Raw genomic sequence first — 121896 nt, 5'->3', positions numbered from 1 at the left:
ATTGTCTGGAACCGGAGGTGCCCTATTGTAACCTGTAGCATTACTTTGAAACGCACCTAAGATTTCCCGGGGTTGGGATGATCGTAGATTTGACCGTAACAATAATATTCAGTGATTGTGTAGCTTACTGTTAAACAATTTGTAGTTCTTCATATAAGGAGGAAACTAAACCATCAAGCAATGAATTAATACTAAAGGTAAGCTATGCATGGGTGATATTAATTACACTAGTTTTCTTTGTTTATGTCTTTGGGTGAAAAGGGGAGCAAAAGGTAAAGTTAGTACTGTAGGCCGACTGTTGAACTTGAAAACATCCATTGTGATTCCCGTTCCCTTTCGTTAGGGGGCAGTGTAATTCACTTAACCTCACAGCGACTCCCTTATACAAGTACAATATAACGTATTCTAGATTTACATAGTTTTCTTTCCCCAAAAATCGTTAGCTGAAATGTGCCATTTGTACATCAGGTAATGTGGGCCTAAGTCATAAATGTTACCCCGGTGAGACAGAAAGTTTTCAGTTGCTGGTGAAAAGTTGGGGCTACTGACCAAGTTTGAGTTTTAAATGAAGTTCTTGCAAGTATTTCTATGCAATTGGCTTGATACAGTCCATTGAAAAAAAACATGTAATTGATCAAATGCTGCTTGTAAAATGTATTAATAATAATAATAATAATAATAATAATATTGTTGTTGTTGTTGTTGTTGTTACCTCTGCTGCTGCTTATATGGCCTAATATCGTTTTTTTTCTCTTGTAGTTTACATTAACTTGACTTTAAAGATTTTCGTCTCAGTTTAAACCGCTTGACTGTAGCTAGAGATGCACATCTTAAAACCTATTGTGCTTTAAGTTTGGATATTGTTTTATGATTTTTTAAATGTTTAATTTCATTTTTACATTCTGTTTTTTGCTAATACTTAGCCTACTGTTGCACCTATTTTACTGCTTTACATTTTCGATATTCTAAGTATAATTCGTCCAATGCGAAGGTTTAAATTCGCCGCTATGGTACTTAAATTAACGAAAGGCATTCTAAGATGGTAATACATTTACTTTTGAATAGGCATGTTACTTGTGAACTGGATGACCGCGCTTTGCGAGACTAATTCAACTGTCCATCCGTTTTGAATGGGCTATAAGATAACGTTTAAAGATAATATAAAAATATGGCATAAATGAGACATTTTCGAGGTTAGTTTCAGGCGCATACGAAGTCGTTACAACGGAAACCTGAATTAGGCTATGGCTTTCGAAATGACAAGGCAAAATACAGTTTTAACTTGCTGATCCTTGGAATACCCAATGGGTTTTCAGTTGAGAATGGATATGCATCCCTTTAAATATTCCCAAATTATCTATAGCCGTCCTATATAGGCTATCTAGCAAAATGCAAGTGTCCCAGTGTCTTTTGTTAAATAGGTTATACGCAAAAGGCTGTAGGCTACCATTTGTCGTGCGTATTTTGATAATGATTTAATTGATAATAAATTAGAAATGGAACAAATCCCCAAAACCGTTATCAGGACTACGGATGTTATCTCATCTTATTTAATACTGTATTTACACACCAAAGTTTAGTATTGTACTCAGTTTCATTGGCTGTAAATTTAAAAGAAAGTATGGATTTAAGGTTTTGTATTAGTTTATGTTATTTCCATAATTTAGCCTATATGTACTTTGACCGTTGTTTATGTTATCTGTATGTATATTACAGGGACATTTTAGTTCAGTTATATTTTATGTCGACGATCCATTTTTCAGAATAGTCTTATCATTGACAGAGTTAATAGCTTAAATATGCATACATATCCCAGCGATTTCCGTCGCGCTGCACTGATTGGTGCCGATTAAGGTTTTGGCCCATAATATAGATTTTGTCAGATTGACTATTTCATTTTTATGCACTACACTTCTCTTTTTTTACCATTGAGATCATATTATTGTCTAATATAGGAATATTTCGTCTCATGCATCATCGCAATTGTAGGCGACATAAGCATGCCTTAAATAGTTATGCTTACCAAGGTCGGAAAGCTGCCTTGTCACTGAATGTATCAGTTGCGCCTCGTTTAACCAAATCAATGTAGGCTATGTCCGAACTTCTTTATGTGTTAATTAAAAACGTTTCTTTTTTTTCTCAAGTGAAACGCGCATTCCAGGATAGGAGCCCTGTGCGTAGAATGACCTTCATTTGTTGTAGAAGGTTGCACGTGCTGCACACCTGCTGCTTTTATCGGGTGGAGTATTGTAGAAAGTACTGGAATCTTAAATATATATATATATATATATATATATATATATATAATATCATGTTTTATATATATATATATATATATATATATATATATATAGCCTACTTTCAGTGATTAGGCTACAAAACATGCAATCTTGTTGATCACGTTATCATTTATGACGATGGTGCTCGTTAATGAAACGGCAGCACGGGGATTATGCTAATTAAATTCTAATAGTTAGCTAATTAATATTGTCTTTGTGAAAGAATGTAGTTTTCATTTTCCATTTTGTATGTAGGTTCAGTTTGAGTTTGTTAGGAGTATTCGTGAATGGTGTATTTTTTTTATCTTCGTCTTATCACCACGTTCAGCCGAGGCTCTCATTCCTCGCTTTGGGGAACGTTTTGGCCATATTACTAACCATTAACATGTGATGCATTTAATTGTGATGCGAAGACTTTTTATGAGCATGTAACGAGCCCTATTTTATGAAACACTTCGAGAACCAATGAACATCCTAGTTTAAAATTCATATAAACGACACAGGCGTATCGGCGCCCCCTGTTTCAGAAGATCAAACCGCCTTGCTGGAATCACTTTCAGGTAAGGCTTTTAGATAATGTCCTTAGAACGACGCTAGTGTGGCATGAGTCACCCTTCCACAAAGCGTCTAGAAGTTATTGCCTCAGTCGTTTCTTCTGTTAGGCATTTTTTGTGTTTTGAAACAGAAAGTAGCCTAATGCCATGCTTATGAGAAGTAGTAGGGTTGTTACAATATTGGATCCGCTAGTTGCTCAAGGTAAATTAGGCTAGCCTGGTCGCCAGCAACATCAAAAAGATATTATCACCAATTCCTGTCCCCATATATTATTATTATTATTATTATTATTATTATTATTATTATTATTGTTGTTGTAATAGTGTAGCCTAATGTTTACATGTTGCACTTCAAATTGACCTAGGCCTATAGTTATCAAATGAGAAACATAGTTGCTTCTTTTAATTTGTACTTTTATGAAATAGGAAGCACGATCCCAACCGTCACTGACTTTAGTATGATCTGATCCCTGATTTAATATGCATTTGCCGAGAATTAAGACAGAAAACTGGCTTAACGAACGCATAATGATGTCGTTTTATTCCCACAGAACAATGATGAATGTCATTCACTCGAACTCCACCAATATAGCACACCACACACTCTCTGACGCTCTTAGTACATAATAAAATGTAATAACATTACATAACTGATTGTTGAAAAGTACGTTGCCGTCAGTAATTAAATAGGCTATATATAGTATCTGGACATTCAGTATTTTTCTGTCAGGAGGAGTCGAAATGCTAAACTTGAAGACTTGTGTCTAAAGTAAGGGATACATTGCTGCATATGGTTTAAGATGGAGAGTGATATGTTTTGCTTTACGAAAGTTTTTTTTAAAACTATCTTACTAAAAATTACAATAAACTTTTAAATCGTCTAATGGCTACGTAAACATGGGATGGGGTGGGGGCGCTGGCACGCGCCAAATAAATAATGATTTAAAACAAACGGACATACATATCTTGTTGCAGTTCCGCCTATTCACACCAGAGGGAGACATACACAAACCAAGAGAACATTTGCATGTTCGAGTCAGGAAAGTGGCGAAAGTGGTACAGTAGACTACAGCTCCGTGCACCTCCCAAATGCACTACAAAGGAAATCAAGCAAGCTTATGGATACAAGGTAATCTTAAATGTATCGCTAATGTATTTACAATTACTTTATTTTTTTATCTGTAAGCAATAATTGTATAATATGTTGTGTTTTCATTAATACATGCTTTTGTCTATTGGCTATATATTTTACCGCTGTGTAAACTGATCATGTAATTTTAAATTGTGATTTTTCGTCGTAAACTTGATGAGGTGAGAAGTATCTTTCATCATTTGCACCATATTATTTATTAGAAGTTATCGAAATTTTAAAATTGTATTTGTTTCATAGTGCTAATGTAGACTAACCTTGTAATGTAGTCGTATCTGTCGTCGCAATAATTTTAAAGGGTACGCACTTGATTGTGTGTCCTAAATATATATATATATATATATATATATATATATATAGTTTTTAAATCTTGTTTCATGTGGCAGTTATATTTGTGATAGACTGTGAGCATTCAGAAGGTGACTTAGAATAGCCTATATGAATTTGGCCGTTTGGGAGATTTCACGTGTTATTTTTCTCTTTCTTTTATATTTACAATATGCCTACTTTTATTATTTTACTAGTTATTGCGTATGCTGGTGTCGCCTTTTTAATACATGTTGACTTAATCAATAGCCAAGTTGAAGCATGTAAATACATACTAGAGTAATTAATGAGATTATTGTGTATTTCGTCATGAATCAGTACGGAGCTTGCATGAAAATTGCCAGCTGTGAAACTTAGGCCGACGACTGTGTGTATACACCCTTCATTGTGCTATATTCGCTAGTTTGCTTTGGTAGGTTATTGTCAGTCTCTTGTTTTATAGCGCATCACATCCTTTCTATTTATTGTATCATTATGATGAGAGCAAGGTTTAGGGGAATATCAATTCAGATTTTGTCTATTGTGTGTGTATGTATATATATATATATATATATGCCTGTTCACGCATGATTTGTAAATTAATTATATATTGGACAACAATATTAAATAGCCTACCATACACTATCGAATCACATCTTCTTCAAAAAAGGTGTTTTTTTCTTTTTTTTGTAAGTGGAAAATAACGTCTCGGTAACATAAAAAGCAATGAAACAGTTGCACCCTAAATACATCTGTATATAATAAATCGTTACAACTACAATTCGATGCATTTAAGCTATTCAGACGATTTATAAAATAGTTTGCTTAGGCCTCTCATTTCTTGCGTTGACAGGATGGTTTTTGTTTGATGTATTTATTTTGCTTCATGGACATTTTATCCGTTGGATTTAGACGCCGGGCGATAAATAATAGCCGATCCGAGTAATTAACTTTAGCAGCGGCCCTCTATTTCGGCCCCGAGTCCTTTCCTCGATTTTATGCCTGATCAGACTGAGATCTGAGAGACATTAGCACCAAGCGCGCGGAGCAACGGTGCCCTCATTGTTAGCGGGGCTAGGAAGGGTTTAAAATATAGGCTGTAAGCTCACTTGAACTATGAAAGATGCGACAGCGAAAAAGGAAACGTTTTACAGTTGGAAAAGGTCTAATCAACTGAAACAAGTGGAGTTATTTGCAGCAGCACGTGAAAAAATGTATTAATAAGTGAAGGATTGGACGGAGGTATAACGAATCAATAGGTGTCTCACTTGGTGACGGCTTGAAACCTCTGAAATAGCTAAGGTATAGATTCCCTGAAGGAAATCCCTTGGCGAGGCTTGCGGGAGGGGGCGTCAGTGAATAATTATTCTGCATATTATTGTGCCTTATGATTTTGAGTAAGTGGACACCAGCTAGTGCATGCATCGAATGGTGCACCAGAAACTTGAATGGTTCTTATTGGGTTTTACTCTGAGTAAACGACAGAATTCTCTCTCTCTCTCTCTCTCTCTCTCTCTCTCTCTCTCTCTCGCGCGCGCGCACATTCTCACTCTCAGATAGATAGGTAGATCGGTCGATAGATAAATAGATAGATCTTTCTTAATCTTTCGATGGACACTCGATAATTACATTTGTTCAGCTCTCGCCTGTATGAATGATATGGCCATATTTAATTGATGTTATTACTTTCTGTTGTATTATTATTATTATTATTATTATTATTATTATTATTATCATCATCATCATCATCATCATTAGTAGTCGTTTTACTAGTTGTTGATGCACTACTGTTAGTAGTAGTAGTAGTGGTTGTAGTAATAGTATTTCATTTTTGCATTCAGCGTAAGGCATTTCTGCATTCTGCGCTTTTATGTTAACTTAGGCGTGGTTTGATTATGTAATTATTTCATGTCATGAAGTGCAAGGAATTAAGTTCTTAAAGATAAGAAAAAACAGGTCTTAATTACCCCTGAAATGTGCTTGTTGTGCTTCCCATGGATTTAAAAAAATCTGACTTTGAGATCAGCGCATCTCAGCAACAACTGAGGACACGTGCGATTAATAAAGCTTGGACAGATGAAAGGGACATCAGTCGTGGCAAATTCATTATGGTACGTTGGGCTGAACCCTTGTATTCTCACGATTAATACTTAACTTTCAGCAAGGTACGTGGATACATTCTGCATCCCCATTTTCCCGTTTATAGTGTATGTTCAGAGCGTTGCATCTATGACCAATACACCTATTCGTATATAAATCCGCATTGAGTGCCCACTCAGAAATTATCAGCGAAGATAATGGAAGTTTTCTCGTGGCGTTTATTATTTCTTTTTAATTAAATAAATATGAATTAAAATAACTAGCGCGTAGTTTTTAATTCACGTTATCCTATAGCATTGGCAATTTGATTTTTGCCGTGCCCTTGGTAACCAAATGCCTGTTCAATACAATTTACCTTCAGTTTTCGTCTATGAATCCAGGACTTTTTTGCCATAGCCCTAAGTTATTTTACGTATACGTCTATAGTGTTTATTTGAACTAACCGAACTTTAAAAAATCTGTCTTAAAGGAGAGTCGAAACAACTATAATTTGATTATCACTTAAATAGACAATTATAGCTAATACGAAATGCATAGGCCTATTGTTTTTCAGACCACGTTGACGCATTTGCCTTCTTTCACTTTAATTACAATAAGAGGAAAATATAAAAGGGAAAGGCAATAAAACAGACAGAGCCATGCCTGCCACTTGATAAAAAAAGATTATAGATTTCTATCTTCGAAATGAATTTGAACGGTGTGTGTGTGTGTGTGTGTGTTGGGGTGGGGAATAGACGTTACTTATGAATTTCCAATAACTTTCTAGAAGCATAGATATAGTATCCATGCGGAGGAAAGGGGAGATGAATGATAAATAATTTAATTTCAGCTCAATACTATCTACCGTTTTATCGATGGATTTATTAGTCAAGTAGAGATAGCATTCTATATCGCCCGAGGCTGAAGCGCTGGACTGGCATCCTCTCCCGTCAGCGGCCACCGCCGAGGCCAGGCTACGCTCGTGGTTATCATCATCCATCGCCAGGTGCTATGGCGGAGGGGGTCAATAGGTCCGAGTCTTTGTAACAGACACAATGCCACAAAGCATGCAAACGTTTGCGGCGTGATGGTCCAATACCTGATTTCAAAGCCCCCTTTTTTCCAAAGAGACCAAAAGAGGATATTTTTTTAAAAACCAAGCCATTATATAGCCAACGTACTCTTATTGAATGAAAGCATTTCGTTGTATTGGAGTGTGTTGTCGCACAATATAGCCTGCACTATTTAAATCTTTAAATATCAATTTCACACATAGCCTGCACGCTAGCATATAACAAATGTTAATGTGTGTCCTTTGTATATTTGTAATCATTTTTGGTTGTCATTTCTCATTTTTGTAATTTGTAGTCATTTACAATCATTATTGTAATAATAATAATAATAATTATAATACACATTTAAATATATTGCCTAAATATTCTAACAGCAGGAAATGCGGCCTCGCAAATAAAGTACAATTGAATATAACGGTTCAGCTAAAGCAAATAAAAATGTAGTATTTTTGAAAATTTTAAGTACTCAATTTATCTTGAATAGCCTACGTAAGTAGCAGGCACTATTTGTTCTTTTCGTTTTCTACCACCTCCGTATAAGCTGCAGCATTGCTGCCAAATAAGAATTTTACATCTAATCATACATATTATAGGCTACTTGGAATTAGTCATATAATCTTCTTTTTTCTTTCTTTTGTCTTATTTTTTGGTATTGCTTTGGGGGAAAATCCCCTCAGAAATACTGCATGATCATCTATTTTCTAAATTTAAGGGTGTTTTTATTGTTTTTCTGAACTGGTATATTGTTTTTTCCTCTCCCCGTATGTACGGCATGGCACTAGTTGACGATTTTGGAGGCGGAACGCTTAGTTCCACTCCGTAGAGCGCACGAACACTGCGCACCAATAGCATCCAAATGTCAGTAAATAGTCTAAAAAAGTGACGCGGCTTGAGAAGGGGGAGGGTGTATCCTTTCGCCACAATCTCGGTTTCGGACTCTTCAAGCAGCGGGACTCTGCATGGCACATTAATTTAAGAGTTCACTTTGGAACATCTCCACTTATCTTTCCTGGATTTACTGCAGTGTCTGATCACTTTTCACCTTTTAGCACATATTCCGAGCGAGGATTCACCAGTAGTGACCCAGCGTGGCGCGACAGCTAGACCATCCGTATTCAGCGAAAGGAAACGGACGCAATCTAACCAAATTAACAGGTGACTGCGTGAGACGGTGTTTATTGAATTTATTCCTTCATTACGACCTGGTGTACCACCTCAGGGTTTGCGTTTGAAAAAAATAATAACAAGGCGCCAGTATAGACTAACACAGTGCATAGTTTGAAAGCAGTCTTCTGTAAAGAACACTTTTTATGTGTCAGTGGAGACTTTTTCACCAGGTTCTGTGTTGTGCAATAAGTGCGATTTCTGAGAGGAAGAAGTCTCTGACAAAACATTGTTATGGATATTGCAACAGGTCCAGAGTCTCTGGAAAGGTGCTTTCCCGCGAGAAATCACTCCGATTACTCTAAGATGTTGGACGGTATTAAAATAGAAGACCATCCCCTACGGTCGGGACCGGCTACATTGGGAGTTATGCTCGGTAAGTTTTCGTCACGTTAACAGAGTCTAAGTGCAACGGCCGCAGAAACACTTCTCATATTGTTGTTCGCACGATAGTATAAATAACAATTTGTTGTATCGAAAGTTGTTTCAGCACGGCAATCCAAAAATAAATAATTCAATGCGGTGCAGAAGCTATAGCCAATGTCGAGCTCACATTGCCTTGAATCCCTGGAGCAGCTTTCGAGCAGTCCTGTTGCGGGCTGCGTGGTTCATATCCCCACAATGTGGGTATAATTTCAGCAAGTAGCTGACATTAAAGTCCTGCAATGAGGCTAAGAACTGAATATTGTCTTATTTTGGGTAAATGAGTTTATGTCGGTGTGGTGTCAGTAATGCAGTTAAATTACAAAAATCAATGTAAATGTTTTCCCCAAAACACCACTCATTTCTTTAGAGTTTGTATTAGTAATAGTTGGACTATAAAATATAGACATTAGTATACAAATATTTGTGAATATGTACATGGGGCGTATGATTTTCTAAATGTTTTGGGCTTTTGAGAACGTACCTGTTTGACTTCCTGACCTGTCATTGCATTTTCGGGTCTCAGCCTATAGTTTGAATGTTTTGGTTTACTTCTGTGGTTGTTTCCATTAAATACATTTCATTATTAGGCTGCGATTAATTCAAGTCAAAGTAAGAGCTTTTCCATTTAATAAACCACAAACACTGAGTATACACTCTAGTCATGGTTTTATATTTATACTCTTCTAAGTGAATTCACTTCACGCGCCTTTATATATAATATTGGTAATCGTCCGTCCTTTGTGATTTACACGGTATATGCACCTTGTTTTCCTTCACTTTTCAAACATATTAACTCTATTTCACGCCTTTCAGGGACGGAGTGCCATCACCAGGCAGTATGCGAAGGGTGCCAGCGACCCATATCCGACCGTTTTCTGATGCGAGTTAACGAGTCTTCATGGCACGAGGAGTGTTTGCAGTGCGCTGTGTGTCAACAACCGCTCACCACCAGCTGTTACTTCCGGGAGAGGAAACTGTACTGCAAACACGACTACCAACAGTAAGGGCCACGGATACATGTTTATTATAATTTTATGTTTATTTATTTATTTTGCTCTGTTGTTATGCTGTGTGAAACCAGCTATTGTTTTTTTTTTTTTTTTTTTTTGTATTATCATAGCTTTAGTTTCGGTCCAGCAGCAAATTATGGACAGAAAATTCTGAATTGCATTTGATATATATCAAATGCAATTAACAATTATATATATATATATATATATAAATGCAGGTGGTCCATTTCGCTAATGCTTTGGGAATTGATTAGAATTTTGTGCCAAGGTGTAGTGTGACCCCAATGTTTTCAATAGGCTGTTAATATACTGATTTCGCTTCAAGATTTCGTTTGAGTGTCCAGGCCCCAAACATTTGTTTTTTGAACGGGTTTAGCTATTTTTGCTCATAATGCCGTTTTGATTGTTCATTTAGTCTAGACTGTGCCTCGATTGATTTACAAAGGGTAAAGGGTTCTACATTAATTATAGTCAGTATAGCATGCGTAAAAAGTATAATAATACAGATTTTATAGAAGCACTATCTGCGAAATGAATGATAAAATGAGCCTACTACATATTATTTACCATTTTATTTAGCCTATTTATTTATTTGTTTATTTATTTATTCATTTACTTAGTAATTAATTCCTTCATTCATACAGATATTTGTGCATCGCATTTTATTCTGTATATTCTGTATACCTGTATGCTCTCATGCCCATTAAATGATTTACATTCGGCCCCAAAATAATTGTAGCGTGGAAAGCATTCGGCCTATGTTGCTAAATATTCATATTAATTTATTTATTAGTTCGTTTGGTAGTTATCTATTCTTCTCCCTATTTAAGTACTTATTTTCCCGTATGCTTTCATGTCATATAGAAACAATTATTTCCATATTGTCGCATTCTAAATGCATGCAGTGTTCTAGTTGAAAGCGCAAATGTAGGCCTATTTTTTATTTCATGTATTATTATTATTATTATTATTATTATTATTATTATTATTATTATTATTATTGTTGTTGTTATTATTATTATTATTATTTACTTTTGTGTTTAAAAAAATAATAATTTCTATAGTTGCCGAGTGGGCTACAGGAGGCTTCTATAGACCATTAAAATAAAAAATACATGTCAGGATGTAGAATAATCATTGACAATTAAACCGCTTTAAAATTAACGTGTTATTTAGGCTATGACTTTTCATAATATTGCATATGCCTTGATGTTAGGCCTGCTATCTATGAAAGAAATGGTCGGCAACATGATGCTCCCTCTTTATCACAAGCCAAAACTGACCTCTTCGTAAATGCCTTTACATTTTTCTACTGCGGTGCTGCAAGCAATTTTCCGTCAAAATGTGTGTAGCTGGTTGCTCATTTCTCAAGCCTGTCATCAGTACCATTGCTTATAGGTGAACACGAGAGGTTATATTGACCGTTTGATCGTAATGTGGACGCACTAAAAGATTAAAGACAAGATATATAAACCTGTGGTTCAGGTACACATCCGCATGTGTGGGCGCGTTTAGATTTTGGGTATTTATACACAGGAGAAAATGCGATGTTATGAATGTAGGACGTGGTTTTAAATGCTTGCCGGAAAATATATAATAGCAATGCCTCGTTTTTTAGAGTATTTTTCCAAATGGAAAAACATTCCAACGTACCACTTCGCTATATATGGAGAAAATGCTTATTACTTTCTCCGGTTATATAGCTTACTATGCGTGTGGGTCGATATTTGCAATCGCTCGAGGAAGACGTTATGGAATGTGGATCTCACAAAATATCGTTGTCCTATAATAATCGTTAATTAAATGCAAAACATATTAAATGAAATCATTCAGAGGTTTAAAAAAAATGCTTTGTGAACATTTATACGTAGGTCTGTATTTTTTTTTTAAATTAAATTTGTCATCACCTGAGAAGGGACTTTTACAGATAAGAACAAAATGGAAAAACGAATGTTTTTGATCAATGCCATATATGTAGCCAACAAGTATTTGCTGTTCGGCAATTTAGACTTAAGCGAACTCTCCACTCTTGGATGACAGAATACTGTCTTAGAACGGAATTTTTCTTTGGTTTTCAAACAGATAGCCTAAGCAGTAGGCAAACACCAGGTCCTGGAATTATTATTATTATTATTATTATTATTATTATTATTATTATTATTATTATTTTAAATATATTCCATATATAATTTTAAATTATATTCCTTTTCACTTTACACATTTTCACATTATATTTATGCTACTATTATTATTATTATTATTATAAGACAAAATAATATTGGGAAATATTACTAGATACAAATTGTGCATCATATTTACTATTGAACAGTTGCTTTGTATTCCTGCAATTACAATGGCCTACAATAATAATAACAATAATACAATATACAATAAAAGTTAATGCATAAAGTGAAAGAAGTGCAGTCACGCTGCATTTTTTTCAGCTGTACATACAAGTTTAGTGGTGTTCATCTATCACAAAGCTGTCTAAGAAAAATGTGCATTGATTGTGTCCTCTCTGCATATATAAGTCCTGCATTGCTATCAGAGTGTCATTCAGAATTGATATACACTGTTGGTATACTGTAATTAGATCAAATACCGGTAGTAAAAGAACAAGTGAAGGAAGTGAAGAGGTAGGAAAGCCTCCTGTCCTATTGCTGTGGTGCTTGGTCAGACATGCAAAATTCGTCAGGTGTCAGGGAGGTACACCGATGCCAGTATCCATTAAAAAAGACCATGCCACATCAACTTAACCAAATGCAACCGTTATCAAGATGGGCAACATTATACCCCTCCCCCCAACCACCGCCACCACCACATTTGAATAAGCTGCGCCCAGCACATTGTACGATATGTAAAAACACTTGAGTAAGATATCAACAAGTGCTGGTAGTGGAAACTGAGCAAAGGCACTGATTGTTGTGAAATCTTTGGAAGCGAACGTGAAAAAAAAGATGATAATATTAAGAGCGATGGATCTCGGGGCCAATAATCTCCGTGCTGTCTGTGGGTTGTGTAAAGGGTGTCGTGTAAATCTCCGTGCTGGCCGTGGGTGTAGTGCATGCTGGCTGGCTGGAGCCCGCGTGTAGCCTCTCTCGGCGTGAGTGCTCTCCATGCTTGTCAGTACACTTTAAGGGCTTTTTGTGTCGGGGGTTTAAACATTGCGACTTCAATCACCGGGACATTATAACTCCCCGTGAGATGCCTGGCAACAAACAATGAGCAACATCTATTGCTTTGCATCACTTTTTTTGTCTGCTATTCAGTCGCCGTCCCTGACATGACCGTTAGCAGTTAGAGGCAACAATGTGAATTTCATAGCTACGGACCTGAATTCCATCGCCCGGGAGACGCCAGCTTACGCTGACACTGGGCAAACGGCGTTCGGGTCCACAATTTTGGAGAGATCCTTCTTTCTCTGAAAAGTCTTACTTGTCTCACCAGCTTTTTCATGTCTAGACTGTGTGTGTGTGTTTGTGTGTGTGTGGTAGTGATGCTGGTGTTAGATGTGTAGAAGACATAAGCTCACTCTGTACAGAGGTGAATCAGAGCGGACACCTGTGATTATTCTTATCATTTTAATTTAATATTTTCTTCAAAATGTTCTTACTGAAATATTTTGGAAAGCTGTAATTTAACACTTTGAGCATTGCATAGCATGGTCTTTCAATTTGTTGTGTTTGGTCACAAAATGTGTTTGCTTGCGCGTGAAAGCATATTTGTGAGGCGTGAAGACCACAGTTCTAAAGTTATTTAGATATATTTGTAGATGTGTGTGTGTCTGTCTGTCTGTGTGCTTTTCACAAATGAACAGCAGACAAAATACATCCAAATGTTTCTGTTGGCGTACAGATTTATGATTCTTTACGCTTTGAGACACTACATCAGTCATCGCTGCTTCTGACAGAGATATACATTTCTGTGAAGGTGAATGCTCGAGAGCCGTAATGGCTCCCGCGTTGCTTCCTCGCACGCTCTGTGTTTGCCTCACTCACCATGCCATGTTTCAGCCTCCCCCGCTGCCACCGCCCTGTTTGTGCGCTGGCTGCAAGTCCGTTACCAGAGAGAGCCTATCGTGTGTAATCTCGAGACAATTGTCACACTCGCAGCAAGATTACTATCAGACACACAATCACACGCATTCTCGTGCACGTTCAAATCCACCACACGCACGCAGGCGGCTACACATGCCTGCACACACCCATACACACATGCACGCAAACTAGTGTATTTAAATGAGCTCACTTTTCCTGATTTACAATAAGGTTCAGTCTCAAATGAAATGGAATGTCTGTAATTTTTTTAACATTTATTTATTTATTTTTTTTGCTCTTGTTTTTTTTTTTTCGTGAATGCATTGTTTATTTGAGCCAATGGGATACTTAGATGTGTAATTCACACCTTTTTGACTTTTATGACATTCATTTAGGACGCATTAGCCAGCCCACGAACTGCCACGGGCTCAAAGAGAGGCTCGGGGTTACGGAGGCAGCCCTGCCTAATTACATTCCGAAAGCACCCGAGACGTGCCCTGTAATTATCTGCTCGCTAAATCATCAAATCGACAAAAGCGCTCAGCCTCGCACCTTCGCCGTCGTTCACGGCGATGCCTCAAGATAGTGTGCGTTTGTATTTTCTTTATTTATTATTTGTTTTTGTTGTATTTTTTTCTTCTTTTTTTTGTTCTTCCGAGTTCTGCTCTTCATTACTTTTCTTTTCCAGCCACTCGGCTGAATAATGTTATTATAGGATTAGCTGCCGAAACATGACGTTGGGTTCAATATGTTACAAATGTCTGCGAGTCTTTCTCGTGTTAGCGGAGTAAGCCACTGGATCTAATTACTGTTGTGTAAAGGTTTTATTATTTTTGGTAGCTGTCTAAAGATATGGAGCAGACGTGATTGATTGATGAATGTCTGCGATTATGTGTGTTATATGGGTCTCATATATCATAAATATTTTTGTAAACTTCTTGTACTCTAAGGGGTAGGCAGAGCTGTGTGGGTGTGTGAGAGTGAGAGTATGTGTGAGTACGTGTGTGTGTGTTTCTGTACAGATTGTCCATCAGTGAAATTCCGCACTTCTTCACATAGGCCTATTAAAGAAGATAGCCTATAAAATGATCGTTTTAACGTTCTTGCAATTAAAATGTTTCTTTACCGAATTTTAGAATTTACAATTATTCAATGGCCAATCTTGGGCTAATCTTGGGGTGTTTGTCGATTACCATGGCAACCGAGAGACCATGTGGTAGATGTCGTGAAAATTAGAGTGGGAATGCGGGTCGGCTCCAGATGGAGATTTGGTCCGGTATCATGACCTCAGTTATGTGCAGTTTGGAAGGGAGCCTATCCTTTCAGGTGGAGTGGGAGTTATAATTTTTCGACCCCTCCTTCCCATTTCCTGTCTCACTGCATAAATGTGGGCCAGTTCAGCAGAAATTGCTCGAGACCCAGTTCTACACAATGTGAGGAATCGCAGAGGCCGTGCTAGCGGACTTGTAATCCTAAATGTACAGTGATTCCCAGCTGTGCTGATGGGAGTTTTTTTAGGACCGTTGGGGCATCCTCTCGCGGTGTGTTGTTTTTTAATTAGTCGTGCACTGGATCCCGGGTAGATTAATGCTGACAGGATTTTTTTTTTTCGTCGGCAGTGTATGTGTGAGACGCTGAAGTGAGTGTCCTCCTGAGTAGCATTCACATGCAATGCGCTGACACACACACACACACACACACACTCAAACGCTCACACACGTACGTACGCACACACACACATGCATACACACACGTGCCCACACACACACACACACTCAAACGCTCACACACGTACGTACGCACACACACACATGCATACACACACGTGCCCACACACACACACACACATCAAACGCTCACACACGTATGCACACACACATACATACACGCATGCACACACACACACATGCATGCACACACACACACACACACACACACACACACACATGCATGCATACACACGCACATGCGCACACACACGCACATACTCTCACACATTGCATGGTCTTCCCAGGCAATCAAGAGCACTTTTAACCCCTGCAATATTTGCAGAAAGAACCCCCTCCAAAACAAATAAATAAATACCATGCATATATCCCTCTATCTGCTCCCTTAATTCTAAACCTCCTAGTTGCAGGGTTCGCAGGTTTCCGTTTCAAAGGTTCAAATTTAGCCTTCACGAAGCGAATGCTAAAGCTGCCTTCTCACACAACGTCTAAAAAGCAAGAGGAGTTCAGAAAACAAAGGGGAAAAACAGAAAAGACGTGTGCGGAGCGAGCGAGTTCGAGGGCCCCGTGTAGGAAGCGGGGCTCAGCTCGAAGCTGGATAGTGTTGCTTCAGCTTGCATGGCTTCTGGCTGGACGGAGACGGCGCTGGCCGGGTCTGGCCATGTTCCTCTGTAAGGAAGTATTAGGTTTTATATCAACATCTCCAGCTCTGGCCCAGGAGCCAAATGTGATGCAGTCATCTGCCGTATCGTGACACGCATACCCTTTTTTTTCCACCTCTGTGTGTTTTTTTGGCTCTTTGAGAGATTTTTAATATTCTGTTTGCTCGGTTCGTTCGTAAGGCTTCCGGTAATTTATTTATTTTTCCTTGCCCTGGTGTAGCCAGCTTCAAAATGGCAGCCGCGCATGTTCCTTATTTGTTCGTAAATGCATTTCTCCACAGCAGTTTGTGCTTCCATTGATATGCCGCTTTTCCGCTGCATTATTGAATAATTCATGCTTTTATTAAACAGAACTTAATGTACAGGGCCCGTAAAGTTGTAAGAGTCAGCATGTGCGTACTTATATTGATAAACTTTTAGGTTACAGGCGATAATTCTTTTCGCTAAGTGCCTTTCTGGTGTGCTTAACATTTCCATAACTGCTATGAATTATGGCACCACAGTATATAGTTTTCGGTGCCTTTCAAAAATATATCTCCAGTTTCTAATTCTTTTGTCAGTTATGTGCAAAATATTTTTACTATATTTAAAAAAACATTTATTTAATTTAACCACATTCTTTTTACTGTGCGCTTACTAAGTATTACAAACCCAGGTCGGAATGTTCACAGAGATTTTACCAAAGGGGTTCTCAAGAAGGTATCTTGCCATGAATTTTTTTAAATTTGTTTTGTATTTAGCAACAAGAATGTGTGTACTTGTGTCAAGTTCCAAAGCATTTAGTCCCTGGGCCACTGTTGCAATTAATTTTAATTTTATTTGGATACACTTTTAGCACTCTCCTCTCTACACACCGCACCCCACACACACCGACCTCTTGCTAACCAGGCTAGCCTCAGCCTGGAGGAGGAATCGACAGGGGAGACGCCTGGGCTAACCAGCCCAGAAACTACCTCTTATTAGTGGACCAGGAGCACTGGGCCTCCCCCTCCCGCTCCTCACATGTCTGGGGGAGTAGATGGAGTGGTTTCTAAACTTCAGCGGAGGGGTCTGTTAAAACAGTAGGGGGCTACACCGAGTGGGCAGGCAGGTGGTCGGACCGAAAAAGGGCTCGCGAGGACCCCTGCCGCAACCGTGGGCTGCAACCTCTGCTGACCCACATACGCATATGTGTGCAGTTGTGCGCGCGTGTGCGTGAGAGAGAGTCGATGTACAAACGAGCAGTGAATACAGGCAATTTGGAAAGACGGAGGTTCGGCCGACTGAAAAACCCCTTCACCACCAACGGGGAACCTGTCGTGGGCGGGAGGCAGAGCTGGGGGGGGTGCAGAGTTGGGTTTGTGGTGCCATGTTTAACTACCGGCCCGTGAGAGAGCAACCTTCACCTGGGCCTGCGGGGAGAAACGGGCTGGGTCGCACTCTGATTACACAGAGCCGTAATGGAGGATGGTGGAGGAGGTTGATGGCTGAAGCTGTCCATCTCGTATCCAGATGGTTTCAGGGGCCGCTGGGCCCCGTCAGTCAGGAGGCACTGCTGACGGTCCGTGCGCTGAAGGAGCACCCCTGGAAACACGAACAGTGTGATTTTTATCACCAGCTCACGGTCCTCGGGGGCCAGGATTAGCACTGGACCATTACGTTCCCAAACACCGCCTGTCCCTACATCATAATGACAGCATGCAGAAAAACCACTTCTGCTTTCCTCATCATTTTCCCCTTATAGATGTGTGCTTATGGTGCGATGATGATGAGGACGAAGAGGAAGAGAAAGGCTGTTATTATTTTACATCATTATCAACGGTTACCGACAAACTATAATTAATAGTTCCATATTACCACGTGAAAAATGAATTAGTGTATTTGAATAGTATTTTAAAAGAAGACATTAGCGAAAACAAAATTACAGTTAATGAAACGGGGGAAGGGGGTGCTAATGTGGGTTATTAGTCTTTCGTATTAAGTGGGGTTATTTAACTGACCGAGAAAATGAAAAAGACAGGACCAAGTGATTGCTGTAAAAACAGAGCACTGAGAAATGGTCTAAACTAAAGTGTGGGTTCCACAGATGCGGTGATATCCTGCATGTTTCCAGTGAGCTTCTGCCCTTTCCTCAGGAATACGGAGCTTGGTCTGTGTCAGTGATGTATTTTAAATGTCCCCATCCTGACACCTGCCCCCGAAAGGAGGCGTGTGCCAAAGGTGGGGGAGGAGGGGTGCAGTGAATGTTGAGGTGAGGTGCTACTGGTGATGTGGTCTCAAGTGAGGGGGGAGGGGGGGGGGTGAGTGGTGGTGTTACTCTGCAGCCTGCAGCACTTGGTGCCCATGCTGTTCTAGTTTTTAATTATTGGATAACAGATAATGAGGTGAAAGATGTGTGTGAGTTATAAAGAGCGATACTGAACTGAGGAGAGTTTAGGCCAGTTTGCCGGCGCTGTCTCTCTGTCCTTTCTCTAGGGCACTATGGAACTCTCTGCCCTCTGTTGGTTTCTTTTTCTCTTCCACTCTTCTTCAGTTTCTCTCTCTTTTTTGAGAGGGGTGTTTATACGGTGCGTGCAGAACGGCGTGTGCCGTGGGGGTGGGGGGTTGGGGGGTGGTGGTGGGGGGGGCTTCGCGAGCGGGTCCCATCCGCCCTGGTACGGGAGCGTGTCGCTGGAATGCTTCTTCTCCAGAGCGTTGGCTTTTTCGCGGTTACCCAAGAAGAGGGTGGCACCCATGTGGCAAGTGCTGCGTCCCGGGGGGGGGCCGTGCGCCCCGGGCCCCCTCCTCGCACGGGGGTCCCACATTCCACCCCTGCTCGGGACACGCGGGCGCGGCGCTTTGTTTGTCCGCAAACAGGCCCCCTCTCAAAACTTTTCCCCTCTGAACCCCCCCATCCCGCTCCTGTCCGTTTCCCCTGCCACGTGTCCTCAGCGCGACCAGGCCGCAGAATCCCACGCGCAGCCGCGTTCATTAATTTAGCTTCGTTAATTGTGCTAAAGAAAAGCGCTCAAACAGGGCCGGACGCGTCCGACGTCCGAACCACACGTTTCAGCGGGGAGACGGAAGGTCCCGAGCCTTTCGCCCCCGAACGGCTTCAGAAGCGCCGTCCGAGAGCCTGGATGATGAACGGGCCAAATGTCATTAAATTCACTTTAGTCTCATTCTCCCTCTCTCTCTCTCTCTCTCTCTCCTCTCTCTCTCTCTCTCTCTCTCTCTCTCTCTCTCCCTCTCTCTCTCTCTCTCTCCTTCTTCATCTCATAATGAGATTAGTTCCCCAACACCAGTGTTTCCGCACTGGCTGACTGACAGAGATCCGCACTTTTATCACCGACTGTGACACTAAGCTCTCCGCTGCTTTGTGCTCACTGCTGGACTGACGGAAACCCAAACTCCTAATCCCCTTATTCGTGTCAAGCACGGAAAAAAAAGAAAGAATAGCGCCCGGATCGGATGGGGCTCCATAATGCCCCCCTCACCAAAGCCCACACCGCCCCCGAAACCCTTCGCCACAGTCAAACGAGCACATAACTTTTCTTATGAGCCCCCTCCCCTCCATTTTAATGGTCAAAACAGCCCCCGCTACATCCTTTTGTGTTTTACCTTTGTGACTCAGGGCCAGGCTTGTTGTTAGCTGCAGGCTTCGGTTGGTGAGTTCAGTTCAGCTGTCAAGTTTTTTATTTTTTTATTTTTTAAACCTCCCAATAAGGTTTTTTTTCCAGATATTCGCTGGTTTTATATTGCTTTTGAATTATGAAGTGTAATTGCTTTTTCTGCCGAATGAAGAACACGCGCCGTGAAGATTAAAGGAATTTGCTCTCTTAGCTTGAGCAATCAAATTATGCTTTATGTTTTTTTTTCCCCCCCCTTTGTTTTGTTCTCGCATATTTGTGAATATGCTGTGAAATATTAGCGGCGCGAGGCATTTCTTTCCCGCTCTTGTGCAGGCTCAGCCCTGCAGAGCGAGTCTTTAGATGATTACCTTCCTTAAGGTGGACCGGAGCCAATTTGAGGGAGTTCAGAAAAAGTGCAACTCCACCCTGTCATGGATCATTTGAGATCGGCTGAAGGGAGGAGGACGATCGAGACCACTTTAAAAAGATTATATCGATAAAATGAAACGTGTGGGGGGGGTGGGGGTGGGGGTGGGGGGGGCGGAGAGGATGAAATGGTGCCGAGCCACTGGACTGCCAGTAGTCCCGGCAACAGGGTGAGAGGAACCGCAAGGCATGACATCATTGTCATTCCCGTAAAGTTATTGGATAACTTTTTGTTGTTGCCATTTGTTTAGTTTTTTTTTTTTTTTTTTTTTTGACTTGAAATAGGCTGGAGGGCACAGGCTGGAATGAAATGAATAGAAAGCCTCTTGTGGAAACGCCAACACTCAACTCCACAAGCGCCCCATAAACCCACCTCCCACCCCCGCCTCTCCCTCAAACCCCCTCCCTTGTGTGCTCCCAGAGCCCTCTGGGGCCTGGATTCCTTTGTGCCCCCCACCCCATCCGTGGTAATCCCCCCAGGGGCATTATTTACTCCTCCGACTGTTTGGAAGTCTGTTAGACTGGAGATCAGATGCACTGAAACAAATCTTATTACTTTAACCAGCCACCGCAAATTCTTCCACCGGTCCTTTCTCTCATTAGCCCCTCCCCCTCACCCCCTCCCCCCCCACCCCCCTTCAGAACCAATGAGGCAGATGGCAGGTGGGCATGCTGGGAAGGCCCGGCTCATCCCTGCAGTGTCCCACCAGCCACCGGCTCCAGGCCCGTCTGCAGAGCACGACAGATTACCCTCTTCTCAGTGGTGATTGAAAAGCTTTACGTTTCCACTGCCATTATGTAGCCAACATTCCAGAGGTGCTGCTCGACCTTACCAGCCTTATCTGCTGGGGACTCTAGATTTAATAAGGAGGGCCGTGTAAATACAGGTCTACACATATACAGGCCTATTTAATATGTATTTACTGACACTGAAATGTAGCCTGTACTTTCCACATATATTTTATTTAAATATTAATATCAATTAATGTTAATTATATATAATATAAAATATGTAATTACATTAAAATATTTTTATCTCTGCCCTGGGCTTCATGGTCACATGCACTGATGAGGGTTTTTTAGCCGATTCGATTCTTGACTCCTGGCCGTCCTGCACTAAAGGAGGTCAGGGCACGTTTTCTCGTTCTTTTTCTTTCAGTGACCGGCGTCGTGTTTTCGTTTGCGCTCGTGAAAATGAAAGGAGGGCCTCAGATATTTTGACCCCTTTCTCGCCGAAAAAAAAAAGCCCGGGCCGCAGTTCATCAAAAACACGAGGAGCGGCGAGCGGGGCGCCACGCCGTAAAACGGAAGGGCTCCGCTTCATGAGAAACCAGGAGACGCGGCGCGCTCGCCGTCCATCAGAGGGGGACGCCTGAGCTGCGTTTCCGGGGGCAGCCCGCGGGCTCCTCTGCTGCGGGCTGCCAGGGACTCTAAACATATCTCATCCATTCGGTGGGGGGGTGGGGGGTGGGAGGGGGAGTTTGTGCGAGAAGAAGGTTTAAATAAAGTGAAAGAACAACAGCAGGAGCAGCACGGGCCCCCGAGCGCCCCTCTCTGTTTGGTTACCTCTCAGCTGATCGCCGCGCGCCGTCGCAGCGAGGGGAACGGCCCTCTGAGAGAGCTGCAGATAGGGTTTCAGCGTCTCTGAGCCTGCATGTGCTGCTCTCACAGAGACACGCACGCTGATGCACACGCACACGCATGCACACACACAACAGCACACATACACACACACACACAGCACACACACACACACACACACACACACACACACGCACACACACAGACACGCACGCTGACACAGGAGCGCACACGCATGCACACACACACAGCACACACACACACACACACACACACACACACAAACACGAGCGCACACGCATGCACACACACACACACACACAAACACGAGCGCACACGCATGCACACACACACACAAACACACACACAAACACGCACGCATACACACACACACACACAGACACACACACAAGATTGCATGCATGTACGCACACACACACACAGGCACATCACACTGATGTACTCACGCACACACACCACACACACACATACATACACACACACACACACACACACACACATCTAACTGAAATGATTTGTGTCGGAGCTCCCTCGGTCCGTGGAAGCCTGAGAAAGAAGCGGGGGGAAATATTTGTGAGATTTACGGAGGGTGGGGGGGGAGGGCGGGGGCTGGAGGGCTGATGAGCAACGCGAGAGAAAGGCACGTGTCGCCGATCCGCGGGGCCTTTCGGCGGGACAGGAAGCGAGCGCGGCGCTGGACCGCTGGACCGCGCGGCCGCCCGCCCGCTTCCCTTTGATTCGGCCGCCGAGGGCCCGCATTCCTGCAGCAGCACGCCGGGATAAAAACGCCGCTCCATCATTGGAGACCGCCGTACCCGTCGCCTGCCTCCCTCGTCTTCCCCCCCACCCCCCTCTTCCCTTCCCCCCGCCGCCCTACCGCCACCACTTCCGGATGCTTCTCAGAAAACAGCCACAGTGCATCTTCCTGGGAAATTCCAGTGCGCGCGAGGGCTGCAAATGATCTCTAAATAATAAAGTGTGACTAATAGGATGGGTGAATGGGGGGAGATTTCCGAAATTAAATTAAAAAAAAAAAAGGTTGATCCCTGACCGATTTGTAATGTTGCATTAATGAGCAGTAATGCCCCTGGGGGCAAGATCCAGGGGCAAAATGTGAAACATAACATTAAAAAAAGCAAATGAGTGCAAAATTGCCCAACTAGCCCGTTATCCAGCACGTTAGCATTGAAGAAAGCCGGAAGTCCTTCTCGAGCTAACGTGCATTTACGCTAGTTTTGTGGGCGCCTCCCTTCTTGTGGAGTTAGGTGGGCTATTAGGCCTGTGCCTGAGCGTGACGACCGTGGGAGGACCTGATCACGTGACCCGGCCTTTATTGCTGCTGTAGATCAGACCGCAGTCAGGAAGCAGAGCTTCGGCAGAGAAAGGAACGAGGGAGATTTTCGTGAACATCCGCGTAAGAGGGACCGCAGCGCGTCCAGCAAACAAACACGTCCGCGGGTGTCGTCCCAAACCCACCCGTTCCAAACCCACCCTTTGCGGCCTCAGTCTTTCCTCAGTACCCGCGTCATGTTTGGGTCCGTTTTTAATTTTATTGCTTTTTAATTATTACCGCTATTACTTCAGAGCTTCGACCGTGGCATCAAAACCTCGGCCGCGTTCTGGACACAAAATGAAAGCGTTTGAGCTGCAGTCAGGGCCGGGAGAAAGGGGTGTGAGCACGCCTGGTTTCTGCAGCTCTTATAAATAGCCACCTATTCCCGCTCTGTTAGATTTGAAGATCAAGCGTGGAAAATGTTAAGTACGTCAGAAACCGAATTAATTAAATTTCGTGTGACGGTTTCACCACCCCCACCCACCTCCCCTCTAGCCCCCCCTCCTTCCCCCAAACCCAGCCAGCCCCTGGGGTGGAGAATGCGGGAGTAGGCGGGGTCTCAGATGCACGGCCTGGCAGTCTGAGTGACAGATGCGAATGAAGCTGGAAGTAGATTCCGTGGGGTTTCTCTCTCCGCCCTACACCACAGGTGGAGAGGGAGCGCCGCGTGTTTACTTACCATTTTTACATTTATTACATTTTCTGCAGTTCCATCTTCCCCTCTCCCTTTTTTTAACACTGTGTTCTTTTCACCCTTCCTCTTGCTAGTCTTCGGGGTCATCTTTGTGCGCTGGCTCTGGCTCGTCAGCACTTTCTCTCCGAAGACTTGCTTCCTTAGCATTTCCTGAAACTAGTAAATATTAGAATTTTGCGGGCTTTTAAGTTGTGGGAATTCCAAGGATTCCGGCGTGCCAGGGTGCCGTTACTCTGTAGCCGCGGTCTGAAGCTCGTGAACCTTAAGACAAATTTGCGCCGCGCCCGCGCGGTAGCGGTACCCAGGAAACCGCGCGGCTCCTGATGCGTGTCCAGTTCAAACAGGTTTCGCAGTCGTTGCTTGTGTGTGTGTGTGTGTGTGTGTGTGTGTGTGTGCCAATGGCTTCTCTCTGCCAGGCCTGTGTGTCCAAACGCCGGCCAAACTGGGGGCCTGTAGAGCGTTTGTTTTGGAATTCGGTCGCAGGCAAAAATGCTTTCTCTAATTAGCCGTTCGTTTCACGCTCAGAGCTACGCGACCGGCAGCTTGCTCCTTCCTTTACGGGGCGTCCGTCGGCCCGCTTAACGTCACAGGAGCGCTTAGGTAATGTTGCAACAACGTTCCACGTGAGTGAGCCGTGGCATCCATTTTATTTTTTAAAACACTGGATGAATTAAAGCAAAGTAAGACAGACAGCCGCTTGTCTAAATATATTAATAAAGAGTCCTTGGCATATTTCCAGTTCTTGAGTTTAGTATTTGCATTTTTACAGCACAAAGAAAAAAAAGCTGGGGGGGGGTGTTTCCATTTTGGCCCCTTGTAGGGCATCACACAGATGCAGCATCGGACCCACAAAGCTTTCTGCGCTTAAGATTGAGCTTAAGCTTGTAAGTGTGAGCTGCACACATCAGTGACACGGGACTACAAGAGTACAAAGCGAACACTTTTTTCTCTTTAAAGGGGTGAACTTGTGGCCCGGCCGCTGGGCCAGTCAGTTTAGGCGGGGCTGTCCCCGCGCCGCCCCCTGCTGGGCGGAGGGGGGGGTTCCTGTCAGGAGTGCGCCCCCCCTCCCCCCCCCCCCTCGGGGGCAGGGGCGTCTGTCTGATGTCAGGCCCGACGGTGGGTCCCCCGCTCGCGCAGCGGGCACGCTGGAGCCGCGGGGCCGAGCGGATACGGCCGCGGTCCGGGGGCCCTGTAACTCTACCCCCGCTCTAGCGTTGTGATCCCAGCAGGAGCGGCAGCGATGGCCTGACCCGGGACGTGTTTGCAGCTTTAGGGGAGGGGGGTGGGGGTGGGGGGGGGTCATCCAGGCGCTGTTCTCTGCATGCCACCTCAGAGAGCCTGGAGAGCTCAGTCTCTTCACGTTACACGGCTAAGGACAACACAGTTTGAGAAGGTTTTTTTTTTTTTGAAAATATGATTGTCTCATTGGTTACTCAGCCTGTTTAGAAGATGAAATGCTACAAAACAAAGTAGCTCGTTTGTTTTTTTTTTTCATGAACATTTGTGAGGGAAATCTGTAAGCCTCTTTAAAAAAATCTGCGAGAGTCCTAGGAACATTTTACAGATGCATTTAGGAGGAAGGGAGTAAGAAAAAAAAACAAAAGTTTTGTGTAGTTGAACCCTAGTCCTCAGTACTGATCATTTAGTCTTTCTTTTTTCTCTCTGAGAGCCAAAGTATCACGTTTCAGCTGCGGCTCCCCAGCGCACAGTCAGTTAGCTTTTTTATGTCAGTGAACTGGAGTAATTCACAGCGTACGCTGGTACGCGCGGTTGCTGTCTGGGCCCGGTCTGCTGTTCCTGTGCCGTTGATGGGAGCGCGGCTCTGCTTGTCGGTGTCGTCTGTTGGCGCGGCCGGGCCTGGCGCGTCACGTGTGCGGCTCCCCGCGGGAGCCTCTGCACTCGCTGCCCCTGCAGCGCGTTCACCGGAGGAGAAACCGCAGCACGTATGACCGCACTGTGGGCCTGTGTGCGAGAGCCTGTGTCTGTGTGTCTGTATGACTGTGTGTCTGTCTGTGTGTATGTGTGTGTGTGTGTGTGTCTATCTATCTGACTCTGCATGTGTGTGTATATCTATCTGACTCTGTGTGTGTGCATGTGTATGTGTGTCTACAGTATCTATCTGACTGTGTGTGTGTATGTATGTGTATGTGTGTGTATGTGTGTGTGTGTGTGTGTGTGTATCTATCTGACTCTGCATGTGTGTGTGTGTGTGTGTGTCTGAGTGTGTGTGTATGTGTGTGTGTATGTGTATGCGTATGTCTGAGTGTATGTGTATGTATGCGTGTGTGTGTGCGTGTGTGTGTGTCTCTGTGTGTACGCTCGCTGGGTCTGGCGGTCCTCCAGGCGCTGGACGCGTTGTTGGCAGCGGCGCAGGCTGCGGCTTCTCGTCCCGGTCCCGCCGCGCTGGGAGGCGGGAGCTGTGCGTGCCGCCCAAACCGCCGAGGCAGGCCGGCCGTCGGGACCGGGGGGTTAGCCGGGGTCCCCTCCCCCCCCTCGCCCGCCCCGGCCCGCGCCCCTCGTCCGTCAGCTTCGGGGACGGGCGGGGAGGAAAGCGAGGCCTCTCGGACCGGGGGCATTCATCGCCCCCGCCCGTAAAAACAAGGGCCGCGCTAACGCTAAGTGAGCCGCTGTTGTCACGTCAAATGGAGCGAGAAGGCTTCGACAGCAGGTCTGCGATTTCACTCGCGGTTTGTGTGTGTGTGTGGCTGTGGGCGCAAATGTGTATGTCTATCAGACTGTGTGTATTTTTGTGTGTTTTTGTGTGGGTTTGTGTGTTTGTGTGTCCTCTCATAACATTTAAAAGTTTGTCTCTCTAACCGACTTGCAGTCATCTGGGACCCAGTATTTTCATACAGTTGCAACTTACCTAAAGTCTCTAAACACTGGCAGATATTCTTTTAAGTGACATGAATGGTGGAAGCATGGGGAGGGGATAGTACGCTCTGTGATTGGTCCACAGGAATATAGCCTACAGCACCCAAGCCCCAAGCCCTCTGCAGCTAGCTAAATGTTCTTTTTGGTGGTTTCATCAGAGGAGTGTGAGCTCAGTGGAGGAATGTGGTGTGTGGCTGTGGTGTGTGCAGTGTGGGTGTGTGGCGCGTGCTGTGCATGCGTGTGTGTGTTTGTGTATGTGTGTGTGTGCACCCTCAAAGAACCTACGCGCTGATTTTCCTGCAGTGTCAGGGAGTTTGGAGCAGCTCCTCATTGGCCACTTTCTCATCCAATCAGCAGAGCTAATATACAAGACCTGTTAGAGTCTCCAGAAATAGCCCGTCACCTGTCTATTGTGTGAGTTAAGGCAACAGGACCCACACACACTCGCATGCACACTCACATATTTACAGACACACACACAGACACACACACACGCATGCACACTCACATATTTACACACACACACACACACACACACACACACACAGAAAAAGTGAGTGAAATCATAAAGCTGCTGTGGAAGCAGGTTTACACACAGACATATGCACACCACATGCTGAAGCTCAAGATTACACACGTTATCAGATTTGAGCGCAATTAGCTGGGCCGTCTTTCCTCAGAACCGTACATCCTGGTGGACAGCATTTCTTCTGCTGCACAACCAGAAGTACTCAGATGCCAGGGTTCACAGAGGACCTGTCCTGGTCTCTATGACTATGCTGATCTGAGCCAGCAGACATTACAGCTACAGAAGAAACGGGCAAATAAGAATGAGATAAAACTGTCCTTTTTTATTCACGTCTAAGACTTTAAATAAATAACCATTCATTTATATAGAGAAAATATGTACACGTCTGAATAGGTAGGAGTATGTCTTTGTTCCTTTTGAACTCATCCAGGACGTGTCCTATAGAGAGAAATGTTCCCATTGGCCTTTATTGAAGGCATTGTGAAGCAGAGGGTGTGGCGTCTGTACTGCAGGAACGCAGCCAGGGTGAAACTCGCCATCCATCGCTAAGAGGATGTGTGCCACGGTCGGAGTGTGCTTCTAATCCTTATTAACCTTCGCCAAAGTCATGCATGAAATATAGGTTTCAAGCCACGCCATTCTGCATATGTTTTTCTTTTCCTCCCGTAGAGTTTGTCAAAAAGGGTTCTTGTACACACACACACACACACACACACACACACACACACAGGCATGCATGCACTCACACTCACACACGCACACACATAAAGGACGGATACAACCTTACTACTAATCGTTATTTTACCGTGGGTTGAAGTTCACCAGCCTTCGGACGGGAACTAATATGCAGCGAGTGAACATGAGCAAGACGACAGCGCATTTTCGCCCTCCTCCCCGCTACCGATTGCAAATTGCTGCTCGTTTTTCAAGTCCTTGTATCTTTTCTGTTTTTTTTTTTTTTTTTTTTTCCGGTTGTGTCTTCAATTAAGTAGGAATCAGGATCCCCGGTTCTGAGTTTCGTACGGTTGAAAATGCTTACTAAGGCCTCACAATTGTCAGAAAAAACTGGCTTTGGTTAAAGCGCAACTTTCCCAAAGTGACCGCAGCACGGAGTTCTCTCTCTGTTTTTTTTTCTATACCAGTCTGCTTCGCAAATGTGCAGAGAGAGAGACTTCACTCAGTATTGTAAACCGCACTCCGTTCTCCTTCAACATGCTATTGATACCACTTCAAATGAGATGTTTTAAATAGCGATTATTGTCTATTTTTTCATCTTAGGGCCATTATGAATGAAATCTAATGTGCTTTTTTGTAAAGAGCAGGTACCAAAGTAACACTGTTGCATGGGCTAATATTGTCCCATGGTAATACTGTCCTGCAGTTAAAGGGGAAGAAACCGAGAAATATATATTATTACCTTTCACGGTGATGTTGGCGACGGTATGGCGAAAACACTGATTCAGTGTAATGAAACACCGGCTATGTTTTTGTTTATCGCTCAGCGCATCTCTCTCGCAATTTAAGTAGCGAGACGGCGAAATCCTGAAGCCTTTTTCCTGGAATGCAGAAGGTGTGAAGCATCTGCCGCACTGGTCAGTTTCACAGAAGTATGTCTCTTATGCAAAGTGCCGGGTTGTAAATTTCGGTTAGTGCGTTAATTCTCTGGTGGGGGTGGGGGTGGGAGGGGGGGGGCAGCAGAAAGTGTAGCCACGCCTGATTTGTTTTCGGGAAGGAGATCCAGCAGGGGCGCAGGAGCCGTCTGCAGAGCCCTCCGCATCCATCTTGCTTGGAGCGCCGAGGTCATCAAAGTGTTGCCGCCGCCTACCGTTGGGATGCCCCGCGGATCGTAGCGTCCCCTGCCCCATACGCACACGCACACACGCACGCACACACACGCACACACACACAGCGTGCGGTCCGTGAGCGGTCTGTGGCGCCGGGGCCGAGCAAGCGAGCCCCGTCCATCATCCTACTGAGATGCAACAAAAAAACAGAGAGCAGGAGAAGACCGACCGCCTCCCTCAGCCTCAAAATCCATTCCAACCAAATGTGACCTATCAGGACCACATAGAAGGGGCTCTCCTTTGATGCCAGAGCCTCGGTTGAGGTCTCGGACACAGAATACCTTGTATTTATTGAGCTGAGGGGCCAATAGGAAAGCTCGCTTTGAGAGGGCGAAGAATGTGGTATGGAATGGGGGGGGGGGTGGGCGGTTGGGAACCTCCAAATTGAATTACTGAACATTTTTCTCTAAACTGTTTGTCTAAGGTTAGATACTTTAGCTTTCTCTCCACAAGTGTGAAGTATCCGAAGACTCATAATACATAGCTATTCCATGAAAGCAAATTCCAAGGATTAGAAATATGTTTGAAAATGAATATCTGATTTGCTTTTCATTTTAAAATGCCAATTCTTTTTTTTTTTTTATTGTGTACACACATGCAAAACAAGTGCAATGCAAAAATAGAACAGGATTACTAGGCACTGGTAATGTTCTTTTTCATTGCACAAAGTTTGATCACAAACACCTTTTTGTTCTAAATAAAGCGATTCACATGCCTCACAAAAGATGTAGGAAAATGTGATGTATGATAAGGACCAGCACTCTTATATTGCATTAATTATAAAAATGAGTGTGCTCAGATTTATGACTTTTTTTTTTTTACTCAACCTTGGATGTTGACATGCGCAATAAATAGGCAAGCTGAGGGAGAAGCAGTGAGGAGGCCTGCCGTGGCTCCTTCTCTAGATCCAGGGCCGCAGATCATTGGGAACAGCGTGGGACCCTGATGAAAGCATTCCAAGAAACGGGCCTACCACCAGAGAGCTGGCCAGTGCCTCCGCATCTCCAGGTTGGAGGTGCAGGGTGACTATTTTGCACAGGTTTTTTTTTTTTCCCAGTGTTAATTTCCAAGTTGTGAGCAATTGCAGAGTGTATGTGTGTATGTGTGTGTCAATGTGTGTGCCAGAGCAAAAAGGTGTATGTGTGTATGTGTGGTGAATGTGTTGGGAGAGAGGGAAAGAATGTGTGTGTGTGTGTGTGTGTGTGTGAGAGAGAGAGAGAGAGAGAGCTTGTGTGTGTGTGTGTGTGTGTGTGTGTGTGACAGAAAGAGAAAATGTATATGCATGTCTGGTGAATGTGTGTGTGGCAGAAAGTGTGTGTGTGCGTGTGTGTGTTTGTCTTTGGCTTGGCTCTTTAAGGCAGCTTTTGGAACCCACTACCATAAAAATAAGCACAGCAGACTCTTGGCAGACCTGAGCACTATAACTATGAAAACCGCTTATGGTTTGAAATAGTATAAGAGCTGATGTGAAAATTTTCAAGTCCTCTCGCAGACGATGCGTAATGAGTGAAGTTCAGTGGTTACTGGACTGTGCACCAACACCAAGACCAACAACGACATTAAAAAGATTTACGCTCTCTGGGTCATAAAAGAGTTTTCTTTAGCTGCTGTTTTTGTAGCAATATTCCAGGGAAATCACAATGTAACTACAAGTGTTTTCTGTCTTTGAAATGTCCCTGAAGGGCCATCTTTCATTTTTATTTGGCGTTTCAGTTTCTTGGTTTGGATTGAGTTTTCTAGTGGATGGTCACCTTTGGTCTTGGTCGGATATTTCATTGTTGTTGTTCTCGCTGCTTCTTGCGCCCGAGACAATACAACAAATGACTTCTGAAGGACCGTTCCTCATTGATCTCCAACTGTCCTCTCCTCTCGAAACTCATTCTGAATGAGCCCCTTTAAAACAAAATACAAGACACCGTCTTCTCAGGGGTTTCACCTGTCACTCTAAAAAATGTCCAAATGAAAAAATTAAATGTTACCAAAACGACACCTGCCAATTTCGTCGTGTTAGCGTCAACGTTCAAAAAACACCAAAAATAAGCTTTTCACGGGGAGCCAAATAGTTCAATAAAAGCAGTGATATCCACTTGTGTACCATAGAACTTGTGTACCACACCTTATTTGCTACTTTTGTCCATTAGCATTGCTAGGATCTGTTTGAGCGGAGGTCGGCAGTTGGATGCTGCCTGCTCATCAGCCAATCGCTGCTCCCCTCTCAGTATTACCTCACCGATGCTGGGCCATTAATGAAACTGCGAGAACCACCATTCAAGCTTCCAAACTCACAGTCCAGCCCATGTATCGTTCTACGTATCATTCTGTGTCTTTGAAATGAACGTGCGTACATTCTTTCTTTTTGCTCTTTCAACTAACAGTTTGTCATTTTCATTTTTCAGAGAACAAGATGGATAGTATGTCTTTTCTTGCTAACCGGTGTCACCTACTAGTTGTGGGCAATTCTTATGGCACACGCATACGTACCGGGGGTGAGTTGTAGAGGTGGAGGTGTACTGAGCCTGTTCGGACATTTCAAATGAGGAGAACGAGAAGGGCACATTAGGTCAAAGGCCAGTATTAGGCCAGAGAGGTATGGCTCATATCTGCTCTGCTGTATGCAGCCCCTGTGTCTCTAATTGTGCCACGGAGCGAAACGCTCTGTTCTTTAGTGGTCTGGAGGTACTGTGCGTCTGCACACTCGCTCTCATTAAAGGCCAGAGCCTCCGGCGGTGTTCTAGCCTGGAAGAGCGCTCCATCCGATCCCTCGTTTTCGGGATGCCTTTTGAAGCCGCTTGCTCCGGAGCAAGGCCCTGCGCAGTGTAAGATGTCACGTCTGGTCTCCGGCCTGCCCGCCCGCCTCTCCGCACCCTGATGCGCCCGTATAACGTTTAATGGAGCCTTGGCAAACGGCAGTGGAAACTCTTAGTTGCAGGCCCTGGAGAACATCGATCGTTTGCTTTGGTTTTGGTTTTCGCCTCTTTCGTTAGCATTTTTTTTAGTTGTTTTTTTGTTTCTAGCAGTTGCTCATTTAGGTCCCTGACATGGTTCAGGCATGAACGCAACAGCAGGGACAAAAGAAATAAACAAAGCAGAAAAACATTAGAAGAGACCGTACGAGCTTTATCTGTTAATTATTAAGGTGGCCAATGGATTAGGTAAACCGGAACAGAGGGAACATTTGTCTCGAGTAAGGCACGCTTGCACCACTTGCTGCCCCTTCGGCGTCCGTTCTTTCAGCCGCGCCACTCGCCCAAACAGGAAAACATCACAAAATGTCCTTCAAGGGCTGCGGTTACCATCGAAATGGGTGGGGTTAGGGTAGGGGGCGGAGCTTGGGTGGAAGGGCAGGTCAGGAGATGGTATTGGTCTGAATTTGGCACAGAAAAACCACACACATCACAGACAGACACGCTGTAGCCTCTCTTAACTCCTAACAGGTTCAGGAGTCGGGGCCTGCTTTCGATTAGACATTCGGATTCCCCGTGATAAACAATTCCTGCGGTATCCAGCTAGTAGCTGCTCTCTGAGAGCTGTTTGAAATCCGGAGGGATCGATGGGCTCTCTTTCTTGCTCTCAATCCATTATGTTTCTGTGTGCGTGCATGCTTGCGTGTGTGTGTGTGTGTGTGTGTGTATGTGAATGTGTGTGTGCGAGTGCACGTGTGTGTGTGAGAGAGAGAGAGTGTGTGTGTGTGTGTGTGTGTGTTGTACGCGTGTGTGCGCCATATTACGACCCTGTTGCAGAATTGAATGCTCGTGGCTCTTAGTGTTCCTCTGCCATGCATTACCACTTCTGCGTTCCCCCACAGGGAATTCTGTGTGAGATTTGTCATTTAGATTTTCTTTTTTTTCCCGCTGACAGTTTTGTAGGGAGATGTGATCTTTGGAACAGTGTTTTTGGAGGGTGTGTGTGTATGTGTGTGGAGGGAGGGTTGGTGCTGAGAGACTGAAAAGTGTTAGGTTTTAAGACCACCCTGCACACTGGATCTGGTTGGATCAAATGTGGGCAAATCAAGGCAAAAAAAATAAATTCAGCACGCGTCGATCCTTAGGCAGGAGCTATTGATTGCCACTGTACAAGAACAAGCTTTTTACAGGAAGATTTCTTTTTTTAAATCAGGAAATAATATTTTCCAGTGATTGAAGTATTTCTGTATGATCCACTAGTCAGGTGACTAATTACTGAGGTTTGATACACAGGAGTCATAGCCGTCTACTGAAGAAAAAAATGACTTTGGGAAAGTTAACCGGCGGGCTAGTTCACAACTGTGATATTCCAGCTCCAGGCTAATTTCGGGGAGGCTGACAGCTGCCAGTCAGCCTTAGCCTCTCGAGTAGCTCACGTTCACACGCTCGCACGTAGCACACGCGTGTGTGCGCTCGCACTACGGCTCCCTAACACCGTTCGCCCAGGATTAACACGCTTTTGACCTGATAATGGTCGGCTAACACCATTACTTCACCGCAGCGCCATTACTGAGTTATTTGTGAAAGCGTCTAATGCATTATTAATAAGCTTCTTCTCCCTTGTGCGCTTTCACCTCTTTAGAGACAGTCATGTGTGGTTGCGCAGATTTAGCCTCCCTATTAGTCATAATAGTAATGTAAATTCGGCCATTCCTATCCTTCCTTTAATTGGCTATTCAGGCCAGCGGATGCACGCGCCTATCGTGAGTTAAATGCAGCATCATGTGACTGGAGGTGGGCAGCTGCATGTAGTTGTGATGTCAGAAATGGGTGTTATTTGGTCACACATTCCTATAAGCAAACCGGGAAAGCTTATATTAATAAAGATAATGCGTTACGTTTATATAGCGCCTTTCATCTCCTGATCTCAGAATACTTCGCAGTGACAGGCGCCCCTCCTTTCACAAGTGAGGACAGGCTCCGTGGTATGTGGAGAAAGGGGTTGTGGGTAATTGCAACGCTTGACATTTCATAGCCCACAAATAAAGCGCCGTCCCCCGAAAATGCGTTCAGGTGGCATTTCTGGTGACGGGGGAGGCAGGGGCGCGTCCGTGGCGCAAGTGACATTTGAGAAAGACGGGAGACGCGAGTCTGTCTCCCCGTGACTGGCGTGTCTCCCGCTTTTCAGAAAGCGAGGCGCAGGGTTTCAAATAGGAAGAGGGAGAGAAACCGCGAGACCTTTCCCGAATGTCCTTTAGCCGTCCGGGGAAATGCAATAACCCCCCGCAGACAGGCCGGACGAGAGGGGCGCGGGCAGCGTTTCGTGTTCGTCTCCGTAGCTCCTGATTTTTATCTCTCATCCCCGACTTCCGCGCATATATGCTCGGGTCCGAGTCCGCGCGGCACTAAAAGTGTCCCTGGTAGGCAGGTGTTTACGAGGAAGATTCATCTGGCTCCGGAGATCAAAGCCTTGTTAAAGGGACAACGAGCCATGAGACTGGGGGGGTCGAGAAGGAGTTATTTCATCATGCGTGTTTTATCATGTGACCAGCGGATTTATGACAGATCCCCTCGGCAGGGGAGCCATGTTGCGGAAAAGCAGTTTTGTTGAATTAATTATTTTAATCTAACAAACGAAAAAGAGGGAAAATAAGAAACAGACTCTTAGCTTAGGAACAATAGCATTTGAAGAGAAGAAGAAAAAACGACGACGCTCACGCCACACACACACACTGTTTCGTTGGCTTTTGTTCTTTTTTTTTTTTATTGCGCTGCGGTGCGGTCACGGGTTGAGCTCGCCGGGAGTAAAAGTCGCATTTGACGACTTTTTAGGTTTTCGCCGTGGGTCTGTTTTTCGGGTTTGAGGACAGGGCGGGAGGCGTAGGCCTGCTCTGTGAATAAACCATTTTAACGGCGGACTGGAGGACTGGGTACCGTGCGGTTCTGCTACTCGCCCAGCTAAAGACCGTGGCCCTCCGGTTCCAGCAGGCTCCAGAACATTTTAATTGGCCTGACGTTTTCGCAACGGAGTCTGTTTGGAGACCTGCTTATTCCTTTAGCCTGATGATACTCCAGGGGTTGCACGGTACATATTTTTAGCAGTCCTGTTTTCAAAATTTTTGCAGTTGCACCAGTACGAAGACAGCAAATGCATATCTCCACATGATTTAATATGATAAATATGAAAAATATAATAAATTGAGGTATAAAAAAATGCACCAACACGCACATGTATTTTCATTCATTTCATTCAAGTCATTTATCCCCCATTTTGCAGGTGGTACTTGTAATATGTTCTTCTTTCACCGTGTCCATTAGATGTCTGTCTTGTTTATTAAAACGTACACTGTTATCTCGTGAAGGCTTGCCGCGCATTTCCGTGTCCTGTCAGACGGCTTTTAATCGCGCTTTTCTGGGCAGCGTTGGGAGCGCGCGTTGGCATCAGCGCTGGCCACTGTTTGGACCGCTTGGACCGCGGCCTCCGGGTTGGGGTTGTGTGCCGGGTTCCCACACATTCAGGGTGCCCGTGAAAGCGGGGATCGGGCACGGCGATCTGTGCCAGTCCCCGGACCTGCGCGCGCTGGTCCTCCATCAGGGGCCTACGGGGGGATCACTGCCTGGGAGATCAGAGCAGTGATAACCGCTACAGTGATGACTTCACCCCTGTGCAAGTATGAGCTGTCCGCTCACTCAGGGAGGTGCACCTGATTCAGGGGGGTGTCATGTCGGGCTCACCAAATCTTTGTTTATAACATACAACAAGCACGGTAATATTTTGCTACTGGACTACATTTGCTTTTTCAGTATGGTGTCACTATTTAATTTCAGGATCAGAACTGACTCCTAGCCAGAGGTCCAACACATTAACATTTCTTACACTGTGTTATACTATGTGATAATTATAAACTTGTATTTTTTAGATTATGGATACAATATAAAGGCGATGCTGCAATGCTACTTTGAATTGTTAATAAGAAGGCATTGATAGATGACTTGACTAGCAGAAATCCGATGGTGTGTAGTACAGGGAGTGGTTTCCATGGGATTTCCACAACCCTGAGAATAGGGAATTTCGGGGGAGGCATGCCTGGTTTGGTGGTATGTTAATTCACTGCTTGAGGGCCCGTTGCAGAATGCCTGTGTCTTTTGATGTAGCTCTATGTTGTCTCCCTCTTTCTGTTCTCCACTCTGTCTCTCTTCCTCGTTCTGTTCCTCTCTCTCTTACCTTCTCTCTCACCTCTCCCCTCTCCGTATTTCCATCCCTCTTGCCCTCCCTCTCTTCTTCCTTCCTCTTCTCTCTCCCTCTCTCCATTATCTCCCTATACCTCTTTCTTCCCTCCTCTCTCGCCCTCCCTCTTCCCCTCAATCTCTGAGTCCCCCTTTCTCTCTCTCTCTTTCCCCCTCTGTCTCCCCCCTCACCTCTATCCCCTCCTTCCTTTTTCTTCCTTTCCTTTACCCGCTCTCTTGCTCTCGGCCTCTCTCCCTCTCTGCTCTCTCTCCCCCTCTCTGCCCTCTCTCTCTCTCTCTGCCCTCTCTCTCTCTCTCTCTCTCTCTCTGTCACCTCACTTCTTTTTATTTATTGCTCGGCCCATCCCTCACCTGTAAAAAGATCAGGAGGATGACATACGAGGCCTGTCCAAGCACGGCTTGCCATTGTTGTACATGGATTAATGGCAGGCAGGGATGGTAGCAGTCCTCCTTTAAGCGCAGGCAATTATGAAAGGAAAACTCCGGGACTCTTAAATGCTTTTTTGATTTTGCGTATTGGCATGGCTGACAGCCTGTCATTCAGGTTGTAATTTATGCACGTGCAAAAAAAAGGACACAGTTCCGCACTACTATAAATACTTTCCCCTGTGTAAAAAGGGTAAATAAGGAAATGCATGCCAAGCCCGCGTGCCTAATTTCTCTCTTCCTTATTGGGGTTGTTGGAGATGCGTGACACTCAACAGGAAGTATCCCCTGGCACTATCATTTCCTTGGTGCAACCTGCAGTTATTTCAGATCCAAGCCTGAATCCAGATTATGAAGGAGGAATTTTTTTGGATTTTAACAAAGGTGTAAAATAAAATGCCCATTTGTCATGTGACCTCGGGTGGGAGTTTTTAGTGGTGCGACTATGTGCATGAGTGCTATTCCTCAAAATGGCATCCAATCTGACAGGCTAGTCTATTAGGCAGTCAGGCCAGTTTTTCTTTGGACTCGATGTTGCATGGCCCACTAGCGCTTTTTTGGACTGAAATTGTTGTCGATTTTTTCCTCCCCCAGTACCTCAGCTACAAGTAATTAGTTATTTTGAAAAAGACAGTGCGGGGAACTCAAACTATATTTTTATATGTATTTTTAAAAACAATATTATGGAAAGTGTGGACATTTACAAAAAAATCTCATTTGCTGTGTCAGTTTTGATATCCGGAGGTGAGGTAATATCAGCGCGTGAGACCTGCTGGTGATGGGTAGTTTTTGGGGGGGGGGGGGCAGAAGGGGGGTGACGGACGGACTGCTGTCTGCATTTGATTTGCAGGGGAGTTTTCGACCAGGCACTGTAATATTATTTCAGCGTGAGAGCCAAGGCTTTGAACCTGCACAAAATCACTTAGGTGGGGGCTGCCTGCTCTGACAGGCAGGGGGTCTTGGTGTTGGGGGGTTGGGGGTTGGGGGTTGGGGGGGTGCTATGATTGCCAGTCCGGTCTGCCAGTTTTTTAATCATTTTATCTGTGCTGCGGGCCTCTCCGGGGACCCAGCCAGCGTTTAGCAGTCTGCAGTCAGGACCCGGGGGCTCGTCCAAGCCGTGCCTGCTTGGAGCTGCCATTATTAGCTCTGCTCACAGGAGCGTGCGCCTCATCTCCCCCCCGGGACCGGCGGCTGAAAAATGAAGAGAGGCAGTTCGCCATGTTACAGTAATTACTCCATTGATATTCCTCGCACAATAACGCTGTCATCGCTCATTTGCATAACCCCGCTCTTTCTGGGGCCTGCAAGTGGGGTGGGGGGGGGGGTGCTGGTGGGCTGGCGGGTGTTTGGGAGGGGGTGGTGGGGGTGGTGGGGGTGGGGGGGGTGCGCGTTTGGGGGAGGACAGATAAATGTGTGCGATCTTGTCGGGTGCTTCCACAGCATGCATTATTTATGGGCATATATCTTTTCTCTGGATTTCTTGTGTGTTTGCAGTTTATTTTGAACACAATGTGGGATGCGTCAGAGCAGATGATTGATGTTGGACAGGACTAATTGGGAGGGGGGTGGTGAACCCAGAACTCTGGATTTGCCTCAGTGACATCAGCGACCCATACAGTACTTATGGGCACTTGAAAATTGTCCTTTGGTTTTTTCTGCGTTGAGATTTTGGGAGTTGGCAACAGGAGGGATGTTCCCCTCAGTTACTCTCTCTTGCATACCTGTGTGCTTTTGTGTTTTGTCTGACTAATGCTTTCACAATGAGGACTCATGCAATAAGATACTCCTTCTCAAGGTCTTGAACATTTTAAACTATTCATGTTTGACATAGCATGTTAAGTGACACATTAACCTTCATATAAGTGCAATGCAACTGGCATATAAGTAACTTTGGCAACGCATTTTCACTTCAGCTAAATGTTTCCTAAATGTTAAGCTAAATTAATTTCATTCAGTATTACTTGGTATGCTATCAGTAATCCATATGTGATATTTTTTTAAGAAGCACCTGAAATATTTAAAATCTCTTTTCCCTCTAATGTTTTGCATTGTTTGACATTGCAGGCCTTGAACTCTGTTAATGTTATCTGCTCTGGTATTGTTTTCGCGACTTTAGGTAACAGGTGGACTGTGCTTACTGTAGTGTGCATTCTTAGCTTCATCTTTACTTTATTTCAGCACTCAGGAGGGGTAAGCCCTGAAAGACAGGGATATGGATGTGTGCGAGTGTGTGCGTGCGTGTGTGTGTAAATATCTATGTGCAGTTTGTGTGTGTCTGTGTGAGTAGCTATGTGTGTGGTATGTCTTGTTTTTACATGTATATATGTGTATGTGCATGTATAGGAGTACCTGTGTGTTTGTGTGTGTGTGTGTGTGTGTGTGTGTGTATTTGTGTGTGTGTGTGTGTGTGTGTGTGTGTGTGTGTGTGTGTGTATTTGCGTGTGCGTGTGTGTGTGTGCATGCACACACCTGTCACTCATCTCTGGGGGTGGGGGCCCAGTGCATCTGCAGTGTCCACAGCTGATGATCATTGGTCATTGGCTCCCTGCTGGTGGCTCTGTCTCCCTCAGGCCCCTCCCTGCCACCATCCCCCCCCCACCCCCATCGCCCCCATCTGAGCTCTGGCCCTCAGGGCAGAGTATCACTTATTGCTGTCAGGAGCCTCAGAGAGAGGAGACAGGAAAGGACCCGACGTGCTGAGGGGGCGTGGGGGTGGGGGGGCGGTGGGGGTTGGGTGAGAGGGGGGTGCGTCCGATGGGACGGGGGACGCAGGCGTGTTAGTCAAATTTCAGCTGTTGAATATTTAATGAAGCCCGCAGTGTTTATTTAGTTAGCCTGTCGATTTTTAGCGTTCTGTCAATAGCCTCTCCTGTGCGGCGCGCTCGCGATCTTTAGTGGCGCGCCTCCCCAGAGCCCAGCCACTAAACCCAATTACGCCCTTTTCCTCCGCAGCGTGTTTGATATTTTTACTGATCTAATTTGCAATCTGGTAGTTTATTGTTTGGCATTTTAGTGCTGCTCAAGTGGCGAGGAAAATTAGATTTTCCCTCATAATTCTTTATAATGTCATTAATGCTGTTAGCACATTGGCACAGTTTTTACATAAACGGGGAGCATCTTTCCATGAATGCTTTTTTTTGCCATTTCCTCTGCCCCCCCCCCCTTTATTTGCTTGATTCTGTATCTAATTAAGCATCTTCTCCATGATTACTTTCCAATGTGAAGCGTTGATTTTTATTTAATGTGATCTGCGGTTCGATGAAACGCATTGATAGAGACACAGAGGATCACCCAGAGAATACATTAGCTCGGAAAGGAATTTTTTTTTTTTTTTTTTTAAAGCCGTGCATTGCAGTCAGATTCAAAACCTTTCTTGTTGTTAGATTGGGGGGCTTTGGAGAATTCCTGTTGTTTTCATCGTGTGTTTATTATACGTCACTTTTCGTGCGTGTCTGGTGCTGCGCGCTGAGCGTACCTGTGGAGTTTTGAAGATCTCGGCACTGGAGATATGAGTCAATGCCGCTGTAACGGTGTCTGTGTGCTGCAATGTTTATGGTGTCATTGTGCAGCGGTGTAAATGGCACTAGTGCTCAGGAGTGTTAATGTTCTCAGCGTGCGGCTGTAGTAATGGTGTTGGCGCCGGGCTTGTAGCCGCGTTAACAGTGTTAGCGCCGGGCCCTGTAGTAGCATTAGCAGTATTAGCGCAGGGCCTGCAGCGGTATCAATGCTATCACCCTGTAACAGTGTTAATGCCATTAGCACCGGGCTTTGTAGCTGTGTTTTATATGTTATCGGTATGTAGCGGTGCGTAGCAGTGTTAGCGCTGTTAGCGCAGGGCCCCCGTAGCAGTGTTAATGCTATCAGCGCGCTAATGGCGTTAGCGCCGGGCCTGCAGAAGTGATCCATTAGCCGATGATAGATGAGCGCCTCGCCGCGCAGACCCGCTCCCTCACTCAAGGATCTGTCAGGTGCTTAAGTGGACGAGCACAATTAGCCAGCGCTGAAATCAGAGCCCGGCTCCTGCGGCGGCCCGTCAGAAGGGCGAAGGAGAGGGAAGGAGCGAGGCCTTCTGTTTACACATCGACAGGGCAGGGGAGGCTCTCTAAGATAGAGCGGGGACGATAGCGATCTCCGGGCCTCATTACCGACGCCGCGTACGGCTACGGAAGCGACCCCGCCTCGCGCTGTCAGTCTCCCCCCCGAGAGGGCGGAGCCGGGAAAGCGAAGCGGATCGCTACATTCCGGCAACAGCGAAACAATCGAGCCTGTCGGCGATTAGCCGTGAATGCTGTCACCTCGAGCGTGAGGCGCGATATTGAGGGACTCGTGTGTGTGTGTGTGTGGTGTGTGTGTGTGTGTGGCCCTTTCCGGAAGAAACCGCCCACACATGAAAGCGGGCGTGCCCGCGGCCTATCGCCCCTTCGCTCACATTAGTGGCACTTAACCTGAACACCCCCCCCCCGCCCCCCCAACACGGTCCTCTCCGCATACCTGTCTGGCCAGATTAGCTGGCTGAAACTGAACACTCCTCTTGGCCTTTTTTTTTTTTTTTTAACTTAGGGCTCGAGGAAAGAGTCGAGTTCCGGACTCATTAAAGTCACGACACAAGCATTTTAATGTGGCCTGACGTGGGTCAAGTGCCCACGGGTCAATGGGACCATCTCTGACCACCACCTCCGTGCTGGAGAGCCCCGCCCAGCGCCACCAACCACGTCCTTCCCCCCAAGACAAAAAAATCTCCCGCTCATCTTTTGAGCAAAATAAAAAATGGACCCGTTTACAGGGGCTCGGCCTAAAACTGGTTCTTTTCTCCCTCCCTCCCGCTCCCCCCCCCCCCAAAACATCTTTGCTACTTCAGAGCCATCCCTCCCCCCCCCCTCTTTTTTTTAAAGCATTTGAAAATAATTCTGGAGATTATCTGATTAGAGTGTCAGAGGTTTATTTGGTTTACCGACTGGCAGGCTTGACCAACTGTGAAATTTGAAAATGATAGCCCAGAGGGTTTATGGACGGGGCCCGGAAAGGAAAATAAATAAATAAATGAATAAACACCCACGAGCCCCCAGAATTCTGCAGATCTGAGGGATCATTATTCACACACATTCTGTTCTTTTTCACGATCTGTTTCACTGAAAGTATATACTGTACAGTGTTTACAGAGAGAGAGAGAGAGAGAGAGAGAGATGTATTTTATATATAGGTATGGTTGTATATGCATGCAAAAATATATGCAGAGCGAAAGAGAGATGTATTTATATGAACCGTAGGTGTAGTTGTTATATGCATGCATATATATGCATGCTTAATCCTTTACTTTCACACACACGTTGTTGTAAAATTTAAAGCCGCATATTACACAATACAATGTGCTTGTAATAAATGAAGCCATGCGACTGAAAGATGTTTATTAGTAGACACTGCACAAAAGAAAATGCGAGCGGCGAAACATGTTGCATTCATTTAGCAGTAATGCCAGCGATTGCTACTGGTTAAGACGAGCGCAACGGCGGTGCTTACTGCTATAAGCACGTTTAGACTTTTCTGACGATGAATAAAGCCCCCCCTCAATTAAGCACTCGCATCAAATCGCCCTCAACGTCCACTCTTCCGTTAATAGCGGTTTTAGCAGGCGGCTGCAAGAGTTCTCGCATCACCCCCCTGTCTGCCGGACCGTAGCCGTCTGCAATGAGGGCAGTCTTCTCTCGCTGGGTCCAGGAGGGGAACGAATAGAGAGAACCGGGGTTTGTCCCTCCCTGTTATTTCCAGAGAGATTGGCATGATGGGTACCGGAGTCGAGCGAGGATTTTACCCGAGGGGGAGGGGGGTGGGGGGGGGGGTGTCATTCACGCGTAATCTTTTTATGATTCACCTTTGACTAAATAACGAGGGATGACAATTGGAGCAAGCTTTCGGGAGCAGGAATCAAAGGGCCGAGGTTCCCCTTGGGGAGGGCCAGGCCCCGTCGGGGAGCGCCGGGCGCGCGGCGGCGGCGGCGGCAAAGTGGAACCAGATGTCGGGGGGGGCCCGCCGCTGCGCCGCCGCCGGGCCGCTGCCAGAACCTCACAGCGGGGTCGCGCCGCCTCTCTCTCTCTCTCTCTCGGATCGTCCGCGCCGTGCTCACGACGCGAAACCCGCCCCCCCCAGCCCCCCCGCCCCCCCGCCCCCCCCGCCCTGGAGAGACGGGCGCGGGCAGACGGGGGCCCTCTCCAAATGAAAGAATTCTAACGCCCTGCGGAGACCCTCCGGCTGCCGAGCGCGATCTCTGCCCACGCTGTGATTTATCTAACCCTTCGCGTGCGTGCGACGGGGGGGGGGGGACGGGGGGGGACGGGTGTGTTTTCGTGTGAGCTCGCTCGCGTTTCTGCGCGCGTGTATGAAAACACACAGCACACACACACACACACACACACACACACACACGTTCGCGGGCCGTTCGGTCTCCGTAGCGAAACACAGGCCAGACAGAAATGAGAAATGTAATAAAGCGGGGGATCGTTTTTATTAAAGCGGGCCGGCGTAAAGACTGCACATGGAAATACGGCGGGGTTTATGAATACTGACGTAGAGGAGCGGCGCTGTACACGGAGAAATGACGCGTGGAGGAGGAAGGTGCGTGTTGGGATCAGTGCCGTAATCTCCTCTGCCTTCTCTCCTGCTCCTCCTCATATCTGTGACAACTGGGCAAATTGACACTGAAGGCAATTATTATTAATGTTGCGGGGGTTTTATTTGATGAAATGGTTGAATGTAGCTGATTTTCCTAAGGTGTTGTTTCGTGTGTGTGTGTATGTGTGTATGTGTGTGGGTGTGTGTGTGTAGCATAATGATATTAATATTGGTTGAGTGTTGTGCTGTTGTACCGAATCAATACAAATCGAATCACCGCATGAAAGATTGACTCCCATCAATAAAAAAGAAAAAAGGAAAATCGTCCCCGCGAACGGCGCCGTGGCGCAATGATTATTTTATGAACAATATGTGCGCCGCGCGCTCGCTTATTGGATAAGTGCGCCGCCAGTCATCAGCTGCTAATTTCGCGGAGGGGAGCGCGCGGCGGGAACGCCGGGGGAGGCTAAGCTAAGCGTCGATACCCTTCTGGTGCGAGCGGAGAGGGTAGGGGTGGGGCGCGGGGCCCGGGGCTCTCTTGACGCAAACTGGATTGAATGCGTCGATGGGCTCCACGAACCCGCGGAAAAGGCCAGGGGAGCGCTATTGATTTGTTTAACAAATTAGCCATGATGAAGCCAGGTGGGATTTTTATTTATTTATTTATTTATTTATTTTCTTCCTGTCGCCGTGGCACCCGGGGTCAGCCCGTCGTATGGCCGCTAACAGACAAGATATTGCTTGACGTCTTGATCTCTTCATTCCCGCACAATGGCATCGGGGGCCCCCCTTGGGAAATAAAGGGACCCCCCCCACACACACACACACACACCCCCCAATTTCCAGCGTACTTCAAATTAACTCCCCCAGAAGGTTAAGCTCCCTGATTCATAATTATTCAGGCTGCCCCCCCCCTCCCCACCAGTCTTCTCTCTCTAGAGTGTAGCTTGCTTGCCTTTGCCAGGGTAGTGGGAATTAAATTAGCTAAGCCTGACCTGTGAAGGCCCAGCCAGCTGAAGGGAGAGGGATTGCCTGTGATCTCTGCCTGTCTAACTGTCTCTCTATCTAATCTAGCTGTCTGTCTGTTACACGTCGCATATTATTGCTTGTAAACCTCTCTCTGCGGACAGTGGATCTTGCGCCTTATCTATTGTGTGGCTGAAATGACTGGCAACCAGAAAGGAGGGGGTGAGGGGGGGAGGGGTGGTGGTTATAGATACATTTCCCATGTATGAATATTTTTAATGAACCAAAGTACCGAGGCCTCTGCACACGCTCAGTTCAGTGGGCGAGGAGAGGTTCGACGGCCCAGGTGTGCGTACAGGTGAGCGCCGCCGCCTGCCGCGCAGGTGCGTCCGTTTGAAGGTAATGCCGGAGCCCCAGCTGAAAACTCAGAAAGCTCCTCCCCTTTCTCCGGCGCTCTGTAAATCTCGCTCCGAGATCGGTCCAGACGCAACGGACTGAAGCCAGTTGCCAGTTTTACCAGTGAAGGAGATACAGAGGTTCATGTCGCCCCTTAGATTTAAAAAAAAAAATGATAATAATAATTTTGGCAAAGCCCTCGCAGATCACTCCCGTAAACGCAGTAATTTATCGAAAGCCAGCCGCTGGATAACCGCCCCGGTCGCTACCCGAAAAAGGCCTCAGAAAATGAGTCCCATTCAGAGACTCCGTTTTCCAAACCCGAAGCGGGGTGGTTTTACATTTATGACAAACACGGGGAGGAAAAAAAATGGAAGATTTTTATCTTCGTCTGTCTACAGTGCGCCTTTGCTGACCTGTCTGACGACTGCGAGCCGGCCAGTTTTTTTTTTTCCCCTCGTTTCCTTGCGCTTATAAAAACCTGCCAAAGTTAAATGTTTTCTGCCATTATATTCTTAAATATCATCCTTGCGGTGGTCAGAAAGTGCTGTACGGTAGTTTGAAGCTTCTGCGTTTTGAAAAGAACGATTGAGAGAAAGATTATCTGTGGTTTAATGGTTTTCTAATGGCCCCTCTGTTTTATTCAAAATGACTGTAATTATAGAGCTAATTTTGAATTGCAGTTTTATTTGCTAAGAAAGCATCAGATTAATCTGAAATGTCTTCTTTCAGTGAATATTAGATTGCAAAAATATTTGAACTGATTTTTTTTTAAATTAAGTAAGTGTGGGGGGGGGGGACCCTTTAGTAGTACTCCTTGGCAGCATTTATATGATACCTGATGGTGCCATTTTACAAAACTGCTGTACCATGGTAGAAATGGTAGAAAATATGGACCATGAAATTTGATGATTTAAGAAAGCATTTCATGAAGAGTGATTGATTATTTTGTTGATTTCAGCTTTATGTTGTGCATATACTAGATAGAAATTATGATACTTGTTTATGAAATTGCCCTTGAATATTATTGGCAAAATGCATTGCGGTTAGGTTTAATGGCAACTTAACTTGCACTGGGATCAACAGGGGCTTCAGCTAAAAGCAATTTGGCCTATATTTGCGAACTGAAAGCTTCCATTTTTTTTTCCATTATTGTTGTTTCTTCTGGCAAAGTTGATTTAATCTGATGCCTTGAAAGCTAATGCTAGTCCTCAGACTACTCTTTTAATAAGTCCAGCGAGAACATCAAGGCACCGCAGAGCTGGACGATATTCTGCATTCTTGTCAGACAGCGAAAAAAGACAAAGAAAAGGTCAAGTCTGCAGAAAGCGGAAATGACATTTAGCGTCAGAGAGGGGGAGTGATTGACAACATTAATTAAACTGGGAAAGACGTTTTCATCGAGTCTTCCTGGCTCATTGTATTAAGGGGGTCTCGAGGTGTCCCTCCTCAGCCTTTTCACGTTCTCTGGTAATCAGGGGTTAATCCTGAATCGTAAACTGCCCTGGATTAGAAAATCATACTGGATGAGATTTTCTTATAACGTGGAAGTCCTCTCACAGCCGTCTGGATGGACTACCTTTTGCGACATTTTTCTCGGTCCTTCACCCCGAAATTTCTCATTCAAATTCGTGAGATATCTCTTTCCCTCAAAAGAAAAAAAGCGCGAGCGTGACGTCCGTTGAAAACACCATCCTGAACCAGCCCGCCTCCACCGGGTCTGTGTCATTTGGCAGAAACGGGGAACCGTTCCGTAGGTTCTCACTGCGCAGGCACGGGCTTCCAACGCGGGCAACTGCACCAGAGGACTTAATTCAAAATGAACCTGTAAAAAGAGATCGCACAGATCAATCTATCCGAGCCCATAATGGGTACTTCTTCCCTGGTCCTCTAAAGCGCTGTAGCCTTGCACTTTTGAAGTCAATTGTGAGTCTCGGGAGGCCTCTATAATGTAATGAGGGAGCGTGCCGACAGAAGCTCTGCTGTGTTTTTTTTTCCGTATTCTTTTTTCAGCAGTCAGGTAATGAATCTCCCACTTCTAAAATCTGGGGATTTGCTCTCGACGTCTGAGGACAGATACGTTCGCGTTTGGTGTGTAACAGTCAAGTGTGTCCTGGCATCGCAGTGCGTGTGTGTGTGTGTGTGTGTTTTTTTTTTAAAACAGTTGTAAACACACTCGTTTATAGCCTACAGAGGGTTAATTACCAAACAGCTCAGTCCCTCTGGGCCCTATTAGGAAACTGAGAGAGAGAGAGAGGAAAAAATATCACAACACAACCAGGTACACTAATGATATGTCTGCAATTTAGGTAAGGATTGTGAGGGAGATAAACAGAAGTGTGTATTGTAGGTAATTGGATCTGCAGTGCGCTCCAAAGCGTTTGGAGGCCAGGCGAGAGTCTCTCTCTCTCTCTGTTTCTACCTCTCTGTGTGTGTGTGTCTCTCTATCTCTATCTCTCTCTCTCTTTCCCTCCCATCTCTCGCTCTTACTCTCAGTCTCTACCTCTCTCTCTGTGTATGTCTCTCTCTCTGTTTCTACCTCTCTGTGTATATCTCTCTCTCTATCTCTTTCTCCCCCCCACCTCTCGCTCTTACTCTCTGTCTCTGCCTCTCTCTGTGTATATGTCTCTCTCTCTCTCTCTCCCTGTTTCTCTCTCTCTTTCTCCCTCTTTATCTCTTTCTCCCCCCCATCTCTTGCTCTTACTCTCTGTCTCTACCTCTCTCTGTGTGTCTGTCTGTCTCTCTCTCTCTCTCTGAAGGAGGAATGTGTGTTGGAAATGGGTGCGTGACAGTCGGCAGGTCCCTTGCCCCACCGTGGGTGGAGGTGGCCCCACCCGGCCTTCAAACCCGTCTCCCGCCGCGGGCTCCGCACATCAACGCGCACGCCGCCGCGGCCCAGAGCGGGTCAAGCCCGGCCCGGGGCGAATATCTGAGCGGAGAAATAATCCTCGCGAGAAAGAGCTCGACGTCCCAGTTTTTTCGCGGTTTCGTTTCGCTTTAATCTTTCGCCGGGGCGGGTATCTCTAGCCGTCAAACCCGTTGTGCGTTTTCCAGTGCGTTTCTCTTGCGCCGCGCACTTCTGCTTTTTTTGCGTTTTATTTTTTTTTCGTTTGGTTCTCCCTCTCCGGTCTCGTGCGCTCGGTCAATTAGCGAGCGTCTGACGCGTAGCCGGGGCTGTCAGGTTGACGGACTTGAGAGGGCCCTCACCGTGGCAGACTCATAAGTGCGGATCAGCGGTGGAGGAGATCAGCGGTTGGAGGAGAGCGCCGCCGGTGCATGGGCCCTACGCCCCGGGGCCCCCGCTCTCTGTGCCCTGTAAAGAGATTACCTCTGTGGAGAGCCGTCCCCCCCCTACCCCCCCCGCTCCCCACACCTCTACCCCAGAGCAGCGAGCAGCTTGCGAAGCCGATTAGTGCCGTGCGAAGGGCCTCTTCAGCTTCATCAATCACCCAATGAGCCACGGCCTTGATTAGCCTTTAATTGCTGCTTCCATTGGCTGACTTGAGCAACAACCCCCCCCCCCCCCCACGTCCGTCACCAGCATTCACTCAGTGCTCAGTATAGACTTCAGTGTTTTATCACCCCCCCCCGTCCCCCCCCCGTCCCTATCAAACATGCCTGTGTATTTGAGGTGTGAGAGGAGATAGAAAAAAAGATTACCACTACAGGTTTGATTGACATGTGCAAGTCTGTATGACACTGGGTGGGCGGCTCTGGATGGGCTGTCCAGACAGGCAGTAACCAAAGAACCAATTTCGACTGAAGACCTGTCTCACACGACAGAAAAGCCCCAGAGTGAGCACAGTGTAGTACACAGCCCCATGAGGAGTTCAGAAGTTGGTTTTGTAGTGGTCACATAGACTTTATTTGCATACATTTCCTTCTTCCTGTTAGCATGATGAAAAGCTAATGTTCTGATGCTCGATGGGTTCAGGCTGCTGTGTGTATATGGCAACATGTGCCTCAAATGGAGAAGCCGTTGTATTTGTTTTGCACTTGGTAAACTTGTGCAAAAAGTGTACAATGATCGACCACTGTAAGGATGTCAATCATAAATGACAAACATCTGCTGTATTATAAATTGAAGTATTTTACGTGAAATAACCTTTCGCATCGCTTTTTTCAAGACGAACCTTCAAAAAAAGAAAGAAAATAAAAACACACAATCTATATATCGTTTTTAAATGCGGCTGCACCCGAGGTCAAATTTCTTAAGCTCTTAATTAGATGAGCGCCCGGCTAATTAAATCAAATTCATTATCGCCGGCTACAGAAATCAAGAGGCACTTTTGGAAACGAGGTTAGGCCGGGCCTCATCCATCATTCCCTAACTAACCAATTTACGGGGCCGGAGTTTGCATGCTCCGTTATTACCTTGTCATAACCGGTTACCCTTGCGATCCCGAGTCGGGCTCCGATAGCGCGGCTCTTATCGCATTAGTTAGCTCCGCCGTGTCAGCCTCTTTCTGCCCGAGATGAAGCACGCTCGGAGTAATCACGTTACCGACGCCGGGCGCAGACAGACCCAGCCGACGAGGGCCCCAGTTAAATCGGCCTGATAATTCCCCGTAATTAAGACATACTGTAGTGGCCTTTCCGCAAATAAAGGCCGCGGCGCGGGTGGGGGTTGGGGGGTGGGGGGTGGGGGAGATGTCGACGCTCGGCGGCCGAGTCGCGGACCCCGGCGCGCTCGCCCGGCCGGGACTACTTTCAGCGCCTTTTCAGGAAAAAAAAAGCTTAAAATGGAGCGCGAACGAATAGGTTAATGAGAAGGCGGTTTCCGTTTATTTTTGAAGCTGCTTCAAGGCGAACGTAAAAGGCGGGAAGCCGTCTGGGGGGTCAGGCCTGGGGTATGCCCCCCCCCCCCGCGCTGCTAAAGCGCCAAGGTGGCGTCTCCCAGCGCCGCGAGGACGGCGGCCTGAGAACCCGACGCGCGTTCGTCACCTCCCTGGCCCGCCAGCCGAGAGTCAACATGGCAGCGGGAGCGGCCATTGTCCCAGACACACAAAAGGCTGGCAGAGCTCCTTCCCTCCTGGGCACGGGGAGCGGCGTTTTCAGCCCTCCGCACCTCCACGCTTCCCTTTCACCGCCCCCATTGTCACCATTATCGCTCATTTATTTATTTTTCTTTCAGCTTCCAGGCTTTCTAGCTACGCGCTAGGCGCTAGCAAGATGAGCCGCACTCGCGGTCTTATTTCAGCGCGCCGAACGCGGGGTGACATACCCCCCCAGCCGAAGCTGCCTCTTATAGCATCGTTAGCAGTTAATTAAGCACGGCGTCGTCGGCGAAGCCGAACCGCTAGCGCTCAAGCTCCATTGAGCGGCGATGGCGGCGGCGGACGGAGGTTTTTTGTTTATTTTATTTACGGCGCGGGGCCATAAGGCGAGCAGGCCCGCGCGATGGGCCCCGGCCCTTCAGCGCATTGCAGCTGTCCCGCGCTTTGTGCCTAACGGTGACATAGTGGCGCTCCGATCGGGGGGACGGCCGCCGAAAGGCCAGGGAGAGAGAGAGAGAGAAAGGAGCGATTTGTCAAGGCCGTGTATATATCACCCCCGCCGTGGGGCGGTGAGAGAGGACATCAGAGAAAGGGAAGCGCGTGCGACGGGTGGGGGGGTGGTGGGGGGGGCGTTTACTCACAGTAAATTGAGTTGAAATAATGGCCCCCTTTTTCCTCGGCCGCGGAGACAATGGGGTGGACGGCGGGCCCCGGGCGTTCGCGGGGCAGGGGGGAACGCCGCAGCCGCCTGCGGCGGTGAGGGGAATTGGGAGGGGGTCCATTATGCGCCGAGCGCCCCCCCCCCTGCTGACGGGCACCTGTGAGCGGGGAGGGGCGTCCCGCCTCGGGGCCCTGTCATTAGGAGGTGGTGGGGGGGTTGAGGGGGGATGCTTGCCTCGGGCCCCGGTGACAGCCACGCACCCCAGGGACGAGACCTGGCTGGTGGGACGTGCTGGTGTGTGTGAGCCCTCAGCGCCCATCCTTAGCCCCGCGGCTACGGGAGCGCCGTCAGGTCCCAGCCTGCTCCTGTCACTGCGTGTGTGTGTGTGTGTGTGTGTGTGTGTGTGTCTGTGTGGGGTTTGTGTATGTCTTTGTGTGTGTGTGTGTGTGTGAGGTGTGTGTGTGTGGGGTTTGTGTATGTCTCTGTGTGTGTGATGGGTGTGTGTGTGTGTGTGGGTGGGTGTGTGTGTGTGTCTGTGTGAGGTGTGTGTGTCTGTGTGGGGTTTGTGTATGTCTTTGTGTGTGTGTGTGTGTGTGTGTGTGTGTGAGGTGTTTTTTTTTGGGGGGGTGGTGTGTGTGTCTGTGTTTGTGTGGGGTGTGTGTATGTGAGGTGTGTGTGTGGGGGGAGGTGTGTGAGTGTGTGTGTCTGTGGGGTGTGTGTATGTCTCTGTGTGTGGGTGTGTGTGTGTGTGCGCCTGCGTGCACGAATGTCTATGCATTAATACTTGCATATATGTTTCTCTGTATGGTTGTGCTTAATGGCAGGTGTGTTTGTATGTGGATGCTCATGTGTTTGTGTGTGCTGTCTTAAGTTTTGAGTGTGTGTGCCTTTTTTTGGTGTGTGTGTGTGTGCGCGCGTGTGTTTGTGTCGCGGGGGTGTGTGCATGTGTGTGTGTGTCGGGGGGGGGTGTGGGGTGTCTTGAGTGCGTGTGCCTTTTTTTGGGGTGTGTGTGTGCATGTTTGTCCGTTTGTGTGTCTGTTCTGTTGTGTGTGTTTCCATCACTGACTGACAGTTCTTCCTCTACCTTCATTTGTCATCCTGCAGTATAAAGCAGTGCCCTGCATTATATAAACAGCTGCTTTTCACATGCAGGGGGAACGGGCAGAGCAAGGACAGACAATGGTGAAGGGGGGGGGGGGGAGGGTACTCTTTTGGGGGAGGCGGGGGCACGCTTTGAGGGAGTGTAAAATTGCTGATGAATACGGCCTCTCTCTCCTGCTGGTGAAAGAGCTGAGGGAGGCTCTCTCTGTGGCGGGAGTTCGGCTGAGCTTGTTAAACAAGAGCGAGCGATGAAGATGAATACGCGCTCGCCCACGCGTGCAGCCGCCGCCCGCGTGCGGGAGACCCTAACCCGCTCCCCGCGCGTGCAAAAAACACGCCAGCGCGCCGCTCCGCCGGCCGGTGTCGCGTCAGCACATTCAGGAGCAAGGCCCCCGCCGCCGCTGTCTGCAGGTGTCAGTCTGCGCACGCTGCCGCTAAGCTGCTAGCGGCAGGTGTGGCCGCCGCGTCCGTAGCTTTAGAACGCGCGGCGGCTCGACACCAACGGTCTCTCCGAAGCGGGGAATCCTCTCTCCGCTCTCCCGCACCTCACCACACGCATTTTACCCTCGCTCTTCTTCCTGGTTTTTTTTTTTTAGTTTCCCCATTTAAGAATTTGCTTCAGCCACAGGCCGCTGGGACAGTATAGACCCAATTACAATTCATTTGCAGTCCCCTGTACTCATGTGTACGAAATACGGTTTAATCGCTTAAGTAGTACGTTTTTGTCTCTTTTTCAGTGAGCTGCAATGACATGTATGCAGTTCACTTCAATTTGTATCTGTTGCTCCCAATGCTAGTAACCCAGTAACAGTAACTTCTCAGTTGCTGTTTAAATGCAAAAATTACTTATTTATGTATATTTATTTATTTTCCATTTCAAAATTAATATGGGAAATTATAGTTGAAGTGACTGTTCTGGGATGAGGGCAGATGGGCACTGTGGTGTTGGGGAGACGGTAGGCCGGTGATGGGGGAGAGACGGGTGAGGTTGCCGACACCACCGCACGCTTTGAAGGGAAATCTCCCCACAGCGAGGAATTCTGTGGAACCTGTTCTACCCCACCTGGTGTGACTTGCACCTTTTCACCCGACTCGGTGAAAGAGAATGTGTGTCTGCGTGCGTGTGTGTGTCTGCGTGTGTTTGAGACGCAGAGCGAGAAAGAGGGCATCAGACAGCTTCACTGCCAGATTTCTTGGGGGCAAAACACATACTTTGAAAACTTGGAAGACACCAACAGAATAACCCCACGGTAACTTAAGATGGGAAGGAATACAACCGAAAAAATCCCCGTCACAGTGAAACAGATAAAAAGTATCTGCATCTCGGCCTCAAAACGCATGTTTCCACACGCGAGGAAAAGAAGAAAAAAAAAATGAGACAGTTGGTTTATTGTTTGGTTGTTTCTGTTGTTTGTCTCCTGTGCTCTCTGACTTTATGGCGCAGCGTCTAGACGCTGCATTGTGCGCGTTTCGTCAGCCTACCTCCGAGACACTGAGAAACATATTTCTGCCCCTGGGTCTTCTGTGCATTGCGGCGAACGCATTTTATTTCCTTTAAGCTGTTGTTATGGAAACCACATGCGGCGTTCCCGGCTGTGGGAATGCGCACGCGGCGAATGCGGCCTGGCCGCGCGCGCGGGGGGGCGGGCGGCTCCGGTCAGGTGCTCCTCTGCACCGCGGTCCGAGCCTGCGCCCCGTGTCTCAAACGCATCGTTAATTGGGATCGCTAAAAGGCCACGTGTTTGATAGCGCTGTGCCGTGTAATCTCAGTCATGAAGAAGGGAAGAATTTTGGTCGTTGCTCCTGTTAGAATGCGCGGTGTCCTTAAACGTCGTACTTTGCGTCGTCTCTAAATGCACGATTGTAGACCCTTAAATATATCTAGGAGGTGGTGCCGTTAGTCCTACGCGGGAGTCTTAGGTGGTCTGTGACAGTTATATTGCGAGGTCACATGCCCATGGAAAAAAATGCAAATTAGGGAAACACTGTTTTCAATAAATGATTCAAACGCAAGTAAATAATCTAAACAGATTGTGTAGTTAACATTTAAAACAGAGTATTCCTATGCTGTCAAGCCTCTTTAGCACTAAGCCTTTTCTTTTTAGTTTAAAATTTTTATTTTTACTATTTTTAAGACTGATGATGTTTTCTTTTTTTTTACTTATTTTAAGTCATATTTAGAGCATAGCATATGCATTCATGTATTCTCCTGATATCGAAACCTTTATACACCATGAACATGTTACAGGGTTGCATTTTAAATAAGCTGACGGTAGTTATTAAATTATTTGGTTTAAACGGTATTTTTATGATTTGCACTTTAATCTGCACCTGGGTCTACTTATAATCTGAACATTACTTCTGTGAATTTATTCTTCTGCATGCAGTTGTTTTTCAGATTGTTATTATTAGTATTAATATTGTTATGGTTGTATGAACCATATGCTATGTGATGAAATGGCGAGGCGATGTAAGTCGATACTGTAAGCAAAGTTGAAGCTTTAGCTGTCCCAGCTGGTTAGTTCTGTAGCATATAGCCACTCTGCAGTAGCATGGGGTAGGTTTTAGGACACCAGGGGGTCAGGGGAGTGGTTCCTGGGTTGGCAGCAGCTTGATGCCACTTTGCCGAAACCCCAGGGCGGGGCGGAATGGGGGCACAGCTCTGGGTGCGGGCGGTGCCAGCTGCACCCCACTTCACCCCCGTCAGACGGGTTCTTCCTTTGTCTCTCCTCCGGGGGATTTTTCCGGCCCCTGTGGTTATGAGCGTCTTCATAAAGACCGTTAAGGATGTCCATTGACCTGTCCGTGACCTGACATAACAGTGTCCTCCATTGGGTTACAGCCTGGTGATAAGCGCATTCTGGGAAGGCCTACCAGTGAGCGTTGTGGAGCGGAGAAAATGTAGGTGTACAGGGCATTCCTGGCTGGACCATATTGGCCAGGGCCTTTCACCTACATTGCAGTACAGGCATTTGGCAGACGCTATTATCCAGAGCGACGTACAACAAAGTGTATAACCATAACCGGGAACAAGTGTGTTGAAAACCCTAGAGGGAAGTACAGTTCCAAGTGCAGGGAGCGACCGCATAGTTTAACTTGGAACCAGTAGGTTAATCTGGTCAACACAAACAAAAGCAGCAACAAAGCAGTCTATGTAAATAATACAAGCAATAATTAAGTAGACCTAACTTTGACATTCCTGGAAAACAGTAGACCGTTAGGTCTTAGACTGTGCCAGCTCCCTGTCAGGTGTAATTTAAAAGCCATGATCAGCCAGGACTTTAATCAGCTCAGTTCAGTTATGAATAATAATGATAAGAACAACAACAATAATCATTTTTTCCCTTTTTCTTAATAGAACCATTAATACTTAATACTTTTTGTAGAACTATTTCTACACCTAGTCTAATGTGTCTTCTTCATCATGTCTGTTATGTGTTTCTTTAGAGTGCCATGTGTGCACGCGTGTGCAGGTGTGTGTGTGTGCATGTGCATGAGTGTATGTCTGTGTCTGCGCGAGCACATGTGCATGCTTTGCACGTCTTAGATGATAGACGGTTCTCAGTAGGAGAAGTTTGTCAAAGACTGTGAGATAAGCAGGCGCTATAAAGCTTCCTTATCACATGGCCAACGTTTTTATTAGCCTCAACCCGAGGTGCCCTTCTTTTACTTGGTGGTCTGTGAGCGAGCGAGCGAGGGAGGGAGACAGAGAGAGAGAGAGAGAGCCAGAGTGGGGGAGAGAGAAAGAGTGGGAGAGCAGTAGGCACTGTTTTTGTTCTGTGAAACAGCAGGTTTTGGGTTTACTCTAGGATGTGTGCGCGCCCCTCTGTCTGTCCCGTGCATTCCAGCGCTGCCCCTCTCTCCCGGGCCCTGCACTCCCGCGCCGTCTCCACGGTGACGCCCGCTATTCAGTGCCAGCTCTCCACGCTGAAGGACATATTTGTTTGGCTAGTGTAGCTATGTCGCGCACACAAAAAAAAGGCTTTTTTGCATGACACCTGCTAATCTGGGATTGGCTTCTTTTGAAGACGCCTGCTGGTCAGAAATTCAAATATCGTTTCTGCATACTAATCTCAGCGGTAATCCTTGGCCTCTGGGTCTGAAAACATCCTGTCAACAAAAAGCTTTTTTTCTTTTTCTTTTTCTTTTCTTTTTTTTCTTTCTTTTTCTCCCTATCCCTCTGTGGCGTTATCTTGGCAGCCTCCAAGCGCATCAGTGATAGCTGGTACCAGGAATGCAACGGTCTGGTCTAATCGTAACGTCTTAATATTTCTAAAATCCCATTTATATTACCCTCAGCTTTTTTCAGGGTTTTATATCGAACGCTTTCAGTGTTCATAGACATTTTTTGCATTGTTTAGCACTTAGTGTGAAACTCCCGAGAGGAGATTTTATAACTAAATCTCACGTCTGTCAATTTAAAGATCAGCTGTCTCAATGCAGCCCTGCCATGGCCCCATGCAGACATGTGTATTTTTTTTCGCCCGTTAAAAACTGATTTAGAGTGAAGGGTAATATGTGCTCGTGCTCACACAACTGTGATCCTTTCCCAGAGAGAACAATAATGTTTCTTTTGCCCGCGTTTACCAATGCGCTGCCCAAACAGCCACCTCTGCCCGGTGAACCTCCATGACCTTTAACCCCGGAGGCTGTAGCAGCTGGTCACAGCGCGTACCGCTGCCAGTGGACCCACACACACTGCCCTCTCCCTCAACCCCTCACACACACACACACCCTCCTACCCTGGGTTAATATGTGCCTCCTACACTTAACACATCCTTAACCAGGAATGTCTGTACACTCTGGGGTAGGCTCCTCACACTGGGTCTCTCCAGGCTATTCGTCACAGCCAGCTTTAATATTATAGAAGCCGCCAAAGCTGCCATGGCAACGAGCTTTTCCACAAAACAATCTTTAACCAGATTTTTTTTTTAAGGGGCATTACGGATGTTAAGTTGTCTGCGCTCTGGGAAAATCCTGTTTAAGAAAGGTCTTCTGTAATGGGTGTCCATCAGCTCTTTGTGTGTGAGCTGCTTGTCCTCCAAACCTCCGAACTGAGTAGTTTTTTCTTCGGAAAAAGGTTTAATATTTGGGAAAACAGTGTTAAAAAAAAACTTCCAGCCATCCGCCTTCTGTGCTGTAATTCCTGCAGTTTGGAGGGAACAAGCGCTTTTGTGATCCTCAACCTTCGGAGTCAGGAAAATGAGCAGGAGCTGAGGACGACAGCTTTGTTTTCAGGTCCTGCAAATCTTTTATTAGTAATGACGACAGTGAACAGCGGGTGCATTTCATTACTGTAGACCCCCTTGAGGAGAGAATTGTGTGTTTTACGTACAGTAGGCAATGGTGCTCCTGCACGTACTCTTAACTGTTACGTTCTGCTGCTCAGTTGTGATTTATGGTGATATTTTTACATCATTTTACATCAGTGAAAAGATGCCCGCATGCAAATGCAGATCTTACAATATTTTGCGAAACGTGTATTGTCCGTTTATATGGCTGGATGATACGTTGGGTTGTATGTGCTCTGCCTGTCTAGTGTCCCACCCGGAATGAGTTACAAACCTAGCTGCTTAACCAGTATGCTTTGCTCTCCTGCACCATTACAGCCTCAGTTAGACCGTGTGACGCTCTCAGGCTGCCGGGCCCTTGGTCCGGGGCCCCCGTCGCGGACTGCCCTGAGAGGGGAGTGCCCTCTCCCAGGGCCTCGCTGTTGACTTTAACTCCCCGAACGGCCCGGCCCTGTGCTTGCCTTGCAGTTCGCGGCCAGATACCAACTCCAAGCCGGTCCATTAAATGTTCATTTGCCTTCGCTTAGCCAGACTGTGACGGGGCAGACGAAGGGGGGGGGGGGGGGGTGTTTGCGAGTGCTCTTGCTGGTGGGGGTAGCGGAGGGAGTTGGGAGAGTGGAGTGGAGTGGAGATTTTGAAGTCATACGCAAGGCTGCGGCCAATCCAAATTCACCCCCAGCACCTCGGCCATGGTGTGCCTTGCATGCACGCATACTTTTTCCACTGTTTGCAGGACACTGGTTATAGTACCTGCATGACTTTTTTTTAATGATTTATAAAACCGTCTCAGAGGAAATGTCAGGCATAAAGTGGTTGGCATCAGCATGGCGTGGGCTGCCGTTGTGCCAAGACACATCTTCGCGTGCGGCCCGTTTGTGAGCTGCGCTCTCACCCACGTGACCGTTTTTTAACCTTTTTTTTTTTTTAGGCTACGCGCCGCTTATTCCAGTGCGCATAATCGATTCGGTCGGTTTAGCGCGCGCTACCAGAAAACCGAAAGGGAAAAAAAAAAAAGAGCAACGAGCCTGGAGCCGCGGTCTTCGTCAGCGATAATTTTTAATGAAGATGATGCGCGGGGATTAGCGACGCTAATCTCGGGCCTCGGATCGAGGGCAACGCCAGGAATAAATATCAAAATAAAGGGGGAGCCCGGTCGGAGGTAAGAGGGTTATGTTGTCGAAAAAAAGAAAGGAGAGCGGAGAGGGAAAAAAAGGGCGAGGGGTGGGGGGGTGGGGGGGGAACGTAAACAGACGTGTCGGACCCTCTCGGACAATGGCTAAGCCACAGTCGTTTCACATTCTCTCCCTCAGACCCACTTTAATTTCGAGCTTAGGCCAAATCTTTGTTGAACAAACAGGACCCCCACCCACCCGGCAACCTTCACAATAATCTGAGGATCAATCCCACTAATTAAAACTTGGACAAACACTTCCCTTCCCATCAATATCCTAAAGACGAGAGGGACAGGGCGATGGGGGGGGTGGGGGGTGGCGCAGACGGGGTACGGGGGAGAGAAACGTACAGGCTTTTTTCCAGATTTTCCCCTCTACGCTCTCATCCCGTTAATCCACTGTCTTTTCAGCGCTGGTAAACTCCTCAAGATGGACGGGGTTTGAGTTTTGGGGGTGTGCGGGGGTGGGGGTGGGGGCGGAGGGGGCGCAGACGGGTCCTCTTAGCCTCTACGCGGAGCGCTGGAATTTTTCATTAGCCAACAGCTGGGTCACAAGTGCCTCTCCAGCGGTCTTAATATTGTGTGGGCCGGCAGATTACAGGCAGGCTGAAAGGCACCCGATGCGTGATGCTCTCCGCCAGATCCCGTCTTTGCATATTTGCAGATCTGCTTCGGGACACCTCATATTACTGTTTGTTTTATTTCTTAGCGCCTGACCCTCCGGGGTCAACGGTAATTATAAAACTGTACATTCCAGATCTCCTTCCTCCTTAACCCCTTCTGCCCCTGTTTTCTTTCTCCTTCACTCTCTTTTATTTCCCTTTTCCTCTCAGCGACGGTCTGGAAAAGAGTCAAAGCCGTCTGCCGTTTAACATAACATTCGAATAATCTTGCTTTATCGCTTAATTTCTTGAAATTAGCCGAAAGTGGTGTTCTTATCCAGGATCTTTTACGCACCCTGATTGGTTGTCCCCGTCTCAGATGGAGGGCTGACGCGGTCGCGGTCGAGTGTGATGAAATAAGTGCGGTCGGCATAATTCAGGTCATCTCAGGAGCTACGAATATCTGATAAGTGGCAGGTATGTCAGCCAGCAGAGCGCTGGAGATGGACAGATGAATTTTTGTGCTGCTAGCACGATGCCAGCTAGCGGCAGCCCCTCCGCTCGGCTAATTCGGAGCAGATGACGTTTCTTTTCCGTTCGCCCTCTTCGTACGCTTCCAGGTTTCAGCTAAACGAACAGAAACGGGAGGTTTCGCTGTTTCCCGCGGGTCCAGCGCCGAAACCGCTTCCGCGCGGACCTGCGCAGGCCTCAGTCGCCGCGTAGTTCCGCTCGTTTCCATGATCTGACCGTGCGCCCTCGGGAGCCCCTCGGCTGGCGGCGACCTCGCGCGCGGAGACGCTAACCGTCGCCCGCCCCCTTCACCCCGGCCCTGGATGCGCTGGGCCCAGGCTCCGCCGCGTTCGAGCCTGAACTCTGCGTCTCTGCGGAGCTGCGGCCTGTGTGGGGAGGACTCCAACATCTGAGACTGATTACCCGCGCTTCAGCCTCCCCTTCCTCGCGAGGGAACAATGGCACAGGATCCCTGGGTCCGACGCTGGCGGAGGCTTTGACGCGGGACGCCTGCTACGCTTCACGCAGATTGGTTTGGAAGGAGCAGACAGAGAGAGTGCCCCTCCCACCCCGCCGCAGAGCTATTAAAAATATAAAATCCGGTACGGAGAAATCTACGTTAGCCTAAATGAGGACGGTCCCTTCCTCCCACCCCACCGCTCTGCGCAGGGCTGTCCTCTTTTGGTTCGCGGGGCACGTGCTGTAAAGATGTCACTCCTCCCTGGGGAGGGCAGGTGATCAGCCGTATGCACAGCTTGAGTTACACTGGGGATGGGGGGGGGGGGGGCAAGGGTAGGGGATAAGAAACAGAGCTCTTTTTATAAGGTGCATTTAATTCACAACCCCCCCCCCCTCTCCCACCACCACCTAATTTACCGAGGAATAAATTCAGGTACATTAAAATTAAGCGGTTTTGGGCTAGGAGCGGGGCAGGGTCCACAAAAGTTACAGTGCACACAATGGCAGCCTGTAATGAATAGGAATTTACTTTTTTATTTAATTTTTTTATCTATTTTTTTACAAAAAGGAGTTTAGATGTTTCCATTAAACCTCTCCCCAAGGCCTGCTCTGTATACTTTAGATCCTGCTAATGCTCAGACTCAAAGGCTTCTTTATTTTTTATTTCTTTATGTTTAACAGCGAAGCTGCATAGTCTAAAAGGAGGGTCTTAAGTTAATCTAGACACGAGGTCTCGATGGTCATCGATGCGCTGTGTTAAAAAAGGTCATGCACAGTAAAATGTTCAGTGTTAAATCAACCCTTATTCTGAATGAAGTGTGGACATTTTACTGCGTAGAACAGAAGAATATGAGAACGTCTGAATAAAAGAATAGTCCATTCAGCCCTAGGGCTTGTCACTCTGTCCTGCTTTCTACACAGCATCTTACGACTTAGTTGTGTTAACATCGAGTCTGCGCTGCAGAGGTTATCGTGTGAAGTTAATAATTTCCATTCCTAATGACACGCAGGAGAAGTGCACAGTAGCGGCCGAGCCGTCTGCCGTTTGGACGCTTTTCAAGAGCTGGCTCGTCAGACAGAGGAAAGAGGCTCTTGGAAAGCCCTCTCCCCTCTGATTGGCCGCTGCCGTCGCATGTGTCTGAAGAGCCGTCGCGGTGTGAGCGGGGTATGAATGCGCGGCTCAGGAAGTACAGCTGTCCAAACACAGCACTTGTGTACCTGGCTGCCTGATCCCCCGCCCGGCTGTGTACTCAACCTAGCCCGCCGGTCGACCGGCTTTTCTCTCGCATTTCAACGCCGGCCTTTGTGTGTGTGTGTGTGTGTGTGTGCGTGTGTGTGTGTGTGTGTGTGTGTGTTTCTGGGGGGTCAACCCACTAGGAAGTGAAGAAGTTCTCTCTCCCTACATCTTTCTCGCTGCCCTTTCTCTTCATATTATTCCTCTGCCTGTCATATTCGGGCTGTTGGAGCTGTGGAGACCTGCTACAGCGGAATTAAACACAGCTCTTAGCTTTGTGGAGCAGACAGTGGGTGCGTTTACATGCTCACTAATACTCCCATCTTACCACAATTATGGCAGTACTTTATTTATTGAAATGGTCATGTAAATACCTAATTATGATTATCAGTGTCATAATAGCCATGCTCAAAACCCAGTTAAGACACCTGGAAGCCTATGTGTGCCTCGTTTGCTCTCTCTGTGTCCATTCGGGCTCAAGCTACCGGAATCTGGTGCAGGAACGAAGATGGGTGGGATCTAAACAGTCCATTATCAACATCACGTCGTTTTTCGGCTCATGACAGCGTTCATGGCTCTGTGAGAGTCACTGGGAACGGCAGAGCATCTCAGTTAAAAGAAAATGGAGTCTTTCCCACCCCTGCGTTTTGCTTGACGTTCTTTCTTCATCTCTGCCGTGATGAAGAGTCGCGCCCGCGACCCCCCGTCCGCGTTCATGTTCCACGCGGGCCTCGGGTTGGGGGAACGCCGCGGGGGCCAAGCGCCCGCACAGATGTGGATTTCGGGAAGGCGCTTCGGCGAGCAGAAGGCATGTTTTATGGCTCTGCCTGAGAGGTTGGAAGACAGTTTGATTAGTGCTAATTTAGCTCATGAGTGTTGCTCTTGGCTCCCACTACAATCGCGCGGCACTCCAAAAAGCTTTCCACGAATCTGCAGGAACAGGGAGGGGAGGTGTTGATTTATTGTATCGGCTCTGTGGCACCCAATGCTCGGGGGGTTCGGCCTGCTTTGCCGCGACGTCCCGGCACCCAACCGCACCGTCCGCCGACCGGCCCGAAACCCCCCGGCCTGGCTACAATGACGACACGCGCGTCATCTGAAAAACAGTAGCGTTTTTCGGTCACGTGACCGACGGGGGCGAGGAGAGCCCATCCCTGCCGCGAGGCCCCGCCACACGCAGGTGTTCGCTTCGCCCCAGAGCTACGCATTTGTGTCAGCGCGAACGTTTTGTACCGTTCAGTCGGGTTCGCGTCATGTCAGTGTCTGGGAGTGAATCATTAGCCCGGCGCACAGCTGAGAGCTGACTGGCTGTTTGCCACCGTCGGGCGCGTCGACGCTCCCCTTTCTGCCCCGCCCCCCCCCCCGTCGCTGAAAACTACCGCATCTGCCAATCGCACACTTTTCCTGCTGTAATCTGAACCTCCCTCATTGGCTTTCAGAGTCCTGTGACAATCTGGTTCAGGCTTTCGCTGCCTTTCCTTCACACAATAGGACAGGAGAGAAAGCTGAAGGTTTGATGTCAGCCCGGGTGGCGGACGTCGTTGCCGGATTTCGCAAGACAAATAAGCGAGTTTGTCATCGGAAACATGCCCAAAAGAACCGGAAGGGCAACTGAGAACCGGAGGCGGGGAGGTAGAGATGGCAAACTGGGTGCGGGGGGTGGGGGGGGGGATGGTGAGTGAGAGAGCGATTGCAAACCGAGGGGAATAACTGATTGGTACATTGTCAAGTTAGCTTGTGCCATTAAGCCCTGGTAACCATGCATGAAAAAATGGGTCGCTTTTTACACTAAATGTTCAGATTTTTAAAAATAAGCCCAAAGCTCGTGATTTTCTGAAGCACAAGGCCAAAGTCGCGCTTCATAAGCGGACTGACTTGGCAACACTGGCGGTGGATGAAGAAATGCAGTGTTTACACCCTGTTATAGCAGCGATAAAATAGTTTTATTTTTACTCCAGTATCTGGCTGCCCTGAGGGGACTTCACCTTGTTCTTTGGGGCGGGGTGGTGGTTGCTAGGCAGGATGGTGCCCAGTGGCACTCATGCATGGCCTCCTTATTGCTGAAATCCACTTTAAAGCCAGTCCCTCCCCCCACCCCCAAACAACCCCAACCCCCACCCTGCTTTCCCCTTTTCCTTATGCGTGTATGTGTGTGCGAGAGTGTGGGTGTGAGTGAGTGAGTGTGTGTAAGTTTGTGGATGAGTCAGAGTGCGTGTGTGTGTGTGTGTGTGCGTGTGTGTGTGAGTGAGTCAGTGTATGTTCTTTAAGTAAACAGATCTCTACACCGCTGCCTCGGTAACTTCCAGAAACTTAATTTTAAAGGAAAAGAGACACTAGGATGGAAGCTTGTTTTCCTAACTGCCGTTGTGATGTGGGACTTAAACCCAGCAGAATCTGCTTGCTGGCAGTTCTATACCACTGAGCAAGCGCTCGATGGTTGAGGCTGCTGAACTCCTGCTGTGGAACGCTCTGTCTGCCCCCTCCCACCCAGCCCCAAAAACTATGAGTCATTAAATGTGACCTGAGTTTTGAGAGGCAAGAGCCTTGGCTTTGATCCCTTCTCATGTCGTTCCCTCACCTGAGAGAGAGGAATAAAGAACGGGCTCAGCCCAGACAGTGAATCACTCAGAGAACCATGTAAAGGGATGAGATCAGGATTGCTGCTGTCCTCATCAAACCGCGGCCGCTGTGAAGAAACCTCCACTCTCGACCTCCGCTGCTGTTTGGCTACCCGTCTTCTGGCGAGTTCTTCAGCGACACGTGACCCCGGGGTTCCTTGCGAGGGAGGGAGGGATGAGAGACGAGGGTCGGGCAACGGGGTAACGGCTTTCCGGCTTACGGCTTTTCCGTAAAAGGAGAGGGGGTGGATGATGGGGGGGGGGGGCGGAGGTTGGCGCGGTGGCTCGCAAGACCGCGACACGGCCGGAAACGCCCGGAAGATTGCTTTTGATTGAAACTGCTCCTGCGGGTCGCGGGTGGGTGCGCGTGCTCTCCGGTAATGTGTTTTACTTTTACCTGCTGGGAGCTTAATTAAAAAACAAAGAGCCTCAATTTAAAGGCCATTACTATGCTAATTTGGGATGAACAGGGCGGTGATTAAGCAGTATTTGGAGACGACTGGGGCCTCGCTCGGGGACTGTAAGCAAGGCACTTTTTATTTGCCTTCATTACTTTCCACAATTATCTACACACCAAAGAGAAACGCTGATACCAAGCAGTAATAAAACGATTTCTCCTCATGCATTATTAAAGGTGTTATTAATATATTATCATTTCTGTAATGAAAGCGCGGCCTCTTTGTGAAAGTCAGGCGGATCTTAGGAACCGCGCTTCCGCCATCTCCGCCGTCGAAGCGTTCATCGGAAAGTGAACATGGGTGTGAACATAGGAGCGATAATCCGAGGCAGCGTTTAGGTCCGGCAACAATAATACTGTCTCCATTTTAGTCATGTTTCTCAAAGGATTCTTGTATTGGGAGTCCATTAAAACATAGTTACCTGCGTAAGGAGGGTCCTTTTGATTTGTGTTGCCCTTATAAAAGGTGGGATTTTTGTGAATAAACGGGTCAGGACTGTTGACTGTGTCCATGGAGGACAGTGCGGTTCTCCTGTAATTAATGGAGGCACTGATCCTCTTTATTAGCTGACACTGTTTGTCCTTTCGCTTATCCAGCAGGGAGCAGGCTGTTTGTGGTCCTTCAGAGCAGCGTTTGTGGGTAATATCCTCGCTGAAGTCTCCTTCCTGTGGGACAGATTTCAGCAGGATGTTGCTTAGAAATAACTTACCAGGGAGTTTTTTTTTTTGGGAGGAGGAGGAGGAAACATCTTTTCCTAAAGGGGGCTCATGGCTCAAGTTTAGCTGGGTGCCTTAAGCATGTTTACATTCAAACTCATCAGCATTCATTTCTAATCCAGATGAGATCTATAATTAGAAATTAGTGTCTGTTTTGCATGGTGTGTGTATTGCAGAAGCCATAGTCATGGCTCACAGAGGCTTTCAGTGGAAACATGGCTCCCAGTAATTTCATACCCTAGGCGTTATCTGGGGCGGTAGTTATAATGATGCATTCTGCGTCCGCGCCCCACATGGACGCAAAGAGGTGTGTACCAGTGTGGAGTTAATGGCTGGTGAAAATGTCCCTCTCCTGTGCTTTATTTCAACAAATGCCATCATGGGAGTCCATAATAAAGTAGCTTCACAAGAAAAATAAAAGAGAAAGTTGAGAGGTTTCAGAATATCAAGAAATTGCCTTTTCTCTCTTGGTTTCTCTCTCTCTCTCTCTTCCCCCCTTCCTCCATCCCTCCCTCTGTACATTAGTCTGTAAGACACAGGCAGGACTGGTCTCCTGGTTGGCTGTGGAGGAGACAGTAAGCCAGCAGGAAAGGTCAGGGCGGAGATGTTGTCTGTGAAACCGTTGAGTCACCAGAGCCCTTTCCCTCCAAAACTACAAGATCCCCAGAACCAGCATTCTCCCCCACACTCCTTCTGACCCTTGCCTTCATGACTGGCATGGGAAGCTCAGGCCTGCAGGCTACACATGTTCCGGGGCCACGTCCTCCAAAGCAGTTCTCTACAGCTGTTCTCTCCTCCCTGGCCCTTTGCACTTTCTCAAGGAGCAATGAGAGAAGGCTCTTTTCTGTCCCTAAATGAAAACACCACGCTTCCTGTATCTGTTTTGTAAACTTGAGGATGGACGTGTCTTCCGTTTGGGGCTTAAACCCAACCCCCCATCTTCCTCACTCCCTCTCGCGGTCTTGTTCCCGGTCCAGCGCTGAGGCGGTGAGAGGGACGTCTGTGACGGGAGATCATCGGCAACATGTGGCGAAGGCTTAAGAAGTTGTCACACTTTAAGTTGGTGGTAATCTGTTCAAAGGGAGAGTGCATACTTGTGTATGGGGCCTTATCAGGGAGGAAAAAAGCTAAACTTTTTTTTTGGGGGGGGGGGTGGTACTCCCCAAACAGGCCGCATGATGCTCACCCTTTCACTCGACCGCCCCCATCCAGAAATATCTTCATCCCATAAAACGCATCACAGCCCACCACCAGAGAGAGAGGTTGTCGCTAATGGGTCAGCAATATGTACTTATTGTATGTCACAGCTCACCAAATGAAATATAATTCAGTTGACAGATAGAGTGACTTAGTGTTTTAGTGTATCCTCACCATGGCAGATAGAGTCTGCTCACTAGTCCTCATTTTACACATTTTCAGGTTTAAGCTCGTAATGTAATTTTTTTCCTTTTCTGCGCCTTCAGAAATGGCCCCCTTCACCCACCTCAAGCGCTCAATAATTCATGCAGTTTCCCATAATTCCTTGCATGTTCAGCAGTGGAACAGTCGCCCTTAAATTTCTCCAGAGGTCCATAAGCATTAGAGAAAGTGAGCAAATAAACACAGGAAGAAGAAAGAATGTCTGAGTGAATGATTGAGAGAAAGTGATGAAGTGACTGGAAGCGCTTTCTCTCTCTTTCTCTCTCTCCCCACCACCTCTCCCTCCCTCTCTGTATCTCTCACCTACTCTCTCTCTTTCCCTCTCTCTCTCTCCCCTCCCTCCCTCCCTCTCCACCCCTCTTTCTCTGTTATCTGCTGGGATTAACTACCCACTCGTGCTGGTACAGGGTTCGTTGTGGTGAAGCCATGAATCAACACTGCTGTTGCTGTTGCACCCCCAGCATGACCTACTGGGTCTGACCTGGGGGGTCTTATCAGCAAATCCGTATGTACAGGTGTGAAGAGGAAAACGACGTATATCCTAAGTGCAAACAAACACACGCACATGCGCGCACACACACACACACACACACAATCAGAGTCTTTCTGTACCAGTGGCAGTCACAGGTCTCCTATGCGCCTTCACTCCAAGAATTTGTGGCTGAGGGGCCTCATATGCAGCAAACTGGCAGCAAGAGGCAGCCTTTGCGCTGCCAAAATGGCCTCTTCTAAAGGTTTCAACATCACAGCACTAAGCTCCATTGTCTGTACTCTCACTGTTCAAGCTATTTATCCATTTTGGCAGATGCTCCTTTCCAGTGGCTTACAAGACTAATATAGCTAGAAGATGCTAGCATCATACTTACAGGAATTATACTGAATAGATATTGGGGTGGAAGAAATGAGTGTCAAAATAAAAGCATAACAATAACAATATAGTGCTGTGGAGTAGCATAATTATATTGTGCTAGAATGAATGTAGAGCCTGAAAATGGTACTAAAAAAGTGACATAACTTCCTTCCAACTGTTTTTTTTATGTGAATCCCGTGTTTTGTCATGTGTTGCCTCATAAAGCAACAATTTAAATCCCATTCTGAAAGAAATTTATGCAAATTGCTGTCTAATTCATCCATAAAGAAGAGCAAATATTGTCATATGCAGACTTCCATTTGGCTCTTGTATGACCGGATTTCCCAGACCTGTTGAAAAATCATACTATCCCATCATGGAAACAGAGCTGGGAAGATAGCAGACAGAGTTTTTTTTATATAATGTTTTGGTTTATGAACCATTCAGTGCAAATCTGAGTCTCTAATAGTGAAAGCTGATAGATTCTTTATGTGAAATAGTTGTGGGAGAGCAGCGGGGTTTGGCTTGCCTAACTGAGGTTTGAGGGGAAGTGGATGAACAGGGTGGCTCTCTGAATACTGTGCATTCCACTTCTGAGACACGGTTCTTCAGAAACAGTAAGATCAAGCAGTGTGAGCTATGCACTGCTTGGGAGCCTGTTCCACTGGCCATCAGATCCTGTTCCACTGGCCATCCGTGGCCCATTGCTCTATCCTGGGAGCCTGTTCCACTGGCCATCACACAGACTCTGTGGCCCATTGCTCCATCCTGGGAGCCTGTTCCACTGGCCATCACACAGACTCTGTGGCCCATTGCTCCATCCTGGGAGCCTGTTCCACTGGCCATCACACAGACTCTGTGGCCCATTGCTCTATCCTGGGAGCCTGTTCCACTGGCCATCACACAGACTCTGTGGCCCATTGTTCCATTCTAAGATCCTGTTCCACTGGCCATCACACAGACTCTGTGGCCCATTGCTCCATCCTGGGAGCCTGTTCCACTGGCCATCACACAGACTCTGTGGCCCATTGCTCCATCCTGGGAGCCTGTTCCACTGGCCATCACACAGACTCTGCGGCACATTGTTCCACAACGTGCTTCTACATTTATCCCATTTGCAGGGCGAAAAAAGCAACACTTAAATAAAAGTTAAGAATTGGCAAATGGGCGCCGTCCACTCTGATGTGCTGTCAGTCAGACTTACCCCTTCCCCACTGCCAGCTCTCCCCATTTATTTCCCTTCGTCGTGGGCGTCGGACCACAGCTCGCACCGCGCGGTACCCTCTCTTCCGCCGCGCTCCGTGCTACGCTCCCTGCTTATGGCTGTCGTCGATTCGGTTTTGCCTCCCGCCCTTGTTATGATCATTGTTTTTAAATGAGAGGCGATCATCGTTAGTGGATCTGCCTCCGGTCGGGGGCGCGGGCGAGGTCTATCGGGCGTCGGGGGCCCGGCCCCACTAATCAGGTAATGCGAGGGAGACGGAGCGGCGGGGCTCTGCCGCTCGGCGAGCCCTCACTGCTCACACCGCGGCCTTGTCTTAAAAGGGCATTCTTTCACAGCCGAACTTGGAAAGGTATTAAAGTGGGATTAGGTTCCTCCACAATCCAGCGCTTGTGTCATTCAGGGGGCCGTCGCCACCCACCCCCCCCCCCCCCTCCCCGCGCCCCCTCCTCGCCGCGGCCCCCCGCCCCCCTCTCTCCCTCCCTCCCTCCCTCCCTCCGCCTCACCGTTTGATTGTGGCTACCAGCGGGAGTTTGAGTGACTGCGCCTTTCAAAAGAGAAGGGGTAGGGTTAAATCCCTCCCGGCCCAGAGCCTCCCGCTAATTCCCCTTGTTCCTCTGAGAAGGATTTTCTTGCGCTGCCAGGGCGTGAAAGGCTTTCTCTGGCCCGCCCGAAGGCCGGCCGCCGCTTTCCTGGGGAGGCCCGGTTGCTATAGCAGGGGCGTCACGCATGGATATTCCATCTGAGCCCCGCCGGGAGCGCGGGGCAGGGGGCCGACCACGAGTAAAAAGTCCGGATTAGACCCCGGGACAAAAGCCGGACAGGAAGATTCCAGAAGGAACAAATAGGAATTACAGCACCAAAAATAATGCAAGGTGACAGAGAAGGGAAACAGAAAAATAATGGCTTACAAGATTAGCATCGGGCAGGAAAAAGAAGAAAGAAAAGAGAATTTGGGGGAAAAACCGGGGGTGGAGGATGGAAGAGGAGAGAGAGTAGGGGGCGGAAAAAAAAAGGAAGAATGTTTTCATCAGGATGAGAAGGTTTAAGTTAGCGGACTTATATAGGTGAATGAAGAAGCTGAGGGAAAAGCTCAACGCTGGACTAAAGAGCCATTTCCTCTTCCTTTCTGCTCCATTATCCCCGGCTTTTCAGGCCGGCGTGGCCGTCATTAAATAAACATTTGATTTGGACTCGCGAGGCCGGCGCTGACAGATTTATCACCGCGCTGTCCTCCGGGCCCATTATTCCCAGCATGCCCCGGTCTAATCCCGCGCACACGTGTGACGAATACCCCGGCGGTAATCGGAAGAGGCGGTAACCGTTTGGGTTCTGGTTCGGCACACTGGGGTGACCGGCGCATTTTAAGCGACCGGTGAGACTTCAAATCCAGTGTTTAGATTCGGGCCAGAGACTCTGAACAACCTTTTTGAGTCTTTGGTATTCCCGTGTGTGTGTGCGTGTGTGTGTGTAAGTGTGTTGTTACATGAGTTACTTTTCACTTGCCTTTGTGGACAGACTGTCTGTTAAACAGTCTGTCCACAAAGTCTACTATGATAAACTGGTTGTTCCTGTAAATGTATGGGCTAGCTTTGCCAATAAGAGTAAATAACCCCTCAAAGTATCACAGAGTGAAATCAGACAGCCACACTGTGCCCACTCCCTCTTCTCTCTCTCTTTCGCTCTCTCCTCTTCCTGTTCTCAGTGCACCCTGGGTAGCTGAAAAGCACCTTGGAGGTACGGAGCTGAGGAATTGGCTGACAGTGATATTGCGGATGCCTGGAGGCCATAAAAAATAAATATATAAATAAATGAAATTCAAAGAGCCATTATCAGGAAAAGGAGCTGTGGCGCTGTGTTCTGAGGGACCCATTGACTGCATCCCGAACGCGCGCCCCGATGGGCTTCCGGGCCACTGAGGTGTCCCACACTCTTCATCTCGCGTTATTGTCTGTAATTTGTGAATTATGAAAACATCATAAACTACCCCCCGTCGGCGTATCCGTTCCCAGGCCATAAACGTTCGCGGCGTAAATGGCCTAAAAGGCCTCAGCTGTTAAAATTAGCGCATTACGGAGCCCGTTAGCGCGCGCCGTTTCCCTCGTTTATCACCGATGATGTAACGCCCCAGTCATCATCGGGGGTATTGCGGGTTTTGATGCGGTGCGGCGTTCGAAAGACCGGATCCGTGGTTCCAAGGGCTGGTTCTCGGGCTGCCGTAGACGTTGGCGGGAGAGGAGGAGGGGGAGGGGGAGGGAGAGGGAGGGAGGGAGGGGGGAGGAACGCGCGTGAGCGGCGGCTTAATTGATAGGTGTTTTCAGGAGCCTCTTTCCAGGGAGTCAGGCTTGTTTGCAAAACATGCCATGGGCTCTTAAGGATTATCCCTTAGGTGTTTCCATAGTAAAATAATAATCTCCTTACACTATTATAATAAATCAAAAGATTATGGGCTCTCATAAAGCCTGACTTAGACAAAAATGTGCGCCCCCTTTGTTATTCCCTCTGCTTAATTGTGCAAAATGTGAGATTTTAAAAGTTGGGGACATTTCTCTCTCTCGCCCATTCTCCCCCCCTCCCTTTCTCTCTCTGTTTCTCTTTCTCCCGCTCTCTCTCTCTCCCTCCCTCCAAAAAATTTAGGTTGTTGTATAGTCACCCAGAACAATTTTTGGATTGGGATGTAGAAGTAGGTTTTCCCCTAAATTGCATGGTGCTGCAGTATTGGTTGCATGGTGAAACCTGAAACCCTTTAGGCCTTCACCAACCTATCATTTTTCTGTCATCCTGTGAAGACGAACAGGTAAAGAACAATAAATTATAGAGCCGGAACCCATCATGTCAATCTTTACCTCAATTATGAAGGTAAAATTAGAGTTTATAATCTATAATTACTGCTCATACTCATCCTGATCTACAGATCAAGGAAGACAGTAGAGACAGTGAGAGTGAAGATAGGTGACTTCTTCTTAAATTTTCAATGTTTTATTTTTATCATTGATTCTAGTCCCCGTTGGCATTTGTTGAACTGCAGCTGAGGAGAAGGTCATTTTCAGCAGGCAATACACAGGACTTTTTGCCTCCTAAAGGGCTACAAAGCTTGTAGGCTCATTGTTCGGTCACCCTTGGAGAAAAGAGAAAGGAGGCAGAGTCCACTCCCAAGAGCTCATTAACCCTTTAAGGTGTAGGATCACAAATATGTGATTAGAATGCTCTTAACTGAACCTTTGAATGCTGATGTAACGATCACTACTGGTAACTGAAAGCAGTGGAGTTCTAGAACACTGATTTAGAATTTGGAAACAGAATTCCATAAAAACCTACTCTTCAAAGGGTTAATCCAGGTAAAACCTGGAACTCTCTCCTCCTCCATGAGCATGTGCCTTCAGCCCTGAGAGACCCTCATTGGTGAAGATAACCATAAGCGGTCAAATGCTGGTGACCGCTGCAATCCTCAATAACTTAAACAGCGAAAACCGTTACCAGAAACAAGCGGTCTTGTCGCAGAAACAAGGTTTTTTTTTCTTCTTTTTAAAGGCAATGAAAATATTTGGTAAAGCGACCTTAATTTGAATAGGAGCCTGTCAGCGCACGGCAGTCGTGTTGAAACAAATGATAGATCTGATTTCTCACATGGTCGCTCGTATGAAAGCGACCGAGAGAGAAAAAAAAAAAGAACGCATGAGAAAGGGCTGGCTATCCAGTTTCATCTATGAATGCGGCCGTTGTGCGGGTACAGAATTGCGCCCGCCGCTTTGCCTTATCGGTTCTGCCGATCGGCGGCCGCAATAATATTACCATGACAAAACTGTCCTTCCCCTCCTCCCCGGCCCGCGCTCGTGCCATTCATCACTGTCGGCCCGTCTCCGCCCAGACGCTCGCGGACCGCCGCCGATCGCTGATCTGCGCTCGCCGCTCCTACAATGAAATAGATGCTCGCCTCAGATAGACGGGCAGCTGCTCGCGCGCACGGGCGGGTCTAATAAACCCGGGCGTGTGCCCGGCCCGGATCGCCGTCGCTTCCTGTCAACGGCGCAGCGGACGGCGCCTTTCCCAGAAACCTCCTCGCCAATAAAACGATCAGTGTGTTCGGCGACCCGCCGCTGATGGACGCGAGGAAAGACGAGCTGTCGCCCGTGCGCTTATAGCAAAGTCTGCGCTGTTATGCACATGTCCGTTTGAGAGCGGTGGGCGAGGGGGTCTTGGCTGGGTCAAAGCAAGCTCGTCCAGATGCTAACCTGACAAAATCAGAGACCTGTGTTGAGGACAGGGTAGATTCATGAGGACAGGAAGACTCCAACAGTAACTGCTTGCGCCTTGAGCAGTGAGTAAATATTGGCCACTGTGGGATGTCTCGCAGATTTAAAATGATCAAGTCTTCTTTCTAGGACCAGAAAGAGATCCCAGCCAGTTCCAAAATTTCAGGGGAGCGGTCAGAAACCTGCGTCCTGTCTAGCAGTTCCACACTCGGGAAAAAAAGGCAATGCCAAACTTACCGGCTGCAGATGCAGGCGGAACTGCTGTTTCTCTTCTGGTGGCTTGCTTCAGAATGAAATGAGTGGGTCTGCACTGATTTAGCAACTGCTGCTTTTCTCTGTACACGTGACATAAGACATAAAAATCTGCATTGTTTTGTCACATTTTTCCCCGGGTCTATATCATCTTTTTTGGGAAACAACATTTTGCTTTAACCCCGCATTAGCGAGGCGTTCGTGCATTAGCAAAGCAACTGGGCTTGTAACCGGGAGGTCTTGGGGTCCGTTCCTGGAGTTATTTGCAAGTATCTTTTTTTCTCCCTGTGCGAGTACTTGTCCTTATTTTCCTCAGTAAAATAGGCAGCAGTAAGAGAAGATAACTTGTCCAAATAAGAGATGTATCCATTGCCCTGCATGGGTAAGGGTGCATGTTCAGGAAAAAAAATTGCATTGCCATTAAAAGATGAATAATCCTTGCAAGGGTCAGTGCACATGGTGTTACTGTTGTGTAATTTGCAAGGGGAAACTGTTCAGTAAAATGGCAGATTTATGTTTTCTTTACTATGACTGATTTGTCCTTGATGTGGTTCATTTTTTCTTCATCGCCAACACAGGAATGTATACCCACCTCCAGGAGTCCCCCCCCCCCTTTCAAAAAAAGAAAACTGTAACAAAGTAACTTAGAAAATGAGCAAGCAAACCTTTAACAATCGAAAAGAGATTTTAAAAAAGAAAACTGGGAGACTGGGTGCTTCAGGGTGTTTTTGTTTTTCTTTTATTGCAATGCAAATTGACCATCTCAGATCACTTAACACCATCTTAAAAAGCTGTTTGGGGCTAAAAGGCTCATGTCTTCCCAACCACTGGGTGCCCGCAATTGAGCTTTACTGGAGCGTTGCTGGGTTATCCCGGGCACTTTTACAGATGAGCTGCTGTCAAAGGGAGAGGCTCAGTGGCTACCCACAGGATCAGCCCTCCAGCCCTCTCTCTCCAAACACACTTTGATGGACAGGTCTGATGGGTTGGGCCCAAACGCCCCACAGCCCAGGGCCTCCCTAACGTTCAGACCTACAAAGCTTTACCGAGACACTGCCGACCTAAGCGTCCTGTCATTTTGGTTTGAAGGTTGCGTTGCGGTCCCGGTTTGGGGTTGAGCCAATCCAGCTTGGCCTGGAACGCACAAGGGCAAGGGAAGCATTCTTACAATGGAGCACCATCAAAGTGCTTTATGTGTCTGGTAGCTTGTTTAAGTCAACAAATTATCTTGAAAGTGAATTTGAGTCAACAGAGCGTTTGTGGCCCCGTTTCACCCTTCCCTCCTCGCTCTCTCTCCCGTCTCCGCCAGGCTCTTCGCCACCAAGTGCAGCGGCTGCATGGAGAAGATAGCGCCCACGGAGTTCGTGATGCGCGCGCTGGAGTGCGTGTACCACCTCAACTGCTTCTGCTGCTGCGTGTGCGACCGGCAGCTGAGGAAGGGCGACGAGTTCGTGCTCAAGGAGGGCCAGCTGCTCTGCAAGAGCGACTACGAGAAGGAGAAGGACCTGCTCAGCTCCGTCAGCCCCGACGACTCCGAATCGGGTGAGTCCACAACCTCCAGCTACGTCTGCCGCTCCTGCCCCCGCCAGGACACCCAGTGCTGCTCCTATGGAGGTCTGGAAGAATCTGTTGCATACAAAAGACTAAAGTTGCTAGTAGAAATGGTGGTACCGGTATATTATTTGATGATGATGTTAATTACATAGTGAACTACAAATAATCAGCACTAAATTCCAAGTGCTGTAAGCCCCATTAGTGTTATATTACTGCTAGTAACTGCACTTATTCTTTACCACTGAAGATTAGCCACCCATGGCCACTTTCAGTAATGAAAACTGGGCATCCCTGAATCAGGCCAGAATGGTCCTCAAAAACAGAGGGTTTCATACACCAGGGGTTCTCATCCCTGGACCTGGAGGGCCACAAGGTCTGCTGGGGTTCATTTACACCTTAAAATCAGCCGCCAGTTCCATCACAATAAACCAGGTGTGATAAGTTAACTGTATAATCAACTGCTTTTAGTGATCAGTTGCACCATGTTGCAATGAAAACCAACAGAACCTGCAGTCTTTCAAGGCTGGGATTAGAACCCTTGCCATACGCAACATTTGGAGTTCCAAGATCGAAAGTGTAACTTCGGTTACATATTATGTGTTTCTCAGATAATTGTCACCAAACAGTCATTAAGCAAACAGATTAGCAAACCATTTATTTGGAATACAGTGCAGAGATTTTATGTCTCGTCACATTTTTTGATTTGCGTGAACCTTTCGGGATGTAAAATGTTACTCGAAGACACAAGGGAAAAAGTGGACTGGTGGTAATCCACTGGAAGAGGGAGAGCAGAGCTGTGAGGCACAGGAAGTGGGGAACCGGCGCGGGGCCGCCAAGCCGCGTCAGCCGCGAGGTCGGGAGTGGGCGGATTCCTGCGCTGGAACAGATTAAAGGGGGGCGGTTTGGAGGACGAGCGAAGGGAAGGGAGCTGGGCCCGACGCACACGCAGCGCGAGCGAGAGGCAGCGCTCTCTTATCTCTCTCCCTCCCCGCTCCTCGCTCCTTCGTAACGAGGCATCTCGCCAGGCCTTCATGTATGACGCCATCTGGTTTCCATTTAAACCAAAGACAAATGTCAGGAAATTTGTCAAACGCATCTGTATGCGCCTGTGTCAAGTTGAACATTTGTTATACTTCTGCGTTCACTCTGTCTTGGTGGAATAGAGGGATTTTTCTTTTTCACTTTTCCAAAATGTAAAAAAAAAGGAGTTGCGTTTTATGCGGAGAGAGAGAGAATCCTAACCCTGGCACCGTGACAGTCGAGCGGCCCTCTTGTGTGTCGGAGCAACCGGAACCCGCCCCGCTGTCTCTCGAAGTGTCGAAGAACGGATGAAGAGTCCTCAAAAAAAAACGTTGTCAAAAAAAAACATACCGGTCCAGTCATTTGCGCCTCTCCAAACGTTCATCGAAGCCCCAAACAATTTGTAGATCTAATTGATAAAGGAGCTCTCTGATGGCTGCCGGAGAGCTTCTCGCTCCTGACGACCTTCCGATCCGCCTGTAATTATCGCCCCGGGGACGAATTACTCGGCCCGCGCTTTTGTCGTCGAACTCCGCCGAAGTCGCAGGAGTTTGTTTTTTTTTTGTTATTTTTTTTGCGCGCGCGCGTTTGTGTTCTTTTTTCTTTTTTAATTACGATGATTATTTCATTACGCCGGAGCGTTATCATTTCTTAGCAGATTAAATTTCTGTCCGCCGGACAATAAACGCCGTACCCCACAGGGTCGTAATAATTACGGGAGCTGCAAGCTGTTTAGTTGAAGTGGCGCATTAGGAGGGCCAGCGGAGGGAAATTAGCGGCGGCGGAAGAAGCGTTTGAGCGGCCCGCGGTTCCGCGGGAGCCGCTGGCGCGTCGCGCAGTCGGCCCCCGTAAAGATAACGGTCACTGATCGTTTAGAAAACAGAAATAAAGAATATAGTATCTTGTTACCCTTTAAAAGGTTCTAAACGCTGTTTAGCTAGCTGTGGTCGCGGCTGACGAATAGTCCGTTTCTCTGGACTCGCTGCATTACCCTACATTCCTTTAGCCGGCTGAGTTCTCTGTTGTCTCCGTGTCTCTTTGTGTTCCTACTCGGATGTCCTGTGTACATTTCCCATATGCAGCCTTCCTGCCTTTTCAAGAATTTATACATCACGGTGGATCCGTGACGTGTGCGATTCTTATCAAAGATTTATCGAGTGCAAAGCGGTTTGCAATAAATTATTAATGACTTGATGTCCAGACCGATGACAAATGTACATATTTTGTCATCTCTTGCAAGTAAGAACTATGGTCCTCTAATTGTGCTAGTGTCCTATTCTTTTTAGCAATAAATTGATAACAAAGTATTAAAACCACATGCTTTGACCACTTACATAATGAATGTGCTGGTATGTTGCCTGTATCCCAAGAACTTGAAAAGAACAAAAACAGAAATTTATCATTTGACCGGCAGAATGCAGTTGTGATTTCAAAAACATGTCAATTCTCGCATGAAAGAAATTCGGATAATGCGATATTTTAAAAAACATCTGTTTCCGCAGAGAAGAGCGACGATGAAGATTTGGACATCAAGCCGGAGAAGGGGTCGGGGGGTCAGGGGAAAGGCGAGGACGGGAAGGACCCGCGGAGGCCGAAGAGGCCGCGCACCATCCTCACCACCCAGCAGAGGAGGGCCTTCAAGGCCTCCTTCGAGGTGTCCTCCAAGCCCTGCCGAAAGGTGAGAACAGAGACCGCTAATCCGCTAAATGCGCTCTCACCCCGCCTGGTTCCTCTGAGGAGCTCTGGCTGCTGGCGAAGTTGCTAAGAAGATCTCTTAAAATGGCTGGGACAGGTTTTTTTCAAAGAGAGGGATGACTACAGGGACAACTGTGACAATACGTGACTACTTCAGACAAGGAGGCAGACCTCATAAGAAAATAAGAGGCACGCTACCCAACCATTTTGCTCCTGATTGTATCTGATACACTGCGAACTGAGTGTACCTGTTTTTATGTTCTGTAACATTAACTTTTCTGACCTGGGTTGCTATGAAGCGTAGAACATATTGTCCTCTGACTGTAGATAGCTAATCTACATCTCATTGGCCAGCATGTTTGGCTGTCTCCATTAGCCGTTACAGGTGTAAATTTAGTCTCTTCCCCCACAGTCTCTTTCTGGGCAAGCTCAATCCATCGCAGGCTGCCAGATCAAGAATTCTTATACCAGAAGGGACTGAACACAGGCCTTATTTTTAGACTCCATCCAAAACACATGGGCTTTTGAATGAAAAGAAAATTAGGGACGGTGGGAAGCGGGGGAGGGCTAGAGTAACAGGGAGACATCAATCCAAAAGGCTATAGAAGTAATGTCTAATGGCTTGCATGTGGAGAATGACAGGATGAAATTCTTACAGCAAGAAGGGGCGATTGTACATAGAGCTAAATGCTAATTATGTACTCAGGCAGTAGCTTTAACATTTTCTCAGTAGAATTTTTCGTTCCCAAGAATTTCTGTTGTGAAATAAATATTCTGACTACGTGGCACTGAAAAACAGGGGACCGTATCGCAGGTCCTGTCTTGCTTCCTTGTAAAACCCCTCCCGTTTAAAAAAAAAAAAAAGTCCCCATCACGTCAAAGCGGCGCGTTGAAGCTGCTGGCATGACATCGGTCGGCGTTAGCCGCGGTGGCGGACGGTCCCTCCCGTTCAAAAACGCAGTGGAGGACAGGGCAGGCAGTCTCCCCACGTTCAACCCCCCTGCACCCCCCCAACACCCCCCCCAGCACTGAGACGGAGGTCCGAGTCACGGCGAGGGCCAGGCAGATTTAGGGTTTACCGAAGACCGGAATAAAGAGGGGAGTCCGCGCTCTTGAAGGCGGTCCAAATAGAAAGGCTGTGAGTAATCCGATCTGGAGCGATATATCCGCCCCCGTGGGGGCGCGGCTGAAAGGCTTTCTGGGTCGTCTCCTTCGCAGGTGAGAGAAACCCTGGCAGCCGAGACGGGCCTGAGCGTCCGCGTGGTCCAGGTGTGGTTCCAGAACCAGAGAGCCAAGGTAAGAGGGCAGCGGGGCTCCCGTCCAAACCCGCCGGACCACGTTCGGTGATCTGCGCGGTTCTGCGGTAAAAAGGGCAATGGGGGATTAATGCGCTGGGCCAAATGCAGTGCAGTACATCATTTTCTTTTTGCTTAAAAGGAGAGGCAGACAGAGTTGAAAAGTGTTGGCAAATCTAAGCAGTTGTCTCTCTTTCAACTTAACCTCTCACTGCAGTCCCCAGGACTCCCTTTTAAAAGTTAAAGTTCACCGCATACATATCCATGTCAGACTTAAGTTAATATCTGCCCTACCTCCTGTATCCGATTGTATCTTCAAAAGGGTTCGAATAATGAATTGCAGTCAGATATCTGTGTGGGTCTAGTTCACTGGGAGGTGAGAATTAAGGAGAAGCTTGTTCTTTTTTTTTTTTTTTTCATCAGAGTATTTGTAAAAAAAAAAAAAAAAAAGAGAGAAATCCAATATTTTTTTTTTTCCCAGATGAAGAAGTTGGCACGTAGACAACAGCAGCAACAGGAGCAGCAGAACTCCCAAAGGCTTGGGCAAGGTGAGCATAAACCTCAAAGACAGGCAGGGACAGGTGGGCTGGTGTGACTGCTTCGATCACGGTCGCCGCCCAGACAGCGCTTGTCTGCGCATTTGCTGCTTGACTGATGTATGCCGCACCAGTGAATTTCTGGTTTTGGGATCTAGCCTTGGTGGCTTCTTTACAAACATTCATACGGTACTGAATGCATCGTACTATAGCACGGCATGGTGCCATTGTGCTGTCACAATACTTCTTGTCATCGTGACATCATAGCAGGGAATGTCATTATTTCATTTTTGAAGTGTCATAAGAAATCGCATACATTGGGGTCTTCTGTTTCAATAGCACATATGGTTTACTCATATGGTTTGCTGGAGAGACACTATGAAGACCTCTTCACACTGAGTTTATAGAGTTAAATTGCTCACTCCTCTACTGTTGACTGTGACTTTGTGGGACTCTTCAAAAACACGGGTGACAGTGGCCTCCCTTCTTGTGTGACCTCCCTGGCGTCCTCCAGTTTCCTCTCCTCTTCGAGAGGCGAGGAGCTGGTGAGCACGGCCCCAGTCAGGCGTGGCGCAACGTCGGAAAAACCGTGGGCGAATTTACGATGCGGACGAGCTGGAAGTCCAGGGCGCCCCTCCCCTTCGCCCACCACATCCCTGCCAGACCGGCTTTGCCCTTTAAGGGCGGCACTGCATTTCACGCTGCCAGCCACCCAGCTGGACCATCAAACTCTAACTCCACCCTTCTAGCCACGCGTTCCCAAAAACCAGATGCTGCCCTCGACACTCTCAGAACACAGTGTCGGGGGGGGCGGGGGTTTGCTTGTCCTAGATAATGCCGCACACTGTCTTTCTGTGCTGGTCATTCTGCAAACCGTAACGGTTTGACCTCACCCGCCACGTCCGGAGGGAGTGGGAGCAGAAAGGCGTGGCTTATTATATTAATATGGAAAATTAGTATGCCCCCCTTCTGTAAAAAGCTTTTGGTATTACCTCCATGTTGCTGGGTAACATCAGGAGAACTTCAGGCTTTTAAAACTTGAACACTTTTTCACTTTTTCTAAAACCACTATAATTCACTCATTAATAGCATGGGGTAATCATGCTAATTATGGCTCCATTCGTGCACATTTTTATTTTACTCTCAGAATGCTATAGTAATCCAGTTGCAGTGTGTCTTGCTCACCTCCAGTTGACGCACAATACCGTGCCATTGGGACTGATAATGACCTCACATTCGGAGGGACTGCGCCTCTGTCCTTCTGTCAAGGAAGCAAAAAACGGCTCTTAGCATGCGAGCTCTAGCTGTCCCTTCTCTGTGAAACGGGAACCCCTTTTGGGGTTTCGGGGGAGAGAATGTCGTGCCGGGAGACAGACTTACGTAATAAAAAAGGAACATGGCCCAGATGAGCCACCGTCCTGGGCCGCTGGGGCAGGAACAGCACGTTATGTTTTTCTAATTTGTTTTTAATTTCGCGACGCAGATGTTTATTTTATGGACCCGCGTCGCCGGTTTGTTTGACGGCGGACGTGTTCCGCCGGGGTCGTTGAGCCGCGGTTTGCCCGGCGGCCTGCCGTTTCGCGGCACCGCCTCTCGTTGCGTGTCTGGCTATCGGCCTGGAACGGGACGATTACAGGAAATGAGGTAAAGTTTAGATAAGCCTGCGTCGTGATTGCAAGAGAGGACCTGCTGTTCCTGTTCCGTTCATTAGAGGAGTCAGGCGTGATGTGCCTTTAGCTGAAGCCTCTCGATCTTAAGATGTTTCAGTAGAATTTTATAAAGGAAAAGAGTTACTGCAGTGTTAGCGTGCACTGCAGTACAGTATAATGTACAAAAAACTGGGATGTCTGCTGTTAACATTCAGTGCAACACAGCGTAAGAAATTTGCTGATGTCAGCATGACTTAAATACAGGAACATTCTTTCATTTGAACATGATTCCTATAAGGAATATATATTATGAAATGGGATGTAGAAGTTGCCATGTTTATTTTGCCACCCTCTTTACCAGTGTGGGCGAACTCTGAGCACGTAAAGCCCTCCATCATGATCCAGGCAGATGTAATGGAAACTTCACCAGAAGCTGTTTGAAATTAATTGCAGCTATATCTTTCCAAAGGTGGGCGGTACTCTAAAGAAAATCACAGCACTGTGGCCCGCAGCCTCAAACCCACAGAGCCTCTCTTTCCTGAGCCGCTCACCCGATTGGCCAAGCACCAAGGATTACTGTGACATCATCCCATCCCTCTGCGATGTCACTCACAATGCGCTGTCTTTCCAGAGGTGATGTCCAATCGGATGGAGGGGATGATGAACTCTTACACGCCGCTGGCCCCGCCTCAGCAGCAGCTGGTCGCCATGGACCAGAACGGCTACAGCACGGACCCCTTCCAGCAGGGCCTCACCCCCCCACAGATGCCCGGGGACCACATGAATCCATATGGTGAGCATTCACCCCCCCGTCCCCCCACCCACAATTCAATGTGGGACATGTGTTTGGGCTGCATCCCCCCCAGCAAAGATGTGCCTCCTCAGAGCCCCACCCCTTCCCACCGCATACGCTGACTCAAACACACTTGTGGAACCGCTGGTTTATTTTGAAGTTTGCTTCTAAATCAGTCCAGTATGTTCTGCGTGTCTTCCCCCCGTGCCTTGCTCTTGACTCGCTCCATGGTTTCCGCCTGCGTTGGGGAGTTTGTTGGCATACGCCGTTATACTTTGTGACAGTTATGTTCCTCCGTGAGGCGAGCTGGGATGCTTCTGAGGGGTTGTGGCCGGGCTTAATAAACAATGGTAAACCATGGAAAGTGAAATAAAACTCCATGGGAAAAATGCGCAAATGCATCTTCATTCAAGGTCTGAGACATGAATCCAATTAGAAAGCTAATTCAGCTACCTCAGCATAACAATCAATATTAGACAATGCAATTCATATATTTTGTATACTGAGTGTAAGCAAAAAAGCATTTGTACTTGGGAAAATAAATCTATCTCTCTCGGCCTGTCTATGCCTTTTTCCATATATACAGAGCTACACATACATACTGCATACATGCATGCAAGTGTGCGTACAGACTGTGCCTTGCTCCTTTGCTTTACATAACATCTATATTTAAAGTGCAGATTAAATTTATTTAAATGTACCAAATCAAAATCTGAAGCAAAATCTGTCTGCATGTTGCAAGACTCCGTGTCTACAAAGTTATGAGGACAACCGTCTGACCTGCCGTTTTGAGACAGAGTAACAATCAAACATTCACTCCTCCTTCTGAAACACATCGCATACTGTCACTTTGAAATGAAAATGTGTAATAATGAAACTGGTACGGGCTCTCTCTCTGTGTGTTGGGTATGTTTTGGAAATTACGTCTGTTCAGATGTTTGGTGCTGAAGTACTGTCTTTTTATTGTTTGGTTATGTCCATGTGTTTCTTTCTGGCAATGGCACTCATATTGTCCTGCATTTACACATTCTTTTTGATGGGCAGGCTTGATTTCTTTTGAGATGTAAATCTTGAAGCTGCCATCTTGAATACGCACTTTGCTGCCGATCCTAGACGCGGTGTCATTTAGCAGCATCTTTATTCCACAGCCTTTAATGTTCGTTATTTTACACTCATCCCCCTAAATGACTGTAATTTGCATTGTGTGAAATAATAGAGATTGAAAAGATGGCTCACAAAAAAATAGGGTAGCAAGGATCGTGGAGGTAAGCACTGGCTTATTTAAGAAACCTCCATAATTAGTTTTTCTACCTCACCCTTCATTTCGAGATCAAGCGTTTTCAAAGCAGACGTATAAAGAACAAACATACGTATATATCCCGGTTATTTAGCTGTCGTCCCTGAGCGGTGAATAATTTAGCAGCACAGGTCTTCTCGTTTGTGCCCAGACAGGCAATTTGTGAGTGTAATCCCGATATAAATGCTTTGCCCAAGGTAGACCCAAAGGTGCTTCTGAACAACGGCAATGCTCCACCATCTCAAAAACAGGCCCGTACTTGAGATACCAGAGAGGGCTACAGTTTCGGTCTCCGATATTTACCGACGTCTCTTGTCATTCCTAAAAGCCATTTTTATTTGGCCTGTGTGCACGCGTGTCTTTTTTTTAAAAACCTCCCATTACCTCCCGTAAGTCCAAATCCTTGTTCTTATCACACTTCTGCTCTGATTTTATGGCTTGAAAAGTGTAACCAATAACATTGCCAGCTCATTAAAAATGTATGTCCCCATCAAACTGCCAGTTTCCTGATGTAACGGTGCCATTTAGATCCTAAGAGTCCAATAAAGCTACCAGCACCCCCAAGAAAAATCACACAGTTTAAGTTTTTAAAGAGGGAAACATTTGCAATTAGCCCTCTTCACGGGAGCCTATAAGAGACACCCCCGTTTATCGAGTCCCACTGGAACCCGACTCTCCCACAGCCCATAATTCACCGAGCTTCCTGTGACATGTTTGTTGAAGAATTTCTTTAAGACTGCAGTGATATGTAATTAGAATCTTCAGACCGCAAATTTGACATTTAGGAAGATCCCAAATGATTGCAAAATTGCATGACATACTGGTAAACAAAGCGCGATTTTACTGATGAGGACAGCCGTGGCCCGGGCCAGCAACCATTGCGGCAGTTTTTAATCAGCGTATGGCTGGCTTTTACTCTTTTTTTTTTTGTTCCTTTTATGTTTTTTGTTCATGTGTAAATGGTTTTTTGGACTTGGAAACTCCTCTCACGCCAGGCCTCTTGTTTCACCTCCGCAGGAAACGACTCCATTTTCCACGACATCGACAGCGACACGTCCCTAACCAGCCTCAGCGACTGTTTCATGGCGTCGTCCGAAGTCAGCTCCCTGCAGGCGCGCGTGGGAAACCCCATTGACCGACTGTACTCCATGCAAAGCTCTTACTTTGCATCCTGAAAACAAACATGGACATGAGAGAAGAGAGAGCGAGAGAGAGATATAAACCCATACACACCTATATATACTGTTCTTTTCCATTTCTGTTTTCCTCAAGGGAGAGAGAGAAAAGGAAAGCAAGGAACACACCACGATAAGCAGAATCTAAGCAATGAGCTCTTCCTGGGCCAAAGTGCTGAGGAAGAACAACGAACTTGAAGAAAAAAACAACTGTTTCCCCCACCCCCTCCTCTGTAGTGAAGAAGCAGAGGACTCCTTGGACTCCTGCAGATTTCAGAGTTTTTATAGATATATCTGTAGAGTGTTTGTATATGGCCTTCTCAGATGTACACCTCCTTCCTCTTCTTGTCGTCATACAGACACACAAAGAGTATATATGTATTATCCAAGCCACTGATTTTAAAACCTCAGTCAACCAAATACCGCCGAAGTTCTCACAGTGCATGCATCCATCATTATCTTGTGAACATTGAACCGAGAAAATAAAAATGAATAGCAATTTTCTTTAAAAAAAAAAAAAAAAAAAGACAAAAAAAAACTTGTGAGTTGAGATGTAAAAAAATGATGTGGTATTTGGACTTCCATGTTTGCTCTTTACACTGCGTTCAGCATAAGCATTTTAGATCACTTTGATAGATTTTAGCCCTTATTAGATGGTATGGTATTGCATACAGAAAGAGAGTGAGCACGGGAGAACGAAGAGAGAAAGTATGAAATATAACTATGGAGGACAAGCGTAGTGTCAGTTGAGTGTACATAAGTGGAAACGCTTCCGAGGCAAATCAGTTGTGCATGTTGAAATGGAAAAGCGTTCTATTTATTTAACTGTTCCATGCTCCAGATGGTACTTAAAGAAACTGAAAAGCTTTATTTAAAAGGACAGAATCACAATGTAAAGTAGTTCAGTAGCATATTATCATAATTCACTTGTAAGTCGTTTTATTATGAAATTTAAAATAGTTGTTTTTTTTCGTTTTTGTTATTTTTTCGTTTCGTTTTGATTTGTTCTGTCATCTAGGCTGTAAATCAGCAAAATTGTGCTATTTATTTGTTACAAGCTCATTGAGACCTTGTTAAGAGTGCATTTTTAATGCGAAGATTTGCTATATTACCAAAGTTTGTTGGTACTACAAATAAACTCTGAAAAAAAAAATTCTCTCCCGCTGATATGTCTTAGCTCTCCAGCACAAGCAACACAACGATTATACAGTAATTATAATGCCCACTTTTGTATTTGGATTTTAAGCGGGGTTTGTAAGGGGAAAACATGATCCTCTGGTTTGTAGTGTGGATTAAGTTTAAACTACATAAGGTGACATGATCATCTTGTTTGTAGTGTGGATTAAGATTAAACTACATGAAATGACATGATCATCTGGTTTGTAGTGTGGATTAAGATTTAACTACATAAAGTGACATGATCATCTGGTTTGTAGTGTGGATTAAGATTAAACCACATAAAGTGATCATAGAAAAATTATATATGTCACTTCTTTAACCTCTGCTGTGTCTGACAGACTGAAATTCTTTTCCGTTTGCTCGATTCTGCGCCGTACTCAGAGATGACACTGCTGATGGTGGCTACAAGCAATTTCTGCACGTCAAGCTTATTGCATTTCGCTACTTCGGAGTCATTTCATGACCCTTGGCACCAGCTGTTCCAAAGATAAAGAGGCACCTGAATTAGCTCTGCTAAAAAAAAAAAAAAAGAAAATATGTAATTTTGAGGTAATTCTTCGCTTCATATTTAACGAGCGTGGAGGGACGGAGGCCTAATCATGGGATAATGGTCCTCCTTCAGTGCGTGCCCTGACACTGACACGAGGGAGGGAGAGAGAGATGAGAGGGGTAAAGAAAAAAAAAAAAGACCTTAAATGTCCGGTAATCAACGTGGCATGAGGGAGTCGGAGAGGTCGCGGGGTCACCGCGGCTGTTTATTAGACTCACTTTGTAATGATCCTCTCTCTGGCAGGGGGATGCACCTTGTGCAGCGCTCAAATTTCACGAGCTGTCACCGGGGCTATTGCCATATCCAAGTAGTGTGCGGTACAGCGAAGGGCCATGGTTTTTGTTTGCAAAGGCCTTCTTTATCTGTCCACTTGAACGGGTTGATATTTTCCCAAAATTCCCCAACAACCCACCGCACCCTGATCAGCAAAACTGATGGTATTTTGTTAAATGAAAGTTGGCTTATCCCACACCTCCCCTTTCCTCAGCCCAACACACACACACACACACACACACACACACACTAGCTTAATACCCTAAACTAGGACAAGAGTGTCAAACTAGGATTTTTATGCTCTTTTCCCACTTCAGCTGAGCTTCAAACTCAAGATTTCATATCGTTCCAAAACAACACCCTTTAAAGAGTAGAAATATTGAGATTGTAAGGCCATGGATAAACACCGTTTTTACTCAAAAAATAGAAGTACAGGCATGTTACCCTTTTAACAATTTGGTAGGGAAATTATGGAGAGTGGCTAAATTGTGGAGTTTTTTGCGTGGATCAGTATAAGATGATTGACACCACATAACTGCCTAACTACCCTCAGTCCTCTTCAAAGATGAGACTGACAGCTACTCATGAAAAGCTGCTGTTGTAACTTTAAAGCCCTTTCTTTACATATTTGGCAACAGTGGGAAGACATTTTCTTCTGTAACGCATTGATTATATTGAAAAAGATCCAGTAGAAGTCAGTAGGCAATTTGGGTACTTGAGTTCCTGTTGATGTTGTGGATTCCATTTGGCAGACGAAGAGGCAGAACAAAAAGGACTGATTTCTATCAAGAAAGCAGGGAAACATAAGTAGACTGCAGAAACAAGGGACAGAGAGAGCGAGAGGGAGAGAGAAAGAGAGAGACACTCAGGTGAGAGGAGAAGAAGAAAAGGCAGAACACAGCCTGAGGACAGATACGCCTGTGAAGATTGCCAGGTGCCCGAAGGCACCACCTGGACTCTCTCCCTCATCTCCCTGACAGTTTATCAGTTGGGGTGGGGGCAGGCCGACACTTTCCCAAGTGCCACACCCTCTGTGTGGGGTGGGGGTGTGGGGGTAGTCTGTCACAATAAGAGACTCCCCTCGTCTTAACCCTTTCTCTTATCATGCTCTCTGAGCTGATACTACTGATAAGACGGTTGCCACTGGTCGATTCATCACCTTTACTGCCCGCCTCGATGGTCCAGAGATGGGTGGGTGTATGTGGAAGGACAGCATGCCCCCCCCCCCTCCTTTTAAACCTGATTTTCAATGGTGGAGGTTTACTGCTGAGAATTGCGTACATACGTATATACTAGTTAGCTGGTCTGTCTGAATGCTAGTCTATTTTGTGTGTGTGTGATTTCATATGTACAATTATAATCTCAGACAGATCAATGGTACTGTCTACTGCCAAAAAATCTCCAGAAAATACATTATAAAATTACATTTTGTTGATGTTTGGTAAGCATAATGTTTGGTAAAGATATCTGCATCTTTATTTATCTGTTTAGCACTGTGTTCTGCTATTTTCTTGGACTATAATTTAGCAGTATGTATATTTTTTACTTACATACTTTCTTCTAAACGTAATAAATTAGTTCAGTAAATCAGATGAGTTGTCTTTGAGGGTCATTAAGCAGCAGGTTCATTACTGTAGCACGCTGTCTCATGGTTAATTATTAGAGGGCACAGTCAATGGCAGTATTTGCTTTTTTCAGGCCGTGAATTTCCTTCATTTGGTATCGGGAATGGAGTACATGAGTAGAATAACCTAATTAGTCTTGCTTCATATAGCTGGCATGTTCAACACAAACAGCGCCCACGTCGGCAGATACCAGATTGTAAAAGGTCTTCTGTCCCGGACATGACAAACAAATCCAGAGAACAGAGGCTCCATCGTTCATCTCTAGTCATGTGGAAGTTATGGAGGGAGACAGATGTCAAACTGTTTTCCCTAGATATAACATATTCCATGACAACGTTTGGTTTATAGTTACTGATAAAGGATACCAGGGCCTGATAGACTGGATAAACAAAAACAGCAGTATTGATAGACACCTTTACCACTTGGCCTTTTGAGCATGCTCAACATTGAACATTTGTCCTGTGATTAGATGATGCTACTGTAGTTTTTTTTTTTCACCTGCATATTTTGAGATTCGAGGTTTGTTACTATTATTTATTATTCATCCTTTATTTATCCACATTGACACACATCCAGTGAGATATAAATCTATTTTGCAGGGTAACCCTGGCAGATATATTTTGGACGTTACAGTGGCCAAGACCAAGTAGAGTGGAACAAAGAGCAATATTGATAGCAGGTTGAAATAACTGGCATATTACATATGATTTGTGTATGTGGGGCTCTTCAACTGCTAACCCAGGGGTGAAATTCAATTTGCCAAGGATTTGCTCTTGGTTATACATGAAGAGGTGTTAAAAAATAACACATTGTCCATATGCATCAGATATTTGTCTGGGTTGTTGTGGTCTGCATCAGCACAGCATCCACATACCGCCAACCAGAAACAAATGATAAATGATAGCTGAATATTGTCTACCATGGTCTATAATATTGCTGAAGAAATTTGCTTTGAATTGAATTAAATGTTGTGTGGCTGTCCTTGGCTTGGAAACAATGTGACTGCTTGTAACAGGGATCTCAAACAGCCATCACCTGACCCCCTGAATGCTGTTGTAACGGTCCCAGCACCTTGTTCTACAGCGCAACTTTGCAAGGGCAGGAGCCACTCTGTTAGGGAGATCACTGAGCAAAGAAACGGGTGCTCGGAGGTTCACAGGTAATAAATAATCCCCGTATCTCTGAGAAACCTGTGGAATAGATACCCTTTCGGGGGTGGGGGGGGTTTGGGGGGGGGGGGTACAGCGAGCGATCCACCAGCCAGTGCCGAGGGGGTCAAACGAGAACTTGTGTCGGCCTGCACCGGCAGTGTCGTATATCTCCTCCTTATCACCCCCAGCTCTGACATCACAGGTGTGAGGAGGCGCGGCCATCCGTCTTGCACCTGTCACTCAGGCATGATCGCTCTCCTCCCCTCTAGGAGCTCCGCTGACATCACCTCCCCGGGACGCGACGCGCGATTGGCCGCCCCGCCTCGCCGCCGATCCTCCGGAGCTGCGTAAATTAGCAACACCCTAATAAGCTGGGTAACCTCTCTGTGGCTTTTCGCCTTCAGACAAAATTACTGTCATACTTTCCTCGCGCGCGGTACATAAAATAAAAGCACGCGTGATTAATTATTTATGCCACACGATATAAGCTCCCTCGGCAACGGCGGGGTAAGTCGGGTAAATGCTTCTCAACTTTTTTTATTCTCTTTTGAACTCCTGAAACTTTCACGCTCTCCTTTCCCAGCTTCTGCAGTGCTTTGTGTCAGAAAGGTAGCATTTTCTTTTCATTTTTCTCCTCCTCTGGAAAAACGCGACGGCATTCTTCGGATGACTCGCGGAGAGGTTAAGCATGCGTGAATAGGGTCATTACGGCTACTTTGAGGCACATCCTTCAAGATGCATATTTGACTGATGGGCCCTCGGTGGGGATTACGGAGTGAAAGGAACTTCGCGCGGAGGTGACAAAGGGGAGGCGTTTACAGTAAACAGCGAGGAGGTCGACGCGCTGGGGCCGCGCTTGCATTTCAAAGCGGCCGCAGGTGAGGGTCTCTTCCGCGGACAAGAGGCCAGGCCCCGAAGGAAACGGCGACCTGGCGAGGTGTCACAAACAAATCCCCCCACCCCCCAGGCAAAACACTAATGACCCAAATCACCCTCATCTGCAAGCCACGGTACATCCTAAGCCTGTCAAGAGTGCTTTTTTTTTTTTAAACAGTCTTCTGTCACCCTAAATCTTGCTCGGCGGCGTGTTATACAACGTGCTAGGAGATGGCAGTTGGTAGAGCAGAGATATTGGTTCAGATTACAAGCCAAGAGGCAGCACGTCTACCGAGCCTTATGGTATCGTGCTGGCTGCAAGAGCGGTGGATTGTCAGATTGTCAAGTTGTCTCCGTATGCTGCAGTGAAGCCCCCAACCTTTTCTTTCTGAGCGAAAGTATTTGTGCTGCCAAAGCCATCATCTGGTCTGTCATTCAAAAGCAGTATACAGTATGGTTACTCAGATGGTTACTTAAGCACCCACAAACACACATGTACACACAGGCACATGCACATGTGCATATACATAAATTATGCGCATGCACACATATACATATACACACACCCAGATACAAACATGCTCATACAGACACGCACGCATATGCTATACACACACCCAGATACAAACATGCTCATACAGACACGCACGCATATGCTATACACACACCCAGATACAAACATGCTCATACAGACACGCACGCATATGCGCAAGCTCAAAAACACATATCCGTGTTTCACGGTTTGTGTCGCTGCGTAATTGTTTGCTCTTATAGGTTTCTAAGGCTCTGCAATTCATTTTTGTCTCCTGTAGGGCAGTGGTTCTCAAACTCGGTCCTGGGGGACCCCTGTGTATGCTGCTTTTCATTCCAACCTCTACAGCAATCCCAGAATTTTAACAAGCTGTTAATTTTTCTTAATTAGGTGCTTTTCATGTTTTAGAGCTGGGGTCCCCAGTCTTATCCAGAAAGAGCCAGTGTGGGTGCACACACCTGATCCTGATTCTACTGATCAATGTGCTTAGCAATGGCTTTAGTGATTGAATCAGGTAGAATCAGGTGTGTGCACCCACACTGGCCCTTTCTGGAACCCCAGCTCTAAAACATGAAATAAATCAAGAAATCAAGAAAAATTAACAGCTTGTTAAAATTCTGGGATTGCTGTTGAGGTTGGAATGAAAACCAGCATACACAGGGGTCCCCAGGACCGAGTTTGAGAACCACTGCTGTAGGGGACATGAGTCCTTGGTTCTAATCTCATAAGCCATATATTCTACTATGCTGAAACCTACACTACGAGGTACATTCAATAAAAATAAAATAGTACTTTTGAAAAGATTTTCACTGCAACATTTGTTGTCATCCATGAAACTTGCATTATGTAAAAAAATAAATAAAAATAACATTATTAAATTCATTTTTTTTTCTGTTGGGTCTCAGGAGGACATGACTGTGTATTTGTGTTCCCGGGAGTGAGCGTATCTGAATGTGTGTGTGTGTGTGTGTGTGTGTTTGTGAATAACTCATTGTAAATATACCCTGCGTAGAGCGTTAGATCACCTCGGCTCGAGGGAACGTGGTATCTTACACCCAGAGGGCATGGAAGGCAGCAGCGGGTGTAACGTGTGTAAACTCTGTGGATTCGCATTTAGATCGTTGCATTCCTTGAGAAGCAGACGAGAGCTCATCACTGTGGGTGGGACTGGATACAGGAAGACTGTGATGTACTGAGTTCACCACCTATGTTTTGTGGCCTGGATTGGCTACAAGACTTGACGCATTCCAAGATGATGAAAACATGTGCGTAAGCTCTGGGACTTCAGACACTTTCAGCATAACTGACATTAAAAATAGTTGCTTTGACGGTTCTTGTTTGACAAGAAAGACTATTGACAAATGAAACTTAAGGTCATTACATTTTGTGGTTATTCAGCAATGATAAATGACAATCAGAACATGCCTAAACATTTCACACCTGAGAAACCAAAAAAAAATAATAATTTGGTTTCTCAGGTGTGAAATTTAGTGGGCAGTTCACACCAAGTTCCTCAGTACCAGACACAACCAAATGAGAGACTACATTGGCTATCAATGTAAGAAGACAAACCGCCCAGCCTCTTTGCCTCCAGTCCGTGACCTTCTATGAGTTCACATTTTCCTAAGATTAGGTTTTATTGTCTTTTTTGACCAACCATCATTTTTAAAAAATAACAAATAAAATGCTCAACTAGCGTTTCTCCTCTCACTGCGTACCCTTTGTTCACACAGGCGACTGCGTCGATGTCCGCGGCATTCTCCGACGTTGCCCGTTGACTTCACCGCGGAGCCGTTTTTTTCCGACCAGGGTTCGGATTTCAGGAACGAAGCCGGAGAGAAGACTGGGGCCGAACAGACGGGGCGAGCGCTGTGCGAAGGCTCGTCCGTGTCGCCGCTGGATTCTGGGTGATCCGAACCCTCCGGGGTCCCAAGAAGAGCCTGGGAGGGACACGTAGGGTGGCCCGGGAAGGAAAACACCGCTCCCGAAACCCGAGCCGGGCCGCGGCCCCGGCAAAGGTACGCATTTCCCCGCCGTTGACCGTTGGCCTCCGTAGACGTTTCCACACATCTTGTCTTCTGCAGCCCCGGTGCCACGTAGGAAATTAGCGCAGCGACAATATTTTCGTTAGATTACATTAAGCCCGCGTTTCTTGACTTGTGGGACAGTCGTAGCCCTGTGGCCCCTGTCTCTTCCTCCTTCACGCCCTCAGTGTAAGCACCGCGTGTGCGCCCCGCTCTGTTTGTCAAACGTATTAAATGAACCGGGGGAGACAAACTCTCAACAGCCGGCTCTTAAGAGCCCAGCGTGAACTGTGACAACCAAGGGCGCCGTTTTCCTGTGAGCTCACCCCATTTTCCTGTCCTGCCCTCCACCCTCCGTGAGCCCACAGCCACGTTAGCTTTTTGTTCTTCTGGGGTCACTGGCCGATTATCAAGCAGATATCTGGCCTTCTAAATGTAACCTTTCACAGCCTGGTATATCTGCGCGGTTGCTTATGCCTAACTATTCTTTCTTAGGATTCTGCGTATTGTTAGTAGAATTATTTATTAGCGTGTCACTCAAAGTAATTTGCAATTAATGTTTTTGATGCTTTTGGCACATTTCGGTACCATTGTTTCCAAGTCCTGTAATTAGAACGGAGGGAAAAGCGCGCATTCGCGAATCACCGTTAATTGCAGACCGGGTCAAAGACAGTCTGACAGCCCGGGGTCTGGCATGAGTCCGTTTCCTTGTCAGCAGGATTCGCCAAGTTCACCCGGAGTCCAAGCGCGGAGTCCAGCTTGGCCCCGCTGGTGTTTTAGTTGGGCGTTTACAGTCGCTGCGGTTACGTTTTCTCGTGGAACTCTTAGCCTAAGCCTTGACACTTTTGAAAGCGGGTTATTTTGCTCGGAGTCGCGCGGCGCTCGCTCTCATCACGCGGCGCTGTGATTGCACGGAGGCCGCAACCAGAGAGAGGCTGTAACCTGTTCGCGTTGGCCCTGACGAAGCCTCGAGCCCGGTCTGTCAGTCAAAAAAACAAAAAAAACACAAAGCCCGCTCTCACATTCCGTTTCCATGGACTCCGCGCAGGAGGGCACATCTCAGCCTCTCCTTTTTCCCCCATTTTCTTCTTTCCTTGAGATCAAATCAAGGTGGATACACCTCCCTGTGCCCAGGGGTGTAGATATAGCCAGGGATAGCCCCGTAATCCTCCCGTGCTATTGGACGCCATCTGTTTTGGTTTTCATGTTTCAGCATTATTAGTGCTTATTGGTACACGGCTTGGGAATGCGAGGCGGCCGTTTGAAGTGGAGGCAGACGGGTTGCCGGGGGCGTTTGGTGTAGCTGCGCTGACCTCCGGGGCTAACGCAAGCCAGCGTCTTCACCTCCCAGAGACCCGCGCTTAATGCAGGGCCCTCTCCCCGAGCGAGCTTTCCCACAGCACCACGCCGGCTTTCTTCCCTGGAGAAGCATGCATGACCAGGGTGCCTAAGCCTGGGTTTGGGTGGGGGGAGGGGCTCCATGTCTCCGCCCCTCGCCATATTACGGTGGCCTCCTTCTTTGTTCACTTATACTTTTGATTTCATTTTTTTTTTAAATTCATGTCAGACTGTGCTTGGAGGAAAGGGGGGGGGCGGGGTGGGGTGGGTCCTGCTATTTTCCCTTTTTGGAGTGCAGTGATTGCATTACTTTCTATTACATTACAATACATTTCAGCATTTAGCAGGAGCTTTTATCCCGATGCAACTAACACAAATTGCATTTTTGCATACAATCCATTTATACAGCAGGACATTCTTAGGGAAGAAATTCCAGTGAAGTGCCTTGCACATACAGATGAAGTGCCCCTGCTGTCATAGCTAGCTGTGGCTAGGAGCTGCATGCGGTTGAGCATGGTTGGCCAGAGCATTATCAGTTGAGAGAGGCTCCTCTCTTCTTGTGGCTAACTTGCGAGTCCTCTGCTCCTGAAGCTCTGCAGTTCACTGGCATGGTCCATATAGTGGCTCAGCTGGCAGACTGTGAGTGGATAAGAAATGGTCTGCTGACTGCACATGTTTCAGGGGACAGCTTAGGCTGTCTATGCCTTCCATCAGTGAGGAAGGGATTGGTCTTGGCCATTTGAAATTTTGGAAAAATAACACAAGAAACATGGAACAGAGAAGGTCTTTCCCTTGCTAACGGCCTGGAAAGATGGACTGCTAAAGTTATGTGAAGACCAGCTCATGAAGTCGGTTTGCATTAACAAGACTAGAGCGCCTTCCAAGGATTGGGTTTAGGCAAACAACACCTCCAACCCAAAATTCCATAGTTTGTTAATTATTTAATTTTTTTAATTATTTGACTCGTTCATTCATGTTTGCCACATTGTGTGTCCACATAAGAACTGTGCAGTACAAGTGACATTCGGCTGCATCTATGGATTGGTCCATGACTGCTTCATTCTTGATTTGTCCATGTCTTTCTTCTCTGCAATTGGCTAGTAAGATAGTAAAAGTCAATAAAGCAATTTGTTTCTTCTCTCTTTCCCACACTCATTTATCTCATCTCTTTCCTCCAAAGAAATTACATGGGCTTCAGTCAAGCAGAGCATTTTGTGCACTTTCTTTTGTAGAGGAACAAATAATTATATGTGTTTATCTGGATGAGGGAAACAAGGTTTTAATTGCTTTATTTAAGTGGGTGTTAAGATGTTTGAGGGTTGTGTTGAAAAGCAATTCAGAAAACAAATGTTTACTTCTCTACGCTGATTGTTTTGCTTGGTTACATTGTGTGTTCTTTAAGGTCAAATGAAAAATAATGAAAACAAAATAAATGAACAGAAACAATAAAGCGCTGCATATTAAAAGGCTCAGTGAGTCTTTGCAATTTGTAAATTATGATGTGGCACTCCATTCATGACTCCAATTTATGCAAACTTCCCTCTTTCATAAGTAGCAGCATTAAAAAGTTAAATGCCTTTTCAGCCTCAAATTCACAGAGCACTGCCAAAGTAAACTACATTTCCCCCTTCAAAATTACCAAGAGCTTTCAGTCAGACCAGTGCTGTGAGCTGAGATACTGCTACCGACAGAACCGGAAGTTTATTTCGTTATTTTGTATACGTTGCGTTGAGTTAATGCGTCAACATCGGCTTAATGCGACGTATCCGTATGAACAATTACTTAAAAGCCAGACTCTCTTCAGATGGGAGCGTTGTCCTTGGCTTTAGGCATAAACGGTCACGCAGCACGAGAACGTAGCTATTGGCTGCGCCGAGCTCGGCATTGCACCGGAGCCGCAAGATACCGACCGTCGCTGTGTATTCTGGGAGTGTTTGCGCGGGCGACGGAAACTCAGGAACCGTATTTTATGCCCGACTTCTCTATCGCTGCACGCATCCGCTGCAGCATGCTGTCTAATTAAAACACATATATAAAACGCATTGTAAAAGTTAAGAGAGATCCCTTTTCTATTTGAACAAACAGAGCCACAGAAAACCTAACAGAGCAGTCACTCACTGTCTAAACTTTAATTACGGTTTTATGGTGGCAGCGTATGACGGCAAAATCATTATTTAGCATGAACCAAGTAAATGGATTGATAGATCTTTTACTACATTGTTTTCATAGCCGTGTAATGCAGTGTAAACTGATACTTGTGTGCTTACCGATATTGCATGACCTGTTCCACCTCTTGGCAAATATACAGGACACTGACATTTACCGAGCCGGCTTCCAACAAATGAGAATGCACCTGCAGTGTTCTATTGGAAGTGCATTTGTCAAACTGAAACAGGAAATATAACTAGCGTGTCATAGCATTCTTTCGGCGTATTAAAAAAAAGACGCATGAACCACGAGAGATTTGGGAAGAGTGGGATGGCGGTATCAGGTTACGAGCGCAGTTTACAAACCGCGTCCAGCAAAGCTTTTTAAAAGTTGTTTCCTCCCACGCCCCCCTCCCCTGCTCGTTCCTTTCCTTAAAGATGGCCGGCCATAATGGGGAGATGTTATCAGGTTCATTTGATAGCCCAGTTAAACCTGGTTCTGTCTGCACTCCGCGATGCTATCGCGCGTGTCGGGGTGAAACTGAATAGCAGGGTGTGTGTCCCGCCTTTGCCGACTCCTCTTAGGGGGACAGAGAAGGCCAATTTCAGCACGGGATTCCCGGGTGCCCCATCCCCCGCACCCCCAGATATCACCCAGGGGAGAGCGCTCTGGAAGGGGGTTTTTAGGCAGCCCCCAAATATGCAGAACAAGGTGTTTGGCCACTATGTTTCATCTCCCCTAGTAAATCTCAATGAGGCCAACCAGCGGCTCCTAAATCACAGGCCCCATAGGCCAGACTGCAGGCAGTAAATTTCGAAGTCAGTAGTCTGTAACAGGTAAGCCCAACTGGGCTACATCCCAGCTCTTGGCACACATCCTGTCGCTTACTCTGGCTTTACTGCGTCGCTCTTAGCGTCTGGGATCAGGCTCCCTCCCTCCCGCCCTCCCTCCTCTCCCAGGATGCCCCCACTGTCTCAAGGGGCACGGCCTCCCCCAGACTGGCCACTTTGTTTCCTTGCTCTTAAAAAGAGGATAAAGGGATAATAGCAAGCTTGTTTTAAGTTCAGCACACAGTAAACTGCTTGAAGGAACTGAACTGTTTTTTTTTGTTTTTTTAGGAGGCAGAGATAGTGGACTGAGAAATGAGCCCTGATGATCTGTACAAGAGACCTTGCATGTGATTGGATAAGCCACCATGAATGACTTTACTGACTATGCATCTTTTACAATGCGTGACCTAGATGATGGATAAATTTTAGCCTTGCTTCAGAGCAAAGATGACAGAAAGAGATCAGTCAAATAAGGATAGAAAGTATAATGGGGTGAAAACATCACTGGTGCAAATGTGATTGAAAATATATTGAGACTGCATTCAATGCTTTATTAAGGCATGTTGAGTAATGGAGAACATTTTTAATGTATTACTTCTAGAATAAAGCAACATGTTGGGAGCATGCATTCCCAATTCAGCACAATCAAGCTCTTTCAGTCCCATGGCCTGCTTCAGATGGTGGATCAGTTCGCACTCTTGCAGCAAAAAGACGGCCAATGTTGGCCCACAGGTTAGCCTGAATACTTCATTAGCCCACAGGAACAAGAGGGATACTTGTTTTTCAACAGAGTGGCGGTTTCCTATTCCCACCGCCAATTCACCGGGGTCATGTGATCTCATGAGAAGGGGGTGGGGCTTCCCCTGGGAGGACCAGTGGGCCATGTTCAACAGAGACAGTGGAAGGGATTAACCACACACAATCAATGCAAAACAATGAGCATGGCGAGATCCAATCTGCTGGCCCACTGAATTATTTAAACCCCCAGCACTCCCTGGAGAGTTCTGCTTAACTTCCATTTAAGTGGCAAAGCTATTAAATGCTCCTTTAACAGTGCAAACTAAATGACAACCGGGGCCAGCTTTGGGACCTGACCACATCGCTCTGACCTATGTGATTGACCTGATAATGGATATTTTCACAGGGAAGGAGAAGATGACCCTTAACATTGTCACCCACCTGCCCTCCTTTGACCTTTCATGAGCTATTAGGACATTGGAGTGACTTTTTTCTTTGCCCGAAGGTCATTTCCTTCATTAATGTTATCATTGTACTTTAATGTTCACGCAGTTACTCTTTTCGTAATGTGTGTCTCTTGAGGTAACCACAGGCATGGCTTATCTCTACCACTTTCACACTCGTTAAGTGTCTGAGATCTGGTCCAATGCAAGTTCTTCTGATGTCATTGGCACTTGTGAAAAAATGAATTAAAAACTTGAATGGCATTCATTTTCAAACATTAGCTTTGAAAATAACCTTTCCTGTCTTGGTTTCTCAGTAGTCAACACCTCACCTGGATTCCTACTGCAGCAGGTAGAGGTAAAGATTCTTCCCTGGGGGGGGGGTAATCTGAACAGAATTCCACCAGTATAGTAACAACCTTAAGGCCCAGAGGGCAGTACTCTAACCATTATACATAATGAAAGCCTAACTGTTCAGGTCAGTGTTTGTGATGTGAACCAACGTGCATATATGAACACATTAATGGCACTCTTCAATCTCTCTGTAAATGAATGTCTCTGAATGGAATACACTTGTTTTTTTTTCAGAAGATGTGAAATATCAGTTAAGGCTTAATTTGTTGACACAGGGCTTGTTAATTGGTTGGACAGGCTGTAATTTACCCCCTTCCAATTACATGATGAATCATGGGTATTTAAAATGCACTGCCAGTGATATTCCCACAGACAATCTCCATAAATCAAGATTTAGGATTGGCTTGGGCTTGCCTTTAAAATGACTTGATAAAAGGGAGCATTTCTAATGACCAGAAAGATAAATGTTGTGGAAACTAATTATCACATCTTCGAATGAATTTATGGTTGGTAATGAAAGTAGAAGTGTTTAAAGAAATCTTTTCATGATCTTGTGGTTTATATTGGAATTCGGTCTGGAACCCTTCATTTAAATCAGACACCTGGGTAGACTGTCAAGTGAACACTTAAAAGAAATGCAGACCAATGTAGCTCTGAACGCTTAATACATTAAGCTGATTACTTTTCTTTCTGGACATTCTTGGCTATTTTTGTGATTTCTCCCCCCAATTTGTCACAAAGCTAATTAGGTGATGAATAGTTATCATAATCTGTAATTATTTTATGATTACACGTTATTTTGCTTTACACCAGGGCTGCTCACCCCAGTTGAGCTATGCTATCATCCTGTCGGTTTTTCAGTCTAACCCTAACAAAGCACACCTCATTCAACAGCAATCTTGTTGAGCTGCTAATGAGTAGACTCTGGTGTGACAAACTAGAGCTGAAATGAAAACCTACCCGACAATAGATCGTTGAGAACAGAGTTGGGAACCTCTGCTTCACACAATATGAAAATAATAAGTGGTATCTTCAGTAGTGTCCTTCCTTACAAGTCATCCTGTTTTGCAGTAGAGTACTCCAGTCTAGTCTTTCTGCCTGGTGTTCCAGTATGGTAATCCTGAGTAATCTTCCATTCTGATACTTCAGTCTAATTTTGCCATCTTCCTCTCAGGTCTTCCAGTACAGTATGTCTTTCAGTTGAGTCTTCCAGTATGGCATACCAGATCAGTCCCCCAGTCAAACCCCTCCACTGTCCACCATTGACTTCTCGGTGACAGTTTTACCATCCACCGTTATATGGCCCAAATAAACCCCCTGTTTAACAGCCTCTACACACTTTTTTTAAAAAGGTTAGTAAATTTGAACATATAGATTTTTGTGTGTGTGCGTGGGGGGTGGGGTGGGGGGTGTCTTTTCTTAAATGCCACCGTAAATAATAAACTGCAGGGGTCTTTCTGTGAGGAATGGCACTTTTACGATGTGCATCTAACTGGTAAGGTTAATTGTGGTATTTGCAGAACGGTGGTGTTGTTCTTTTCCCACTTTAACGAAGATGGATTCTGAGATTAAGTGTTTGGTGCAATAAAGACAGCCCGAATGACCTTTTAGGACTCGAGCGCAGAATAAAAACAATTATCAAGCTAAAGGGGTCTGAGGGGTCTGAGTCATGCAGGCCTACATTAGTGGAGGAACTCTCGCTCTGTCAATATAGCAATCCGCTGCGGCATCAGGAAGCTGGTATATTTCATTTTCTCCCCAAAAAGGCTTTGCTTTCTTGCTTTCTCGCTTTCTCTGCCCAGCTCTCAGTCTTTTGGCCTCTTCCGGCCTGTTTCTGTCACATATTCAGGCACATGATGTTTGTGCTTGACCCTGTTTTTTGAAAAAGAGAAAGAGAAACCACCCACAAGAACAACCCGGAAACCTCCCCTTGAAAACCTGTGTGTATTTTTTTTGAAGTTTGGGTGTGTTTTGCCACCGGGGCAACGTGACACAGTTTTCGGAAGGCTCGTGGCCCCGAGGGCCTGGCGTTTGAGGCCCGCGGCGTCCCCCTCTGAGGAGCCCAGGTGCTGATATTCTGGTGGTCCTCCCGGACTGCTGCCACGGAGCACAGAGGAGCAGTGTTTGGCCCCGGAAAGGTTCTGAAAGCCATACTGATGATGGTCTCTCTCTCTCTCTCGCTCTCTCTCTCTCTCTCTCTCTCTCTCTCGCTCTCTTTCTATCTGCCTCTCTGTGTCTTTTCTCCTTTCCTCCCCTTCATACTTGCACAAGCAGGTTTTATGTGTCTGTCGGCCTCGTGTTGATGTGTTCAACAGACCGCTCATGCGGATGCGGTAGTGTGTGTGGCGGTTCTGATTTCACAGAGCGACGAGAACCAACCCCCCCCCCTCCTCCCCCTCCTCCCCCAACGTTCGGTGTCACCGGACCCTGGAATCGGTGAAGCTGAGCGGGTTTTTGGAACGCCGGGTCGAGACGGATCAGTTTCCTCTCCAGGCTTGGCTGGTCCACTCCAAAGGTGGTGCAGCGGTGCAGGAGTTCACTGAGTCCTGGCAACCCCCCACCCCGCACCCGGCACCCCACCCCCGTTTGTCATCGATGGCAGCCCCGAGCCCCCCCCCCGCCCTGAAACACGCTGCTGCTGGCTTCCTCTGATGAAAACATGGCACTGACAAGCAGCCGCTGTGCGCCGCGAGCCGCCACCAACCAAGATAAATACACGCAAGGCAACCCGCCCCTCCACTAATTCTGCTTCACACACCCAAACAGCACAGAAATCCAAATCAGAGCCTTAATGGCTGGCAAGTCCTTTCTACCGTTTCTCTGTGTTGTTATGAATTCTGACAGTTAAAGCTAAATCTTTTTTTGTGTGCGTTTGTGCGGCAGACAAACAAAAATGGCTGAGAGTTTGACATTTCCTTTCTCTAGCCTTTCAATCTGCTGCTTTACTTCTGTAAACTTTTAAAGCCTTCAGGGAGTATAAATTGGAATAACCACCTGAAAAGAAAGTGATTTATGATGTAGGTGAAATATGAAGGCATCGACTGAATTTGCTGTCCTTTGTACAGAGACCGGATAATATTCTGTGTGTACAGAGTATTTTGTCTGTGCTTTGAAATGCCAAGGGAAGGGGCTTTGGCTTTTTTTAGCAGTTTTGTTTGTCACTGGTTAAAAAGGCCAGTTTTTTCCGCTGTTTCATACTACTTTACGTGTTTGCTGATCTCATGTAATTTTATAAAATATGTTACATTTACTCTGTATGGTAATGAATGTTTAGAAGTGCGTTGTTAAGAAGAATAATATACACTAGCTTGTCATGAGACTCCAAAGATATGCTAATGCAATTCACATTAGGAGATGCATGTCCTTTTGTTATTAGTTCTTTATGATTGTTAAAATATAATTAATTAATTAAATATTTGACAGTATATATGGTTTTACTGAACCAACAAATGCCTACACATTTCAGACACGTAAGCTGGGATTCAATTTTTGATCTTACCTTTGATTAACAATTGAAGAAATTGTTTTTTTTTTTGTGATGGCTTGAACAAACAAGCTGAACAGTTTGCCAAGAAAAAGTCCAACACTTGCATTTACACGGAAGTCAAAGTTAAAGACACATTTCAATTGAATATAGGTCATAGTCTTTCATCAGGCCAGGAAGTTCTTAAAAACTGTTAATGCCGTTACGCAGGCCTAACGCAAGAGTTAAGCTGATTATAGAAACACAGCTGCATAATGATGCACTTTACGTTGACCCACATGTGACCCGGAGCCCTGTCAGACTGATAGGGACACTACTCTTTTTCTCTGTCTTTTCTCTCCCAAGTCTAAATGAAAGTAAGGTTTTATGTACTCTGTGTGTGGATGTGTACTGTAGTAAGGATAAGTGTATAGGAGCTGTGTTTCTCTTCTTTGTGTACCTGCCGAAATACCCAGCCATGGAGATCTGAGCTTCATAGCCACCGCAGCGCATTCGGCTTCTGTCAGATGAAAGGGGCTGTCAGACGTTCAAATGAACGGGGTGGTAATTCGTGTTAATCACTGATGCGGCTAGGTCACCTGTATTATTTTTTCTGACTGGGGAGGGCCCTGGAAGCGGGTGAGGGGATAGTGGGAGGGTGGGGCAAAATCAGCAAGTCCTAACAGGGAGCGGCGTTCTGAGCCGGGCAGGAATGAGCCGCCATCGCTCCAAGGAAAAAAGGGCTACCCACAAACCCCTGTCCCCAGGCCCGGGCCCTTTGAAGGAGCGAGTCGCTTCTTGTATCGCTTCCCCTTCTGAGGATGCCGCCGCTCCACCCCACCTCCCGGCCCCCCCCCACCCCCTCAGCCTCAGTGTTGGTGTTCTGACTGTCTGGCAGAAGATGCGTCAGATAGGAGGCCGTGGGTGTCAGTCACGGGAAGTACAAATCCATTAATCCTCCGCGTCCGCGGTATCTCCGCGTTAACTCTAGCGAATGCTGAACCCTCGCCACCGAGGTTCCACCAGACTCCCAGATTAAACAGCTGCTATGCTTGTGGCAGGCCGGGGTCCTCTCTGGAGGACCAGCATGCAGTCTCTGGCCCCGCCTTACATATCTAACCCAGAAACTGCACCACGAGTGTGGGAGTAAGTTACAGTTCAGCAGTCTTTATTTGCACTCACTCTGGCCCCAAACTCACCTTCACCCAGGCAAAAAGAGCATCTGATAATATGACAGTAATGACAACATTTTCTTACGAGTGTTCTAACAGCTGTTCCAGTTGCCTGGTGACAGGAGTAAAGCCTTAATCTCATCTTCCATAAGCTTTTTTTTTTTCGCAAAGAGAGAGGGATGCTGGGAAATGCATCTCAGGCGTATTTGAGTCACTCTGACGATTGGAACAGAGCTGTATTAATAGACCAGCGGGTCGCCATGTAATTAAGAGATAAAATATGCAAAGTGTGGGACTGCGGCTGCTGCGTGATATTGTCACAGACAGGTGTCAGCCATCTTTAATGTACTTCACACAGCCCTCCCCCCCTCCCTTGAATGATGTCACTGCGGCCTCCTAATTCAATTAATGAATAACGTCTGGAGAGTCAGGTTTCAGAAGGAGTTCAGCTGAAAATGGCTATGGAGCTGTTCATAATCTCAGAAGGAGGGGACTCGCTCAAAAACAATAAACTAATCGGCATTGGCAACGTAGGTGCTGCTTGCGTTACTGGAACCTAAGGGCCCAGTGGACTGCATGCGATGCTGAGCGCCATAACATACAATCAATGTTTCTGTTTCTCCTCAGTTGACTGGTGGACATGATGGCGGAGCTGCTCGCAGCTGCCCCAAGCATACTGTAGGTGGCGTGTTCTAGGCCTTTTTTTCCGCACCTCCAGATTAAATTACTCTGGCACGGCAAAAAAAAAAAAAAATCAAAAAACGTTGTGCAATTGTGTCAAAGGTCAAAGGACATGTGCTTATCACCTGTCAAAACCCGCCAAAACTGCTTGCCAACATCAGCAGCAAAAAACAAAAAATAAAGATTAAAGGCAAAAGTTTATGAAAAGACAATAAAGCTAATGTTCCATCTCTGGACGTGTGGTAAATTGAATGATGGTATTTTTTCCTCCTTTCTTTGTTTTTGTCTGTACGTTTTTCTCATTTTCTCATTTTGCTGAAATCCATTCTGTTTCCCTTTCTTTTGGTGTGTACACTGGCACCTTCTTTGTTCCCAATTCTCCCCTTTGTGTTTGATTTTACATCGTAGACCTCAAGCCACCATATGCTAAGGCTGTGGCTAACCAGTGCTTTGAGTGGAAGCTCCCCATGAAATTCTTAAATGACAGAGTGAATGTGTTTATTGGCCCAAACTGAAGGATTTAGGACCACATGCTCTTCAAAATGGCCATTTGATATTTAAATATTGCCCCCTTAAAAATAAGTCAAAAGTATTCTTCATGTTTTATAGCTACAAGAGAAGGTTTAGCATGGAGTTTAATTATTTATGAGTGGTAGATAAAACTAGTTCAGTTACATCTGTTGTCCTTGCCTGTTACTGGCAGAGGAGGTCAGAGATCTGGGTACAAATCTGGCAAATCACGCAAGCCCTCAGCCTGTAATCATATTTGTGGACATTAATGGTGACGCCCAAGGAGCTTTTGGCTTATGACTGCAGTTTAGCTTATTAGAATTCCTTTTACCGCTAGAAGTTCCTTGGTGTTGAGGTCAAAAGGCACTAATGAGGTTATCAGGTGAGTGAAGAGCCTTGAAGAGGGGTGTACTCCAGTGGGGAGAGGTGGGTGGGGAGGGAAAATCCGAGCATTGCTCCTGTTATCAGATGTCATTACGGGGATCAAGTCTGACAGTCTGTCCCTCATTTCCCCCAGTCCCACCCCTAAATTTCCCTTTGTCATTTTCAGCTGGGTTTCCTGATATCTGTGTGGCAGAGTGATGGAGAACTGGCCAAAGCATGCGATGTATGGACGTGTGTGTGTGTGTGTGCGTTTGCCTGTGTGTTTGTGTTTGCCTGAGTGTGAGAGAGAGATATGGAGTGCACTCATGGACGGGAGTTAATACATGCGATGCGACTTCATTCCGAATGGCACATCTGTAAAACTCCACCACGCCCCTCTGACAGCAGAGAGGAGCGTGGAGAATGATGGGGTGAATGGGAGGGCGGCGTGGGGCTGTGGGGGTCGGGAGAGGAGCGGGGAGGGGCTACGCGGGAGCGTGTCCACTGTAGGGCAGCGCGCCGCGAGCGGGGCGTTCCGTCCCGCACACAAAGGGCAGAGAGGGCCCCGGTCACCGCACGGCCCCCCTCAGGCCTCCCCCCCACCCCCACCCCCTGCACCTGCCCCGCGCTGCGGAGGGGGACGGTGGCGACGCACACCCGCGATAAGCCCCATGGGACAGGTGCCGGTCTCTCTGTACGCTGGTGGGTGGGTACCGGCACGACGCTTCTATAGACCCCGTACTAAAGGGCCGCGGTCCTCAAAGGACTGTCAGCACAAAGGGCCCACAGTCCCCGGGCCCCAGTGGGCCATTCAGAGACCGGAGCACCTGGGCCCCGTCTGGCTCCGGACAGGGGTCCTCCATGTCTGAATTTCTGGTTTTTGTTTTTATCAAAAAGCAGGGAAGACATTTCATTTTATTTGTTTTCTGGGGGGGGGGGGGGTGGAGCTGGAGGTTAATTAGTTTGTTTTTAAGCGTAAACTTGTTTGCAGTGAAATATGAAGCTTCCGTCTGCACTTTAGTAAATCCAAGAGTCTAAGTAGTCCAGTGAATATTTACGGCAAATATATGAAGACATGTTTTGTTCAAAAAAGGGAAATTGGGTACACAATACATATTTGGTGTGTTCTCTGTTTTAATACTGTCATGTCTAACAAATTGAATCTGTTGTGTATTAGTGTTATATCTGTGGTGAAAAGGCATGATGAGAATGAATGTTTTTTTAACCCTAATTCACCAAAATGTATAGACTTACAGCAGAACACAATGCGAATAGAAGGTTTCTTTAATTCATCAAAGATTGCATTTGCCGTCTGCTTAAATTTCTCAACAGTCATCACATTTTATGAGGCTTTTGATTACTATAGGATATCGCTATCAATATCATTATACAGTTATTTTGTATTGATCACAATTGTGCTGTTGTATTTTTTTAATTTTATTTTTGTTCTGGTCTTTTAAAAAAAGTTTATGTTGTCATGAATGATGTTAATAGGGTTGGTAATTTGTGCCGGTTTCCATATAATAAACTGTCTAGACAGCTTCATTGTTGCTAGTTTCTGTCAAACAAAATGTTAGATTTCAACATCTGTCTTTATTTTTATATGGTTTTTCACTGTCTATCTCCATGTGGTTTTTCAACTCTCACTGGGTGTTTCCTCAAAATCCCCAAACGAATATTTCCAAGAGTGATCTAATGAATTTATTATCATATTTTTTTCCATGGTTAACCATGTATATTTTCTCCATTCCTTAAGATATTTTTCAATAAACAGTTGTAGAAATAAATATATATCAAATTCCCTTGGTCAGTATTGCTGTTGAAAAGCATGAAATGTAACAGGATGGAAGCCTCTGACATGAAATTCAGTTACAGCACTTCCTGTGAAACCATCACAATCATGAAAAAAAAACCTGAAACACAAAGCCATTTCACAAGACCCTATATTTACATTTTGAGCAAATATCCATGACCTAAAAATATTATTTCTAACACAGCAGTGTACATAATGTGCATTTTTATTGCAACACGGGCAACTGCTTTATATATTCCTTAAAATAAATAATTATTTTTTTTGAGGGGGGTTTCAAAGCACTCAGATATACAGTACTAGCTGTTTTAATGACATCACCAAAGAAAGACATTTAGAACAGATGAACCCAATTTTTGGTTTGTATCCCAACCTATTTTATAGTCTCTTGTTTTAAACATTTTAAGACCAGTCACCAACTGTTTCTGTTCATATCACATCCTGTATAAAATTTTCAGCAATGGACATTAACTTGGTTTATGTTTAGTGTTTTTGTGTTTTGCTGTTGGAGCATTCTCTCAAGCAAACAGATGTTTCTTTAAATACACAGGAAAGAGAGAAAACGGGAAACTCTGTCCTTGGTAAGCATGTGTTCATTGTTTGTCATGTTCCTTGAAACATTTAATGTCCTCCACATACTTTAAGGGTGAATTTCTTATCCTGCATCTTTTTCAGGTTTTTATTTCTCCAGGACAATTCCCAGTGGTGCGATGGTCTCTGCTTTTGCACACGACACATATGGACTAAAACTGCATGTTACTCCCGTTTCCGTGTGTTTAGACCTTCTACTCTTTTTGTGCAATGCTTCTTCAGTAATTTAGCTGATCTAAAAGGGCGTCTTGGCATTTGCCAATGTTCAGGGCTGATAGAATCGGAGGGCAACGGTAGAAAAGCAATTGTTCAATACAGCAAAAAAAAAAGCACTTTCAGAGTCTATCACATTTTGAATTACCTGCCCAGCGTCTTTTAGATCTGCTGATATTTTTGCACAGGTCTAAAAAAAGATCAAGGTACAAAGCACATTGCGGTTTGATTGAAGTGCATTTTAAAGGGCACATAGCCGCTAGCAAATATATTTAGTTGTACCTGCAGTGAGCTTGAAGGCTTCGATTGAGTGGGATGCAATTGTCTGCATGCTAAAAGGGTTTCTAAAAAAGCCGAACCCCCCCAGTTTCCAGAGTCTTGGATTAATTACAGAAGGGAACTCACAGCTTTAAGGGTCTAGGAGCTTACTGGGAGCGGGAAGATGTTTTCTTATGGAATTTTCTGCAGGGAAAAGTTTGCACTCATCTTTGATAGTTAACCCAGGCTGACCTTGCTGTTGAACTGATCTGACTCACAGGGCATCGTCACTGCTTCTCATTAGTGATGAGTCCGGCAGACTGGCCAGTGCCCATGTGTTTAGCTTTAGATCTATTTATCTATCTACCCATGCGTGTATCTATCTGCATCTCCATTTGTCTGTCAGTCTCTCCCCCTTATCTATAAACTCTATCTATGGATCGATATAAGTTGATTCACACTTGGACACAGGCTTTTTTTATACAAGGCTCAAGTGGGATGGCAGGTACCAAAGAAAAGGCATGTTTAGAAAATATCATAATTATCAGGTGGTTTCAGGTTAAAGTAGGTTGTTTAACTGATGTTTTTTCAGGATATAAATAATGACTCCTCTATTTGTCTTGTTTATAGGCTCATAGCTATGACTACATAGACTGCTGTCATAAACCTGTTGAGTATGTGTAAATTAAACTAAATCCAGTGAATGCCTACTTTAAATTGCTTAATTACTTTGACACTGCTTAGATAGCCTAAGTTAGTTATTTTCTCTGATACCCTTACCCATGTACCAGTAGCTAACATAAAACCAGAATATAACATGAAAATTAATATATTAATGAACTGCTTTCTACCAAGATAAATGAGACCATAAAGGGCAATACAAAATGATACCATACTATTGATTTATTTGATCAGAGCACAATAAATATTTAATCAGTGGAGGTGTTTGCTTGAAATAAGACAGGTTAGTTTATGTTATGCTAATCTTTATGAGCCTGCTTTTCATTGTCTTGAATGTCTGCGGAACAGGATTAGGGTCAATTCTATTCTCAATTCAGTCTGTTTGAAAACACGAATTGAAATTCCAGCAAAAATGTTCTATGATGATTTTTTCAGTTCCTGAATTAAATTTCAGTTCATTTTGTAAATCTATTTAATGAAAAATGGAATTGGCTGCAATTAACCAATCAGTTGATTTCAAATTATAAAACGAAATGCAACACAGTCACACTTTTTACTATTGAAATTTGAAGTAGGGAACACAGCAAAGTAGAAATTGCAGAAGACTGTGAAGCTGTTATAATTCTTATAACTCTCATAACTCTTATTCTTATAACTCCTCTTTGAGTCATAAACATTTTTATTTATTTGTGAATGTTAATTTCTGTAATAAACAACCAGAAAGCTGGTAAATGAAAGAAGGGCAGAGCTGGGATATCAAATGATTGCATCATTTTTATTGAATTTTTAAGATTTGGTGCTGCTGTCTAATTTGTTCATTTTTTAGAGAAGTCCTACATTAGAAAAAAGCATCCCTTTGTGATTCTGGATTGCAAAGGAAAATAAGAAATCCGCATGGAGTTGTTCTTTTAGTCTGTTCCCTGTCATTTTTGAAAACCCGCCCTCTCCAGGAGAGCATGTTAGAGTGACTGTGTCTGTCACGAGCCGTTATATTTCTGTGGAATCATAAACATCATTACGGTGTGACACTGTCACTGCACAGGCAAATGAGTCATCAACACACAACATCCAAATCAGATTTGAATCATTCTCACAAAGAGAGCAAGGCGTTGACTGAAAGTGTGTGTGAGCGTGAGAGAGAGATAGATGAAGACAGTGAGTGTGCGTATTATACAAACGTGCCTGCGTGTGTGCATGTTACTGTGGATGCACACTCGTGCATGCGTGTGTGTGAGTGTGTATGTGTGTGTGGTGTGTGTGTGTGTGCGCGCACGCATGCGCACTCATGTTTTTGAAAGGCCATTGTCTGCCACGTGTCTTTTTGTGTGACAGGTGAAATTTGTGCTATCACTCACCGGGGGTTCTGCTACCGCTGTTATTTACGGCGCCTGGCCCCGCCCAGCCTCTGCTGCGACACTATAGCCTGCATAAGGAGAGGCCCAGGGGCTGCCAATCCAGAGAGCTGCTCTCCGGGATACCAGCCTCCGCCCGCACTGACACTGTGCACGCTGGCTTCATTGTGACACCCATACAGTCGTTTTGCGATACTGTAAATCCGTGTGATACTGAGACAATGTTAAACTGATACACTGTGATATTGTAAGACTGCAACATGATGGCACAGATGTCCTGTGTGTGACACTGATACTGTGGCAATGCTGCTGTGTGACATTGCTACTGTGTATTGTGGCACTGATACACCATGGTATTTTGACAGTGCCATATTTAGACACTGATATGTTATTGTACAGTTGCAATGTACTGTATGTATGTTTCTTTGTGTTCCTGCAAGTACATTCTGTACACATTCACATTTCTGCATGTATGCGTGTTAATTTATATATCAAATTTAACAGTGCTCATATTTGAAAATATGACCGTGAGATTTCATTACATATGAGGTTATAACCATGTTCATGTTGTGATCATTTTAATATTCTATCACATATAAATACATAAATTATAGAGTGTTTTTAAGATGTCAAAAAAAAAGAACCCAAAATACCCTTATTGACTAAAAACTGCATCACAATACAAATAAACAATAGCTCATCTGTCTGGTGGTAGTACGAAATTGTTGTTTTGAAAATACCATCACATGGTGGTTTTCCTGGAGATTGTTGGGTGGTCTGTTAGTGCTGGGATCAGCAGTTCATGGTCAGTCCAGCTTAAAGATCTTCCTTCTTTCCTGTTTGTTTATAGGTGGTACTGTTACTGTGCATCTAGATGTGAAATGTGCTTTGTGTAATTGCTGCGTATCTAAAGAATTTGCAAAAAGAGGAGGGAAGTAAACCTTGTCCTTCACATTCTGGATTCCCCTTTTCTAAACTTAAAAAACTCACCCAATACCAGGAAAATCCTCAACAAGTCTGTTAAAGTTTTATTTGTGACATTTGATGTACCATTTAAAAAACCATTAAGCATTAGATCATCTGTGACAGTAGTTTGCTCACATTAAGTAAATTTTTTGCCATTTTTGGTTTATTTAATACTGTTTGTTTTGCTGAGCATTTGTTTGGCAAATTTTCATACATTCTAAGTATATTTGATCATACCTATGTATTATAATAATGTTAATAATATATAAGGATGAAACAATTGGCCATTTCACCTTTAAAGTCCTCTAGAAATAAGCCTACTTCGATCATGTTTACACTTTTTATGTTTTGGTCTTACTAGTCATAAACGCTGCTCTAAGGTGCCATTTCATCAACCACGATCGACAGAGACCATCATCTGATCTTACTTTTCTTTCCTTTTTATGTCAACAGATAAACAGTGCCTCTGGCTTTTCATGACCTGATAACCTTTATGTAAGTATTTTGAGACCCAAAAAAGTGTATTTTCTTTACAATAGAATTACCATTTGCAAAATACATCTTTGGTATATGTTTACCAAAAACAGAAAATGAGTTATTGTTTCGTTTCATTGGTGTTGAAGGGCACCACTTTTAGTTCATGCTCAAAACAGTCTGCCTTCCTTTGATACTTGAAAATCACAAATTGCAGCATAATAAAATGAAAAGCATCATGTTAAATTAGGCGTTCAAAGTCTTCTTATCCTGTAAGAAACCCACCTGTTGTGTAAATTAATTACTTCCCTAGATTTTATTTTGTTTATATTGTTGGGAAATAACCACTTGCAGCAAATATATGCTAAAATGGTTCATCTGGCATATGCCATCTGTCATTTGGGACAGGTCGTTGAGTACAATAGCCAATGATAATGTAACTGTTATGAACAATGTTGTGCTGAAGGAACAAATTAAAGGTCTGTATCTTTAATTCTAATTGCATTGATACTGTCAGGAAAAGCCAACAGCTGCTTATCCATGTAGAGTCAACTCCAGAATTATTGGCACCCTTCATGAAAATGAGCAAACATGTACAATGATACATATTTTAGGTGGGAGAGCCATATAATTTTATTTTAACATAATATTTTTTCAAATACAAAAGGTCTTATTGAGTAATACATTTTTTTCAGCAAAAAATGTAGGTTTCAAAATTATTGGCACCCCTATGATTAATATTTGTTGAAGCCTTCCCTGGAGAGGATGACAGCACAGAGCCTGTTCCTGTAATGTCTAACAAGGTTGGAGAACACTTTAGGAGAGGTCTTGGACCACTCCACCATGAGAAAACCTTCAAGAACCCTGATATTCTTAAGTTTGCACGTGTGCACTACCCTCCTTTCAGACCACAGGTTTTTAATAGCGTTTAAGTCCAAAAATTGAGGTGACCATGGCAAAACATTGATTTTGAGTTCCTGCAACCATTTCATTGTCATCTACGGCCAAGCCCCAACCTCCTGGCAGAGGCAATCATGCCATTGATTCTTACAAGGGCCCCTGGACTGCTTGCAACAAACCAGCCCCAGAGCATCAATGATCCACCACCATATTTTATTATGGGTACCAGGTACTATTCCATGTATGCAGTCATCTTTTTTCCCAAACGTGCCAATGGTGTGCATAGTCACAAAGTTCAATTTTGGTCTCATCTGACCACAACACACGATTCCAATTGTACTTCGAATGATACTTGGCAAAGTTCAAGCGCTTCAATTTACTGATTTATCTCAGTGAGAGTTTCTTTCATGCAACCCTTTCAAAGAACTTGTTGACATGGAGGAGACATCTAAAACATCTAAAATTTTCAAAACTTGATAACCCCAAGATTTCACTAAACTCTGCAGTTCTGAAACTGTGCGTTTTGGGTTCTTCTTTACCAACATCACCATCTTCCTTGCTGAAATTGGGGGCAATATGCAATATGTTCCTGGCAGATTTGAAACTGTTCCAGACTACTATTTTGATTAGGCCCACTGTGCTGAGTGGTATTTTCAAATGTTTATGTATTTTTTATATTTTTGTTCCCTGATTTCTGTATGTAAAAAACAATCTGTGTCTTCTGAGTTGAAAGCTCTTTGGTTTTCCCCAAGATGATGGAGGAAAAAAGTATATATATATATATATATATATATATATATATATATATATATATATATATTATATAATTTTATCACAGATGCCACTTTGTTTGTTTTGTTTCAAGTATTCTTTCGGGGTGACCATAATTTTGACCCCTATGTTTAAAAAAAATAAAAAATACAGTTACTAAAAAATTATTATTTTGAGTGAAAGTAACTAGTTTCTCCAAATGTTTGAGCCGAAGATTTGAATCATCATCTGTTTTGTTTATTGTATATTGCAGATTTTCAGGAGGGGTGCCAATTCAGGAGTTGACTGCACCTATGATATCCAGGTGAGGACCCGTGCCCTTTCTAAGCATTGAGAAAAAAATGACTATGGTCATTTCCTGTCAGTGTGTCTCAAGTTTCCATTTTCCAGAATGGGGGTGATGATTGTGTGAATCTAGATAGCCTGTCTGTCTGTGAAGTATACAAACAGGTCTCGTTTATAGAACCACTGACTCAAGGCCCAAAGCCTTTGAATGGACAGAAGCAGTCCCTGGTTATGGTAAGTGGAAACCTACATAATTGACAGACTTGTTACTGTGGTTAAGGCCTTTATTCAGTGAATACATTTTCTTCGGAAGCACAGCTTGGCTGTTCATTTTGGAGATTGGTAATCTCACTGAACTGTACAAAGACTTTTAAAAGCGACCACATGCATTTCATTGTAAGTCAAAGTGAAGGGCAAGCATTGATTTAATTTAGTTTAAGGTAAGCAAGCTGGTGCTGCCAATACACGTAGCTGCAATGTAGGTGGAGGTGTGGGCTCAAAGACTTCAAAAGTAGAAGTTGAAAACTTAAGGGTGTCAGCATCCCTTACACCACAAGAGAAATTGTTTTTGCCAAAAACCTAAAAGCAGGCCTCCCCAGCCAAGACTACCTTTCAACAAAAATATTGCTTCAGTTGATTCCCCTGGTGAAAAGGTAAGGCGTTGATTCTTTGATTTTGACACTTTACATCTACATTGCTACATGCTTTACTATAATGTATCATATAAATATTATTCTTTAGTTTATTTTTGGATATTTTTTATTGGATCACATTTTTTAAATGGTGTCAAATCATGTTTGGAATAAAATAGAAAAAACAGCATCCCTTGAGATGCGACTTTTTTGCAACTGCCTCTGCTGATATTAAGGTAGCACATTTCAAAATTATAATTATTCTCAAACAAACAATGTTCATGCTATTCAGTGGAAAGAATGTGGACTAGGGATATGGCCATTTAAGAGTAATATTCTTATTTGTTGCAATATCATAAATTAATTTACTCATATTACATTTGTAATTAATAATTCATGCTTATCATGGCTCAACGTTTGCCAGACTTTGGCTCTAAAAGACACATTTTCTAAGATACCTGCAAAATGCTAGCAAAATGTTAATAATGATTTTAAAAAAACATATATTTTTAGTGAGGCTGTGGAAACATAATAATCTGGGTGGGCGGTAGACATTAGATCTCATTGGTGAAGTTATTTTCTTGTCAGTGATTTAATCAACAGTGAATTCATTTTTGTTTGCAGCTATTTAAACGTAACTTAGGTAATATGGTTGCTACTTGTCGGGAATGACAGGACAACACAGCGCTGTTGGACGCTCCTCCGTGTTTTATTTCTGCAAAATATGATTAAAATGTGACGCGGTCAGCACGAAATGGGCCTGACGCTCACTCGTCCTTTAGGGGCAGATAGGCGTCAGGATTCCAGCTCAATGCTGGCGCGGCTCTGTCGGGTCAGTAATAAGTCGGTACAGAAAAGTGTCTCGCCACCGTGATGAGTCTCCGACTCTCTCCCCGTGAGGTCTCCTTTAACCCTGGAATGTTAATAATCAAATTCCAAATGGACCGTTTCTCACGGCGACATTGCAGTAAAATCGCTGATTCCTACTGAATACTATTTCGACAATGCGTGCCTATTGGTTGTTATCGCTTTAAAATTTATTTTAAAAGTTTATCATTTTGGTATTAACGTTAATGACGTTAATGAGGACTTACGCTGTCAAATTCAAACCCGTAACTGCGTCACTGAACTCACTTTCTTTTTTTGTAAAAAATCAGCGAAACTGGAAGATATTTTTAGCTTCATCGGCTCATAATTAATATTGCGTTTTAATATGTCATATATTATATTTTGCCTTTGAATTTGAAATGTGTATTGCATTCTTTATTTCGTACAATTTACAAGTGGCCTTTTTTTTCAAAAAAATGAAATTGTCTGCGGCCCAAATGGAGAGTGAGAACAACTGATTACACAAATTACACAATTACAAAATTACATAAATCCATTACCAGTCAGTTCAATCATCTCTTTTGCTGAGCCGTTTTACATTAACAATTATTTTTGGAAATTATTTTTGTTGATATAGAAATAACGAGGCCACAATTTTGAAAAATGTCTTTTGTGTTTAGAATTCCAGTTCTAATAAAAAATGTCAACAATAAATGTACTGAATAGGCAAAATTTTACATTTTATGACTGACACCAAAACAAATCATTTTAAGCGTTATAATACTTTTGAAAGAACGAGGGATATCTGTACATTTAATCACTTTAATGTGTAGCATAAGTATAAATTCAAGTGAGGGATTCTTTTCTTACTTTTTTTTTTAAACCTTAATATCATTTTCAACCACAAAAAGAGAAAGGAAACAACAATGCTAAATAAAATGCTTTAGCCGCGTTTCCACCGCAGGAACTATACCCCGGAACTAGGAACCTTTTGAGGAACTCAGTGCGTTTCCACCGCAGGAACTAGGGTCTAAATTTAGTTCTGGGGGCTTTGTTTTACCCCCCAAAACGTTCCTGCTCGAGGGGTAGTACTTTCCGAAAGTACAGGAACCTTTTGGGTGGAGCTTGCAGCGCTGAACATTTCTGATTGGTCGAGTACTCGCAACATTTGTGTTGTATTTATTTTCCGCCATTACCCGCCATGTTTGAAAATATGCAGCGGCAAACCAATTTATTTTCATAATAACTTCAAATCAAACTTGTATGTTATGCGGCGCAGTAGCCTACTTTTGGTTATAGCCTGTCAACGTCTTGGAATTATAACGTGTGCTCTTCTGTTCTTTTCTTGCTTTAGTATTCGTTTTATAAAATGCTAAGCATTCGTGCTGGGACAGCATATTACGTAGGCTACCAAAACATTCAAACGGATTAATTCGGTTGCTGAATATTTTCTTTGTTAGCCCGTTGTAATTGACTCAAAACGTTTGATACAGTTATGTGAGGTATGCGGTAGTTCTGCGTAATTAACATTGGTGATACAGTACAAGCAAACTGGAAATCGCCTTCCGCACTTTTTGTCCGGGTAAAATAACAGGTTAATTCTAGTAATCTTCCCTAGCTTTTTCAGACTGCCGTAATTTTACTCAATTTTACTGCCATTTTTCAATTCCACGAAAAGACCAGGAAGACTATGGACTAATTTATTGTGCATAGTTCGCATCTGGAGGGCACACTTCGCTGCTCGGCTAGCAGTAACTTCGAAGGAAAGCAAACGGTGGCTGTACCACTACTAATTTACATTTTCACGCAAGTCCGAGTTTTCGTTCTATTCTTGTCATTTTGCCATTAGCCTATATGGAATTGACGACGAGAAAGTAATCAAACAGCAAATTGTTTACAACGTGTGCATGTTTTCTGCTGTTGTTGCCAGTTATACATATAAATGTGAATGCATTCTGTCGCTTCGGATGTCAAGACATGAAAGCGAATGTTCGCATAAAAACATAATGAATGTGTTTGAGAGGATATATGAAAATCAATAAATACAAAAGTAACCATATATAGTCATTGTTGGTAACCCGTTGTATATAAGTGAAATAAACCCCTCCGGGCTGTCCCGGTTATATGACAGATGGACCGACGACAACGTCAGTGGGCTAATTTGCCTAATCTTCGCGGTACTTTAGACCCCGGTGGAAACGCAGACAACCATTGGCTGCAGGAACCTTTTAGTTCCTGGTAAAGTAGTTCCTGGGACTGAAAGTTCCGGGTAATTTTGGTGGAAACGCGGCTTTTGAGTGAAATCACTCCTGCATAGTAGCGGCTCTCTCTATGTCTCACTCTTCCTGTCTCCCCCTGTTTAACAGCGCCCCCTACAAACCAGTTTATGTACTGCAAGCAAGATTGACAGCGACACAAAAATGAATTGCAGATGAGGTGGAGAAAATGTATTGTACCTCACACTAATTCTTCTATGCAATGGACAATTCACATCTGTAATGAATGCACCTCACCATGTGCTCCAGTAAATGTAGCATGTAAGATACTTAGATGCCTAGGATACTTTGATTCATAAATGCCAGTTTAGGTGCTGCCTGTAGCACCAACTGTGGAATAGGCGGAAGCACCTTTGCCAAAATTCACATTATCCAGCATTCCATTTTGTTTGTTCTTTATTCTGATGTCTTCGGATGCCAAATACTGTTTCCTGTGGTCACAATGTAAACAAGACAGGTGCTTCAGACTGATACAAAAAAGGTCTGGTTTCACCTGTCCTAGGTCTGTATTGCAGCTGTCATTTTTACTACAGGTCTTAATTATCGGTCCCTACGTAAAAGGAAACTGAAAAAAAGTGAGCACAATGTTATATCCTATCATGTATGATGTGAAATTTTTAAGGAGTCAGATATCTTTCAGTTGTCACATTAGACCCTTATTGCAAGTGTCAACACTCACGCATTTGTGGGAGTGCTAGGCGTCTCTCTCTATCTATCTCTCTGTCTCTCTCTCCCTCTTTCTGGGCCCCCTTCAAGGTGAAAATCACCTGACATCTTGACATTTGTCTCCAACACCTCTCCCTTATCTGTTGATGCTATCAGCTATCGTCAACATATCTCGTCAAAATTATTTGAAAACCCCACTGACACTGGAAGAAAGGTCTATATTTTGAAAATGTAAGATAAGGTGTGCTTTAAAAAGCTTACTGACAAAATGCTTCATTGTGGACTATCAGTATTGTGTGTGACCACCACACTCGTCAAACATATTAATTTGAAGTATGCGTGCGTGAACGTGCACGCGCGTGTGGCTGTAGGTTTCCATCGATCGGTTTGAGTCTGCCTTCTGAGTTGATAAATGTTTTCAAAGGATTGGAATGAACTCATTAAAAGCTGCTAAGTCAGGCACTGTTTGAATTAACATTCATGATGATAATGCAGAGGGTTTATTTGAGTTGGGGGGGTGTCAGCGAGGTACTAAGCTAGCCTGTATGCTGAAGAAATGAGAATGGGTGCAGTTTATACCTCCTACTTTACGGATATATACATACCTCCCCAGAGTATTGCGTAATCACATCGCGAAATTATTGCTGAAATTATCTACCTTCGCCAACCACCACATTCGGATTGACATTTAATACAGCTGTGAAAGCCCTATTGCAAACTTCCGTTGTGCATTATACTTAGATGTACACATTTAGTACAAATATTAGTAATGCCAGCTCAAAATAATCCTGAGTATTTCTAAAATTATTTAATGAAGGCCATGTATTAAGTATCAGACGACAGTCAAAATAGTCATTTTATAAAGCATCTTTTTCTTGACCACAAAAACAAAAATCTATATGGCTACATTGTGCAATTTGCCAGTGACATATGTAGAGCATTTTTTTAACATGAGCTGAAAATCAGATACAGTAAAACCTGAAAGCTGCATTACAAACTGACCCATAAACCAGTGAATGAGAAGAATCGCTGGCCTAGACAATTTTGTCTTATCAGTAGCAAGCTTCATACTTTCACTGATGCGAAACATATACCAAAACTTGCTTTAGAACTATTTATAAATATAGATATATCATATAGTACGTTCTTCGCAGTCTCACCGATCTAAACCAAGTGCTCTTTGATCACCTTTGCAAAAGGATCGACACAGATTCTCCTAGGGGGGTTGCTTCAGTGATTTACTCCTACATATCACGGTGCCATAAAAGTGTGATCATTCCTTGTGTTTAACATTCCTCGCACAGAATGCGGGACCCGGGTGCCTGCCCTTTCAATTATTATTTTGTGTGACCCATGCCCCCCCCCCAACAAAAGCAGCACTAGGACATGTGATTTAAAGGATCATAAAGGCAGACACGGCGCACCAGGACCCCGCTCTCCAGACAATGAGACGGAGAACCAGAGGAGGGGAGAAATTCCCTTCTCAGCTGTAGGCCCGGTCCCATCCCCATCCTAAATTCCTCAGTCTGGCCTGGAGAAGGCCCGAGGCCGCCGGGGGCTGGCGGGGTGCGGTGTGGGAGTCTGGCCCATTTCTGTGAGCTGAGGCAGGGGGTGTGTGTTCGGTGGAGGAGGCGGGGGGGGGGGGGGGGGGGGGGTTGGCGGTTAGTGGAGACAGTTTGATAACTTTGGCATTTCGGACCCCCGCGCGGTCCCAGCGTCTCTGCCACGGGGAGGCTTGTCTCGGTGAGCCGGAGCCGCCAGACGCCCCCTCGACCGCCCCCTCACCTCCCCCATCCCCCCATCCCCCCCCCCCCTCCCTGCCCCTCTAAACGCCACCATCGCTACCTCATCCAGTTCCTCTCCCACACTCACCCCAGCGGTGATCTATAAAAAATCGGGGCCGAGGTGCAATGCGTCTCTTAATACGCGGGGAGCCGGCGGTATCGGCCTCCTCCCCGGCTGTGCCGGCCCCTGTCGCCGGCATCGAGCCGACAGCCGGGGCTCGCCGGGCTCACCGCGGGGTCAGAGGTGCGGCGCTTTCCTGCCGCTCGCGGGTCAGATCATCCAAACTTGTTTTGAGAAAGGAGAGACAGAAAAACAACCCACCCCCGGGTAGAGCCAGGGGCCTGAGGTTGCCGGGATGGAGAAGATGTGAGGGGCACAATGCTGTGAGTCACTGCCGAACCCCTTCCACAGAAGCAGGAATTCCTCCACCGAGAAGCGCAATCACAATTCTCCCTTTGTGCGCGCGTCTCCCCTCCGTTTCTCTGCGCTGCAAAAACACACTTTAAACGGAACAGAAACAAACTCAAGCAAACTTCCTGCTATGGCAGAATGTTATGGGGGGTTTTTTTTAGAAAAAGAAAATTAAACAGCTTTTTGTTTTTTACTGAAAATTTTGTGTGCGATGGGTGTTTTTTTGTTGTTGACATTTTCAAAAAAAGTGGCGTGATAATGCGACATTTTACACAGCACAACAAAGCTGCTCAGAGCTGATTAAAACACAGACCAGAGGCTGATGCATGTTTCACAGAGAAAAACAGAAACCAAAGGGGAAAAAAGAGGAGAGAAAAGTTTCTGGCCTGAAAGAGGTCAAAATCTGCCTCTGCTGAACCGAAATGTAAAATGGGAGAGATCTGTTCAGAAAGGCGGAATTTATTCACGCTCTTGGCAGTTATTCGCCTCCTCTGATGTTCTTCATAATTTCTAAACGACATCTCGTTCTCTTTTAGGGAGCCGTGCTGAAGATGCAAAGCAGGCATGCCAGCGGCCTGCTGGTCGTGTCCAAACGTTTCCCCCGGGCGCCATGGGAGGGCGACGTATCAGGTGGACAGGAGCGGGGTTAGCCTCCGTTGCGCAAGCGAAATGGAGCGGGAGATGGAACGCCGTCCCGTGCTGCAGAAGCAGGTAGAAATGCCCGGAGAGTGACATCGCTCATTAAGGGTCTGATCTCTGAAGGCGAGGGAGAATTCCTCTGCTCTTATCAGGGGGGCCACACACTCCCACGCTTCCCGATGTGCGACCGTCTCTGTCTTCCAGAAGATTCCGGGTGCCGCCCGTTATCGGGGAGAGAGGCGAGGGGCTCGCACAATGGACGGACTTTGTCGGCTGTGTTGGGGATGCTCTGCGGTAGGCACTGGGGGGGGGGGGGGGCGGCGGGAGGAGCTAGCCTTTGATCTCCAAATGTTCAACGGGGTGTGCAGCGTCTGAAAAACAATCCCCTCTCATATTTCCCTGTCTTGTCCGTCAGGAGGAACTGGTAATTTTCACTCACATAACCCCATTGAAAGGGTCACATTATCAAAGATTGCCTTTCCATAATAATCACTGTTTCTCCAAACAGTCTGTATTACAGGGTTGTGTCGGCTGCTCTGACAAAAAGATGCCCCGTTCCTTTTTCATGTCTTCATTAAATCAGATGAGATGGAATGAGCGAGAGAAAGGGAATGAGATGAGAGAGATGAGAGAGAGAGAGATGAGTCCTTTCTACTGCCCGTGTGATTCAGATGTGAATGCTTGGGGCCGATGCTCCCAGGCCCTAAGTGGTCTGGCCCTGGTGTGTGCACTTTAAAGGGCTCGCTGAACTGCGAGGGCCCCAGACACGAGACAGCGCCGCTCAGCTGGTCACGGGGACACGGGTTCGCCCTGAGAATGCTAGCCCCCAGGGACCTCCCCAGCACTGGGCCAAGAAGACTGGCTCCCACAGCCCTTTGATCCAGAGGCCTCGGTGTGACCAGTTCAAACACCGTCTCTGTATCTGCTGTGTGTGTGTGTGTGTGTGTGTGCGTGTGTGTGTGTGTGTGTGTGCGTGTGTGTGTGTGTGTGCGTGTGCGTGTGTGTGTGGGTGTGTGTGTGTGTGAGAGAGCGAGAGAGAGAAAGAGAGAGAGAATTCTTGTGTTTGTGTTTTTGTGCGTGCACGTGTGTTTGTGATTTTAAAGATTGTAGTTGACAAGAGTAATGGCAGTTTTGTTTACCTCCTTTAGGGCCATTGTCACTTTAAAAATATGCTCAAAATCATTATATAAATGTAATAAAGGTCTCACTATAATGTTTCCATATTAATGTGTGCCTGAACAGTAGAGTGAAATGTCTTATTTGCCATCTTTCTTAATGAATGCTTCTGTCCTCTCAGTTTAAAGATAAGTTGTTTTTCAGCCATAGTTAGTCCTCTGGTCTTCATGTAGGTGTGTGCCTCTGACTCCAAATTCAGTCTCCATAGATGAAAATAAAGGCTTAAACTAAGACAATACATTCACTGCTCTTTTATGGAAACACCTGAGCAATTAACACCCGTCAATCATCTGTTAGCTTACCTTTGCACAGCTGAAAATAGGAAGACTCAACACAGAAATATCTGTTTCTATGAAATTATGAAACATAAATGTGAATTTTTTTTATATTCATCTTTTGATCTAAAATCCAAATGCCTTAAAAATAACAGTTTTCATTTTACTGTTCCCATACTTTTTGGGGAGCACTGTTATTTTGTTCAAACAATATTTAGCAGGGAATGGGGGAGCTTAAGCACACGGAAGCTCCTCTTATTGAATCCTGTTCTTACCACCAAAATACGGATACAATTAAAGAGAACGAGCCCAAGCCTCCCGCTAACTCAAACTGAGATAGCTGTATCGAGTTATCATGTTTGCTGTTCTTACTGCGTCTGTGACTTCTTTCGCCTCTTTTTCTTTTCTTTCATCCCGTCTTCTACTTCTATCCCTGTTTGTTAGAAAGCCGTGGAGCAGACAGGCCCGTGGCTGTCTGGACTCTCGCTGAGCCTTGGCTTGGCTCCTCGGTTGTTGGCGGCGACTGGCGGCCAGTGGATCGGGTGATAGGCTCACCGTGCGGTCCGGTTGGACGTCATTTAAAACGATATTTAAATATTTAAGCAACAGAGTTTACAAGGCGTCCCGTGGGGGCAGTTGCGGGATCCTGCTGTAATTGGGCCGAGAATCGGCTGATGGATGGTCGGGAGGCATCCCAGCTCAGGTTACGCCCAGAGTTAAAGCTGACGCTAAGATCAGCTCCTCAAAATGACCTGCAGAAATCAGCACACAATAGAGCCCATTATTATGGAGAACAAAAGTGAGGGTACAGGAGATACCTGAGCCCTGCTTACCTAGTGACACCCACCCTGCTCCAGGGGACCACAACAGGAGGAGACAGGCCTGCTGCAGTCTTCATGCACACACACACGCACACACACATGCA

The 121896-nt window shown here is 45.8% G+C and overlaps 1 protein-coding gene across 3 annotated transcripts; it reads left to right on the top strand.

The window, feature by feature from the left end:
* The first annotated feature begins 3808 nt into the window (after window positions 1-3808).
* Window positions 3809-85045, top strand: lmx1bb (LIM homeobox transcription factor 1, beta b). Of its 3 annotated transcripts, XM_064354390.1 has the most exons (10): window positions 3809-3962; window positions 8491-8596; window positions 8856-8981; window positions 9845-10031; window positions 74028-74260; window positions 76795-76970; window positions 78206-78283; window positions 78764-78830; window positions 81099-81260; window positions 83575-85043. In XM_064354390.1, the coding sequence occupies exons 3-10, from the start codon at window positions 8912-8914 to the stop codon at window positions 83730-83732; spliced, it is 1131 nt and encodes a 376-aa protein (XP_064210460.1). In that variant the 5' UTR covers window positions 3809-3962; window positions 8491-8596; window positions 8856-8911; the 3' UTR covers window positions 83733-85043. The 3 variants fall into 3 exon arrangements, with proteins under 3 accessions (XP_064210460.1, XP_064210459.1, XP_064210458.1); XM_064354389.1 differs by lacking the exon at window positions 3809-3962 and having other exon boundaries at window positions 8344-8596; XM_064354388.1 differs by lacking the exons at window positions 3809-3962; window positions 8491-8596 and having other exon boundaries at window positions 8609-8981; window positions 83575-85045.
* Window positions 85046-121896: the final 36851 nt, after the last annotated feature.

Source organism: Anguilla rostrata, chromosome 10 (genome assembly GCF_018555375.3).
Source record: "Anguilla rostrata isolate EN2019 chromosome 10, ASM1855537v3, whole genome shotgun sequence".
Classification (NCBI taxonomy): domain Eukaryota; kingdom Metazoa; phylum Chordata; class Actinopteri; order Anguilliformes; family Anguillidae; genus Anguilla; species Anguilla rostrata.
The sequence above is the reverse complement of the archived record's forward strand: the minus strand, read 5'-3'. Positions and strand labels throughout refer to the sequence as shown.

What these genes read in the sequence shown, in the direction of transcription:
- lmx1bb (XM_064354388.1), top strand. Translation starts at nt 8,840, where the DNA reads ATGGATATTGCAACAGGTCCAGAGTCTCTGGAAAGGTGCTTTCCCGCG. An exon ending in TACATTGGGAGTTATGCTCG is followed by an intron (nt 8,982 to 9,844) that starts GTAAGTTTTCGT and finishes CACGCCTTTCAG; the next exon opens with GGACGGAGTGCCATCACCAG. An exon ending in GGACCACATGAATCCATATG is followed by an intron (nt 81,261 to 83,574) that starts GTGAGCATTCAC and finishes TCACCTCCGCAG; the next exon opens with GAAACGACTCCATTTTCCAC.